Source organism: Zootermopsis nevadensis, unplaced genomic scaffold (assembly GCF_977971745.1).
Source record: "Zootermopsis nevadensis isolate Lab colony 2312 unplaced genomic scaffold, Znev_1.0 Znev_ptg000008l, whole genome shotgun sequence".
Classification (NCBI taxonomy): Eukaryota; Metazoa; Arthropoda; class Insecta; order Blattodea; family Termopsidae; genus Zootermopsis; species Zootermopsis nevadensis.
This window is the reverse complement of record NW_028259140.1, coordinates 866-126,506: the sequence shown is the minus strand read 5'-3', so window position 1 is coordinate 126,506 and position 125,641 is coordinate 866. Positions and strand designations below refer to the sequence as shown.

At 39.0% G+C, this 125,641-nt stretch overlaps 3 protein-coding genes and 3 long non-coding RNA genes across 13 annotated transcripts; 4 read left to right on the top strand and 2 right to left on the bottom strand.

Annotated features, from left to right (window-relative positions):
* Window positions 1–17,415: 17,415 nt before the first annotated feature.
* On the top strand, window positions 17,416–22,236 carry LOC147874430 (uncharacterized). Of its 4 annotated transcripts, none has more exons than XR_015534065.1 (5): window positions 17,416–17,964; window positions 18,060–18,125; window positions 18,670–18,794; window positions 19,838–19,957; window positions 20,514–22,236. It is a non-coding gene; the product is annotated as an uncharacterized LOC147874430 (long non-coding RNA). The 4 variants fall into 4 exon arrangements; XR_015534064.1 differs by having other exon boundaries at window positions 17,433–17,809; window positions 18,056–18,125; window positions 19,838–20,082; XR_015534063.1 differs by having other exon boundaries at window positions 17,433–17,908; window positions 18,056–18,125; window positions 19,838–20,082.
* Window positions 22,237–25,403: 3,167 nt separating this feature from the next.
* LOC147874425 (uncharacterized) lies at window positions 25,404–124,778 on the top strand. Its single transcript, XR_015534061.1, has 8 exons — window positions 25,404–25,483; window positions 73,894–73,981; window positions 74,227–74,447; window positions 74,797–75,008; window positions 75,543–75,756; window positions 77,924–78,069; window positions 82,769–82,908; window positions 124,659–124,778. It is a non-coding gene; the product is annotated as an uncharacterized LOC147874425 (long non-coding RNA).
* LOC147874429 (uncharacterized) lies at window positions 25,744–32,955 on the top strand. Of its 4 annotated transcripts, none has more exons than XR_015534067.1 (3): window positions 25,744–26,083; window positions 26,884–27,083; window positions 29,673–32,955. It is a non-coding gene; the product is annotated as an uncharacterized LOC147874429 (long non-coding RNA). The 4 variants fall into 4 exon arrangements; XR_015534068.1 differs by having other exon boundaries at window positions 25,747–26,083; window positions 30,044–32,955; XR_015534066.1 differs by having other exon boundaries at window positions 25,747–26,083; window positions 26,884–32,955.
* Window positions 47,427–49,856, bottom strand: LOC147874428 (uncharacterized). The gene is made up of 2 exons (XM_087344751.1): window positions 49,840–49,856; window positions 47,427–47,969 (listed from the first exon to the last, which is right to left on the bottom strand). Exon 2 carries the CDS (start codon window positions 47,899–47,901, stop codon window positions 47,473–47,475), a length of 429 nt encoding a protein of 142 aa, XP_087200877.1. The 5' UTR covers window positions 47,902–47,969; window positions 49,840–49,856; the 3' UTR covers window positions 47,427–47,472.
* LOC147874427 (peroxisomal multifunctional enzyme type 2-like) lies at window positions 52,166–68,258 on the top strand. The gene is made up of 16 exons (XM_087344748.1): window positions 52,166–52,243; window positions 52,766–52,903; window positions 53,757–53,901; window positions 54,340–54,467; window positions 54,696–54,812; window positions 55,207–55,406; window positions 55,840–55,900; window positions 55,974–56,137; window positions 57,455–57,578; window positions 57,757–57,929; window positions 58,333–58,509; window positions 59,239–59,400; window positions 63,621–63,762; window positions 64,116–64,211; window positions 64,639–64,801; window positions 66,139–68,258. Exons 1-14 carry the CDS (start codon window positions 52,189–52,191, stop codon window positions 64,175–64,177), a joined length of 1,848 nt encoding a protein of 615 aa, XP_087200874.1. The 5' UTR covers window positions 52,166–52,188; the 3' UTR covers window positions 64,178–64,211; window positions 64,639–64,801; window positions 66,139–68,258.
* LOC147874426 (translocon-associated protein subunit beta-like) lies at window positions 63,020–69,108 on the bottom strand. Of its 2 annotated transcripts, XM_087344750.1 has the most exons (3): window positions 69,046–69,108; window positions 64,529–64,759; window positions 63,020–63,994 (listed from the first exon to the last, which is right to left on the bottom strand). In XM_087344750.1, the coding sequence occupies exons 1-3, from the start codon at window positions 69,091–69,093 to the stop codon at window positions 63,908–63,910; spliced, it is 366 nt and encodes a 121-aa protein (XP_087200876.1). In that variant the 5' UTR covers window positions 69,094–69,108; the 3' UTR covers window positions 63,020–63,907. The 2 variants fall into 2 exon arrangements, with proteins under 2 accessions (XP_087200876.1, XP_087200875.1); XM_087344749.1 differs by lacking the exon at window positions 69,046–69,108 and having other exon boundaries at window positions 64,529–65,163.
* Window positions 124,779–125,641: the final 863 nt, after the last annotated feature.

Below are 125,641 nucleotides of genomic sequence, written 5' to 3'. Positions count from 1 at the left end.
GCCAACGAGTTGGACTCGTCCGACTCGGGCGGTTCGTTGGAACCAGGCGCCCGGCGCCCAGGCCATTGTCCGGAGCCGGGTCCGCGCCACTGCTCGCTCAAGAAACGGCCTGGGCCTCCACCTCCTTTCGTGGGGGTTAGGGCGCTGGGGGTTAGGGCCGGGGGGTGGGGTTAGGGCCGTGGGGGGGTTAGGGCCGGGGGAGGGGTTAGGGCCGGGGGGGTTAGGGCCGGGGGTGGGGGTTAGGGACGGGGGGGGTTAGGGCCGGGGGGGGTTAGGGCCGGGGGAGGGGTTAGGGCCGGGGGGGGGTTAGGGCCGGGGGGGGGGTTAGGGCCGGGGGGGGGGTTAGGGCCGGGGGGGCGCTAAGTTGATTAGGGCGTTTCATGCCATTTGCAGAAACATTTAATTTTTTAAAAATTTCGACATTTTTTAAAATTTCAATTTTTTCGAAAATTTTCGAAAAATCGAAAAACGTGAGAAATCGTCCAAAAAGCTAGGTTAGGTTAGGTTAGGATAGGTTAGGTTATGTTAGGTAAGATTAGTTTTTTTAAATTTCAATTTTTTCGAAAATTCTCGAAAAATCGAATATCGTGGGAAATCGTACAAAAAGCGCACAAAACCAAATTTTTTTGAAAAATTCTGAATTCAAAATTTTTTCGAAAATTTTGAAAATCTTTAGTTTTCTTCGCGTTTCATGCCATTTGCAGCCACTTTTAATTTTTTAAAATTTCTACAATTTTTTAAAATTTCAATTTTTTCGAAATTTTTCGAAAAATCGAAAAACGTGGGAAATCGTCCAAAAAGCGCACAAAACCAAAATTTTTTGAAAAATTCTGAATTCAAATTTTTTTTCGAAAATTTCGAAAATCTTAAGTTTTCTTCGCGTTTCATGCCATTTGCAGCCACTTTTAATTTTTTTAAAATTTCTACAATTTTTGAAAATTTCAATTTCTTCGAAAATTTTCGAAAAATCGAAAAACGTGGGAAATGGTCCAAAAAGCGCAGAAAACCAAAAAGTTTGAAAAATTTTGATTTCAAAATTTTTTTCGAAGATTTCGAAAATCCAGTTTTCTTCGCGTTTCATGCCATTTGCAGCCACTTTTAATTTTTTGAAAATTTTGAAAATTTTTGAAAATTTCAATTTTTTCGAAAATTTTCGAAAAATCGAAAAACGTGGGAAATCGTCCATAAAGCGCAGAAAACCAAAAAAATTTCAAAAATTCTGAATTCAAATTTTTTTTCGAAAATTTCGAATATCTTTAGTTTTCTTCGCGTTTCATGCCATTTACAGCAACTTTTACTTTTTTGAAACTTTTTGAAAATTTTTTAAAATTTCAATTTTATCGAAAATTTTCGGAAATTTCGAAAAAAGGGAAATCGTCGAAAATGCTAGGTTAGGTTAGGTTAGGTTAGGTTAGGTTAGGTTAGGTTAGGTTAGGTTAGGTTAGGTTAGGTTAGGTTAGGTTAGGTTAGGTTAGGTTAGGTTAGGTTAGGTTAGGTTAGGTTAGGTTAGGTTAGGTAAGGTTAGGTTAGGTTAGGTTAGGTTAGGTTAGGTTAGGTTAGGTTAGGTTAGGTTAGGTTAGGTTAGGTTAAGTTATTTTTTTAAATTTTCAATTTTTCGAAAATTTTCGAAAAATCTAAAAACGTGGGAAATCGTCCAAAAAGCGCACAAAACCAAAAATTTTTGAAAAATTCTGAATTCAAATTTTTTTCGAAAATATCGAAAATATTTAGTTTTCTTCTCGTTTCATGCCATTTACAGCAACTTTTAATTTTTTGAAAATTTCTAAAATTTTTGAAAATTTTAATTTTTTCGAAAATTTTCGAAAAATCGAAAAACGTGGGAAATCGTCCATAAAGCGCAGAAAACCAAAAAATTTTCAAAAATTCTGAATTCAAATTTTTTTTCGAAAATTTCGAAAATCTTTAGTTTTCTTCGCGTTTCATGCCATTTACAGCAACTTTTAATTTTTTGAAACTTTTTGAAAATTTTTTAAAATTTCAATTTTTTCGAAAATTTTCGGAAATTTCGAAAAAAGGGAAATCGTCGAAAATGCTAGGTTAAGTTAGGTTAGGTTAAATTAGGTAAGGTTAGGTTAGGTTAGGTTAGGTTAGGTTAGGTTAGGTTAGGTTAGGTTAGGTTAGGTTAGGTTAGGTTAGGTTAGGTTAGGTTAGGTTAGGTTAGGTTAGGTTAGGTTAGGTTAGGTTATGTTAGGTTAGGTTAGGTTAGGTTAGGTTAGGTTAGGTTAGGTTAGATTAGGTTAGGTTAGGTTAGGTTAGGTTAGGTTAGGTTAGGTTAGGTTAGGTTAGGTTAGGTTAGGTTAGGTTATTTTTTTAAATTTTCAATTTTTCGAAAATTTTCGAAAAATCGAAAAACGTGGGAAATCGTCCAAAAAGCGCACAAAACCAAAATTTTTTGAAAAATTCTGAATTCAAATTTTTTTTCGAAAATTTCGAAAATATTTAGTTTTCTTAGCGTTTCATGCCATTTACAGCCACTTTTAATTTTTTTGAAAATTTCGAAAAATTTTCAAAATTTTAATTTTTTCGAAAATTTTCGAAAAATCGAAAAACGTGGGAAATCGTCCATAAAGCGCAGAAAACCAAAAAATTTTCAAAAATTCTGAATTCAATTTTTTTTTCGAAAATTTCGAAAATCTTTAGTTTTCTTCGCGTTTCATGCCATTTACAGCAACTTTTAATTTTTTGAAACTTTTTGAAAATTTTTTAAAATTTCAATTTTTTCGAAAATTTTCGGAAATTTCGAAAAAAGGGAAATCGTCGAAAATGCTAGGTTAGGTTAGGTTAGGTTAGGTTAGGTAAGGTTAGGTTAGGTTAGGTTAGGTTAGGTTAGGTTAGGTTAGGTTAGGTTTGGTTAGGTTAGGTTAGGTTAGGTTAGGTTAGGTTAGGTTAGGTTAGGTTAGGTTAAGTTAGGTTAGGTTAGGTTAGGTTAGGTTAGGTTAGGTTAGGTTAGGTTAGGTTAGGTTAGGTTATTTTTTTAAATTTTCAATTTTTCGAAAATTTTCGAAAAATAAAAAACGTGGGAAATCGTCCAAAAAGCGCACAAAACCAAAAATTTTTGAAAAATTCTGAATTCAAATTTTTTTTCGAAAATTTCGAAAATATTTAGTTTTCTTCGCGTTTCATGCCATTTACAGCCACTTTTAATTTTTTTGAAAATTTCGAAAATTTTTGAAAATTTTAATTTTTTCGAAAATTTTCGAAAAATCGAAAAACGTGGGAAATCGTCCATAAAGCGCAGAAAACCAAAAAATTTACAAAAATTCTGAATTCAAATTTTTTTTCGAAAATTTCGAAAATCTTTATTTTTCTTCGCATTTCATTCCATTTACAGCAACTTTTAATTTTTTGAAACTTTTTGAAAATTTTTGAAAATTTCAATTTTTTCGAAAATTTTCGGAAATTTCGAAAAAAGGGAAATCGTCGAAAATGCTAGGTTAGCTTAGGTCAGGTTAGGTAAGGTTAGGTTAGGTTAGGTTAGGTTAGGTTAGGTTAGGTTAGGTTAGGTTAGGTTAGGTTAGGTTAGGTTAGGTTAGGTTAGGTTAGGTTAGGTTAGGTTAGGTTAGGTTAGGTTAGGTTAGGTTAGGTTAAGTTAGGTTAGGTTAGGTTAGGTTAGGTTAGGTTAGGTTTTGTTAGGTTAGGTTATTTTTTTAAATTTTCAACTTTTCGAAAATTTTCGAAAAATCGAAAAACTTGGGAAATCGTCCAAAAAGCGCACAAAACCAAAAAAATTTGAAAAATTCTGAATTCAAATTTTTTTTCGAAAATTTCGAAAATATTTAGTTTTCTTCGCGTTTCATGAAATTTACAGCCACTTTTAATTTTTTGAAAATTTCGAAAATTTTTGAAAATTTTAATTTTTTCGAAAATTTTCGAAAAATCGAAAAACGTGGGAAATCGTCCATAAAGCGCAGAAAACCAAAAAATTTTCAAAAATTCTGAATTCAAATTTTTTTTCGAAAATTTCGAAAATCTTTAGTTTTCTTCGCGTTTCATGCCATTTACAGCAACTTTTAATTTTTTGAAACTTTTTGAAATTTTTTTAAAATTTCAATTTTTTCGAAAATTTTCGGAAATTTCGAAAAAAGGGAAATCGTCGAAAATGCTAGGTTAGGTTAGGTTAGGTTAGGTTAGGTAAGGTTAGGTTAGGTTAGGTTAGGTTAGGTTAGGTTAGGTTAGGTTAGGTTAGGTTAGGTTAGGTTAGGTTAGGTTAGGTTAGGTTAGGTTAGGTTAGGTTAGGTTAGGTTAGGTTAGGTTAGGTTAGGTTAGGTTAGGTAAGGTTAGGTTAGGTTAGGTTAGGTTAGGTTAGGTTAGGTTAGGTTAGGTTAGGTTAGGTTAGGTTAGGTTATTTTTTTAAATTTTCAATTTTTCGAAAATTTTCGAAAAATCGAAAAACGTGGGAAATCGTCCAAAAAGCGCACAAAACCAAAAATTTTTGAAAAATTCTGAATTCAAATTTTTTTTCGAAAATTTCGAAAATATTTAGTTTTCTTAGCGTTTCATGCCATTTACAGCCACTTTTAATTTTTTTGAAAATTTCGAAAATTTTTCAAAATTTTAATTTTTTCGAAAATTTTCCAAAAATCGAAAAACGTGGGAAATCGTCCATAAAGCGCAGAAAACCAAAAAATTTTCAAAAATTCTGAATTCAAATTTTTTTTCGAAAATTTCGAAAATCTTTAGTTTTCTTCGCGTTTCATGCCATTTACAGCAACTTTTAATTTTTTGAAACTTTTTGAAAATTTTTTAAAATTTCAATTTTTTCGAAAATTTTCGGAAATTTCGAAAAAAGGGAAATCGTCGAAAATGCTAGGTTAGGTTAGGTTAGGTTAGGTAAGGTTAGGTTAGGTTAGGTTAGGTTAGGGTAGGTTAGGTTAGGTTAGGTTAGGTTAGGTTAGGTTAGGTTAGGTTAGGTTAGGTTAGGTTAGGTTAGGTTAGGTTAGGTTAGGTTAGGTTAGGTTAGGTTAGGTTGGGTTAGGTTAGGTTAGGTTAGGTTAGGTTAGGTTAGGTTAGGTTAGGTTAGGTTAGTTTAGGTTAAGTTAGGTTAGGTTAGGTTAGGTTAGGTTAGGTTAGGTTAGGTTATTTTTTTAAATTTTCAATTTTTCGAAAATTTTCGAAAAATAAAAAACGTGGGAAATCGTCCATAAAGCGCAGAAAACCAAAAAATTTTCAAAAATTCTGAATTCAATTTTTTTTTCGAAAATTTCGAAAATCTTTAGTTTTCTTCGCGTTTCATGCCATTTACAGCAACTTTTAATTTTTTGAAACTTTTTGAAATTTTTTTAAAATTTCAATTTTTTCGAAAATTTTCGGAAATTTCGAAAAAAGGGAAATCGTCGAAAATGCTAGGTTAGGTTAGGTTAGGTTAGGTTAGGTAAGGTTAGGTTAGGTTAGGTTAGGTTAGGTTAGGTTAGGTTAGGTTAGGTTAGGTTAGGTTAGGTTAGGTTAGGTTAGGTTAGGTTAGGTTAGGTTAGGTTAGGTTAGGTTAAGTTAGGTTAGGTTAGGTTAGGTTAGGTTAGGTTAGGTTAGGTTAGGTTAGGTTAGGTTAGGTTAGGTTATTTTTTAAATTTTCAATTTTTCGAAAATTTTCGAAAAATAAAAAACGTGGGAAATCGTCCAAAAAGCGCACAAAACCAAAAATTTTTGAAAAATTCTGAATTCAAATTTTTTTTCGAAAATTTCGAAAATATTTAGTTTTCTTCGCGTTTCATGCCATTTACAGCCACTTTTAATTTTTTTGAAAATTTCGAAAATTTTTGAAAATTTTAATTTTTTCGAAAATTTTCGAAAAATCGAAAAACGTGGGAAATCGTCCATAAAGCGCAGAAAACCAAAAAATTTACAAAAATTCTGAATTCAAATTTTTTTTCGAAAATTTCGAAAATCTTTAGTTTTCTTCGCATTTCATTCCATTTACAGCAACTTTTAATTTTTTGAAACTTTTTGAAAATTTTTGAAAATTTCAATTTTTTCGAAAATTTTCGGAAATTTCGAAAAAAGGGAAATCGTCGAAAATGCTAGGTTAGCTTAGGTCAGGTTAGGTAAGGTTAGGTTAGGTTAGGTTAGGTTAGGTTAGGTTAGGTTAGGTTAGGTTAGGTTAGGTTAGGTTAGGTTAGGTTAGGTTAGGTTAGGTTAGGTTAGGTTAGGTTAGGTTAGGTTAGGTTAGGTTAGGTTAAGTTAGGTTAGGTTAGGTTAGGTTAGGTTAGGTTAGGTTAGGTTTTGTTAGGTTAGGTTATTTTTTTAAATTTTCAACTTTTCGAAAATTTTCGAAAAATCGAAAAACTTGGGAAATCGTCCAAAAAGCGCACAAAACCAAAAAAATTTGAAAAATTCTGAATTCAAATTTTTTTTCGAAAATTTCGAAAATATTTAGTTTTCTTCGCGTTTCATGAAATTTACAGCCACTTTTAATTTTTTGAAAATTTTTGAAAATTTTAATTTTTTCGAAAATTTTCGAAAAATCGAAAAACGTGGGAAATCGTCCATAAAGCGCAGAAAACCAAAAAATTTTCAAAAATTCTGAATTCAAATTTTTTTTCGAAAATTTCGAAAATCTTTAGTTTTCTTCGCGTTTCATGCCATTTACAGCAACTTTTAATTTTTTGAAACTTTTTGAAATTTTTTTAAAATTTCAATTTTTTCGAAAATTTTCGGAAATTTCGAAAAAAGGGAAATCGTCGAAAATGCTAGGTTAGGTTAGGTTAGGTTAGGTTAGGTAAGGTTAGGTTAGGTTAGGTTAGGTTAGGTTAGGTTAGGTTAGGTTAGGTTAGGTTAGGTTAGGTTAGGTTAGGTTAGGTTAGGTTAGGTTAGGTTAGGTTAGGTTAGGTTAGGTTAGGTTAGGTTAGGTTAGGTTAGGTAAGGTTAGGTTAGGTTAGGTTAGGTTAGGTTAGGTTAGGTTAGGTTAGGTTAGGTTAGGTTAGGTTATTTTTTTAAATTTTCAATTTTTCGAAAATTTTCGAAAAATCGAAAAACGTGGGAAATCGTCCAAAAAGCGCACAAAACCAAAATTTTTTGAAAAATTCTGAATTCAAATTTTTTTTCGAAAATTTCGAAAATATTTAGTTTTCTTAGCGTTTCATGCCATTTACAGCCACTTTTAATTTTTTTGAAAATTTCGAAAATTTTTCAAAATTTTAATTTTTTCGAAAATTTTCCAAAAATCGAAAAACGTGGGAAATCGTCCATAAAGCGCAGAAAACCAAAAAATTTTCAAAAATTCTGAATTCAAATTTTTTTTCGAAAATTTCGAAAATCTTTAGTTTTCTTCGCGTTTCATGCCATTTACAGCAACTTTTAATTTTTTGAAACTTTTTGAAAATTTTTTAAAATTTCAATTTTTTCGAAAATTTTCGGAAATTTCGAAAAAAGGGAAATCGTCGAAAATGCTAGGTTAGGTTAGGTTAGGTTAGGTAAGGTTAGGTTAGGTTAGGTTAGGTTAGGGTAGGTTAGGTTAGGTTAGGTTAGGTTAGGTTAGGTTAGGTTAGGTTAGGTTAGGTTAGGTTAGGTTAGGTTAGGTTAGGTTAGGTTAGGTTAGGTTAGGTTAGGTTAGGTTAGGTTAGGTTAGGTTGGGTTAGGTTAGGTTAGGTTAGGTTAGGTTAGGTTAGGTTAGGTTAGGTTAGGTTAGTTTAGGTTAGGTTAGGTTAGGTTAGGTTAGGTTAGGTTAGGTTAGGTTAGGTTAGGTTATTTTTTTAAATTTTCAATTTTTCGAAAATTTTCGAAAAATAAAAAACGTGGGAAATCGTCCAAAAAGCGCACAAAACCAAAAATTTTTGAAAAATTCTGAATTCAAATTTTTTTTCGAAAATTTCGAAAATATTTAGTTTTCTTCGCGTTTCATGCCATTTACAGCCACTTTTAATTTTTCTGAAAATTTCGAAAAATTTTGAAAATTTTAATTTTTTCGAAAATTTTCGAAAAATCGAAAAACGTGGGAAATCGTCCATAAAGCGCAGAAAACCAAAAAATTTACAAAAATTCTGAATTCAAATTTTTTTTCGAAAATTTCGAAAATCTTTAGTTTTCTTCGCATTTCATTCCATTTACAGCAACTTTTAATTTTTTGAAACTTTTTGAAAATTTTTGAAAATTTCAATTTTTTCGAAAATTTTCGGAAATTTCGAAAAAAGGGAAATCGTCGAAAATGCTAGGTTAGCTTAGGTTAGGTTAGGTAAGGTTAGGTTAGGTTAGGTTAGGTTAGGTTAGGTTAGGTTAGGTTAGGTTAGGTTAGGTTAGGTTAGGTTAGGTTAGGTTAGGTTAGGTTAGGTTAGGTTAGGTTAGGTTAGGTTAGGTTAGGTTAGGTTAGGTTAAGTTAGGTTAGGTTAGGTTAGGTTAGGTTAGGTTAGGTTAGGTTAGGTTTTGTTAGGTTAGGTTATTTTTTTAAATTTTCAACTTTTCGAAAATTTTCGAAAAATCGAAAAACTTGGGAAATCGTCCAAAAAGCGCACAAAACCAAAAAAATTTGAAAAATTCTGAATTCAAATTTTTTTTCGAAAATTTCGAAAATATTTAGTTTTCTTCGCGTTTCATGAAATTTACAGCCACTTTTAATTTTTTGAAAATTTCGAAAATTTTTGAAAATTTTAATTTTTTCGAAAATTTTCGAAAAATCTAAAAACGTGGGAAATCGTCCATAAAGCGCAGAAAACCAAAAAATTTTCAAAAATTCTGAATTCAAATTTTTTTTTCGAAAATTTCGAAAATCTTTAGTTTTCTTCGCGTTTCATGCCATTTACAGCAACTTTTAATTTTTTGAAACTTTTTGAAATTTTTTTAAAATTTCAATTTTTTCGAAAATTTTCGGAAATTTCGAAAAAAGGGAAATCGTCGAAAATGCTAGGTTAGGTTAGGTTAGGTTAGGTTAGGTAAGGTTAGGTTAGGTTAGGTTAGGTTAGGTTAGGTTAGGTTAGGTTAGGTTAGGTTAGGTTAGGTTAGGTTAGGTTAGGTTAGGTTAGGTTAGGTTAGGTTAGGTTAGGTTAGGTTAGGTTAGGTTAGGTTAGGTAGGTTAGGTTAGGTTAGGTTAGGTTAGGTTAGGTTAGGTTAGGTTAGGTTAGGTTAGGTTAGGTTAGGTTAGGTTAGGTTATTTTTTTAAATTTTCAATTTTTCGAAAATTTTCGAAAAATCGAAAAACGTGGGAAATCGTCCAAAAAGCGCACAAAACCAAAAATTTTTGAAAAATTCTGAATTCAAATTTTTTTTCGAAAATTTCGAAAATATTTAGTTTTCTTAGCGTTTCATGCCATTTACAGCCACTTTTAATTTTTTTGAAAATTTCGAAAATTTTTCAAAATTTTAATTTTTTCGAAAATTTTCCAAAAATCGAAAAACGTGGGAAATCGTCCATAAAGCGCAGAAAACCAAAAAATTTTCAAAAATTCTGAATTCAAATTTTTTTTCGAAAATTTCGAAAATCTTTAGTTTTCTTCGCGTTTCATGCCATTTACAGCAACTTTTAATTTTTTGAAACTTTTTGAAAATTTTTGAAAATTTCAATTTTTTCGAAAATTTTCGGAAATTTCGAAAAAAGGGAAATCGTCGAAAATGCTAGGTTAGGTTAGGTTAGGTTAGGTAAGGTTAGGTTAGGTTAGGTTAGGTTAGGGTAGGTTAGGTTAGGTTAGGTTAGGTTAGGTTAGGTTAGGTTAGGTTAGGTTAGGTTAGGTTAGGTTAGGTTAGGTTAGGTTAGGTTAGGTTGGGTTAGGTTAGGTTAGGTTAGGTTAGGTTAGGTTAGGTTAGGTTAGGTTAGGTTAGGTTAGGTTAGTTTAGGTTAGGTTAGGTTAGGTTAGGTTAGGTTAGGTTAGGTTAGGTTAGGTTAGGTTAGGTTAGGTTAGGTTAGGTTAGGTTAGGTTAGGTTAGGTTAGGTTAGGTTAGGTTAGGTTAGGTTAGGTTAGGTTTAGGTTAGGTTAGGTTAGGTTAGGTTAGGTTTGGTTAGGTTAGGTTAGGTTAGGTTAGGTTAGGTTAGGTTAGTGTTAGGTTAGGTTAGTGTTAGGTTAGGTTAGGTTAGGTTAGGTTAGGTTAGGTTAGGTTAGGTTAGGTTAGGTTAGGTTAGGTTAGGTTAGGATAGGTTAGGTTAGGTTAGGTTAGGTTAGGTTAGGTTAGGTTAGGTTAGGTTAGGTTAGGTTAGGTTAGGTTAGGTTAGGTTAGGTTAGGTTAGGTTAGGTTAGGTAGGTAGGTTAGGTTAGGTTAGGTTAGGTTAGGTTAGGTTAGGTTAGGTTAGGTTAGGTTAGGTTAGGTTAGGTTAGGTTAGGTTGGTTAGGTTATTTTTTTAAATTTTCAATTTTTCGAAAATTTTCGAAAAATCGAAAAACGTGGGAAATCGTCCAAAAAGCGCACAAAACCAAAAATTTTTGAAAAATTCTGAATTCAAATTTTTTTTCGAAAATTTCGAAAATATTTAGTTTTCTTAGCGTTTCATGCCATTTACAGCCACTTTTAATTTTTTTGAAAATTTCGAAAATTTTTCAAATTTTAATTTTTTCGAAAATTTTCCAAAAATCGAAAAACGTGGGAAATCGTCCATAAAGCGCAGAAAACCAAAAAAATTTCAAAATTCTGAATTCAAATTTTTTTTCGAAAATTTCGAAAATCTTTAGTTTTCTTCGCGTTTCATGCCATTTACAGCAACTTTTAATTTTTTGAAACTTTTTGAAAATTTTTTAAAATTTCAATTTTTTCGAAAATTTTCGGAAATTTCGAAAAAAGGGAAATCGTCGAAAATGCTAGGTTAGGTTAGGTTAGGTTAGGTAAGGTTAGGTTAGGTTAGGTTAGGTTAGGGTAGGGTAGGTTAGGTTAGGTTAGGTTAGGTTAGGTTAGGTTAGGTTAGGTTAGGTTAGGTTAGGTTAGGTTAGGTTAGGTTAGGTTAGGTTAGGTTAGGTTAGGTTGGGTTAGGTTAGGTTAGGTTAGGTTAGGTTAGGTTAGGTTAGGTTAGGTTAGGTTAGGTTAGTTTAGGTTAGGTTAGGTTAGGTTAGGTTAGGTTAGGTTAGGTTAGGTTAGGTTAGGTTAGGTTAGGTTATTTTTTTAAATTTTCAATTTTTCGAAAATTTTCGAAAAATAAAAAACGTGGGAAATCGTCCAAAAAGCGCACAAAACCAAAAATTTTTGAAAAATTCTGAATTCAAATTTTTTTTCGAAAATTTCGAAAATATTTAGTTTTCTTCGCGTTTCATGCCATTTACAGCCACTTTTAATTTTTTTGAAAATTTCGAAAAATTTTGAAAATTTTAATTTTTTCGAAAATTTTCGAAAAATCGAAAAACGTGGGAAATCGTCCATAAAGCGCAGAAAACCAAAAAATTTTTAAAAATTCTGAATTCAAATTTTTTTTCGAAAATTTCGAAAATCTTTAGTTTTCTTCGCGTTTCATGATATTTACAGCAACTTTTAATTTTTTGAAACTTTTTGAAAAATTTTTAAAATTTCAATTTTTTCGAAAATTTTCGGAAATTTCGAAAAAAGGGAAATCGTCGAAAATGCTAGGTTAGGTTAGGTTAGATTAGGTAAGGTTAGGTTAGGTTAGGTTAGGTTAGGGTAGGTTAGGTTAGGTTAGGTTAGGTTAGGTTAGGTTAGGTTAGGTTAGGTTAGGTTAGGTTAGGTTAGGTTAGGTTAGGTTAGGTTAGGTTAGGTTAGGTTAGGTTAGGTTAGGTTAAGTTAGGTTAGGTTAGGTTAGGTTAGGTTAAGTTAGGTTAGGTTAGGTTAGGTTAGGTTATGTTAGGTTAGGTTAGGTTAAGTTAGGTTAGGTTAGGTTAGGTTAGGTTAGGTTAGGTTAGGTTAGGTTAGGTTAGGTTAAGTTAGGTTAGGTTAGGTTAGGTTAGGTTAGGTTAGGTTAGGTTAGGTTAGGTTAGGTTAGGTTAGGTTAGGTTAGTTTAGGTTAGGTTAGGTTAGGTTAGGTTAGGTTAGGTTAGGTTAGGTTAGGTTAGGTTAGGTTAGGTTAGGTTAGGTTTAGGTTAGGTTAGGTTAGGTTAGGTTAGGTTAGGTTAGGTTAGGTTAGGTTAGGTTAGGTTAGGTTAGGTTAGGTTAGGTTAGGTTAGGTTAGGTTAGGTTAGGTTAGGTTAGTGTTAGGTTAGGTTAGTGTTAGGTTAGGTTAGGTTAGGTTAGGTTAGGTTAGGTTAGGTTAGGTTAGGTTAGGTTAGGTTAGGTTAGGTTAGGTTAGGTTAGGTTAGGTTATTTTTTTAAATTTTCAATTTTTCGAAAATTTTCGAAAAATCGAAAAACGTGGGAAATCGTCCAAAAAGCGCACAAAACCAAAAATTTTTGAAAAATTCTGAATTCAAATTTTTTTTCGAAAATTTCGAAAATATTTAGTTTTCTTCGCGTTTCATGCCATTTACAGCCACTTTTAATTTTTTGAAAATTTCGAAAATTTTTGAAAATTTTAATTTTTTCGAAAATTTTCGAAAAATCGAAAAACGTGGGAAATCGTCCATAAAGCGCAGAAAACCAAAAAATTTTCAAAAATTCTGAATTCAAATTTTTTTTCGAAAATTTCGAAAATCTTTAGTTTTCTTCGCGTTTCATGCCATTTACAGCAACTTTTAATTTTTTGAAACTTTTTGAAAAATTTTTAAAATTTCAATTTTTTCGAAAATTTTCGGAAATTTCGAAAAAAGGGAAATCGTCGAAAATGCTAGGTTAGGTTAGGTTAGGTTAGGTTAGGTAAGGTTAGGTTAGGTTAGGTTAGGTTAGGTTAGGTAAGGTTAGGGTAGGTTAGGTTAGGTTAGGTTAGGTTAGGTTAGGTTAGGTTAGGTTAGGTTAGGTTAGGTTAGGTTAGGTAAGGTTAGGTTAGGTCAGGTTAGGTTAGGTTAGGTTAGGTTAGGTTAGGTTAGGTTAGGTTAGGTTAGGTTAGGTTAGGTTATTTTTTTAAATTTTCAATTTTTCGAAAATTTTCGAAAAATCGAAAAACGTGGGAAATCGTCCAAAAAGCGCACAAAACCAAAAATTTTTGAAAAATTCTGAATTCAAATTTTTTTTCGAAAATTTCGAAAATATTTAGTTTTCTTCGCGTTTCATGCCATTTACAGCCACTTTTAATTTTTTTGAAAATTTCGAAAATTTTTGAAAATTTTAATTTTTTCCAAAATTTTCGAAAAATCGAAAAACGTGGGAAATCGTCCATAAAGCGCAGAAAACCAAAAAAATTTCAAAAATTCTTAATTCAAATTTTTTTTCGAAAATTTCGAAAATCTTTAGTTTTCTTCGCGTTTCATGCCATTTACAGCAACTTTTAATTTTTTGAAACTTTTTGAAACTTTTTGAAAATTTCAATTTTTTCGAAAATTTTCGGAAATTTCGAAAAAAGGGAAATCGTCGAAAATGCTAAGTTAGGTTAGGTTAGGTTAGGTTAGGTAAGGTTAGGTTAGGTTAGGTTAGGTTAGGTTAGGTTAGGTTAGGTTAGGTTAGGTTAGGTTAGGTTAGGTTAGGTTAGGTTATTTTTTTAAATTTTCAATTTTTCGAAAATTTTCGAAAAATCGAAAAACGTGGGAAATCGTCCAAAAAGCGCACAAATCCAAAAAATTTTGAAAAATTCTGAATTCAAATTTTTTTTCGAAAATTTCGAAAATATTTAGTTTTCTTCGCGTTTCATGCCATTTACAGCCACTTTTAATTTTTTTGAAAATTTCGAAAATTTTTGAAAATTTTAATTTTTTCGAAAATTTTCGAAAAATCGAAAAACGTGGAAAATCGTCCATAAAGCGCAGAAAACCAAAAAAATTCAAAAATTCTGAATTCAAATTTTTTTTCGAAAATTTCGAAAATCTTTAGTTTTCTTCGCGTTTCATGCCATTTACAGCAACTTTTAATATTCTGAAAATTTTTGAAAATTTTTTAAAATTTAAATTTTTTCGAAAATTTTCGGAAATTTCGAAAAAAGGGAAATCGTCGAAAATGCTAGGTTAGGTTAGTTTAGGTTAGGTTAGGTAAGGTTAGGTTAGGTTAGGTTAGGTTAGGTTAGGTTAGGTTAGGTTAGGTTAGGTTAGGTTAGGTTTGGTTAGGTTAGGTTAGGTTAGGTTAGGTTAGGTTAGGTTAGGTTAGGTTAGGTTAGGTTAGGTTAGGTTAGGTTAGGTAAGGTTAGGTTAGGTTAGGTTAGGTTAGGTTAGGTTAGGTTAGGTTAGGTTAGGTTAGGTTAGGTTAGGTTAGGTTAGGTTAGGTTAGGTTAGGTTAGGTTAGGTTAGGTTAGGTTTAGGTTAGGTTAGGTTAGGTTAGGTTTGGTTAGGTTAGGTTAGGTTAGGTTAGGTTAGGTTAGGTTAGTGTTAGGTTAGGTTAGTGTTAGGTTAGGTTAGGTTAGGTTAGGTTAGGTTAGGTTAGGTTAGGTTAGGTTAGGTTAGGTTAGGTTAGGTTAGGTTAGGTTAGGTTAGGATAGGTTAGGTTAGGTTAGGTTAGGTTAGGTTAGGTTAGGTTAGGTTAGGTTAGGTTAGGTTAGGTTAGGTTATTTTTTTAAATTTTCAATTTTTCGAAAATTTTCGAAAAATCGAAAAACGTGGGAAATCGTCCAAAAAGCGCACAAAACCAAAAATTTTTGAAAAATTCTGAATTCAAATTTTTTTTCGAAAATTTCGAAAATATTTAGTTTTCTTCGCGTTTCATGCCATTTACAGCCACTTTTAATTTTTTGAAAATTTCTAAAATTTTTGAAAATTTTAATTTTTTCGAAAATTTTCGAAAAATCGAAAAACGTGGGAAATCGTCCATAAAGCGCAGAAAACCAAAAAATTTTCAAAAATTCTGAATTCAAATTTTTTTTCGAAAATTTCGAAAATCTTTAGTTTTCTTCGCGTTTCATGCCATTTACAGCAACTTTTAATTTTTTGAAACTTTTTGAAATTTTTTTAAAATTTCAATTTTTCGAAAATTTTCGGAAATTTCGAAAAAAGGGAAATCGTCGAAAATGCTAGGTTAGGTTAGGTTAGGTTAGGTTAGGTAAGGTTAGGTTAGGTTAGGTTAGGTTAGGTTAGGTTAGGTTAGGTTAGGTTAGGTTAGGTTAGGTTAGGTTAGGTTAGGTTAGGTTAGGTTAGGTTAGGTTGGGTTAGGTTAGGTTAGGTTAGGTTAGGTTAGGTTAGGTTATGTTAGGTTAGGTTAGGTTAGGTTAGGTTAGGTTAGGTTAGATTAGGTTAGGTTATGTTAGGTTAGGTTAGGTTAGGTTAGGTTAGGTTAGGTTAGGTTAGGTTAGGTTAGGTTATTTTTTTAAATTTTCAATTTTTCGAAAATTTTTAAAATCGAAAAACGTGGGAAATCGTCCAAAAAGCGCACAAAACCAAAAATTTTTGAAAAATTCTGAATTCAAATTTTTTTTCGAAAATTTCGAAAATATTTAGTTTTCTTAGCGTTTCATGCCATTTACAGCCACTTTTAATTTTTTTGAAAATTTCGAAAATTTTTGAAAATTTTAATTTTTTCCAAAATTTTCGAAAAATCGAAAAACGTGGGAAATCGTCCATAAAGCGCAGAAAACCAAAAAATTTTCAAAAATTCTGAATTCAAATTTTTTTTCGAAAATTTCGAAAATCTTTAGTTTTCTTCGCGTTTCATGCCATTTACAGCAACTTTTAATTTTTTGAAAATTTTTGAAAATTTCAATTTTTTCGAAAATTTTCGGAAATTTCGAAAAAAAGGAAATCGTCGAAAATGCTAGGTTAGGTTGGGTTAGGTTAGGTTATTTAAGGTTAGGTTAGGTTAGGTTAGGTTAGGTTAGGTTAGGTTAGGTTAGGTTAGGTTAGGTTAGATTAGGTTATGTTTGGTTAGGTTAGGTTAGGTTAGGTTAGGTTACGTTAGGTTAGGTTAGGTTAGGTTAGGTTACGTTAGGTTAGGTTAGGTTAGGTTAGGTTATTTTTTTAAATTTTCAATTTTTCGAAAATTTTCGAAAAATCGAAAAACGTGGGAAATCGTCCAAAAAGCGCACAAAACCAAAATTTTTTGAAAAATTCTGAATTCAAATTTTTTTTCGAAAATTTCGAAAATATTTAGTTTTCTTCGCGTTTCATGCCATTTACAGCCACTTTTAATTTTTTGAAAATTTCGAAAATGTTTGAAAATTTTAATTTTTTCGAAAATTTTCGAAAAATCGAAAAACGTGGGAAATTGTCCATAAAGCGCAGAAAACCAAAAAAATTTCAAAAATTTTGAATTTCAATTTTTTTTCGAAAATTTCGAAAATCTTTAGTTTTCTTCGCGTTTCATGCCATTTACAGCAACTTTTAATTTTTTGAAAATTTCAATTTTTTCGAAAATTTTCGGAAATTTCGAAAAACGGGAAATCGTCGAAAAAGCTAGGTTAGGTTAGGTTAAGTTAGGTTAGGTAAGGTTAGGTTAGGTTAGGTTAGGTTAGGTTAGGTTAGGTTACGTTAGGTTAGGTTAGGTTAGGTTAGGTTAGGTTACGTTAGGTTAGGTTAGGTTAGTTTAGGTTAGGTTAGGTTAGGTTAGGTTAGATTAGGTTAGGTTAGGTTATTTTTTAAAATTTCAATTTTTCGAAAATTTTCGAAAAATCGAAAAACGTGCGAAATCGTCCAAAAAGCGCACAAAACAAAAAAATTTTGAAAAATTCTGAATTCAATTTTTTTTCGAAAATTTCGAAAATATTTAGTTTTCTTCGCGTTTCATGCCATTTGCAGCCACTTTTTTAAATTTTTTGAAAATTTCGAAAAAAATTTAAAATTTCAATTTTTTCGAAAATTTTCAAAAAATCGAAAATGTGGGAAATCGTCCAAAAAGCGCACAAAACCAAAAAAATTTCAAAAATTCTGAATTCAAATTTTTTTTCGAAAATTTCGAAAATCTTTAGTTGGGTGTCTTATAGATGCTCGTGAAGTACAACCTGGTGGCATAGGGGCTGTGTAGTGGCGACATATGCAATAATCGTTTATAGTGCTTCTTTCATTGAGCTGTAGTTTACGAAATCCCACCTGTTTTCATAAATGATGGAAGATATTTAGATTATGGAAATGTTTATTAGTTGGTGTCTTATAGGTGATGTTTGTCGGACTTTTCAAATGACTCAGCTCGCGAGACGTTTTCGCCCTTCTGCAAAATTACTTGTGAGAAATTATCGTGCAGGGAGAATGTCGGTGCTGAATTTTCGTGATGTCTTGAGTGCCAACATGAAATGTGAGGAGGATAAGTTCGTGTTGGAAAGGACGTGGACGATTTCACTGGGTGATTTATAGGTAGACGTGCAGGTATTCAAGAGTTGTGTCTGGTATCAATCTGAGCAGGGTGTCGAAGGTTGCTCTGTGCAGTAACATAACGGCGACCGACAGGTTATGTGACAAATGTGCCCTAGGATGTAGGCGATGTAGATGCAAATTGTGGGCTACTTGTTTCATAGTGCTTCGTGCGAAGTTGATTGAGCTGTAGTTTATTGGGTGTGGTTGGATTCATTAATTATTTTATGATTTTTGAGGTTATGGAAGTGATTGGTAGTTGGTTTCTTATAGGCGAAGTTGGTAGCTCGTTTCGCCTTAATTTTTTTCTTTACTTCCTCTCGTTTTTAAAGGAGAAGATGTGTCACTAATGGTAGTCACGGAATAAAGTTTGAGGTCTTCATAATTTTACAGTCTTTCGAGTGGTATTTCAGTCAGCATTTGGTTCGGCAGTGCCGTGTAGTGTTCGCGGACGTTCATGTACCTCAGGTGTATTGTCGGTAGATGACAGGACAGTTCGTCAGGGTGCGCACATATTGATCATTGAATATCCCTCATGCTCCGCCGGTGGCGGAATGTGTTCGCTGTTTTTCAGACGTTGCCGTCCCTGCGTGCGAGAAAATGGCGCAGCTCCTCTGCTGTTATTGTTTACTTCGGACGGCGTGATGGTAGGATGCATGCCCAGTCGAGTGCAGCTTTACTCTCTTATATTTCCAATGCTTGCAAGTTTATTTTAACTGATGTTTGTCATCTTTCTCCTGTGTGAAGTACGTAAAGTGGGAAATATTTTGGTTGCACGAAAGGCCGGATTAGTTGCCAGTAGGTTATTAATGTGGTGTAGAGTGCCTTCGTAGTAAGAATTAATACTGGTCTCTCAATGCGGATGTTTATTTCTGTACATGGTTTTGTTTCAGGTAGGCGTGAATGCAAGCATATAGGATACTTCAGCCGTTATGCAGTTTCGAGTCCATCATTACTACGGAGGTAGCAAGACTTTGCTCCGGTAGCTGACATGACCATTGTGCATGATGGACACAATTCATCAGTCGATGCGATTGGGATGACCCACAGACTCGTGGTGGCAGCCTCTGTTTTTGTGACTTGCATGTGGAAATTCAGTAGCTGTTGATTTAAATTTGTGCAAGAGCTTATCGCAGTGAAGAAGGTAGAAGTAAGCAGCTAGGGTTACAGGTTGTAATGTTGGTTATGTGGCCACCACACCACACCACACCACACCACACCACACCACACCACAGTTGCCCACTTTTGATTCCTATTGACCAAGTATGGGGTGTTCGTAGCATGCCTCACAATGCCACAAGGAAGACCTCAGGCCCTCGTGCGATTATATACCTTGCTTTCCGAGGAGGTGTACTGTTATAGATTTAGTGGGAGTGCCTAGTCTGTCTCAAAGAGGAGTTTGAGATCAGGGCATGTGCTGAGTAGCAACTTTCATGTGAACTGTAGCTGTAGTGTGTGTTTACTGGCATCAACGAAGACATGGAGGACCAATTTGTCTGAATATCAGTGTTTCAGAAGATCAGTTGTGTGCGTGATGGGGAAGCAGCTTTTTTGGAGTTGGAGATGATAAGAACGAGACAGAAGGAAGCACCTGGAGTGTTTGTTACTTGGATAAGGAATTGCATTATTCAGGTATGTTAGAGAGTAGAGTTTGTTTGCATTCCATAGATCCTTCTTAGGAGTAATCCAAAGGATGCAGTACAAGTCATTTCATACAATAAACATAAACTTCAGGACTTCATTCAATATACGTAAACCTCGGTACTTTTGACACAATTACAAGAACGTGTTTCACATATGAATGTACATAACCTTCAGATTTTGCAATTCAAGTATGAAAGCTAATTTCAGTGCAGGCTTGAATACATTTATATCACAATTTAGAGTTTTAATTGTTGGTTGGTGATTATTAAATAACTTGACACGTGTAAAGTACACTCCTCTTTGACATTTAGCAGGGTTTACATCTTGTAATTAAATTATGTACATCTGTATTTCTTTTAAAATTATCCAACTTTTCCACCACAAATGATAGCAAGCAGAGTATAAATTCACTTGCAAGTGGAAGTATATTAAATTTACGAAATAATTCTCTACAAGGTAAGCTGCTTTTGACACCTGCCATTGTTGTGATTATTTTCTTTTGCATGTAAAAAGCCTTATTACTGTCTGTTGAATTCCCCCAAAATATTAATCCATAAGACACCACAGAGTGGAAATAAGCAAAGTAAACTAGCTTTATAGTATCTATTGTCATGGGTGGTATGACTGTTCTGATGGCAAGGCACGCAGAGCTTAATTAGGGAATAATATACTCAGTGTGCTTCTTCCAATCTGAGGTGTTGTCAACTCGTAAGCCAAGGATATTGTTTGTTTCAACTTCCGCGATTAATTTCTCATCACCGTAACCTCTCCTTTTGCCTCTGTACGTAGGTACATGCACATTCACAACATTCCCTAGGGTGGAATGCTCACCTCGGGAGCTTACAGAGTTGTTCACGCCGACATTGTCGGTGCCCCGGCATATTCCTGCAGGCAGTCCACATCCCTTCTGTACTCACGTTTTCGGGCATATGTATTGTGCAGTGTTGATGGATGTCGTTCCGTGCGCCGTGATGTCCGCTCGCTTGCTCTGTGTTGGGGTACTGAAGTATGTATTTTCATTAATGTTCTAGTACACCGGCCATGCCGTCATCATGAAGTTACCTCCTTCAGTTCCCTCTGGGTGTTCTGTTTGACAAGGCTGGGGTGAAGAACCAGAACGATATTGGCCGCAGTTAGATGACCTGTTACTGGCGAGTAAAACCTCTGTGTTGTGCGCCAGACACAAGATAGGGCGTTGGACCAACATTTCTCAAAGAGAGAGCATATTAATTGGCTCACAAAGTGCAGCTTATGTATAGAGCTACAATAACTTGATGTGAGTGAGTGTGTGTGTGTGTGTGTGTGTCTGTCTGTCTGTCTGTTCATAAGAGGCACCAGTACAAGAAGTAGGACACTGTCTTCTGACTTCATATCACAAAGAATATTAACTGGATGAATATTCGGAATATGTACCAAGTTGGAAGAGGAATACTTTTTCTGCCAAGCAACGGTAATGCTCTGACAGAGGCTGACTGCATGTTGGATGTTTGTTCTTACGTGTCTAATCCCCTGTATGTCTATGAACGGCATTCCCCCCCGCCCCCATTTCAGATTAAGTATTTGAATAAGCAGGAGGCACCCATTAGATAAAATAAGTTGGCATGAGATTGTTCCATTTCGGACGACTTTGCCTCCAATGTCTGTGAAAGTGGCCCCTTGAGATTCTAGATTTCTTGTGTATCTTACACCTTTCCTGGTATATTGCAGGAGGAGTGCACCAACACTAGACAGACTGACATCCGAGAGAAGACCGCTTGTGTCCCCGATGGTTGGCCGTCCTGTTGCTGAGTGCGTACATGGAGAAGAGGACTGAATGCAGCATGTAAATTTTGTGTGCCTCTGGAGAGGTGGTGCAGTTTTCTGTTATTTAACCCATTGACAGGGGCTTGCTCTGTTGTGGTAATTGTGTTGCAAGTGTGATAGCAACTTAGATATGAATCATGTGAACGTGTAAGGTGTGGATGTCTAGTTATGTGTGTGGGGTGTTCTACGGAGTGTAGTAAAATAGTAGAAATGTCGGCCGCAATCACATTGCGTTGATAAGAGTCTGCTTCATAGTGTGGTGGCCAACACATCTCGGAATGAGAGAGAGTTTGTCATGTGTGACAGGCTGTAAGTTGCAGGTGCTCTTGGCTTTGGCCGCAGCTTGTCACCAAAGATATGATTCCTCTTCCTGGAAAGAATATGTTATTTCGTTTTATCTGCTTCATCCCATTTCACATTCTCAGTTCAAGCTAATGCCACAGGAAGATCTTCAAAACGTCAGTCATTGTGAATCTGTTCGGAAGCAGATGGGGGGGGCTCTGCAGTTTCACTCGTTTAGGAAGTGCGGTGATGAAGATCTCTGGCATAGCTATACCGGACAGTCTTGATAATAGTGGGTGTCCGTTCTCTGACCCAGGAGGGCTTTAAAAGTGTGCTGACCACGCATTACTTAGTTTGTATTTTCTTCATGTAAATCTGTAAAGAGATGTCAAAGCGGGAGGTAACGGGAATACTTAGTGATCATCACCGAGAGGGAGTTTCCAAACAGTCGTTAACGGGAGATGCGCAATAGCAGTTGTCCTATGATCGAAAAGTGTGACTTGCCAGTGATGAGATTGCTTTTTGTAAGTCAGGTAAGTGCAATGAGTTTTATGGATTCTGTGTGATTTTCTGCAAGTGGTTTTCAGCGAATATTGCCGGCATTAATTTTGTTGGTAGTGTATTAAGTGTTGATTGCTGCATGTGCCAAAATGAAGTCTGACGAAGGGAAGTTGGTGTTGTTGAAGTACGGTCACCAGTGGGCTGGGTCGTTGGGTGTGTTATAGATGCTCGTGAAGTACAACCTGGTGGCAGAGGGGCTGTGTAGTGGCGACATATGCAATAATCGTTTATAGTGCTTCGTTCATTGAGCTGTAGTTTACGAAATCCCACAATTACTTGTGAGAAATTATCGCGCAGGGAGAATGTCGGTGCTGAATTTGCGTGATGTCTTGAGTGCCAACATGAAATGTGACGAGGATAAGTTCGTGTTGGAAAGGACGTGGACGATTTCACTGGGTGATTTATAGGTAGACGTGCAGGTATTCAAGATTTGTGTCTGGTATCAATCTGAGCAGGGTGTCGAAGGTTGCTCTGTGCAGTAACATTCCGGCGACCGAGAGGTTATGTGACAAATGTGCCCTAGGATGTAGGCGATGTAGATGCAAATTGTGGGCTACTTGTTTCATAGTGCTTCGTGCTAAGTTGATTGAGCTGTAGTTTATTGGGTGTGGTTTGATACATAAATTATTTTATGATTTTTGAGGTTATGGAAGTGATTGGTAGTTGGTTTCTTATAGTTGGTAGCTCGTTTCGCCTTTTTTTTTTTTCTTTACTTCCTGTCGTTTTTAAGGGAGAAGATGTGTCACTAATGGTAGTCACGGAATAAAGTTTGAGGTCTTCATAATTTTACAGTCTTTCGAGTGGTATTTCAGTCAGCATTTGGTTCGGCAGTGCCGTGTAGTGTTCGTGGACGGGCATGTACCTCAGGTGTATTGTCGGTAGATGACAGGACAGTTCGTCAGGGTGCGCACATATTGATCATTGAATATGCCTCATGCACCGCCGGTGACGGGATGTGTTCGCTGTTTTTCAGACGTTGCCGTCCCTGCGTGCGAGAAAATGGCGCAGCTCCTCTGCTGTTATTGTTTACTTCGGACGGTGTGATGGTAGGATGCATGGCCAGTCGAGTGCAGCTTTACTCTCATATATTGCCAGGGCTTGTAAGTTTATTTGAACTGATGTTTGTCATCTTTCTCCTGTGTGAAGTACGTAAAGTGGGAAATATTTTGGTTGCACGAAAGGCCGGATTAGTTGCCAGTAGGTTATTAATGTGGTGTAGAGTGCCTTCGTAGTAAGAATTAATACTGGTCTCTCAATGCGGATGTTTATTTCTGTACATGGTTTTGTTTCAGGTAGGCGTGAATGCAAGCATATGGGATACTTCAGCCGATATGCAGTTTCGAGTCCATCATTACTACGGAGGTAGCAAGACTTTGCTCCGGTAGCTGACATGACCATTGTGCGTGATGGACACAATTCATCAGTCGATGCGGTTGGGATGACCCACAGACTCGTGGTGGCAGCCTCTGTTTTTGTGACTTGCATGTGGAAATTCAGTAGCTGTTAATTTAAATTTGTGCAAGAGCTTATCGCAGTGAAGAAGGTAGAAGTAAGCAGCTAGGGTTACAGGTTGTAATGTTGGTTACGTGGCCACTGCACCACAGTTGCCCACTTTTGATTCCTAGTGACCAAGTATGGGGTGTTCGTATGATGCCTCACAATGCCACAAGGAAGACCTCAGGCCCTCGTGCGATTACCTTGCTTTCCGAGGAGGTGTACTGTTATAGATTTAGTGGGAGTGCCTAGTCTGTCTCAAAGAGGAGTTTGAGATCAGGGGATGTGCTGAGTAGCAACTTTCATGTGAACTGTAGCTGTAGTGTGTGTGGACTGGTTTCAACGAAGACATGGCAGACCAATTTGTCTGAATATCAGCGTTTGAGAAGATCAGTTGTGTGCGTGATGGGGAAGCAGCTTATTTGGAGTTGGAGTTGTGAAGAACCAGACAGAACGAAGCACCTGGAGTGTTTGTGACTTGGATAAGGAATTGCATTATTCAGGTATGTTAGAGAGTAGAGTTTCTTTGCATTCCATAGATCCTTCTTAGGACTAAACCATGGGATGCAGAGCAAGTCATTTCATACAGTAAACATAAACTTCAGGACTTCATTCAATATACTTTTGACACAATTACAAGAACGTGTTTCACATATGAATGTACATAACCTTCAGATTTTGCAATTCAAGTATGAAAGCTAATTTCAGTGCAGGCTTGAATACATTTATATCACAATTTAGAGTTTTAATTGTTGGTTGGTGATTATTAAATAACTTGACACGTGTAAAGTACACTCCTCTTTGACATTTAGCAGGGTTTACATCTTGTAATTAAATTATGTACATCTGTATTTCTTTTAAAATTATCCAACTTTTCCACCACAAATGATAGCAAGCAGAGTATAAATTCACTTGCAAGTGGAAGTATATTAAATTTACGAAATTATTCTCTATAAGGTAAGCAGCTTTTGACACCTGCCATTGTTGAGATTATTTTCTTTTGCATGTAAAAAGCCTTATTAGTGTGTGTGATAAGGAATTGCATTATTCAGGTATGTTAGAGAGTAGAGTTTGTTTGCATTCCATAGATCCTTCTTAGGAGTAATCCAAAGGATGCAGTACAAGTCATTTCATACAATAAACATAAACTTCAGGACTTCATTCAATATATGTAAACCTCAGTACTTTTGACACAATGCAAGGACGTGTTTCACATGTGAATGTACATAACCTTCAGATTCTGCAATACAGGTATTAAAAAAAATTACAAATTAATATACATAAACCTCAGAATTTTAAATAGAAATGCAAAACCACTTTAAATATAGATTATAGATATACATAAAACTGAAGAAATTTCAGCAGAGGTGAAATAAACTGCAGAATGGAAAGTGTGAGTGATGAGGTGACCTCTCAGTGCACGCTTGAACACCTTTAAATCATTTAGAGTTTAAATTGTTGGTGGAAGATTATTAAATAACTTGGTACGCGTATAGTACGTTCCTTTTTGACGTTTATTAGGGTTAGCATAGACTATACAAAAATTATATGCTTGTAGTTAATTTTTATTTCAATGTTGTTGAGATTTGTCAAACTTGTTTCCACTTGCAAAATAAAAGTCTAGGTGTCCATGAAACCCAAAGTTTCTGGAAATAAATATGACATGCGCCCTGATGTGGAGAAAAGGTGTTTAGAGTATTACAGTAAGTGCAGTATGTGAAAGTATTATAACAATGCTGCATGGAAGTTACTGTAACTAAAACATTTGACTTCCCTTACTCGTTATAACTTGAAACTGTTGGTTGTGTTTTCCAGTTCGTGGAGACAGCATCTAGTGCTCAGAAGTCAAGCACGACGGATCCGTTCTACCGTCGTCAGTGCTGGGAAATAATTTGCTGTTTCTTGGTGGCATCCCTGAATTTTAATGATGATGAGAATAGAGTGCAGCAGCTTTTCTCTTGTCCAAGGTATATAAGAGCAGTTGGAGGCAGAAGAATATTGTCAAACTAACCTCATTCTTGATATTAAAATAGTGTACAAAATAAAAGATGTTTTTCCAGCCTGATGGTACTAACATGACATAACAGATTGTTAATCACTGGCTTTTCTTCGCAGAATTGTAAGCGAGTCCCAAGGCAGTCTATGAGGCACTGATATAGATTTTTCTCTGAGCACCCAGAACTCATTATTTACTGGTACAGTGAGCCCGTTAGAGGCTGTATCACAATTAGTTTGGGTTTAGTATCCTGCCAGTACCAGGAGGCTTCTACAAGTAATGTATTTCTTTGTCATATCATAAACCCAGATTTCTCATTTGCTCTGTGCCTCTTACATCAGTTGCTGATTTAGGAAGCAGCTACTGCATTGGCCACTGTTGTGACCATTGAACATTAGGATGTGAGTGTAATTATCTTTACTCATTGTGATTCGCTGTTGCAGTTTTGATGATCCACATGTGGAGATCTCCGCAGTCCATTGGATTCCGTACAGATTGCAGGACAAGCAAGCCAGAGCCACTCACCAGATGGCAGTCACAGGTAAGTTCATCCATTTGAGTAAATTGTTTAATAAACTTCTTTTCTGAATTATAATGCCATTATTGAAAGAAGAAGAAGAAAGTGTTGAAGACCTTTTTTCCTGAAAAGTAGCAAATGGTTTTAATGAAATGAAGAACTTGTCTATTTCTTCTATTGACACTACAAAGAAACAATGAAGAACGTGATTTTTCTTTGCCAGTTTAAGGAACCACATTTTGAGGCTGACCTCCACATAGTTCTATAATTGAGAATGCATGGAGTGTACCTCCATGCTCTCACTGCCTCATGGCATTGCGCTTAGTCACAAGGATAACTTCAGCTGATATAGCGAACCATTAAATGTTTAAAAATCATAATCGGTGTTGGTTTTCTGTAAGTCCAAGTGGTGTTAGAACCCAAAGACCACTGTGAGAACCTGAAATCTCTCTTAAAACCACATTTAGTATGTGAACTTGTTGAAAGCGTCTGCTTCATATCTGGAAAAGCCAGTAAGGCCTGTTGTGTATGTTGGTAGGAGTGTTTGTTGCTGCAGCCATGAAAGAGTTACGACGGTGTTCCTTGTGTGTCACTACACAATGGTGGCGATATCACAGGAAGCTGGTGAGTTCAGTTTTATAAATTTAGATTGTTCAACATTGAAACAATTTATATTACTGATGGTGAAGTTTCCACCTTTGCTTCCAGAAGGCATTATAAAGTGGCATTACTGATGGTGATATGGAAAATAAATCTAATTGATACGGCTACCTCTTGCCCCTTGTCGGTTGAATTCACCTTAGTAGTAGAAGTGCTACAGATGTTGGCTGTGTTGTAGTGGCTTGCCATTTCTTAATCTTTCATTTACGTCCTTTCTTCATGACATCAAAACAGGCGAACCTGAAGGGCATGGACCCTTCTGGTGTTTATAGACTCCCTCGCTGTCATAACGGGGCATGAGGAGAGGGAGCCGTGTAAGCCGGGACACCTCGGCTCCAAACAGACGGCAAGCGAACTGTTCGTAAAATATCCACTGAATCAGTCGCAAGGGAAGTTGCGTGGGTCTGACGTGATGTGTGTGAGTTGTAGAGTTTGTAGTTGCAGTATTATGACGTGTGGAATAATGGCCCACTTGGCGAATGTTTTAAATTTGCTGGGGGGGAGGAAAAAAAGGCTCCAGTATGAATCTGTAAGCGAGGGAGTTCAGAATTTGTCAGGTCGCTGGTTGTGACCCGTATTTAAAGTTAACTTGTGAATGGGTTTGTAATGAACTTGACAGAATTTGTCTTCTGAAAATGGAAGGTGCTTGTTCATTGGCTAAGGTAGGAGTGTTAACTGCTTGGTGAAGTAAAACTGTGTGTTCTTAGAAGAGTGTGATGTCTTGATTTCTTGAATGTGAATGTATTTTCTCTTTCTGGGAGTAGCAGATTACGAGAAACAGAATGATCCTTCAGATTGTACTGAGCACCACGTGACCTGCGTACTGCTAGCCAGAGAAGCGTTGAAGTACGTGCGGCAACAGTTGGCAGACCGACTTGATGTCAGAAGATTAAACCTGCTGGGACAAAGAAGGAACCTCGTATCCGCAAGAAACTGATATCAGTCTGAACCAGGCATTCGTTGTGTGAGTACATGAGCATTAGAATGTATTTGATGCGGTTGTCATGTGAGAGAGATGAGTCTGTCCAATTTTATTAGGTACTTTAGATGTTGTGAACTTAAATGTGAGATTTGATATGTTGAAAGACCTATGTGCGGTGAGAGATTGGCATAATTGCAGTATCTGTGGTATGCTAGAGGCATTCATGATTCTCTAGTGAATATATTGTTTATAGGACATCGAAATTGGAGGTTAGGTGTAGCTTGTAGACGAGGGTGGTGACTATTTGTGATAAGGTTTTGTTACACGTGAGATGTGTGCAGTGCTGAGGAGCCTTTAATGTGGTCTGTTTACTAATTAATAAGTGAGCATTTGCCAGAGTAAGTAATTTAGTTTTGTGCACAGTGAGCGGAGCTGCCGGGATATTTTCTGTGTTTGTGCTTAATTTTAGAGTTTGCTGTGTTGAGCAAGGGGATCGGTTACAAAACTTGTAAGTTTGGGGTGTGGTGTTTGTTATGAATTTGGATTTGCTTGCAAAAATGGAGATGACTGTCAGAGGTTCCATTTATTTGAGACTTAACCATAAGTTGAGAGTTGTCAGGTGTCAGTCTCATGGACATGTGATGAGGCTCAGTATTACTTCTGGTATATTCCGTGGTTGTTGGTGGGGTAAGGGGATTTGCATTAGGATCGAGGAGTGGTGTGGTTGGTTGGAACCAAGTATAGAAAGGCAGTGCCACTTATGTGGGTCACAATGTACCAGTGGTGGTGTTCGTCAGGATTGTTATTTTATGTCTGTAAAATGGTTGTGAAGAGTTCTTGGCTTAGGAAAGACTAATTTGTTAGTGTTGTCAGTCAGAGTGTTCCTTAGGAAGAATGTAGAGATTGTGTTTTTGTGTGTGTGAGAGAGAGACAGGCTGAAGTTATTGACCATTTAGTTTGGTTAAAGATTGTTGACCTGGAAATGAAATGATATATGATGTCTGTTTGGTGTTCGTTGACCACCTTGGCTGCTCCCTCATAAATATATTTTTACATAACCCCTCCTTCCTCTCATCTTGGGCTCCCATATCGCACCCACGAAAACCCTCAGTTATTTTTTAGAGGGCAGGAATCAGGAAGGAAATGCATACAATACGAAACCTGTGTCTCCCCTCCATTCATTTCTAGAACTTATTACTACTGTAAGAATCCGTGCTGAAATGGAAGGGAGGGGACTTTAAGTGGTACAGCTCTTTTGCAGGATGTTTGTTAAAATATTAGATGTTCGAGCCGTCTGTGAGTGAAGATTCCTTTGCGTATGATTCTTGGAGGTAGAACGTAGCTTTGTTTGTTGCACGTTTTATTGATCTTGTTATTGGGTAGTCAATCAACATACGATTATGATGTTGAAGGGGTCCCGGGATCTTAATAAACATTGTGACCACAATCAGAAATTCTCGTGTAGACATGCTGGCAATTCCGTAATCAGCGTGCACTAAAACTCATCTCGTAAAACTGTTTATTGACGTAATGTCAGATACAAAATATTGTTTTGTAGAATTGCTTTCTTTATTTTGTTGTGTTTCTACTTGTTACATTGAGAGTGCTGCTGCTGGTGTCATGGAGAGATGTTTCCTCAAAGTAAGAAATTTTTGGTGGCTCCTTTACTTAATGGGGAATCCCCACGTCCATATTACAGAATGTCTAAGTATTTGCGACCGGGTAGGTGGCCCCAGCACCCTGCCAGTTTCTTTAGCACTTACAGTCATCCTTCCATCATGTTATGTGAATTGGGTGTGGAGCGAGAGAGAGAAGGCAGGCAGTTGTCTTCTGGCAAACTGCTGCTTCTGTAATTGCTGGAAATGTGACCATACGAGTAACCAAGACTTTGAATAAAAATCTGCCCCAAGATGTGGGCGTAGGTGTGCGGATTGTTTTAAAAAGGGTAGCAGAAAAATTGAACGTAGTTTAGCGTAATGAATGGCGCGTTGCTTTGGTTAACAAGGAAATGATCATTTGTTTACCGTAACTGAAACAAATTATTTACGAACACACAGTCACGAAGGTCATATTGAACGGCTTTTCGCGTTTGCTTTACTTCATCGTTTTGTCGTCTGATTTGACTTCGTTTGTCCCCACCATTTTCCTACGTGATACGACCATAATTCGTTGCGTTGGATACGTTACTGGGCAGGGGAAAAGGGTCCCTTTGTAATTTATGAAAGTGACATTTGACAACTTGCCGAAGTGTAGCCTAGAACGTTTGTACATTGGCCGACAGAATTCGTGTATTTCTACATTGATTTGAGGTCTTGTTCGTCCTCGTAATCGTTAAAAAACAACTTGGCTCAATTTGAATACTAAGAAAAGTGTTAAAACTAGCTACTACGTGTTTGTCCAGGAAGGCACAGATGTTTTGTAGTTGGTAGTATAGCCAGTATGATCTGAGTTTTTATCCATTTTTGTTGTCTGGATTTGGAAACAGTTATTATTGAAATATGATATTGTGTAATATTACCAGTTAGGATTCCAGTGAGACAGATTAGATGTTTGGAAGAAGAAGATGACAATAATGATGACAGTAATTGCAGTAAACTTGTCTTCGCGATGTGTGTGTTACTTTTTTTTCAGAATTGTCACCTTTACTCAGAACACCTGATGTGATCTGGATATGCCATTCTGGTCGCTGTGGTGTGACAGCAGATAGGTTGCGGTGTTTAAATATCAGTGTTGTAATGCAGTTTGGAATAAGCAGGGTTCCTAATGACGTAGGATGTGGAAAGAGGCAACTCCATTCTGAATGAATCTGGTTACATGTGGAATGTCACGGCCATAGCACTTTGGAATTTCCTGGAAACTCGGCTATGCTGTCAGAGGAATTTTGCACTTATCTTCATCCAAGATTGTTTCCTTCCACACAAAAGACTGAGCTACGCCGCAGTTTAAAATATAAGGTGACATTTTCATTGATCTGTCTTTTACACGAACATTTGTCATTTCAGAGTTGGTGACCATGAAATAATGACTTTTTGTACAGACTGGATGCAGCGGCTTGTTATCGTTTAGGTTCAGCTGTAACAAGGTAAATGTTAGGTGGAAGGAATATGTTGTTTGTGGCAATTCTTACTAATATAGAATATCACAATTTCTTATCTTATATAAGAATTATTAAGAAATCTGTCAAACTGCCCTCCACTCTTTCCATTTTAGTTTTGATTAGATCGATCATTGCTGGTGGACGTCGTGGTCTCTTACAATTGAACAAAGTTTGAGGTAAGGGATTCCTATTTATTATTATTGTTCATCACATTTAATGTTTTCATCTGCATTTTTGAACTCGTGTACGAGAATTAGACTTGTCTTTTTTTTAACACAATTTCAATTAACATTAGATTGACTGGTGTGTGTTCACGGCAACATTGATAATAAAAGAATATTCCAGTAGGCAATTAACTTTTTACAATTTTAAAGGAATTAAACGTGTTTCGTGGCCCAGAATCTTAATAAAAATATGTTGATGCTAAGAAGTGGGGTACATATTCTGAATAATAATTCTAACACTTTACAATTCCTGATACTCGACATTATTAAAGCGTTTTAGGGAACTCTGAAGAATTTTTATTTCGGATTTAGAAGCCTAATTATCGACGAATCTCCCTACATCAGCAGATTAAATCCAGGGAATGTTTGCTGTTATTGAGTGCAAAGTATTTATGGGTGCAAAACGTGGTCTTTCACTTTGAGGTAGGAACATAGACTGAGGGGCTCTGAGAACAGAGTGTTGAAGAAGATGTTTGGACCCAAAACGGGAGTGGGACAGATAAGAGAAAAATACTTGACGAGCAACTCACCCGATGTTGTTAGGGTGAGTTGAGTGTTTACAAGGCCTGAAGGGAGGAGACCTCGGCGTAGGTGGCAGGATAACATTAAGATGGATCTTAGGGAGACTCGATGTAGCGAATTGGCTTTCCGAACACGATAATGAATCTTCTGGTTCAGTAAAGGAAGTGGGATGTTCTTTGACAAGCCGAGAACCATAGAATATCTTGCTCATTGCAGGTTGAGAGTAGCGTGATGTAGGCCCGATCTGCGCATGCGTTAGAACGACTTTGAGATTTTGTGACTGTTCCCAACTGTAATTCTCGCGTTCATTTGATAAATTTAAATGACGTATTGTGCTCTTGGTTTATATAAACGTGTAACTTAGGCAGGAAAGTCCTTAATCATGTAAGCTCTTACGCACTTTTACTTCTACAGAGAGAGAAGAACTCGAAAATTTTATGCTTATGAAAAGGCGTAACCTTCTTTTTCCAAAATTTGTTTGTTAACTGCCCGGTTCTGCAACAAAGGTCGCATAATTTCTGTGGCATGTTTTTGTAAACCTTGACAAAGATGGCTTACTACATCGGCGAGCGGGAGGTCATTGCCCCGATCAGCTGGTAATGCCGCATGGGTTAGTAAATGACGTCATAGCCTCGCGTCACACCCAGGACAGAACAGGACTCTGAAGCCACGGATAGAGCGAGCGATACAATCCCATGTCAGCAGATGCGAGTCGAGAGACCGACGGAAACAAGGCCATGAGAATAAAGCCTCAGTGGGAGACCCGGAAGGGGCGAGGGAGCCATCTCAAGCGCCGTGGATCATAAAGCATCAAGGATTGGACTGCGAGACGCGGGATCAACATTTCTAGATCAACGATCACGCAGGTTATGAACTGGCCGTGACACCAAATGAGACTCGAGTCCATGCCTACCGATTCGCTAAGCTAATTAAGAATCCCTGAGACAACCCATCAAAACCCCGAAATATCCCACCAGCTACGTCGCTCTCTGGGATGGGACGCAGTGTGCGACCAGCCACGTCGTAGCGGACGCCGCGATGTACGCGACAGACATTAAGGAGGCTAATAAGTTTTTTGAAAGTGTGACAAAGTTCAAATACTTGGGAAAAACAATAACGATTCAAAATGATGCTCACGAGGAAGTTAGGAGGAGATTAAATTCCGGAAATGCTCGCTACTTCTCAGTTCAAAATATTTTGTCTTCCCGTCTGATTTCTAAGAACCTGAAGATTAAAGTATACAAAATACTAATTTTGCCTGTTGTGTGGTATGGGTGCGAAACATGGTCAATTTCGTTGACATTACTGTGTTGAATATTTCGGGCACAAACCTGGGTCCACATTTTCGCCTTCCGCTGTTATGTTATGGCAGTGAGCGTCAGTGTGGACCCGGCTTTAAGAGGCCGAGAAGTGAAAATGAAACTTAAAGATAAAAAGAAGAAGACAAATCTAAATAAGTAGGAGACTCGAGAACAAGTGTCCATATCCAGAAAATCATTCCGTACCGAGCATATTTTATTAGCCACGTGATCTAATTAGAGGTTTGTAGAGACTATTACCGATTGGGTACAAGAATACTTTGTGGGGTGGAGTTATTTTATCACGTGCTCGAGGCTGATTTTCAAAAGACATGCGTAATTTAGAATTTAAAAAGAGCCGGTTATGACGACAGGCTTCTGTACGCTGTCAGAATTTTCGTTCACTGTTTAACGTTCAAATGCGGCAAGCAAACTTTTTAAATTTTGGGACTTTACTGAGTTACGATGCAACTGACCATGAATGCAGAATGCAACGTGCGTGTTATTTCAACAATTTTAGCGTTCCTGAATTTCTTGTCACAGTGAACTTACTAAAACTGCAGCTGTGGTAGCTTGCTTGGTGACACACGCTATGCGACTCCACCCCCATTTAAAAGAAGGTTGAGCTGAAACAGGGTGTTTCATGTTAATTGTCGTTGAAATAAAATTTACTGTGCGTTAGATGTATAACACACCTCTTTCGATCTTTACTTTTTATGTATGAGGGGATGGTTATTCATGTAATAAATGTTTCGAACCCCCTCTGAGCTTAAGATTATGGCAGAGCAGATCTCTATCTATCTACCTGTCCGAAAGTCCATCCACCTGTCTTTATTATCCAGAGTTTCCGCATAAAACACAGTAACTAAGTACAACAGCAGAGCATACAGGCTTGGATTCAAACCAGTAACCTGCCGAGTACGAACCCCATTCCACAGCGCCCAGTTCCCAAGCCGCGCGTCGATGCCTGTTCGTTGCTTGGTTCTCAGCGTCAATAACAAATATAATGCTCCATGCGCTGTGATCTAATAGGGCAAACCACGGAAGTCTAGAATACTTTTCCAGAAGTCAGATTTCTTGAATAGCCCAGCGACTATTACGTTGTCAAGAAGCATTCTGTTCTATAGTTTCTTTCGCAGTCAAATCTAGAGCTCATAACGTGACGAGAACAGTCCTAATGTATTTGAATACATTTATACAAAGACTGAATAATGGCTACAGAATTTCATGAAGCTAAACCTACGATGGCTCAATTTTGTGGGCCCTCAGATTTTAATTGGGAAACTTGGATGTTTCCAAGTTAATGTATGTTCAATAATTCTCTTGTGTTTAGATTATTTACGACGCGAAACTTGGTCAGTGGCATTTATGCAGTGTCACAAACGCCTACATTTTGCGTTTTGGACGAATGCTTTGTGTTGAAAAGCATGAAACATTGGGTACTTGGCTAGTAACAGCGGACATAGCGTGGGAACCGCGGCGCGCCATTTGCTTGTCTGGTCTCTGACGTCACTTACCCCAGGTTAAATTTTATATAATTTTATGTGTGTCGAACTTTAAAACCCAAATAATAGGCGTACTAAATATATTTAGTGGCGTCTGCACTTATTATTGTGATCATTAAATGCCGTCCATTTGTTAGATTTAGCTTTAACCGTCACAGGATGTCAGGTGGGGTGACATCTTACGGGCGAAATCGCTCTTCATTTTTTTAATCGCGTAGCATCAGAGAGCCATTAGCCTTCGTAAGGGTGAGACGTGAGCCTGCCTGCAGTCTATCTTGGCCTACAGCGTACGAATCTGGTATTGTAGAATAAGCAACTAGTGTCCATAAGTTGTATTAAATAGTTTACGTGAAATTAATTGTGATTTCGTATTAATAGAGACAAATTAAATGTTTTCGGACACGTCCAAAAGCTACTTCACTTTTCTTTGTATAGTTGGATAAAAAGTAGTTCGTGGTGTGTGCAAATTAGGTCGTGTGAAACAATGAAGAAGTGTTCACTAAAAACGTCGTAACAGTTTCGTGATTTGAAATAACTTCGACTTTGATTTCACGTTGCTCGGTCAACAATTGCAAAATCATTATTCACGATATTCATTCCAACATGGAAAATTACGTGCGAAGTTGGTAGCCATTATGGCGTCTTTTTGCGATGTAGAAATATTAAATATTCAAGTCATTCAGAAATGAAGAACTTTTCCAAAATATTAAATTTGTTTGCCGACTTTTGAGCACGTACACAAAATTACTGCTGACCAGTGGCTTTGTAATCCGCGTAGCCTATAGGAACTGTACCGAGTACACATTAATATGAATAATTAATTAGTTGCAAAAGTGGTAGACATTTTGATTTTTCCGACATGAATATTCAAGCTGATCTGAATTATATTACATATTAATAATGAATGAGTTTTGCAAAGTTTCTAGAAGTTTCTCTTCAAAATTCTGGCGAACGTTTGGGAATCAAATTACTGTAGGACATTAATTGTTGATTGTCATTCTTATGATTTAGTCTAAAAATTCAGTGGTCCCATTGTAAAGTTATTGTCGTAGTTTCATGAAAATAATTTTAAATGCACTTGAGGAGATACTTAAATAATTATTGTGATAATATTATGTCAGTTCGGTTTCATATAAATTGATGAGTACATTTCAGTCAAATAGGGTTACGATGCACTCAGATGTCATTGCTAATATTAAATAGTTTTGTTTTCATATTTATAATCAGCTATTTACATGTGACATTACCGTAAAATGACCTCGCTCGGCTCACTGCTTGTTGCATCCGGAAGGCTCTCGGATAGATTCCCGAGCTGGTACAGAAGGTTTCGTGTTTTTATCCAGTTTCTCAGCGCATAACTAGTCACTGTGTCTTATATTATACTTTATTTTCGAAGCTGCAAAATGATGTGAGCACTAATGTACCAAAGTTAAGTCGTGGGCAATTCTTTTGCTGATCCTGGGATTTGGGATTCGTGCAATAGAATGACGGACAATTGTCTTCCTGTGATTAAATGAAAAAGTTAATTACACTTGAGAAATGTGAAATTCATTTCTTAGGATGTCTGCACCATTCCACCCCTTCAAACTACGTTACATTTTATCTTTACGTCGACACGTTAAATGATTTGTTACATCTTTGCAGCTTTTCCTGTACTCTCGCGTAAAATATTCCCATTATCCATAGAGTCAGGAATTCTTCCAATATTTCATCTTCCAGGATAGGAAACCATGAACACTTTTCATCTCCTCGTAAACTCCCGTCGTTTGTTCTACTTAGGCTACGAAGTCTAAACTGCAGTGCGTTTAAAAAGTTCGGTTCATTGTGTTCAGAATTTGTACAAAACTTGAAACATGTTCTCCTGCACCAACAAATTATTCCCCATTATAGCCAAGGTTCTTGGATTGTGACTGAGTAAGAGCAGTAACTGTCAAATCCGCTGACGTCACGTAAATTAAACATTGATATAAAATTATTTGATGGCAGACTCCACACACGAATCGTACAAATTATCATTCTTTCTGCATGACTAACTCACTAATAAACCTAATAATTCTTTCCTTCTGTGTGCATGGCCGGCGAACACTAACTTTTCATGATTTGTACGTTCTCGTGTGCCCCTGCCATCCGTTGCTTCTTTGAATGTAGACAAATTTTAAATTTCGTTTCGTGAAAGAGCTTAAGAATGAACTTCAGTCGAAATCACGACAGTAAATAAATGGGACCAAAGGCGTCCCCACTCACAAATTCAAGGAATATTATAAAGAGTAGTATGATAATATTAAAAATGTCGCTAAATATGTTACTTGTGATGGGTAGTTGGACAGAACCTTCTATTTAATGTGTTTTGTTCTGAAGTTTCGGTCAGGATTACCACAGTGAAGTTTGCAAATGTTGAACACAGCTTCCACATCAGGTGTTATGTTATCCTGACATATCAATAAGAGCTCTTAATTAATTTACATCTCGACGCTGAGGCTCTCTGTCCCTGTTCCAACTTCTCGATTCTCTTCCACGTCTTCATACATTACAACGTTCTCTGGAAATTCACTGCCACAAAAGAACACGGAAGTTAATTCTCGTCACCAGAAAAACCGAAATTCTACTCCTAGTCCGAACCATTTAACTTAAATTCGGATCTTAACTCCGTTTTAATAATATTCTCCTCCACTCCGAGGCCCCTTAGCTCGTGTCACGTGTTTCCGTGTCAAAGTTTTCTGCTAGGTTTCAAATTCCTTGGGCGTGGCCTTCTTGATGTAATCACAGGAAAGAATAAAATAAATGAAACTCCTTCAACTGATACATCGTTGTTATATCATCATGCTTCGAGTCGAGAATAATTTCAGTTATTGTAGAGTATGAACTTATGTAGGCGTTGCCTTAGTTTTCTAATTTGTTCTGTGCTAGAAAAGATGATTCCATGGACCCGGAATCAAAACTTTAAATAATTCATTTTGACCAAACATCGGACGGCCGTCTTCGCTATGTGAAACTGAATAAAATCACGAAACCAAGCAAAGAGGAGGTTTTTGATCAGAGGAGCTTATGAATGCAACCAGTGGTGGACGGAGCACGGAAAACCAAAACTGTTTTGTTATTGTTAAATTGAGATTTGCAGACATCAGCAACAAATCTTTTTAAAATTGGTTGTCTGTCCATTGAAGAGCCTCCCCCCCCCCACAGCTTATATTTTATACGCAACGTGTTATGTATGCTGTCTAAATGCCCAGCCAATCTTAACCATATTGATTTGTTTATGGCTGTGATGTTCTCACACTAAAAGGCCATGTTACACGATCATATAACTTGCCGAATTCGATGGCGCACGCATTCATCGCGAACTAACAGACATGTCGAAATTTCGTAGTTATATCGCGCGGTGTATTACAGGCAGGCAGGCTCTGGTCATTGCGGTAAGATTTTCGATAAACCAGGAAATATAAGAGAATATTTGCTCGTCAGGGATTTCGAAGTGTTTAGTGTTCAGTAAAGATTGGCTCAGAGTTTCGAAAGAGTGTAAAGTCTGTGTGTGAGTGAAGCGGCCCTCTGAGTATTTGTGGTTGTGTTGTGTTGTGTTGTGCCAGCGAGAGACTTCGAACCAGGGACCATGGCAAGAGGAGCAACGCGCAAACAGTAAAGTTAAGAGAAAAAACCAGTGTCGGCCGAACCCCTAGTGGACGAGGACCCATCCGCTGGAGGATGGGCTGGGTGCTCGCGGCAGATCTTGTACGCCATAGCATCGGCACGGTCTTATCAGAGCGGCCAGGCTCCAGGTTGCCAACGATAACCACGTCGGTCCGTGCCAGGCAACTTGTATTTGACGCGGCGCCCGCCACGACTGAGGGAATGTTAGGTTAAGGTCAAGTTGGCAACCCTGTGCACTTTATACTTTTTTTATAGTTTGTAAGTGTCCTCCCTGCCCTCCCCGATAGGTGCCCAAGTTAGGTCGCGTGCACTTAGCTTTTGTGTCCATGGCAATGGACGTTCAGTTAGGAGGGTTTGATATTTCTGTGTGTTTTTTTTTATCACAGGGTGCACAACTTGACAGGTTCGGTCGGCACGACCAATGAAATCAATGCGAGAAGGAGAGACAGACAAAAAGAACTTTTGCATTCTCTTCCTGTGAACAAATCGCATTGCAAGGAAAAAGATTCAGTAAAGCCAAAATACGTATTTTGGTTCTTCAGTCTTTCGCTTCAGTGCTGAAAGATTTGTCTGAATCTGTAAGGTTATTTATTGTCAGGAATTCTGAAGAGAAATATTATGTTTTGTTGTGTGTTTTATTCTGTGAACTGAATTACAGGTTATTCGACGTTAGAGAAAGACATCGATTGTGTTTTTTCTTAAGAAAGCGTAATTCAGCGTTATCGAACGCAGATCAGTTACACGAACATTTTGCGTTTCGTTTGTCCGCGAGAATCGCGGAATTGGCGCCGGAGTTAGGATTTTGCACGACGAAAACTTCGCCGACGTAATAACGCGCTTTGGTTTGAACAAATTAGGAGTTTCGTGTGTTGTTCCGGGCCGCGAATCCGTGTCGCTGTTATTTTTTTCAGGAAGGCGAACTCCTTGCACGGGCGTAAAGGTAAGTGACAGAATAAAGGTGGGTGAGAGGTTCGACGTTGTTTGGTCCTCGTTTCCGACGTTTCGTTCTTCGATTCAGTGAACCGTCATTCCAGCGCGACAAATCTGAATTTCGTGTTCTCGTTTCATTTCCGATCTTATTGCGACGTCGTAAAAGCTCGATAAATTTTAGTGTGCGTTTTCGTTCGCCGAAGTGGATGGCCTGCAGTCGTGTCGCTTCGAAGTTGCGCTTGTCAAAACGGACAACTGCAATGAGCAATCATAAATGGCTACTGAACTCTGCGCATGCGCACAGCAGAAGAGATGAGTCACGGAGTCAACGAACAGCACAGGTAAGTTTTCTGAGTTCGTGTTCTTACTTCCAATGTATGATTGTTGAGCCGTTCTTACAGAAGTCGTTTTGTTTGTTTGTTTGTTTGTTTGTTACAGGTCCCGCTCATTTCCTGTGCCTCAACGTGGCGAGCGGGTGAAACAAAGAACGATGCACGCCCGAAATTGGTTTTAGGTTTTACTTTGACGGAAATCCGTCCATTTTGGTCACACTGTTTCGTCTGTGTGCGGTTATGATTCGTGATTTGCCCAAGTTAATTGTCCTTTAAACGTTTCAATGTTATTTCGCGTCGCCTATTGACACGTGTTCGTCTGTCTTATTTTCTCCAGGTTGTGAGGATTTGAATAGGAGAGTCGACTTATGCACATAAGTGACGTGGAAATTATAATGGAAATGTCCGGGCAGTATTTTACGAAGTTGTGATTCATCGATTTTGATTAACATGGTTCGGGTAATTTGGACAATTACTCGCGGACGGATACGATGAGACTAATGGGTGGTCTTTAAAAAACACAGACGAGGGGGATTGTTTTGGTTTCTTAATTGTGACACTCTGTGGCACTTATAAAAGTGTCAATTATTTGCTTTCATGAATGTACAGAATTGAAAAATTTGACAGGGTGACCAAAAATGCTCGGAATGATGAAAGAACGTTTTGATATTTTGGCCAAGCAACGGAAGTGTGATGATACAAACTTCTGTTAAACCTCTGTTGTGTGACCACAGAGTTGTATTCGTGAATCTGGTAATTTAGAAATTATGGGGATGCATCGTTCCTTGGCCAAACAGGATGAACCTGATAATTTTAAATAATTTCCTGGTCACCAAGCCCTCGTTCACAGCTTCAAATGCATTCAGTATTTAGCTTTTCAAGAAGTTCCCTCTTACAAATCCTGCCATTTCAGTCTGAACCTGTAACCTAGCAACCTTAAATTTATTTTCATGTTAGCGATGTCACGTGTTGAATGTTAACCGAAGAGATTTTCTGAATCTTTCCGAAATTATTCACGTGTCTGTAGTAATAGCAGTGCCTGGATCCAGTTTCTGAAATTTAATGTCTGAAATATTCATTCTTATAATAATTTCTCTAACTATACATGAGTCACTTAACTCGACTTTTATCACTAACATTTGCCTTAACGTCACGTATAAGAATTGTGGAATGGAGGGCTTAATGTTCATCAAAAGGTTTCAGGTAACTCGTGTCATCACTAGCTCAAGTTGAATTTTGACATTCTGTGAAAATGATGTACGTAAATCTGTGATTTATCGGAAGGTACTACGCTTGCAGGTACCTGGAGGAACTAACAAAAACCAGGACAGCTCATCCGCAGTCCAATTCTTGAGCACAGGACGTCCAGAACACAGAGCAGAGGGGCTACGCCTTCAACAATTCATCATCACGAAGTTTTGTTGTTAACTTGATGCATGTTTTTGGATATTTCCTGGGGATTGAGACGAGCTGCATCCAGTGAGTTTTTCTAGTGTTACAGGATAATGTAAGCAGAGCCAGCGTCTGAAATGTTGTTTTTTTCAACAAAAATATATTTGTTTCGAAAGTGCAATTAGCCTCTTTACCGTCCAGTAAAATGTTAATTTTAACTTTGTCCAGTTAACACAATTTATTCCAGCAGTATCAATACAAATCACATTAAAATTACGCAATTTATAATATTTCTCTTTAGAGTAAATTAAATGTAAAAATACCTTCACGGCGACTACCAAAAACACGTAAATAAAACCGAGCGCCTTACTCCAGACTCCTCCCAGTTCCACAAGAGGCGCCACCATCACCTCGTTTTCATCTCGTGCTACCAAGGTCTCCTACGTCGCACTCGCATAGCAAATTGTGATGAGCATTGACTATTATATTAGGAGCAAACCTTCGTGTGTTTTTAAACATAATTCTCGTGTGTTCTAATTGTGGTGCAATGTATTCAGTACAGCTGTTTCTCTGTCGTTCAATATCCTAGAAACAAAGCGAGCTCCTGAAACGCTGAGCGATGGATGAACACAAATCTTAGTACTTAGTACATCGTATTTGATTCTGTGTAAATGTTGTTTTGAAATTGATGTTGCTAAAACTTCTGTCATTATTTACGAGATAAATTGTTAGTATTAACTGAAATTATGAATTGTAAAATGGTATAAAAGATACTGGACTGAGAGCTGTGTTTTAAGTCCACCTGACGTCATATTTTCAGGGGCTTAAAATGTCGCCTTTGATACATTTCATTGCCTCATCTTTATCAATTCCTCGTGGCGTCTGTTTCGATTCTGTCTCTGAGAGTTTGTTTCTGTTTTGTGCGGTCGAAATTGGAACTCCATTACGACAACGGAATCATCCAAATTCGAAAGAGTTCAGAGAAAGTTTCGTGCTTTGTGCCACGGTAATTACGAATGCATTTTAGTTACAGTAAATATCTCAGGCGGCGTCTTGATGACTTCCCTTTTCAATTCGTTTAAGAACAAAATTAGCTTTTTCCGTGTTTGATTTTGCTTTTGTCCTGACCTCTGTACATTTACGGTTAGTCTCAATTTCAAGGTCAGAGGCGTACTGCGTGTTTTTGTGCAGTAATTAAAGTTAAGATTCATCCGCGAAAGACTTGCTCGTGTTGTGTTGGTGGACGTGTATTCGCGTTACTAGACTTCTATGTCACTTTTATTAGATTCGATGTACGAATTAAAATAAATGTATGCTTATAAAAAATCCGGACAATTTGTGACCGAATGTCAAAGTATCATAACAATTATGCACTGTCGTCTTCGTTACTTCAATGCAACACGAATATTCAAAATAATAACGTGTAAAATTTACTGCGATGTAACTTAATGAAGCTTCTACAAAGTACAGTCAAATAATTAAATAAATTTAGAGCGTGATGGAGCACGTACACACAGACGTAGTGTTCCGTGCTCCGTGACCGGAGAAACCTAAATGGAGAACAGCCCGTTAAATCGGAAAATGTTGTGGGAGATTTGTCGCCAGTTACGAGAAAAGCTTTGACCTTGGTAGTGCGCGCAGAGCATAAGGAAAATGTTTTCTCAGCTAGAATACGTTCTCACGGCGGGGAGTACGAAGACGCCCGTCTTCTGCGTTGTAGCGCCGCGAAGTCTGGTAGGAGGTCCCTCCTGCCTCCATCATCACGTCGTCTTATCGCCCTGACGATGGAGGCATCAAGCAGCGTCGGTTTGAAGCCACAGATTTACAACCCTCAGACTTCTACAGAGGTCAGAACTGCCGAGGTCAAATCTTTCGCCGTGAGTCAGGAATAATATGCATAGCAGATCGTTACAGATTGCACCGTCCTTTAATTACGAGTCGTAGTTCGTAAGTTTTTCTACGCACTTATTAAGTAGCTGAGCGTTGCCACGTTCAGCGCTGATTAGATCGCTATAGCCCTTATGTCCGGATCCCCTGTTTTCAGTGCACGTGCATCGTGTCTCAAGGTCCCCTCCCAGTCCTCCCCTGCGCCTCATCGTGGGAAATTGCAGTGTCCGGAGTCTTTTTCTGTAACTTGTTTGTCAACTTGTTTTTCACCTGAAAATAAATAACTAAAGCCTCAGCTGAGGCGATCTTTAATTAAACCCCGTGAACCCAGCAAAAGAGTCTCATAAATCCCTTCATCGAACCCAAACCCACCTTGGCAACAATCTACAAAGAAGAAGGGAACGGTTTCACAACCTCTTCAAATGCCGTGCTTTCAGTTAACAGATGTGTTTATTTATTCACGGTATTTTTAGGTATTTTAATGAATAAGCACAAAATATTACCACAAAATACACAAAATTGAATTTCGTTAAGGCACATACAGAGTAACAGGAAAATGATACAGCTCTAATCAAAGGGGGAACTCAATTCATGTTTCCGAGATAAAATCAAATACAGAATCAGCTTAACAGATCGTAAGCCGGGCCTGAAAGAAGACTTCACGTCTTATAACTGCCTCGAACCTGGACAATACCTCACCAGAATGCGCCACTAACCAGGACGTGGTTAACATAACACATCATTTATTCCGGCCCGAGTCCATTGTGTTACAAGACAGAACAGTTTCATTTCTTCGAGGACACCAGCAGAATCTAAAGTTCTCACGGCGGTAAGAACGAAATTTCTTTCGTTCTGGATTGACCACTGATCGGCGCTGCAACCAAGGACACAGTCGTCATCCTCCACCTTTCCTTCCTCAAGCGCAGAAAAATCAATAACGTCCCGAAGTTCCTCGTCCGCCAGATGGCAGGAGAATGTTGATGTAGACCATGCACGCAGCTAGTTTTAGCTCGCAGACACAGATAGCGCGCGTGTCAACACTTCCACTTCCTGTTCGTACAGCGGATGTAATGACGACGTATATTAATTTGCACGTGTTTAACTATAAGCATAATTCATTATGGCGTGTAATTAGCAAATGGTCATTTTTGGTCCAACAACACAAAGTTTATTCGCGGGAAATCTGTTGTCTCGTCTCAGTAAATAAAGAAATTAATTAATGCCAGACGGCATGACAAAATATCCAAAAGACAGTCGCCTTCCTTTGAATTTTAAGTTAATATTCTTTAACGATGCCATTTTATAATGACTCAACTTTTCGGTTCATAATTAATATATGATATAATGATTACCAGCCCATGAATATTGGTCATCTGGAGAGAACTTTTGACTGTGAAAGAGGCTTAGAGCCTGCCACTTCAAAACCATCGTCAGTACGGGCTTCTACTGCACATTTTTCACATAACCGGAAATCTTCTAGAACTATCTAAACAAAAGACGGGAGTCTAACGAAGGTTTATTGCGATTACATTCCAAATTCTTTTGCACTAAAAGGGCTATAAGCTGTGTCTATTTCTTGTTCCTACTTTTTAATTTCTGTTTTGCATGGATCAGAGTCCTTCATCGGAATCCGATAGCAACTTACTCACTCAAGAAATCCACCGCCTTTCATTGAATCCAAAGGTTCATCACCGCCTTCACAAGATTATCCTTATTCAAATTCAACCCACTCTCTAACATTTAACTTCATTACAATCCATTTTAATATTATCCTTCAACTTACTCTTATGTTTCATGGTAAATTTAAAGTGACATAGAAGATGCTGTAGAATTTACTTTTTCTTACAATCTCTGATTGGTTAATTAGGTTAATGGACCTATAATAACTTCACCTAGATTCTAGGTTGTCCCCAGACATTGTGGCAAAGGGAAGGAAACCCCCGTCCTGCCAAGAATTGAAGCCCGAACGCCCAGTTCGTAGCTAGTAGCCTGAAAGAGGCCCCAATCCGGATTGACGGAGGCGTTACTTATATACTTTGTATATCATCTTGGAAATTCAGCGGACGCCGACTTCCTTATGAGCTCGGCGTAAACCGTAGTCAGAAATGTGGGGCGTAAGCGATGCCTTTTCTATTTGTGTAACTTTTCTTTTGAATTCGAATCGTTTCATTGGAAAACAGAGACAGATAACGGCGAACGAATAAAATGTACGGAGAAGAAACAGGGAAGGAGAATAGGAAAAGATGGAGCTGAAACAAGAGGGAACACAATAATAATTGTGATCTTACCTCTCGTTCCATGTGTGGATTTTCCACGGATCTGCGTTCTGACATTCGACAACCGAAACCTCCCAATAGCCGCGATGTACGCGACAGACATTAAGGAGGCTAATAAGTCCTTTGAAAGTGCGACAAAGTTCAAATACTTGGGAAAAACAATAACGATTCAAAATGATGCTCACGAGGAAGTTAGGAGGAGATTAAATTCCGGAAATGCTTGCTACTTCTCAGTTCAAAATATTTTGTCTTCCCGTCTGATTTCTAAGAACCTGAAGATTAAAGTATACAAAATACTAATTTTGCCTGTTGTGTGGTATGGGTGCGAAACATGGTCAATTTCGTTGACATTACTGTGTTGAATATTTCGGGCACAAACCTGGGTCCACATTTTCGCCTTCCGCTGTTATGTTATGGCAGTGAGCGTCAGTGTGGACCCGGCATTAAGAGGCCGAGAAGTGAAAATGAAACTTCAAGATAAAAAGAAGAAGAAGAAGGCAGAGCTAAGACTCGAGAACAAGTGTCCATATCCAGAAAATCATTCCGTACCGAGCATATTTTATTAGCCACGTGATCTAATTACAGGTTTGTGGCGACTATTACCGATTGGGTACAAGAATACTTTGTGGGGTGGAGTTATTTTATCACGTGCTCGAGGCTGATTTTCAAAAGACATGCGTAATTTAGAATTTAAAAAGAACCGGTTATGACGACAGGCGTTTTACTTCTGTACGCTGTCAGAACTTTCGTTCACTGTTTAACGTTCAAATGCGGCAGGCAAACTTTTTAAATTTTGGGACTTTACTGAGTTACGATGCAACTGACCATGAATGCAGAATGCAACGTGCGTGTTATTTCAACAATTTTAGCGTTCCTGAATTTCTTGTCACAGTGAACTTACTAAAACTGCAGCTGTGGTAGCTTGCTTGGTGACACACGCTATGCGACTCCACCCCCATTTAAAAGAAGGTTGAGCTGAAACAGGGTGTTTCATGTTAATTGTCGTTGAAATAAAATTTACTGTGCGTTAGATGTATAACACACCTCTTTCGATCTTTACTTTTTATGTATGAGGGGATGGTTATTCATGTAATAAATGTTTCGAACCCCCTCTGAGCTTAAGATTATGGCAGAGCAGATCTCTATCTATCTACCTGTCCGAAAGTCCATCCACCTGTCTTTATTATCCAGAGTTTCCGCATAAAACACAGTAACTAAGTACAACAGCAGAGCATACAGGCTTGGATTCAAACCAGTAACCTGCCGAGTACGAACCCCATTCCACAGCGCCCAGTTCCCAAGCCGCGCGTCGATGCCTGTTCGTTGCTTGGTTCTCAGCGTCAATAACAAATATAATGCTCCATGCGCTGTGATCTAATAGGGCAAACCACGGAAGTCAAGAATACTTTTCCAGAAGTCAGATTTCTTGAATAGCCCAGCGACTATTACATTGTCAAGAAGCATTCTGTTCTATAGTTTGTTTCGCAGTCAAATCTAGAGCTCATAACGTGACGAGAACAGTCCTAATGTATTTGAATACATTTATACAAAGACTGAATAATGGCTACAGATTTTCATGAAGCTAAACCTACGATGGCTCAATTTTGTGGGCCCTCAGATTTTAATTGGGAAACTTGGATGTTTCCAAGTTAATGTATGTTCAATAATTCTCTTGTGTTTGGATTATTTACGACGCGAAACTTGGTCAGTGGCATTTATGCAGTGTCACAAACGCCTACATTTTGCGTTTTGGACGAATGCTTTGTGTTGAAAAGCATGAAACATTGGGTACTTGGCATAAAATGAATTAATGGTTTCATCATCGCACTCAGCTGTGCTGATGCAGTGAAAGGTTTCGACGGACTGGACTCGTAGGTCGATTGAATCTGGTGTCAGAGTTGCAATATTAAGACGAAAATTCTCCGGGATGTCGCGCCGTATAATACAGTAGAAACTGACCGACGTTTCAGAGGTGCTTACTTCCTGCATCATTGGGCACTCATCGCCCTGATGATGGTAGGTAATAAGCACCTCTGAAACGTCGGCCAGTTTCTACTAGATTACTTGCCGCTGTGAGAAGCTGAAATCTCACTTACAGCAAGGATGTTTCTGGCAAAGTGACAACTTGCAAGATCAAGAAGGAGATGGGGGATACCATTGAGGTTGGTTTTATGGAAATAAGTTGCGAGTACGTGGACTGGATCCGTGTGGCTTGGCACTAGGACAGACGGAGGATTCTGTTGATCCTCGGGGTTCTGTTAAAGGCCTGCTTCGTGTTCGGCAGGTGCCGGGTTAAAATCTCGGCTCAGAGCCCGGCTATCTCAGCCCCTTCAGGCAAATTCCGGGATGGTACCGTAAATTAGGCCACGACCGCTTCCTTCCACATCCTTTCTAATTCATTATTCATTGTCTTCCTCTCATTCGACGCTGTGTAATCCGTTGAATTGTAAAAAGATAATCACGAGGAGGTTTTATCATTATCGCAGCTGCGTCGTCTCACGCACGGCTCTGCCTGATTTCCGCTGGCCTTGACCTAAGTAATTGGTTCACGCGGCGATTTCTTGCTTCAGGCAGGATCCGGTACGAGAGCTCGTGGCAGAATTTCCTGAAGAGGACGTCTGCATTTTATGGCTGTCGACACGATCACTGTGATGGAAAAGTTCTCTTATCACGGAATGTTAAACTGCAGGTCGTGTCTCAAATATTTTTAGATGCATTTAACTCTTTGAAGCACAGTGGTAACTATATGTACCACCTGCAGTTATATTTATGGGGTCTTCTTAAGGTACAATTTGGCTGCACGCGACAGAGACGGACTCATCGCAGCTTCCCGCCACTCACTTTTGAGGTGACGACCGAGACATGCGGCAAAGTGTTTGTTTTGTTGAGACGCGTGCACATATTCTGTGAAAAATGAGTATAAAAATGCTTCTAAAAAGGTTACTCGAAGAAGAAGAAGAAGATGTGTTGCTGTGTTATTTGTTGCGAAAGAAAGAAAGAAAGAAAGAAAGAAAACCTACGAGTTCAATATTCAAAACCAGACGCGAAGAAGGATCTTTCTGTCTGTTAATAAAGAATCATTTATCATTAGAAGAAGAAAGTTTCAGGAGTTATTTCAGATTGAATCAAAAGCAGTTTGGTTACGCACTGAGTTTAATAGGAAAAACATACAAACAACAAAAACTGTCGCTCACGTTACGGTTAAGTTTCTTATATTGTATTATTACTAATTATGTCACAAATGTAATGACAATTGTCTTCATTCAGTGATGTTGGTTGGTTCGGGGGTCGAGGCAGTTCTTATAGGAGAATGTGCTGATACCTCAGATGAACTTGGGTTGGACATCCCATGTTGCTCCTCGCATATCCATCTGAATCACTTCATAGTGACTTAAAATGTTAGCTTGTATTTTCAAACGTGGAGCCTTTACGTGGTTCCCAAATGAAGCAATTTCGTCTTCAATTTCTGTATCAGTGTTGGCACTTAACTGTTGCACGAGATTATCAAGAATATCATCATGATTGTTGTTGCGTCTTTTTCGTCGTGGAGGCTGTGGTACAGAGGACTGCGATGCTTCATCTGGACAACCTTCGCTGTTTTCAGTCCGAGTCTCAAACTGTGCGTTTGCCGCTGAATCTGACTCAACATTAGATGCAGTAGGTCTTTCTGTTGAAACCGGTTCTAAGAATTGGAGTCTCTTGAAAAAATCCCACTTAGAATTTTTCGGTGGTGCAGCTGATCCGGTTGACATTTTTCTTTTGCGTTTAAATCGATTGTATGAATCCCGTATATACTTCCAGCGTTTTCTACAGTCTCCATCTGAAATGAGAAAATACGCCCATTTTCGTGTGCGTGTTCTTTGTGTACGATATCACTTATTGAGTGATTGACAATTTTTTCCCTTCAGATTTATGGCGACTGGCGAAAGTTACGCTTCACTATCGTTTGCTTACCGTATATCAGCGCGTCATATTTCACCAATCGTGAAAGAGGTTCTTAGGTGTCTAAGAAACAAGTTGGTACCTCAACTCATGCCTGAACCTACGCAACGAGAGTTTCAACGCATTTCAAACGAATTTTGGATAAAATGGAATTTTCCGAACGCCGTTGGAGCCAATCTCTTTCAACTACAAAGCTTTCTTTTCTATCGTTCTTTTAGCCATCGTGGACGCTAATTACAAGTTTATTGCGGTCGACGTCGGTGCGTATGGCAAAGAAGGTGATTATTGGAAATAACTTTAATCTTCCGGGTCCTGAGTGCCTTCCGGGAACCATTTCTAACTTTCAGGCGAAGCATCGGGTCTCGACGCGTATCTGATGAAGTTGCAAAGAATAACGTAACTGAACAGACATTCAATTATCGCCTTTGTCGTGCCGGAAGGGTATCGGAAAATGCATTTGGGTTGATTTGCCAAGTATTTTGAGTGTTTTATACACACATAAACATTTTGCCGGAGACATGTGATGATTTGATATTAGTCGCCTGTTATGCGATGGATTCCTAGTAAAAATCTGAAAAAACTTTCTATCACTTCAGTAATGACGTGGAAACAACGCCACCAAACACGCACTCCTTATCTCGAGCAGGAGGCGAGATAAGAGAAGAGTTGAGAAAATATCTCATGTCAGACGCTGGTGCAGTTTCTAGGCAAGTAGATCGCAAAAACCTGGTAATAATCCATTCATTGCATGACGTGTTTAAGTCTAGAAGACGTTATATTGTATTATAAAAACGCAAACAACTAACCACTTTTGTCTAATTAGGCGAGCTTTGGGATTTAGAGGGTTAAGTCTGGCATTTATGAAAGCGACAGTGAACTTATGAGTCCTGCAAATTTCGTGACTGTCAGGCATCGAGCAGGACCCCGTTCCTTGGCGTATAAAAATGTATTCTGTGAAAGTTAAGTTGCCACCACGCCCCGCAGTAAAGCTGACAACCGATTTCAGACTACGTTGCCGATAACTGGGTTACACCGAACGCCTATTGATTGCAGCATCCTTGGCGATGTAAAAGTCTGACCAGAACGAGCTGCATGGAGCAGAGTCCATCTTCAGCCCTCGGTCGGTCGGCTAGTCAAATTCTGAACGAAATTCTTATCTCCTTATAACGCAGTTTCCTCCTCGCTCTTGTCACTTCATCCGTCTCGGGTCCAGATATTACCCTCAGCGCTCTCTTCTCAGACACCCCGAGTCTGTGTTTTCGCTTGAAGTGAAAGACCGGGTTTCACACCCATACAAAACAGTAGGAAACATTCGTTGTTAGAGAGGAGACGGGAAACAGAAGATTGTGAACTGCGGGCGGGAGAATGTGAAGGTGCGTCGTGCAGTTGTAAAACGCTTGGAAGTGCCTGAGGTAAAGTTGGTAATCGGCTTCCTCAGACGTTGGTAGTATTTCGTAGGATTGGCGGGCAGATTGAAATAGCTGAAGATTGTCAGTTTGTAGATAATAATATGAAGAGTTTTATTCAGTCTCAAGACAAGATCAAGTTCACGCGCCCTGGGACCATGAAGTTTATGTATAATATCGAAGAAGGTGGCGTGATGTCGTTCTCTTTATGAGTGCGACCTCACACGTGATCTCGTTACAGGCGATGACATCATAAGGAAACTGTTATCACAGGAGGCAGAGTTGCGAGCTGTGAGGGCGCTCTCATATTACATCTGCTTAATCTCAATACGTGGGACTTACACAGTGTCTGAATTTAATTCGGATGGAGTTCGGACCTCAGCTTCTGGGGAATGCGGTGATGATCCTTCGTGGAAGTGTAGGCAACTGTCAGTTGCTCAAGAGACGTGCTAATTCCTTTCTTGTAGCTCCTGAGAAATGCCGCCAGTCGTTTTTCTGGGTCTCTCCGACTGTCGGTTGTTTCCATGGAGACGGTTCCCTGACCTTGACCGCTATTTGTGATCTGGCCTTCGGCGTTGTGCGAGGGCTGGGCCTGCCAAAGAATTACGGAATGTTGGTCGTTCGCTTAATAACTCGCCCTGCTCGATTAATCCAGACCCGGGGACTAACAGGAATCTTTACTCGAATTTACCGCGGGCCGGCGAGGGAAGTAGGTTGTGTGGATAAAGCTGGCTCAGGAGGAGAATGCCCCGCGTAGCGAACTTTCGGTTTGCTGCCCTCAACAGCGCTGAACGGATTTTGATGAAACTGAACGCGAACTGGCGTCGGTAGGCATCGCTTCGGGAAATTCTCCGCTCCACATTTAGCTCATCTCTGGTTTTCAGAGTTCACTTGGCAAATGTTCACATTCGCTGGCTTCATATTTTAGGGTAACAAGTTTGAATCCACGAAGTCATTGTCATTATCGGAGATAGAATTGAAGTTGCTCAAAATCTGCCACCACGCGAGATCCGACATCCAGACAATTGTCTCAGTTCCTTGCCCACGTAAAACCGACGTTTCGGGAACAAACCCTGAAGATGGGGACAGAGTTTGTTCCCGAAACGTCGGTTTACTACGGTAACCAGTTGATTATGTGTAATAAAATTGTTTGTATCTTGTGAATCACACAAAACATCATAGTTGAATGGTTAGTACTCCTGCTACATGTTTGGCAGGTCCTGGGTTCAGATCTTGGCCTGCAGACTGGCTATCGTGACGAAGGCTTGTTGTGGTTTTCCTCAGTCCCTCCAGAAAATGCTTGGATAGTTCCTTAAATTAGGCCATGATCACTTCTGTCCACATGTTTTCCAATTCTCTGTTTACTATCATCCTCTCACTCGACATTATATAGTCTCAGCTAGTGACAGCATCGTTAAATAAATTGTGAGTCACATGAAGATGGCTGCCTTCTGGGTTGTAGCATTACAACACAGAAAACGAGTCATATTCGTACTCGCCACTGTGACTCGCATGCTTTTGTTATGCTGTAACTTTGTGTGCCTGAAACTCGGGACTGTCAGTGTGATGGTATGAGATAAGAAATTCATGAACATGTGTCTGCACGACCTTGAATTTTAAGACATCCCATCTTGCTAGTGACATCTTATAAATTGATCTGAAGTTGTCACTGACATGAAATCCCACAGTCTTGGACTGGGGACATTAAAATATCATAGTAATTTATAAAAAATACATTTAACACTGCTTTAGCTTTATTCAGCTTTCAGTATCACATTTAATTTTCATTGTTGCAATTTGCATGCTCTTTCCTAATGTTCTTCAGTAAGACACATCCTAGTTGCTGATTTAACTTCCTTGTGTAGAGCAGATGCTCATGGGAAAAGAGTGTGAAGATGACAACGTTGTGGGATATTGCGCAGTGTAGTGTAATATAAATTGACACCATTATTAGGCGATCTCTCTGGTGATGAAGGCAGTAAGCATATTCCCCTTGTTACTTCATGCTTTTGAGTTAGTCTTGTTTCTTTTCTGTATTAATAACATAGGCAGGAAAACTGTGACATGAGTTAAGAAAGATAAAAACAGTAAGTACAGTTTCTATGGGATATTATGATACAAGGTATAAAATGTGAAAGTAGGGCAAGGAAATATCTCAATTTGGGAACTCTACATTCAGACAGGTAAAATGCCATTTGTTGCTTTCGAACATTTTCGCTAGATCTACTGATACTATTGGTAGCACTGCATTAATCTAAATATATCGATATGGGAAAGAATGACTAGCGAAATTGCGTCGATCACTTTCGTAACCTGTTTTGAAGTACAGTACATATTTATTGTACAGAGGTTTTGCAGTTATGTCAGACAGCAGACTGGCCGTATGTGATGCGAAGGTCTGAAAACACAAGCACACAAACTGTGATGATCTCGTGGTAGTGGATTGTGTCTTGGAGTCTACGACTAGACAGCGGCGGATTTATCGTACGTAGTAAGATTTAGCAATTTGTGCGTTGTATTATAATTTTAACGGTTACATTATTTCTTGACGATGACTTCGCAGTTATACACACGAAAGTAAACAAGGTACGAAGTACTGGTTAATATTGCACTTGTACTACCTTATCCGTGTGTTTGGTCACGTAACTTCGTCTTGTTTCAGGTTCGGACTTCTGTAGGGCCCTATTAAGCATGACAGATCTGCGATTCGATGGCCGAGTGGTTGTAGTTACAGGAGCTGGTGCAGGTGATTATCGTACACGAAAATAATGTTTGTGCCTGATCGCTTTTCTAGTATGCAAGACTTTCTTTCGGAAATATTTAATTCGTGTCGAAATTATTTTAGGTTATCGTTCTTGTCTTCGCGGTTTCAGCTTCATTAATGACTATATTGTACAAAAAAAATATAGTTCTTTCCCTCATTTGTTAAGACAAAAATATGAAATTGAAGGGTGTGGGCTGCTACAACAGTATGTTTCCAGTTTTAATTGTACCAGTTTGTGTGTGTCCATTTCCATGGATAAAAGTTGTCATGATAATATTAAAGTATGATGAGACTCCACATGCCATGTGATGTGTGCACTGCAGAGGTGAGTTAATACCCTTCTCTTTTATCATTTGTCTGTTTCCATTGTCTCATAATCGTATTAATCATGGCATTTGCTTACAACTTCTTGTAATGAACAGTTCTGTGTGTCATTTCACCCACTTATCATTTCTTGTGTGCCAGTTCCTCATAATTCTGACCAGCCATGACTTTATGTTTCAGGCCTGGGTAAAGCATATGCCCTGCTGTTTGCGGAGCGTGGAGCATCAGTTGTGGTGAATGACCTTGGTGGTGGTCGCCATGGCGATGGGAAGAGTAGCAGTGCAGCAGACAGTGTTGTAGAAGAGATCCGGCACAAAGGTGGGTTTAGTGCATTATGATGCTTGTTGGCTGCTACTGCATTTGCATGTAAGTTTCTTGTTTGTCCTCTCACCTCTTCTCTTTCTCCTTCCTTCTTACAAACTGCTTCCTTGTGTCCCCCTCTACCACCTCCGTCTGATTCCCTTTCCTTTCCAACTTCTGTTTTACGGTGAAGTCACAGCACCGCGGGATTGCATTTGTATCGTAGATTGTTTTGTTTCTGGTAGGTGGCAAGGCTGTAGCCAACTATGATTCTGTGGTGAATGGAGAGAAGATTATATAGACGGCTCTGGAAGAGTTTGGACGAGTAGATGTGGTAGTGAACAATGCTGGCATCCTGGGGGACAAGTCATTCTCCAGGATTAGTGACGCAGACTGGAGTATGTTTGAGATTAAATCTTATTCTTGGCCATAATATCAGATTGTGGGGTACTTTCAGTGTATTTGGACTGCTACAGTCAGTCAGGCAGAAAACTAAGAGCGCCAGTGACTGGATATTATGTAGCTGTCCCAGGGGCCATTTTACCTTGAAGTCTGATAGTTCAGTGAAATTGGAATATCATTTTTCTGCAGAGACTAATTCTGAAAGAGTTAAAATTCACAAGCGTCTATTCTCATTGTGGTTCTGACCAGTTTCAAGAGACTGTCCATGGCATTTGCCTAGAGAGGCTGAGGAAAACCTTGACAAATACTGTCTGCTATGCTGAGCTGTTTTGACTGTTATTGATATTGTATAGGAGGCCAAAAGAAAAGGGACTATGGTAGATTTCTTGAGTTCAGTGATGGTTTTGCATGCTTTTTTGTCTAGTTACTAGTGCTGTTGAGGTTTAATGATCATTTGTTACTGTTGCAGGCTTAATTCAGGACGTACACCTAACAGGTGCTTTCAAGGCAACTCGAGCCGCGTGGCCTCACTTCCGTAAACAAAAGTATGGACGTGTCATTGTGACATCCTCCAATTCTGGTCTATATGGGAACTTTGGGCAGGCAAACTACAGGTCGGTGTTAGTGACACTTCAGTATATTTATCTTTCATAGGATTGATCATTTGTATAATGTGTGCGTGATATCTTGGACATTAATCTGTTCTGCTTTGAATATCTTTGGGATTTAAAAGTATTAATTACAATACACCCCTCCCCCCGCCTATGAAATATTGATTTAACATTCTGGTTATTTATAAAAATAAAAGTTTGTCTTTGGTTGCCAGAAATGGTAGAAACTGTTTTCCCCCACAGTTCCTCAAGACAGATGCTGGGATAGTGTGTTATATAACCGAGGGTCACTTCTACATCCTCTCCAGTTCGCTCTTCCTTTCAGGACTGTGTAATTTGTGCGGCTGAAAAGTTGTTCTCAAATAAGAAAGTTGGTGTGAGCGATGGCCGCTTTATGCATTTCTTGGGAGGAGTCCATGTATGTTTTTTTTATGGTTGCAGTGCTGCCAAGATGGGGCTGGTTGGTCTGAACAATACGTTAGCGATAGAGGGCAGGAAGGACAACATCCACTGCAATGTGATTGTGCCAACTGCGGCATCCCGGCTTACTGAAGACATCCTGCCACCTGGTGGGTGCTGCTGATACTAAAGCCTGACAGTGTGTCACTTCTGTTTACAATAAATGAACATCAAAATGATGCAAACAGTGCATTTTGGAAGTATATTCACCCTTTTGTCATATTATCAGTTGTAATAAATAGTTCATGTTTTGGAGATCTGTTATCAGCAGTTTTTAATATTGTCTCATGATTATAAACACTAATGTGATACTGATAAGTCACTTGTTTGTTGCACAGATTTCTTTGCGCAGCTGCGCCCAGAGCTGATTGCGCCAGTCGTCGCGTGGCTGTGTCACGAATCCTGTGAGGAGACTGGCTCCATCATCGAGTCTGCTGCTGGCTGGGCAGGAAAATGTAAGTGTCAGTGGCACCCCTGTTCGGAATATGCTCGATGCCTGTAACGACACCACTGGTTCTGAGTCATGTGATGCCGTCCAAAACAGGACTGCATTTCATTAGGGTCATGAAGGTTGGGTCTGTTGTTGCTCTTTCAGTGAAATGCAGAAATGATTTTTTCACTGCAAATCACAATCGTAGATAAGTCGCAGAATCTGCATGTGGACTTCCGTAGATGTGTCAACAGCGGTAGAATGACCGGATTCATGTTTCAAGGGTCCTGATTTCAGTGAGACAGCTTGGAATAGCCATGAAACGCAGTAATGATAGACAAGCAGAGAACCGTTTACCTCCCGTGCTGAGTGTCGGCAGAACTTTCCATCAGGATGCGTTCTTGTCTGACAACCTTCAGGTTATCTGGTGCGTTCACCGGGCGGCCTGCTGCGTGCACAGATGAATGAGCTGGTGACGCCAGAGGCTGTTTGTGAGAACTGGGGCAAGGTGAAAGATATGTCTGCTGCCGTTAAATTGGAGTCCATCCAGGAGGCATCTGGTACCCTGATGACCGTTCTGGAGCAGTTGAAGTCGAACTCTGGGCTTTCTTCTGATGGCGTGAGTTATGACTCGATGTAGTTTTTTGCATATGCTTTCAGATAGTAATTCTTCAAGTTACCCCTGTGTCTAAGCACGATCCAGTGGAGGTGTATAGAGGGAGTGTAGTATAAGACGTATGAATGAGCAGAATTAATTTTGTTTATTGTGTACAGGATTTTAGCCCGTCGCCATAATTGTAGTACGTGGTTTATGTTACTTCAGTTGTGTGTTTCTTGCGTATGGTGTTGGAAGAAGCTGACTGCTTCATTGTGGCTTACGCCACTGGAGGTCCAGTATTTTGTTAAATGAGGTGTACATTAGTTTTGGCAATGGCTGGTGCTGCCATCCAAGTATTGATGGTGGCTAATCTTTGTGCAGAATTGAACTTCTTTTGTCTTTTTGATGACACTTATTCTGTGAACATGGTTTAAGGTCCTGATTTCCTTTCCAGAAGAGTGTTGTGACAAAGTTCCAATACACTCCTCGTGACCTGATCCTGTATGCACTGGGAGGTGAGTAATGTGCCGTTATGTGCGTGTGTTTGTGACAGTGTGACAGACAAGTAATGTGTTTGTTTTATTGCAGTTGGTAGCACTGTGACCAACCCAAGTGACCTGAGATTCCTGTATGAAGGCCACGCAGACTTCTCTGCGTTGCCGACGTTCCTCGTGTTGCAAGGCGTGTCTGCCGTGATGGAGTGTAGTGTTACTGCTGAGGTGTTCAGTGGCAGGGATTTCAATCCTGCCAGGGTAAGTGAGGTTATGTCTTGATAAGCAGACTCTTTTGAGGATAACCGCAAGGTTCAGCATCGGTCATTTCGAAGCCTGCCTTCGGATGCAACCCTGAGCCACCTCACAATCTTCTTGCTGTGTTTTCATCTCTGTATGTGCATTTCTTGCCTTCGCAGCTGAACATGTCCATATATCTTAACGCAAGGCACATTTTACTGCCTGTGCTTTGTCTATTACGAATATAATAGCCAGTCTCCATCGCACTTGACTTGTTTAGTTCACTGTACATGCAGTGAGGAAGAAATTAAAAGTCTGCTGGTCCTCATGGAATGAAAGCAGATCCAGCTTCTGCAAAAATAATACTGCTGTGGGTTGTTTTTCTGTTCAGTGCAACGGAGGATCATTCAGGTCGTATTCTATGCTAGTGAAGTTGTAATTGAGCAGTGTGGTGTGGACTCGGGGAATGCTTGCTATCATTCAGTCCAAAATGTTTTGTCCTCTCATCTCACATCAAGAAAACTAAAGATACAAAAGTTGTGCTGTATGGGTGTTAAACTTGGTCTCCCACTTTGAGGGAGGAACATAGATTGAGGGTCTTTGAGAACAGAGTGTTTAGGATATTTCGACCTAAGAGGCAGGAAGAAAATTGCATTATGAGCTTCACAGACTGTACCCCTCACTTGATACTGTTAGGGCGATTAAATCGAGGAGGATAAGACGGGCGGGACATGCGGAACGCATTGTGGAGGGGTGGGGTGTTTACAAGATATTGGTTAGAAGGCCTGAAGGGAGGAGATTGTGGGTGAGACATTGGCGTAGGTGGGATGGCGTTAAGATGGACCTTTGGGAGATAGGAATCTATGGAGCAAACTGGATGCAGCTGGCTCAGGTTAGTCTTATGGCAGGCTTTTGTGAACTCAGTGATGAACCTTTGGCTTCTATGAAGAAAGTGTTCTATTTTTTGAGAAGCCAAGTATACAGTCAGTTTTTCAAAGAATATCCTGCACCATAGAGAGAGTGAGGATAGAATTCACACTGATTCAGTTAGCTGCACAGAGTGTAGATGCTTCCCACTGGCATGCCACTCGGTCATGTAAACAAATGACAGTATTCAGTTGTTTTTGCAGATATATCATAAAGTATTTCTTTCTTTCTTTCTTTCCACTAAATGGATTCGAGAAGTTCTGCTAACTTAAAGATAGTTCAGTGGTTTCGACGTAGAGACTGATTGGATTATGAACCTTAGGGTTGCTGATGAGGCACAAAGGAATGAGAAACTATTGAGTACATAATTGGAGTTGACTGAGGAGGATCGTGTTGCTGCTATGTTGCCAGATGTTGCATGGTGAGCAGTACTTGGAGGTTCTGCGTCCCATCAACAGTGAAGGGACTCTTGAGGTGCACTTCAAGGTGGTGGATATGTTGGACAAGGGATCCGGGACTGTTGTGCTGGTGGAAGGTGAGATAAAATTGTGCAGTATGATCATGCCATTTGTAACTTCTGTCAACTTGGTTCGTGCAGTTGTAACGTGTCTCTTTTTCTTTGATCTGTCTAGGCTAGGGGGAATATAAGTGGTTTAAAAGTCTAGTCTTCAAGGTGATACAAATTCAGTTGCTGTCTGTTGTCATTATTGCAGTGGAGACATTTGATGAAAGTGGTGAGAAGGTGGCACAGTCCCTGCTGACAACATTTGCTGTTGGAATGAAGGGTGTTACAGACAAGCGTACTTCACCCTATGATGTGCCAACAGCAGAACCACCAAAGCGGATTCCTGATTTGTCTGTTGAGCAACGCACGTCTCTTGATCAGGTCAGAATAGAGGGAAGCATGTGTTACGTGTGAGGCTCTTTGGTTATTTTTCTTTGGGGGGGGGGGGGGGGGAGGAGTGAATGTAACTTTTCTTATTCTGTGTATGTATTTTTAGTTTCTTCTGTCAGTAGTACTAACGTGTGAAATATGGAGAAGAAGCACAATCTAATTAAGATCTTGACATATTTGTGGTGATAGAGCTTTGTAAAATGTGCATCCTTAAGATTATTTGATGTAGACTGAAAATGCTGACTGCTTTGAATCTGCACTTATTGCTGTGTGTGAAAATTTTGACTAATGAAACACTGCAGCTAAGTCTGTAGAATTTAGTATGCAGAGAGATCATAAACACACCTACAAATTAATTGTCAATGTTTCTTCACTTCAACATTATTTCCTGCAGGCTGCACTCTACCGACTGTCTGGAGACCGCAACCCACTTCACATTGACCCGAATGTGGCTGCATTTGGTGGATTTGATCGGCCCATCCTGCACGGTCTGTGTTCGCTGGGCTTCTCAGCCCGCCATGTCCTACAGCAGTATGCGGATAATGATCCAACCAAATTCAAAGCCATAAAGGTGTGTAATAGAAACATCTCTTTTTGGGGCTTTCCTATTTTCACATTCTCATGATAACATTCCAGCACCCTCTTTCTGTTGTTCTATGGATTGTTTGTGTTCACAGCATTTTTCACTTGCCTCTTCCGTGTCTGATGTACAGTTCAATTGATGTCAGTCATTGTGCTTTCTTATTCTTTCCACATGCTTTCCTATTTTCTCGCATCCCTGTTGGAATACTTCATAACCGTGACTCCCATTCACAGTGGATACGTTAAGGGAGGCCTATGGTAAGTAAAAAAATATTCATGTGAAGCATGGTGCAATGGTGTGGCTTGATAGTAGATTTCTAAGTTGTAATTCCGGAGGACTGTTCATAACATTTTACCATTTCATTTTTTTTTTTTTAATTTATCATCTTGTTGCTTTGTAAGTTCTTTGTACTTTTTTACCATCAGAGAGATTGTTAAATATGATGTTATTTCATGAATCTGTTTCATTTTCAGAGGTTATATAGCATCAGATAGAATGAGAGAATTTGGAAAGGGGCAGTAATATTAATTTTCATGTTACTATGCTGGAAGTTCTTTGGAGGGACTGAGGAGAACTCTGATTAGCCTGAGAAGGATAGTCAGAAACTGGACTGAGATGCAACCTGATATCCCCATTAATATGGTTTAGATCGTTGCACTACACAGGCCATCAGAGTGTGAGGGTATGAAGAAAATGATGACTGTCACTGGTTTACAGGCTCGGTTCAGCAAGCCGGTTATCCCTGGGCAGACACTACAGACTGACATGTGGCAACAGGGGAACCGTATCCACTTTCAGACCAAGGTGAAAGAGACGGGGAGCGTGGTGATATCTGGCGCATATGTCGATCTCACCGAGGCATCCGTCCCGCAGCACAAGGTATGTTTTTGTGGCTGACTGATGGGCCAAGATCATCTTTGATGATGGTTGTTCTGCTGGTGAGAAATTTCGTTGCTGCTGGCCTTTCACCACGTTCACATAATTCTGCCCTTATGCTCTGTCATGAGCTGGTTGAGTCTATCTATTTCTTCACATCATATTTCTCTAAGGTGCATTTTAGTAATGTCTGTGTGTGTGTAGATCTCCCAAGTGTTTTCCTTTCAGCTTTTCCAAAGAAATTTTTGTGTTAAATTTCATGTCTACGCAGTGGAAATAAAAAGTCACACATATTGCAGGTTCCTCACAGAAAAATGCAATTTGATTATGCAGTACACTGCTACTAAACAAGACGAAGCATTTGAGCTGTGTTGTTTGCATGTAAAGCTTACTTAATATAAATGTACATTTTGATGTAAATTCTGTAATTGTGTGTTGGAGAATGTTTAATTTAGTGTGGGTTTAATGAGCCAAATATAAGATTTAATTCTGGATTTTTAGTAAAATGATAAGAAAGCTCTGATGGGCAGGGCATACAGCATGCATGAGCAACACATGAAATGAGTACAGAATTTTGTGTGGAAAACCTGAGGGAAGAGATGGCTTCAGAGACCAACTCATAGATGGGAGTGTAATATTAAAATGGATCTTTAAAATACTGGGTGTTAGGTTGTGGATTGTGTTCAAGTGGTTCAAGATAAGTCCATGAGGCAGGCCTGAGCTGTGTGGTGTTTGTTCCTACAGATTGCAAGTTGTGTTTATAATCGATATAAAGTGTAACTGATATTCTGTTATCTTGTGATAACCTGCATTGTTCAGCCTAGCAATTTCTTACTCTCAGTGACAAGGTTATGTTTCCTTTTTGTTAAGATCCCAAACATTACAGCATTGCTAGTATCACATCTTCAGTAAGATCCATTTTAACCCTTTAAAGCTGAGTTGTAACTGTTTGTACCACCTGCTGTAACAGTCATTATCTCTGCATTTTGCCCACAGAATATATAATGTGGGTTTTATATTGATCTCAGAATAAACAGTAATTTATTTCTCTAAGCAGCATTAACTAGTTTAGTGTTGTCGTGGAGACGTGTTGTGTTTTCTTTGAGGTAACAATGGATTGATAGAATATTATGCACCTTCACTGTGGCTGAAGGGGTTAATTATTTTCTTTAATTTCCTAGTTGGTCTTCAGAGGTTACTCAAAAGCTCTATGGAATTTCTTTGTTTTCTCTTTCCTAGTTACATTTCCAGCTTATGGTAAATATCTGCAAATCAATTTCTCAGGATATTTGCATCTTCAGTGGGCAAAGTGAGGAAGAAACTTCACGATTTTATTATTATTATTATTTATTATTGACTGCAAATGGGTTTATACCCGGTGGCAGTGTCCTACAATAACATACAAAACAATGAGACAGAACAGAACAATGAGATACATCAACACAATGAGACAGAACAAAACAATAAACAAAAGGACACAACAAAAACAATATGACACCCAAACAATGGGATACATCAACACAATGAGACACAACAAAACAATAAACAAAGGACACAACAAAAACAATAAGACACAATAAACAATGAGATACATCAACACAGAGACAGAACAAAACAATAAACAAAAGGACACAACAAAAACAATATGACACACAAACAATGGGATACATCAACACAATGAGACACAACAAAACAATAAACAAAGGACACAACAAAAACCATAAGACACAACATACAATGAGATACATCAACACAGAGACAGAACAAAACAATAAAAAAGGACACAACAAAAACAACACATCCCACTCAAAATCAACCAACTCATAAATTACAAAACCATCCAACCTCAAGTACTTACCTTAAAAAAAAGAACTTAATACCACCTAGACATAAGACAATAACTGTAATGTATTACAAACGTCATGAACTGATGCACTCACACAACAATACAATGAGACACAACAATACAACATACCACACTCAAAATAAAACATCTGACACAATAAAAAAACACACATCCACTAATTAATCACAATACTTAAGAGTGGAATATAAAGTCCGCTCTCAGTACATGAAAATTTTATCCCAAAGAACTACAGCCCTTCATCACTTGGAGACTAAGACACTTCACTTCACTTATCACCATTTATTCCCAACTTAATAACCCTTAGCTTGTAACTACTTTTCTGACCCTCTTTCTAAAGGTGCCTAATTTACAGGGGAAAGACTCTAGCACGCCTGGAGGTAATTGGTTCCAGCTTCTTATGGTCCTATTTACAAAGGAATATTTGCCTACATCCGTTCTTTGTTTCCTAGTCCTAATTTTCCGAGTATGATCGTCCCTGCCCAGGTAGCATGGCTTTAATAATCTATCCTCTATCATTTTCCAAGCCCGGCCCCCCGTGTATGCTTTGAAAAGGGCGCACATTCGGGCTATCAATCTACGCTGTGCCAATGTTTCCCAACCAGATTCGTTCGTGAAATTAGCAAATTTAGCCGCTCTCTTCTGCACCCGATTTAGTGCTCTTACCTGTCCTTCCCTGTAAGGGTCCCAACACACAGCTCCATATTCAAGTATCGGTCTCACTAGCGACGTATAAGCTAAACGTTTCGTATTGTTATTTCCCTTTTTTAGTATACGCATTACGAAATGGAGAGCCTTCCATGCTTTAATTAGTGTATAATTCACATGATCTGCCCAGCTCAGATCACTGCGAATAAGTATTCCTAAGTACTTAAAGCTATTTGCCTCTGGAATTAATTGATCCCCAAAAAAGTAACTCAGCTTATCCTTCACCCTAGCTCTATTGAAGCTGACTGCTTTACTTTTACCTGGATTTATCTTCATTTCATTTTCTACCGCCCATTCCCATAATCTATTCATATCTGTCTGTAACTTATCAATGTCACTACTATCCATTATTTTCCTGTATACTATACAATCATCAGCGAAAAGCCGTATATTTGAATCAATGTTTTTCCAAATATCATCGCCCTGATGACGGAGGCAGTATGACCTCTGAAACGTTGGTTAACATCGACCAGACTACACAGCGCAATAACCCAGAAGACAGAAATCTTCATATTCACCGCTGTGAGAACCTCAAGTCTTACATCATTAAAGAAACTTCACGATTTGTACAGTTCACTTAGTGCTTTGTGAATAGTGAACTGTGGGAGACAAAGAGAAGTTGTCACATGAATACATTGTTTCACTACACTTGTTTATGTAAAATGTCATTAGGTCAGAAATTGGCTTAGACTTGGAAAAAAATTTTGGCATGATGCTGGGGGTGGAGCCGAGTCATGATATGGCCATTTGTGTGTGTTTTGTGTAACAGAATAATGAACCTTTGTTTTGTAAAAGCAGTAAGTTTTTTGACTAGCTGAGTCACTGTCAAGGAGGCAGGAAAGACTTTGCACTTTAGCCTACATGTACAGTACAGTAGCTGTGTTCAAGGTCATGGAAGAAACACAAGTGAGTAGCTCTGATGTATGCTGGTTGCATCAGTCAGTCACTATGCCTGCTGTGATGAGGTCCACCAAGGTGAGGGAAGTGAAAACTGGAATTTGTAGTTCAGAGGCATATCTCATGTCCTGACATAGAATGAAAATATGAACATGGTTTTGCATTTGTTTTTAAGCTAAAAATATAGTATTCATAAATATTTAACACGTTCAGGAAGTACTCATTATTGATTACAGAGTGTGTAACCATCGAAACTACTCTCAGTAATGCTAAAGATCAAATTACATCATATCCATATTTTTCCACTTTTGTATGGTTGTAAAATATGGTTTCTTTCTTTGTGTGAAGAACCTAAATTGTGTTTGAAAACAACCAAATATTATTTGGGATCTTGAAGGATCAAATAAGTGGATTCTTAGGATAGTGAACTAAAGGACTAAATGTGTTGTTCATAAGATGAAAACACATAATGTATGCATAGTTTGGTGGGAATCCTGTTAAAAAAATTGGACATAAGTAAGACTGAGAATTTAAGGGGAGGATAATATTAAGCTGGATCTTAGACAAATACAGATGTGTTTGAACTGTGCCAAAGTGGCTTGGTCCTGCAGCTAGTGATACTGTTTGGTATTGGCAATGTTCGACCTTCGTTTTCTATCACCAGAGAGTTAACAGGTTCCTAGAGACATGCAGAAATGGTGTATGATGTTGGTGGCTTTGTAAACTGTAATGTGAGGTTGCATTGTTGGTGCAGGCATCCACATCGGCGCTGGATTCGGATGGTGTGTTTGACTTGCTGAAAAAGCGGGTTGCGGCAAACCCAGAGCGTGCCAAGAAGATCGGTGGTGTGTTCCAGTACATCATCACCAAAGATGGCAATACTGTTGCCACCTGGAGTATGTATCACACAGTTGTCATGGATTTACAGCACTGTTAGAGAGTAAATTTTATACAGACTAACTTAAAACTTTCATCTGTTAAACGTTTTGTCTGTGCGGTTAATTCTCCTACTTCATATCTGGCAGATCTTGGGTTTGTATCTCATTTGAGAGACAGGGTTTTCTTATCATAGTCACGGAAGGCAATGATGAGACCCTCGCCGGGTTCGCTTGTCACGGCCACTTGCAGCTGAAACGGAAAGACTTGTTATGCATTTCTGTTGCGTCCTACAGGAGCAGTGTGTGACGATGTTAACAGAAACCCAAAAAACAAAACAAGAGATAAACTTAGGAATTTTACATGATTACAGGCTTTGTGGCATATGTATTTGTCAAGAAGTTCTGGAAAAATGAAATGTATGCAGAAATTTGATGGTGAAACCTGAGGAACACCACTTGGAAGACTTGTAAGAAGTTTGGAGATTAATATTCAATTTTAGCTTTGATGTTAGCTATATTCAGTCCTCAGTTCATTTTAATTATGAGCTTTGAATATCAGAGAAGCAGACAGAAACAAGTATGGTGTCCATAGATGGATTTTCCAAGTAATATTTAAATGTTTCAAAATGAAAATCATTTTATCAATCTGAAGAATTTGTGTTTTATGCTCATTATTTTACAATGGCTTCCTGTACATTCTAAATATATAATTTAGGACCAGCACAATGGAAATTACAAACATTTCTATAAATTTTGACCACGGTCCATGCAAGTGATAACTCACTTCAGAGGCATCCTCTGTTGGTCTGTAGTTGACTTCTGCAGCTGTGAAGTTGAAGTATCCATATTTCCTTGGTCTGACAACTACTACATGAGATACATTTGTCCCTGCAGGGATCCTGTCAATCTTGATGTTGAGCTGACCACCCACCAAAGTGAAGGCCTCTTTGTGAAAGCTACTGTCACTCAGCTTAACACCAAGAGCAGTACTTGTGCCAACATTATATAGTGTGTACTGCAAAGAATGTTGTGTGTTATAATCAAACAAGTTTATGAGGTATGTTGGTATTATATGGGTACTAAATACAATATTATCATGAGATGCTCCATATTCTTTGGCTTGTAACATAAACGGCCTATGATATGTAAAAATTTCTATTCTGCAAAAACAACCGGACGATAATTTTTCTGAAACAATATGACATCTAAATATCCCAGCTACTATGTCCATGTCTTCAACCAGATATCTATTCAGTATCTGTTTCGAAATTAGCAATCTGGCACCCGTTTCTTCTTCCTCATTACCATCTACATAAGCAGCTAGGGCTGCGAGAACAAAAATACTTAGAAATTTCATTCTTTCAAGACTTTTAACGAAATATTAATTTATACACTCCCCAACGTGTTGTACGCACGAGTACTTGGAATCTTTCCCAACGGAATGGCACTTCTTTATCAAAACTTCCAACTCGTTGCCAACTCACAAGCAACAAAGCATGTAATTCGACTCCTACTGGCAATGACCGCACTTAAAAATTAGTTCCGGTTCCCTTCATTGTCACCAATTTAAAAGTTAATGACGATAAAATATACCGTTCCAGCCGTTGCCAATGTTAAAATGAAACTGTTTTGGCTTCACTGTTAAACACGGAAGTTTAGAAGTTCCATAGTTTGTAACATGCTTTGTAACTCAGAACTGTAGTTTGTTAATCGGCTGTACTTCGTATGCGATTATTTGGAATAATTATTAGGCACATATGGATGTGCTTTGTTATCGGTAATATAACGTAACTGTGTTGAGAATCATGTCGATGTCTCTGTCATCAGACCCGGAATTGGAAATGAAAGTTAAAAAAGGTTTGAAAACGTGTCAAACATGGATTGAGTTGTTTATGTTGAACTTATATACGTAACATTGCAAAGCACTGCCCCCGATGGTGGAGAAGAGGGTAGAAGTTACCAGACTGCATCATGAGTTGCAGGGACGTTGCTACGATGTGGAGTATGCCATTGGGTAAGGTTTAAAGGAAATTCTGTTCGTTCACTAGTATTCAAGAGGAACCTTGTTCCCAAGTGAATACTTTTCCACAGGCTTGTAGCAGCATCTTGCTCATTTCTAGTTGACATTTTGAATTATGTGAAGTGTAATTTCTTTATGTTACAAGGAAAGCTTATTATTTAATCAATTAACTTAGTGATTTTAGACCTTCATTCATTTGACATTTCTGCCTGGCAAAGGAATAAGATCCTGAGTCCTGACACAAAGTCGCCAAATATGGTGTGTGTGCGTGTGTCTATCTATCTGTATATATATATGATTTGGAAGAAAAGTGAGAATCACAAGACCTTCCCAGAACTTTGTGTAGTTTTTTCAGCAGTTGTATTGTTCTCCAGGGCAGTGAAGTCTATGGAGGGGGCAGAGGATAACCTTGGTAACATACAGGAACTGCTGAAGAATGCGGTGTTCTTGCGACAGCAGATTAAGTACGAAGAAGCTCGCAGGTGAGTGTTATTGTGAATGTTGTGGACGTGATTTCTGTGGTCTGTCTGTGCCTTCTCTCAGGGTTCTTCCCATTTTATTCATATGTGAACTGAATGTAAGATGAGAAAATGTGTTTCAGTTGGAAAAGAATGTACTATAGCAAGTACAGAATGCTAAATTTGTGGGTTACCTGTGTTTTAGAATACATGAAGGAAATAGGGTTTGGGGAATTTGGGACACAAACTTGTTTTATAGCAACAGGAAGGAAGTCTGTCACTAGTGTAAATCCCCCATAAATAAATATCTCCTATGCGTAAGGAAAAAATGATCTGAATTGTTGTGTAGTACATGGACAAAACTATTCTGTGCAAATCCTCGTTTGGGAAGGAGTGATTCTACCAGTAAATTATAGCAGTGTGGTGTTAGCACTCCTGTTTCTCAAATGAATTACGTCCTATGCACAAGTCTCAGCAGGGGATTTGCTGTCCTGACTGAAGAGGGTTTTTTTTGTCAGTTTCCTCAGATCTTCCAGTTGAATCTGATCATAGTGTATCAGAATATGCCAGTTGATCCAGTGGTTTTTGAATGACTTATAAAGCAGTCTTATTAATTAAGTAAGCTGCATGTGTATGTCCATCTAGCCTGATTCAGTTACACAGCAGTTGACTGGTTTTTGTGAAATTTGGTGTGAATATCTACCATTTCAGTTCTCTTGATCTTCTGTTCATTTTAACTTTGTCATCTGCCATTACTGAATTGGGTTTTGAGGTTCTTATGATAGTGAATATGGAGGTGGATGTCTTGCAGGTTGTTGCACCATTTAATGTAAAAATCAGTCTGTGCAACGTCGCAGGCAACCATCTTTGTAATGAGTTGTTTTGTAGGACACTAAATTAATTTTATTGCTCTGTGGATCACTGTTTCATTCACAGTAGTGTAGAATACCGGTCAGACAGTGTGTTAGTGATTTTTCACCTTGCTGTGATTCTTCATGTGTGTTAGAATTGTGTTTTAGTCCTGTGTGCTGATCCAAGAACATTTGGATTGGCATGCGCATATGCGCAACGCATGTGATTTATGTTGCATGTCTTGTCTGTGTAGGCTCCCCCACTAATGCTGTGACATGCCAGGTAATTGCTGCTTCCTGTTGTTTATTATGTTGGTAGTATATTATGGTAAGCAGTCACTACATGATCATGATGAAATTGGGGATATCACATGGCCTTAGAATTGTTACTGTGTAGGAGAAAGAGTGCATGGTCACATGGACATAATGTTTCATTGATACAGAGGACACTACAGAACAAGGGAACTGTGGTCCTATAAGTGGGAAATATTAACCTGTCAGTGTGGGCTGTGTCGAATGGACGTCTTTGCACGGTGTGATAGGTGCCATGTATGTTTCCAACATCAGAGTGAAAGAAATGACTATATTTATTCAATTGTGAGGTGATACTGAACTGTGCAATATCGTTATACTAAGAGACAGTATATTTAAGACATTTATTTCCTCTATTAGGTTGAAGGCCAGTTCATGCTTCATTGTTCAAAGTTCCTGCTTTTGGAAAAGTTCTTAATTACAGATAATAATGGCTACTTATTTCACCTGCTGTTTTGTGTGGGTGTTAAACTTGGTGTCTTGCACTGATGTCTGTGATGAGCAGAATACATGTAACTAAGAGAAACATACAGGCAGCGAGAGAAAATTACATAATGAGGAGCTTCATGAATTGTGCTGTTTTTTTGGGAAAGTGTTCAAATCAAGAAACCAGTGGGTGGTTGGTGTTGCCCAAGGAATGTAGTGGCACTTTAGTATTAGCAGTGGATAGTTATATAATCAATATTGTTTGTGCATGTTTTTTTTCCTTCAAATTAGCCATTTAATTACTATGTATTTGCATCGCTGTTTGTTTAATTTTGTTCAGATTACAATTTCATGTCTTGGATCCTCCATTCACAATAATCCTAATCCCATTTAGTATTAAGTAATTTGTACGGTTGAAATATAATTATTAAATAGCCTACGAATCAATTAGTCAGTTCATTCACCCTTTTAGCCACTTGATCTCTTAATCACAGTCAGGCGGCTAAGCAACCAGTGGATCAATCAACTGCTCATTCTGTTCAAAGATATTTGTTCGTACAGGAACAAGAAGGAGTCATACTAAATTAAGGGTTTGGTGCAGTCTTTACTGTATGATCTACTATTAGCTTCTCAAGGACTCTGCTTCATGAAAATTTTATTTACAATCACAAAATCATGTTTAGATCTTCAAGGACACTGGTTGACCACAGTTTGTTGGGAACAATACTGGTGATTCATGGTTAGGATCATTTTTGTTATATTTTGAGGATAAAATTCATATTTTGGGTATGAAATTTTTACTTGAAACTACATTTCTCGGGCATTTACAGTGAATCCTTCATTTAGTTCAGATGCCAAAAGTGGTGTTCTGAAAGTGCAAAGTTAAGAGCTTTCATTAAAGATTTCGGTGAGGAATATTTTAGTTCTGATGGAACAATTCTGTTCTGTAAACTTTGTGAAGTTAATGTTACAGCTGGTAAGGGATTTAATGTGCAACAACATTGTGATACGGCAAAACATAAAAATAAATTGAGCAAGCAGTAGGCAGGTCAGGTTTCTGTTGCGATATGAAGTGAGCCTGCCAAGTGTACTGAACATACTCCACTGATTTCCTGGCAAGCAGTAGGCTGGTCAGGTGACAGACAGCTTTTCCCCGAGTAAAATCCCAAGGATAAATTAAGCTTCTTCTCTCAGCTATTCCCAGAAAGACAAAATGCATTCACTTTTAACTAACACAAATGCAAAAATAAACAGCATTCTGATGACGCAGTTGATTGAACATGTACTTTTGTTCTTGGGGAGGGGGGCACACCACACACACTTCTGAGTATATAAATGTCACTTATCAATGCCGTAAACGCCTCATGGCGTTTATTTATTTGATTCCTCGGGAATCATCGACACATAACCTCAACCGTTAAACGAGAACACCCTATCATTCCGTAACCTGATGACAGCCCACCTAGATCGCTGTTCGCACACATAATCTTACAGCACCTCCAACACTCCGAAGACTAGATTCACGCAACAAATTTTACCAACTCTATCTCTGCGCGAACTTGACTACAGCGAATTCTAGTAGTGAACCCAGTAAACTACGTATTGGCGGGAAAGAGCAGGGCATCGATATATCAGGAAGATCCAGAATCGTAATCTTGTAGGAGCCTGGTAGCCGAATGGATAGCGTGCTGGCGTGCGGAGTACGAGTACGACATCGGCAGTTCGAGACCCAGCGGATTCTTACAGTAGTATTAATTCTTAATTCTTACAGTAGTATTAAGTTCTAAATATAAAACGAGGGCAGGACTCAGGACTCAAACGATTTCTGATTTCTGATTTCTGCCCTCTAAAAATAATTGTGGGTTACCGGGAGGGTGGGGCGCCTAATATGATAGAATGAGGGGGGTTATGCACAAATATATAAAAGGGGGCTCAGTTGGGGGTATACCAAACATACAGACATCAAAGCATATGAGTCGAAAAAGAAACAATCCAGCGAAATAAAATAAATCAAACCATCAAACCTGCATGCTTGTCATGTAAGCTGTTGAGTGTGTTCGCAGACTGACTTGATATCTGAACAGGAAACCTGATGGGACAATGAATGAAGTGTGTAATTACCTGACGTATAGGATGTACTTTAAATGTTGTGATTGTAAGTGTGAGATGATATGTTGACAGAAGTAAATGCAGTTTGGGATTGACATTATTGCTGTTTCCAGTTGGTATAGGTATCGTTTGTAGGCGTGGGTGGAGACTATTTGTGAAGTGATTTTGGTTTTTGTTATGTAGTGCTGTGACCTGCCGGGGTATTTTCTGTGCTTGTGGTGTGTTAAGCAAGGATAAAGGTTTTAAAACTTGTAAACTTGTAAGTTTGGCGTGTGGTGTTTGTTATGAATTTGGATTTGCTTGCAAAAATCTCATGCCCAGTAGATGACAGATTTGTTTGTTGATTTATTTGGCTGGATTTTTTCTTTCGACTCAAGTGCTTTGAACACATTTTGGTTAAAGATTGTTGATTGATATGATGTCTGTTTGGACCACCTTTGGCTGCTCCCTCATAAATATATTTTTGCATAACCCCCTCATTCTCTCATCTTCGGCTCCCCACCCACCCGTCCGTTAACCCTCAATTATTTTTTTAGAGGGCAGAAATCAGAAATCGGTTCAGTCCTGCCCTCGTTTTATATTTAGAACTTAATACTACTGTAAGAATCCGCGGGGTCTCGAACTGCCATTCGGCTGCCCTTCTGTTTCCCGCTCAATACGTAGTTTACTGGGGTTCGCTACTAGAATTCGCTGTGGTCAAGTTCGCGCAGAGAGAGAGAGAGAGAGAGAGAGAGAGAGTGTGAGATAGAGAGAGTGAGAGAGAGAGAGAGAGAGTGAGTGAGAGAGTGAGAGAGAGTGAGTGTGTGTTGGTAAGCGTGAATCTAGTCTTCGGAGTCTTGGAGGTGCTGTAAGTTTATGTGTGCGAACAGCGATCTAGGTGGGCTGTCATCAGGTTACGGAATGATGGGGGTGTTCTCGTTTAACGGTTGAGGTTATGTGTCGATGATTCCCGAGGAATCAAATAAATAAACGCCATGAGGCGTTTACGGCATTGATAAGTGACATTTATATACTCAGAAGTGTGTGTGGTGTGCCCCCCTCCCCAAGAACAAAAGTACATGTTCAATCAACTGCGTCATCAGAATGCTGTTTATTTTTGCATTTGTGTTAGTTAAAAGTGAATGCATTTTGTCTTTCTGGGAATAGCTGAGAGAAGAAGCTTAATTGATCCTTGGGATTTTACTCGGGGAAAAGCTGTCTGTCACCTGACCAGTCTACTGCTTGCCAGGAAATCAGTGGAGTATGTTCAGTACACTTGGCAGGCTCACTTCTTATCGCAACAGGAATTTGGCACGTGGAAGATTGTTTTTTGTCCAACAGTTCTCAGACTTCTCCTGCGTAAGACGTAGTTTACTACTACTCTGCTATGACAAGGAGGTCGGATGAGTTCGCTGTTTTTCAGACGTTGCCGTCCCTGCCTATGATAAAATGGCGTGGGCGTTCTGCCCCTCTGTATTTCTTTGGTTGCTAGGATGCATTCTGAGTCCAGTGCAGATTTACTCTCATATATATTGCCAGGGCGTGGAAGTTAATTTGAATTGATGTGTGTCATCTTTCCCTTGTGTGAAGGACGTAATGTGTGAAATATTTTGGTTGCATGGAGGGTTGGTTTAGTTGGCCAGTTGATTATTGATGAGGTGTAGAGTGCATTCGTAGTAGCAGTTACGACTGGTGTCACAATGCGGATATTTATTTTGGTATTTGGTATTGTTTCAGGTAGGAGTGCCTGCAAGCATGTGGGATACTATAGCCGTTGCCCACTTTTGATTCCTAGTGACCAAGTATGGGGTGTTCGTAGCATGCCTCACAATGCCACAAGGAAGACCTCAGGCCCTCGTGCGATTACCTTGCTTTCCGAGGAGGTGTACGGTTATAGATTTAGTGGGAGTGCCTAGTCTGTCTCAAAGAGTAGTTTGAGATCAGGGGATGTACTGAGTAGCAACTTTCATGTGAACTGTAGCTGTAGTGTGTGTTTACTGGTATCAACGAAGACATGGAGGACTAATTTGTCTGAATATCAGCGTTTCAGAAGATCAGTTGTGTGCGTGATGGGGAAGCAGCTTTTTTGGAGTTGGAGATGTGAAGAACCAGACAGAACGAAGCACCTGTAGTGTTTGTGACTTGGATAAGGAATTGCATTGTTCAGGTATGTTAGAGAGTAGAGTTTATTTACATTCCATAGATCCTTCTTAGGACTAAACCAAAGGATGGAGAACAAATCATTTCATACAATACATATAAACTTCAGTACTTTTGACACAATTACAAGGATGTGTTTCACACGTGAATGTACATAACCTTCAGATTCTGCAATTCAAGTATGAAAAATAATTTAAATGCAGGCTTGAACACCTTTAAATCATTTAGAGTTTTAATTGTTGGTGGAAGATCATTAAATGACTTGATACGCGTATAATACGTTCCTTTTTGACGTTTATTACGGTTAGCATAGACTATAGAAAAATTATATACTTGTAATTAATTTTTATTTTATTGTTGAGATTTGTCAAACTCCACTTACAAAATAAAAGTCTAGTCAATGATATGTTGGTGTCCATGAAACCCAAAGGTTCTGGAAATAAATATGACATGCGCCCTGATGTGGAGAAAAGGTGTTTAGAGTATTACAGTAAGTGCAGTACTTGAAAGTTACTGTAACTAAAACATTTGACTTCCCTTACCAGTGAATGTGGCCTGCGTTGTCACTCGTTATAACTTGAAACTGTTGCTTGTGTTTTCCAGGTCGTGGAGACAGCATGTATTGCTCTGAAGTCAAGCACGACGGATCCGTTACCGTCGTCAGTGCTGGGAAATAATTTGCTGTTTCTTGGTGGCATCCCTGAATTTTAATGAAGATGAGAATACAGTGCAGCAGCTTTTCTCCTGTCCAAGGTATATAAGAGCAGTTGGAGGCAGAAGAATATTGTAAAACTAACCTCATTCTTGATATTAAAAAAGTGTACAAAATAAAAGATGTTTTTCCAGCCTGATGGTACTAACATGACATAACAGATTGTTAATCACTGGCTTTTCAACGCAGAATTGTAAGCGAGTCCCATGGCAGTCTATGAGGCACTGGTATAGATCTTTCTCTGAGCACCCAGAACTCATTATTTACTGGTACAGTGAGCCTGTTAGAGGCTGTATCACAATTAGTTTGTGTTTAGTATCCTGCCAGTACCAGGAGGCATCTGCACGTAATGTATTTCTTTCTCATATCATAAACCTAGATTTCCCATTTTCTCTGTCCCTTTTACATCAGTTGCTGATTTAGGAAGCAGCTACTGCATTGGCCACTGTTGTGACCAACATTTTGTACACTGAACATTAGGATGTGAGTGTAATTATCTGTACTCATTGTGATTCGCCGTTGCAGTTCTGATGATCCACATGTGGAGATCTCCGCAGTCCATGGGATTGCGTGCAGATTGCAGGACAAGCAAGCCAGAGCCACTCACCAGATGGCAGTCACAGGCAAGTTCATCCATTTGAGTAAATTGTTTAATAAACTTATTTTCTGAATTGCAATGCCATTATTGAAAGAAGAAGACCTTTTTTCCTGAAAAGTAGTAAATGGTTTTAATGAAATAAAAAACTTGTCTATTTCTTCTATTGAGACTACAAAGAAACACTGAAGAACGTGATTTTTCTTTGCCAGTTTAAGGAACCACATTTTGAGGCTGACCTCCACATTGTTCTATAATTGAGAATGCATGGAGTGTACCTCCATGCTCCCACTGCCTCATGGCATTGCGCTTAGTCACAAGGATAACTGCAGCTGATATAGCGAACCATTAAATGTTTAAAAATCATAATCTGTGTTGGTTTTCTGTAAGTCCAAGTGGTGTTAGAACCCAAAGACCACTGTGAGAACCTGAAATCTCTCTTAAAACCACATTTAGTATGTGAACTTGTTGAAAGCGTCTGCTTCATATCTGGAAAAGCCAGTAAGGCCTGTTGTGTATGTTGGTAGGAGTGTTTGTTGCTGCAGCCATGAAAGAGTTACGACGGTGTGTTCCTTGTTTGTCACTACACAATGGTGGCGATATCTCAGGTAGCTGGTGAGTTCAGTTTTATAAATTTAGATTGTTCAACATTGAAACAATTTATATTACTGATGGTGAAGTTTCCACCTTTGCTTCCAGAAGGTATGATAAAGTGGCATTACTGATGGTGATATGGAAAAAAAAATCTAATTGCTACGGCTACCTCTTGCCCCTTGTCGGTTGAATTCACCTTAGTAGTAGAAGTGCTACAGATGTTGGCTGTGTTGTAGTGGCTTGCCATTTCTTAATCTTTCATTTAGGTCCTTTCTCCATGACATCAAAACAGGCGAACCTGAGGGGCATGGACCGACTGGTGTTTGTAGACTCCCTTGCTGTCATAATGGGGCACGAGGAGAGGGAGCCGTGTATCTTGGAGACAGCGATCAACATCCTCGGCTCCAAACAGACGGCAAGCGAACTGTTCGTTAAATATCCACTGAATCAGTGGCAACAGAAGTTGCGTGGGACTGACGTGATGTGTGTGAGTTGTAGAGTTTGTAGTTGCAGTATTATGACGTGTGGAATAATGGCCCACTTGGCGAATGCTTTAAATTTGCTGGGGGGGGGGAGGAAAGAAAGTCTCCAGTATGAATCTGTGAGTGAGGGAGTTCAGAATTTGTCAGGTCGCTGGTTGTGATCCGTATTTAAAGTTAACTTGTGAATGGGTTTGTAATGAACTTGACAGAATTTGTCTTCTGAAAATGGAAGGTGCTTGTTCATTGGCTAAGGTAGGAGTGTTAACTGCTTGGTGAAGTAAAACTGTGTGCTCTTAGAAGAGTGTGATGTCTTGATTTCTTGAATGTGACTGTATTTTCTCTTTCTGGGAGTAGCAGATTACGAGAAACAGAATGATCCTTCAGATTCTACTGAGCACCATGCTGTTTGTCACGTGACCTGCGTACTGCCAGCCAGACAAGCATTGAAGTACGTGCAGCAACAGTTGGCGGACCGACTTGATGTCAGAAGATTAAACCTGCTGGGACAAAGAAGGAACATCGTATCCGCAAGAAACTGATATCAGTCTGAACGAGGCATTCGTTGTGTGAGTACATGAGCATTAGAATGTATTTGATGTGGTTGTCGTGTGAGAGAGATGAGTCTGTCCAATTTTATTAGGTACTTCAGATGTTGTGAACTTAAATGTGAGATTTGATATGTTGAAAGACCTATGTGCGGTGAGAGATTGGCATAATTGCAGTATCTGTGGTATGCTAGAGGCATTCATGATTCTCTAGTGAATATATTGTTCATAGGACATCAAAATTGGAGGTTAGGTATATCTTGTAGACGAGGGTGGTGACTATTTGTGATAAGGTTTTGTTAATGAGTGGTTTTGTTACATGTGTGATGTGTGTAGTGCTGTGGAGCCTTTAATGTGATGTGTTTACTAATTAATAAGTGAGTAATTGCCAAGGTGAGGAATTTAGTTTTGTTGACGTGTGAGTATTGTGCACAGTGACCGGAGCTGCTGGGATATTTTCTGTGCTTTTGGTTAATTTTGAGCAAGGGGATCGGTTATGAAACCTTTAAATTAGGTGATGTGTTGAATGTGATTGCATTTTTTTTCTGGTAATAGCTGCAGAGAAGAAGCTTGATTGATCCATGGGACTTTACTGAGGTTGAAGGATGCGTCACCTGACATGACTACTGCTTGCCAGGAAAAGAGTGGAGTATGTGCAGAAACACTATGGTGGCTCACTGATATGACGACAGGAAATCAATCGGCTGTTATCACGAAGGACCTCATGTCTGCGAGAGATTTATCTCTGTGTCAACTTGACATGCATTGTGTAAGTATACGAGAAATATGATTATCAGATGTGCTAATTCATGATTCACACAATCAAATTCTTTGGCAAGATAGCGAAATATTCCACCAACATGCTCTTCATTATTTAGTTCACTTAAGATTTTGTGTGTAAAATTCAATAGCACGTTGCATGTCTTTTTGAAAATTTTTTAGAGAATGCCGTTGGTAATGAAACTGGTCTGTCAATTTAGGTAAAGATCTTGTTTATGTTTACAAGATGTTTTGATATCTGCATTGGAACAAGTTTCACAGTTTGAAGGACAGTATTAGGGTGTGGAGTACTGGCAGACCTAATAATATAATAAGGTTGCTTCACTGTCTTAACCTAAAATAGACCCATGACAAAAAATGTCTTCTCAAAATGGAATGTGAATTTATTTGCTTTACATGAGGTGTAGGGGCCGTCAAAGACATGTATTTCTTTAATTATTTGATGTTAGTATTCTACCATACTGACTAAAAGACTAGAAAAGAAGAGTGATGGGAGACGACCAATTTGGATTCAGGAGAGGAAGAGGAACCAGAGATGCCATCGGAGTTATGAGAATAATTTCAGAGAGAGTTCTCGATGTCAAGGAAGAAGTATGTGCCTGCTTCATCGACAGGAAGAAGGCTTTCGATCGAGTAAAATGTAAGAAATTAATGAGGATCCTACAGAGAATTGGAATTGATTGGAGAGATAGAAGACTAATCGAAAACCTGTACATGCAGCAGAAAGTCAACGTGAGACTGGACTCAGGAGACACCAACAGCGTTGAGATAGGTAGAGGTGTAAGACAGGGATGCTGCGTATCACCACTTATTTTTAACCTGTACGGGGAATGGCTTGCCAAGGAAGCTGTGGAGACTTCAAAATTGGAGGAAGATCATAATGACTGTAAAGTATGCAGACGACTTGGTAGTATTGGCGAAGGAAGAGGAGGAATTACAGAACATGATGGACAAGTTAGTGGTAACAGGTAGAGAGTATGGAATGGAAATCAACATTGAAAAATCAAAGGTAATGAGGATGGCACCGAGAGCAGAACCATTGAACGTTGTAGTTGGAAACCAACGGCTGGAGAATGTGGAGAATTTCAAGTACTTGGGAAGCATAATCACGACGGACGCCCTATGCACCAAGGAAGTAAAAGCAAGGATAGCCATGGCCAAGGCAGTTTTCCGTCAAGAAGAGGATACTTCTCACTAACAAGTTGGGATTGGAGATGAAGAAGAAACTAGTGAAGTGTTACGTATGGAGCAGAGACCTGGACACTCAGGATGAAGGAACAGAAATACCTGGAGAGTTTTGAAATGTGGTGTTGGAGAAGAATAGAGAAGATCAGGTGGACGGATCGAGTTACCAACGAAGAAGTATTGAGGAGAGTCGACGAGCAAAGAAACATTCTGCAGGCGATTACACGAAGGAAAGCTAACTGGCTCGGACATTAGGAGAAGGAATGGGTTACTGAGTGACATCATCGAAGGTCAGGTTGAAGGAAAGCGAGGACTGGGAAGAAGACTGATACAGCTAACCGACGATCTGAAACAAGGAAAGAAGATGAAGTTCCAGGAATTAAAATGAGAAGCTGAGAATAGGGAAAACTGGAGAGCTCTTTTTGGGCAAAGCAATTGACCTGTTGTAAGACAGAACACTGAATAATAATAATAATAGTATTCTACCATGTTTTCCATTGGAGGTAGCTCTGCCTTCATTTTATGTGTTTGGCATTGGTATTTTAATTTGGTCAAGAAAGGGGCTTTCTAGGATAGGTAAGATAGCTGCCCTATCTCTCGGTGAGAGACTGAGGCCGAGTTTCTCTTTTTTGAGAGAGTGTTTTATTTATTTCTTGTGAGAGGTTGAGATATCGTTTGAGTCTTCGTTGTCGTGGTTTTGAACTTTGTAAATGTTTGCTCATGTTTGATTCTTTTGAAATTGATATTGTATTTATATCTCCTTATCATTGTTCATTTACATCCAGTTTACATAAAATGGGATTGCCAGTGGATGTAATGACACCAAGAACCTCCCCATTTTAACTTCAGAAAGGCCGATACTGTTAAAAGGTTTGTTTTCTTTCCATTTTATCGATGTCATTTCTGAGCATTGGCGATCGGTGGTTGGTATGTTTGACTTATATTCTGTGTTTGTGTTTCATGTACGCCAGTGCATCGGACACGTACCAGTGGACGCGGCGTGTTCTGGAGGGGACTCGAAGCGAAGGGCTCTTTGTGCGTGTGTTGCGGTATCGTTCATTAGCTTACTTTGAATGGCGTATGGTGCAGTACTTGGTGCAACGTGCAAAGTGCAAAGGTAGTTGATTTTTTCGATCAGGTAGAGTTATTATTGTCTCTAACGGAGTCCGACGAACGCAAAGGAATTTTGAAATTTCATTCTGATTTGAAATCAGACATTGACATGTGCCCTCTGTTGGCTGTTTAGAACGGTCAAAGATGTAGGCAGATTGCGTGTAGCCCCATTAAATGTAGAGTATGACACACTCTGAGTAGGTAAAGTATTGAGTTTGGTTGACCACGAGGCTCACCACGGCAAGTGTCAGCCTCAAGGAGAGACTGAGGCAGAGTGACTTATTTTTTAATTTATTTTAAGAAGCAGAGATATGGATGGAAGGAAATTGGTTGCATTGTGCATTTCGCTCTGTTTACTTGCCCCCTGGACCACCACCATGAGGCACGTGGAAGATTGTGCTGTCAATTTTGTTTTTTGGCGAACACTTCTCAGACATTTCCTGCATAAGACATAGTTTACTACTACTCTACTATGACAAGGAGGTCGGAAGCGTAGGCATGTATCCATCAGCCTTTAGTCTTTTCTGCTTGCGAAGAGGCACACCTACTTTCTCACATGTCACGCCACCTCTACCGAAATGTTCACTAGCATATGTATGTTTTTATTGTGGATTCGTTTGAATCAGGCCACCCGAAAAGGGTCACGGTGTAGTTTGCGTATGCTGCGTCTTCGAGATTTTCAGCTCTTGGAGGATAGCTTGGATTTACTAGGAGTAGGAGTAGCTGCGTTGGAATCAGGCTAAAAGAAAATGGTGATACATCATGTTCTGTAGGTTATAGAAACAGCAAGGTACGTGCTCTGCGTGAATAGGTAGCAGGATGCTGGCTCACTTGCATGAATTGTTGAGGGTGCGCCGTGTCCGTAGTTGGCTACGATCTCAGGTACACACTTTCGTTCGGCTATCCCGCATCTGCAGGGCTTAAGAAGTCTGGGTTAGAGTGCGTCAGTAGCTGGCCATCAGGCTAGTGGTCGACATGTATAGTTTTGTTGGGCGATGCTTCGTCCATGCCAGGCGACTGGTTGACGTGAATATCTTGCTTAGCCTAGGCTGCGTCTGTAGCCGTGTGCCTTGTCAGTTGTATGGGTTTGTTTGGTAATGCTGCATGTGCAGTGCTGTACCAGTTAGGTTTATGTTTGCTTGCCTACTTTGTGTCTGAAATAGGCCACCACTGTAGAGGTTTGTTATTAATCCTAGGTTGCTGCGGTAGCAATAAATCTTTTCACGTGCTTAGTTTGGCCCAGCTGTGGCCGTAGAAGGCAACAAGACCACAGGCAAACATTGGTCAGTCTGGGTTGCGTACATAGATTCCTAGTGGCTGAATAAATCACAGGTTGGGTTGACAAGGCTCTGTCCGAAGAGATCGACTGTGTTGAAGGCCGCGTCCATAGCAGCTTACTGCCTTACTTGCATAGGTTTGTTGTGTCAGGCTTCGTCCAGAGGAGGATAATTTGTAACGTGGATATTACGATAGTACTAGGCAGTGTCCTTTGCTATGCTGCGTCCGTAGCTGGCTAATTGCTCACTATAATTGATATCTTAGGAAGTCTATCACAAGAATGATTGAAAGAAAGTGATTTAAGAAGAACTGGAGTGCACGGAAGCACAGAAAAGAATGTTTAAGAGCACATGAAATTTTGAAATATAATAAATTGTTTCAAATACAGAAAAATTGAATTAAATTAATTCTTAACGTTTAATTTAGATAGAAGAAAAATAAAGAAATTTATTTAACTTGTTCACTTTACTATGGTAATCTTTAAGCCGTTAAAACATTTCTGGCAAACACTTATTAAAGTTGAAGTAGTACATTATGTTCATGAGATGGGAAGCCATAAATGCAACAGATGATGCTTACATACACATTAACAGATCACTCTTAAAGATATTGTGTGTCTATTAACCGACTAACAAAGTTCTAATTCTTCCTTCTACTGGTGATGGGTTCCTTCTGTTGCTTATGCATGGCCGGCGCACTGTAGCAGTAACATTAAGTGATCTGTAAATGTGTTTGTATTGTCATTGCTTCTTGTTTGTGCGAGGAAGCAGACAGGCAACTTATTTAAGAAGATACAAGATGATTTATAGTACAATACAACTGATAAAGATACAGAAGGAAAGATGCAATTAAGTAAAACTGAATTTAAAATTGTAGTATCATACAGTTGATATGTAGTTATGATAAAGTGAGGTCTGATGACAACTCCCTAAAATGCTACATTCTTAGAGGCATAGGTTGGTGTGGCTAGGCTACGTCCACAGCAAGGTACTTTCTCGAGTGTATTGGGTGATTGGGCTATGCTGTGTCTAAAACAGGCTACCACCTGATTGGCATAGGTTGTTTACTTTAGTGTGCGTCCAAAGCGTGAATAGGTTCTTTAGCCGAGGCTGCATCAAGTACGTGGGAGTCGTATGTTGGTCAAGGCTGCATCTGAAGCAGGTTAAGGCTATCGGTAATTTTTGCGAGGCAAGCGAGCTACATCCTAGCGTGTTTAATTTTCTGATAGTTGGCTGCGTTCTAAGCAGGATACAGGCTCAATTGCATAGATTGGTTGGAGTAGGCTACGTCCGTCGCAGGTTACGTGCTCAGTTCCAGATATGTTTGGCCATACTTTTTGACGTGAAAACGTTCGAACATTCGAACTAGAATATAATAGTGACGAAAATTTAGAACTGTGATGTGCGTACCTTCAGAAATTCTTTAAACTTGAACTAGTGAATAATTTGGACAAACCAACCACGCAAGGGAAAACTTGTATAGATTTGACATTTGCAAGAGGTATTCAAATAATTTCAAAGCCATATGTATCCTACTTCTCATACCACTACCCTGTATTCAATAAATGTAAGTTGCAAATGAATTAAACGATTCAAAACAAAAATTTTGTTTAATTTCAATATACACGATTTTTTCTGCAGCGATCTGCTCTGTTATGGGCATAATTTAGTTTGGCTGTGCTCTATGCTCAGGAGGCTTCTTACACATACTTGACAGGTCACCACCATTCACCGACCTCACTACGAACATATGTTGGTTAGGCAAGGCTTTGCTCGAAGCAGAGTTATTTTCCGTAAACCGCGTACGAAACAGATTACTGGGAGATGGCTGCGTCCGAAACGGGATACTACTGCATACGCTTTATTTAGTTGGGCTAGGCTGCGTCCACAGTTGTCTTCATTCGTTCGTCTAATCCGCTTCAGGTTGGTTGGGCTAGGCTGTGTCCGTAACAGCATACGTCCTTAGTAACTTAGGTTTGTTGGGTTTGGTTGCGTCCAAAGCAGGGTACTTTCTCATGTGGATGAGTTGATTTGGCTTGTCTGTGTTCTTAGCTAGCTACCAGTTCAGTGGCATAGATATTGTTTGACTAGGGTGCATCTGTAGGTGGCTGTATATTTGTTGTGCTAAATAAAAGCCATATATCCATTTCGTTACTTTTATTTCATTCCCATATCGCAAAGAAAATATTACCCGCAAACGCAGACATATTCGTAATGCTATAAAGCGTTGCACTAGATGGTATACCAAGTTATTATTAAGGGTCCTGAAATCCTTGCTACTATTCTTAAATTTATTTTCAATTTTAGCTTCTCTCAGCAACAATTTCCCACTTTGTGGAAACAAGCAGCTATTGTTCCATTTTTAAAAGAAGAAGACAAAACTGTTTCTGTTATAAACTATAGACCTACTACCATAATTAATAATGTTTCCAAAATATTTGAAATTATTGTACATACCATGTTTCTTATAATTTTAATTCTAAATGAATCCCTTGTCAACATGGTTTTAGTAAATCCAAATCCACCACTTCTAATCTGGTTACGTTTTTGGATTTATTTTCCCCTATAGCTTGTTCCCAGTCTCAAGCTGATGCATTTTATGTTGATTTTATCATTTATTTACTTCCATCATTTTGTTTTCTATATTACTCCATATTTATTAATGTTTTCTTTAAATCATTGCTTTACAGACTAATAATGAACATCAGATGAACCACGCCATATAAAAAACAATACCTTCGTTCTAATATATAAGAGTAATTCTGATAAGAACATCTTCCATAAACTGCATAACATTGTAAAGGATTGTAATTCGAGTTTTAAATTTACCAATCTAATTTATACCTGAAGACGGTTAAATATAACCGAAACATGTCGTAAGAGACGTTCCAATTTCTAAATCGATCATTCGATGCGGAACGTGAAATGATATTTTAAATATTTGATCATCTTATTATAAATTGTGATTTGACATTTATCAGTGTTGTTTCGCATGTCTTACGTTTGCACAAACTTGGTGACTATGAACTGTCTGCTGGTTATATGATTGATTTCTTAGTTACCTAACCAGCAGACATTCGCAAGTACGTTATTCTGGAGTTTTGTCATTTCCTTTTGATTTATTGTCTGGGGGTTTGGTGCCAAGCAAAACAGAAAACTACCGCGCGCCGTCTGACTTTGCCTCAGAACGGGACCTGCTGACTACGACGCACCGCCGGACATTGACTCGGAACTCGACCGACCAAGTAGCATGCACCGCACTCGCGCGCACACACAGAACCCACGGCAACGTACTTTATGTGATTTCTTATTATATTATGTTTTTACTCTTTTTTGATTCTACCCAAATTTCTTATTCTCTCAAAAATATATATCCATATTTATATACACATGCGTATATATATTCTTAATTTTATTCTTATGTAGTCGGTATCGCCGAGGGACTTGTGCTGTCAGGCAACGCGGAAAGTAGCACGCACCGAAGAAGTTAGCCAGTCAGATATCACGCACCGTGTGACTTTGACTCAGGCAGCCAACTACGGCACACCGCACACAAACGAGACACGGTAAGCTGCTGATGTTTATTTATATTTTAATTTGGAGTTCCCCCCCTTCTCTTATTGATTCATTCTTCGCACTGCGTCGTACATGGACGGTCGAGCTCTGCGGCTATGTCCCACGGTGCGTGGTAGTTAAGACAGTCGAGCAAAATCCGTCATAAATAAATCTGAATCTGCCTTCAATGTGTGGATAATGGCAACCCATATCAACATGAGTACCATCAGACATACATGAATGTACAAAAGAAATGTATTTAATCTCTATCTTATGTGTACATGGGATATACGGATGTCCGCACGTAGGAACGTTGAAACTTCGATATCAGCAGACGTGCGTGATTACACCAAACGCACTGATGGTAATGTTTGGCATGTATTGCCTTACGTCAGTGGTCCCCAACCTTTTTTTGCCCAAGGGCACATTTCAGAGTTTATGAGATCGTGGCGGGCGCCAACCAATTAACAAAGCCAAATTTTCTTTTCTCTGGACAAATAAGATATGGACACCAAATAATACACAAAACAACACGACGTTTATTGATACAAGAAACCACGCAATCAAAAATACGTACTTTTATAAGTACAATTATTATTACTCAAGTGGGAAGTTAGTGTGATGTTTGGCACTGCATTTCAGCGGCCAGTTTTTCAAATTTGGGAGAGTAGGATGATGTTGCTGCTCGCAATCGTCAAGATGGGCATTGGTACGTAGAGAACTGTGCTTTGATTTTATAATGTTCATGGTTGAACGGCCTTTATTATTCAGTATAACCTCTTTACGTATCAACGCGGGCACCGCGTTGGGGACCACTGTTGTACATTATTTCGCCCTCACATCTTCATCAGTTATCAGAGTGATTATTCTCTTGTAACATTGATGTCACTGTTAGGTCAAGGTCATGACACAGACACTACCACTTCCAAGACAAGGCAGGGGTTTCTTTTAGCAATGACGTGCGTGATTCAACCGAGACACTACCACTTTTAATACAAGGCAGAGGTTTGTTTTGGCAATTACGTACAAGATTCACACAAGACACTACCACTTCCAAGTCTTGAGAAGTTCTTGTCCCAAGTCTTGAGAAGTTCTTGTCCCAAGTCTTGAGAAGTTCTTGTCCCAAGTATTGAGAAGTTCTTGTCCCAAGTCTTGACAAGTCACTCGTCCCAAGTCTTGAGAAGTTATTGTCCCAAGTCTTGTCTGCTTGTTTAGGGCTGTGCCTCACCTGTCTTAGCTGAATTCAAATTTTTTCGAAAATTCTTAGTTTTCTTCGCGTTTCGCGCCATTTGCAGTCGTTTTTAATTTTTTTAAAATTTCGAAAAATTTTGAAAATTCTCAAAGGGGGTACCCCTTTGAGAAATTTCAATTTTTTCGAAAAATTTCGAAAAATCGAAAAACGTGGCAAATCGTCCAAAAAGCGCACAAAACTAAGAATTTTTGAAAATTTTCAACTTTTAATTTGTCCCAAGTCTTGAGAAGTCACTTGTCCCAAGTCTTCAGAAGTCCTTGTCCCAAGTGTTGAGAAGTTCTTGTCCCAAGTCTTGAGAAGTTCTTGTCCCAAGTCTTGAGAAGTCACTTGTCCCAAGTCTTGAGAAGTCATTCGTCCCAAGTCTTGAGAAGTCACTCGTCCCATGTCTTGAGAAGTCACTCGTCCCAAGTCTTGAGAAGTTCTTGTCCCAAGTCTTGAGAAGTCACTTGTCCCAAGTCTTGAGAAGTCACTCGTCCCAAGTCTTGAGAAGTTCTTGTCCGAAGTCTTGAGAAGTCACTCGTCCCAAGTCTTGAGAAGTTCTTGTCCCAAGTCTTGAGAAGTCACTCGTCCCAATTCTTGAGAAGTTATTGTTCCAAGTCTTGTCTGCTTGTTTAGGGCTGTGCCTCACCTGTCTTAGCTGAATTAAATTTTTTTCGAAAATTCTTAGTTTTCTTCGCGTTTCACGCCATTTGCAGTCGTTTTTAATTTTTTTAAATTTCGAAAATTTTTGAAAATTCTCAAAGGGGTACCCCTTTGAGAAATTTCAATTTTTTCGAAAAATTTCGAAAAATCGAAAAACGTGACAAATCGTCCAAAAAGCGCACAAAACTAAGAATTTTTGAAAATTTTCAACTTTTAATTTTTTTCCGAATTTTCCGAAAATTTTTGTTTTTGTGCGCATTTCAGAAGGTTTGTAGCGTTTTTTGATTTTTCGAAAAATTAGAAATTTTTTCCTTCTAAATTTGACCTGTCCCATCCCTATCAGGACTAGACACCCAAGTCTTGAGAAGTTCTTGTCCCAAGTCTTGAGAAGTCACTTGTCCCAAGTCTTGAGAAGTCCTCGTCCCAAGTCTTGAGAAGTCACTTGTCCCAAGTCTTGAGAAGTCACTCGTCCCAAGTCTTGAGAAGTCACTCGTCCCAAGTCTTGAGAAGTCACTCGTCCCAAGTCTTGAGAAGTTATTGTCCCAAGTCTTGTCTGCTTGTTTAGGGCTGTGCCTCACCTGTCTTAGCTGAATTCAAATTTTTTTCGAAAATTCTTAGTTTTCTTCGCGTTTCACGCCATTTGCAGTCATTTTAATTTTTTTAAAATTTCGAAAATTTTTGAAAATTCTCAAAGGGGTACCCCTTTGAGAAATTTCAATTTTTTCAAAAAATTTCGAAAAATCGAAAAACGTGGGAAATCGTCCAAAAAGCGCACAAAACTAAGAATTTTTGAAAATTTTCAACTTTTAATTTTTTTCCGAAAATTTTTGGTTTTGTGCGCATTTCAGAAGGTTTGCAGCGTTTTTTGATTTTTCGAAAAATTTCAAAAAATTTTCCTTCTAAATTTGACCTGTCCCATCCCTGTCAGGACTAGACTCCCAAGTCTTGAGAAGTTCTTGTCCCAAGTGTTGAGAAGTCACTTGTCCCAAGTCTTGAGAAGTCACTCGTTCCAAGTCTTGAGAAGTCACTCGTCCCAAGTCTTGAGAAGTTCTTGTCCCAAGTCTTGAGAAGTCACTTGTCCCAAGTCTTGAGAAGTCACTTGTCCCAAGTCTTGAGAAGTCCTTGTCCCAAGTCTTGAGAAGTCACTTGTCCCAAGTCTTGAGAAGTCACTGGTCCCAAGTCTTGAGAAGTCACTCGTCCCAAGTCTTGAGAAGTCACTCGTCCCAAGTCTTGAGAAGTTATTGTCCCAAGTCTTGTCTGCTTGTTTAGGGCTGTGCCTCACCTGTCTTAGCTGAATTCAATTTTTTTTCGAAAATTCTTAGTTTTCTTCGCGTTTCACGCCATTTGCAGTCGTTTTTAATTTTTTAAAATTTCGAAAAATTTTGAAAATTCTCAAAGGGGTACCCCTTTGAGAAATTTCATTTTTTTAGAAAAATTTCGAAAAATCGAAAAACGTGGCAAATCGTCCAAAAAGCGCACAAAACTAAGAATTTTTGAAAATTTTCAACTTTTAATTTTTTTCCGAATTTTCCGAAAATTTTTGGTTTTGTGCGCATTTCAGAAGGTTTGCAGCGTTTTTTGATTTTTCGAAAAATTTGAAAATTTTTCCTTCTAAATTTGACCTGTCCCATCCTTATCAGGACTAGACTCCCAAGTCTTGAGAAGTCACTTGTCCCAAGTCTTGAGAAGTCCTTGTCCCTAAGTCTTGAGAAGTTCTTGTCCCAAGTCTTGAGAAGTCACTTGTCCCAAGTCTTGAGAAGTCACTTGTCCCAAGTCTTGAGAAGTTCTTGTCCCAAGTCTTGAGAAGTTCTTGTCCCAAGTCTTGAGAAGTCACTTGTCCCAAGTCTTGAGAAGTTCTTGTCCCAAGTCTTGAGAAGTTCTTGTCCCAAGTCTTGAGAAGTTCTTGTCCCAAGTCTTGAGAAGTTCTTTTCCCAAGTCTTGAGAAGTCACTCGTCCCAAGTCTTGAGACGTTCTTGTCCCAAGTCTTGAGAAGTTCTTGTCCCAAGTCTTGAGAAGTTCTTGTCCCAAGTCTTGACAAGTCACTCGTCCCAAGTCTTGAGAAGTTATTGTCCCAAGTCTTGTCTGCTTGTTTAGGGCTGTGCCTCACCTGTCTTAGCTGAATTCAAATTTTTTCGAAAATTCTTAGTTTTCTTCGCGTTTCGCGCCATTTGCAGTCGTTTTTAATTTTTTTAAAATTTCGAAAAAAATTGAAAATTCTCAAAGGGGTACCCCTTTGAGAAATTTCAATTTTTTCGAAAAATTTCGAAAAATCGAAAAACGTGGCAAATCGTCCAAAAAGCGCACAAAACTAAGAATTTTTGAAAATTTTCAACTTTTAATTTTTTTCCGAATTTTCCGAAAATTTTTGGTTTTGTGCGCATTTCAGAAGGTTTGTAGCGTTTTTTTATTTTTCCAAAAATTTGAAAATTTCTCGTTCTAAATTTGACCTGTCCCATCTTTATCAGGACTAGACTCCCAAGTCTTGAGAAGTCACTTGTCCCAAGTCTTGAGAAGTCCTTGTCCCAAGTCTTGAGAAGTTCTTGTCCCAAGTCTTGAGAAGTCACTTGTCCCAAGTCTTGAGAAGTCACTTGTCCCAAGTCTTGAGAAGTTCTTGTCCCAAGTCTTGAGAAGTTCTTGTCCCAAGTCTTGAGAAGTCACTTGTCCCAAGTCTTGAGAAGTTCTTGTCCCAAGTCTTGAGAAGTCACTTGTCCCAAGTCTTGAGAAGTCACTCGTCCCAAGTCTTGAGAAGTTCTTGTCCCAAGTCTTGAGAAGTTCTTGTCCCAAGTCTTGAGAAGTTCTTGTCCCAAGTCTTGAGAAGTCACTTGTCCCAAGTCTTGAGAAGTTCTTTTCCCAAGTCTTGAGAAGTCACTCGTCCCAAGTCTTGAGACGTTCTTGTCCCAAGTCTTGAGAAGTTCTTGTCCCAAGTCTTGACAAGTCACTCGTCCCAAGTCTTGAGAAGTTATTGTCCCAAGTCTTGTCTGCTTGTTTAGGGCTGTGCCTCACCTGTCTTAGCTGAATTCAAATTTTTTAGAAAATTCTTAGTTTTCTTCGCGTTTCGCGCCATTTGCAGTCGTTTTTAATTTTTTTAAAATTTCGAAAATTTTTGAAAATTCTCAAAGGGGTACCCCTTTGAGAAATTTCAATTTTTTCGAAAAATTTCAAAAAATCGAAAAACGTAGCAAATCGTCCAAAAAGCGCACAAAACTAAGAATTTTTGAAAAATTTCAACTTTTAATTTTTTTCCGAATATTCCGAAAATTTTTGGTTTTGTGCGCATTTCAGAAGGTTTGCAGCGTTTTTTGATTTTTCGAAAAATTTGAAAATTTTTCCTTCTAAATTTGACCTGTCCCATCCTTATCAGGACTAGACTCCCAAGTCTTGAGAAGTCACTTGTCCCAAGTCTTGAGAAGTCCTTGTCCCAAGTCTTGAGAAGTTCTTGTCCCAAGTCTTGAGAAGTTCTTGTCCCAAGTCTTGAGAAGTCACTTGTCCCAAGTCTTGAGAAGTCACTTGTCCCAAGTCTTGAGAAGTTCTTGTCCCAAGTCTTGAGAAGTTCTTGTCCCAAGTCTTGAGAAGTCACTTGTCCCAAGTCTTGAGAAGTCACTTGTCCCAAGTCTTGAGAAGTTCTTGTCCCAAGTCTTGAGAAGTCACTTGTCCTAAGTCTTGAGAAGTCACTCGTCCCAAGTCTTGAGAAGTTCTTGTCCCAAGTCTTGAGAAGTTCTTGTCCCAAGTCTTGAGAAGTTCTTGTCCCAAGTCTTGAGAAGTCACTTGTCCTAAGTCTTGACAAGTCACTCGTCCCAAGTCTTGAGAAGTTATTGTCCCAAGTCTTGTCTGCTTGTTTAGGGCTGTGCCTCACCTGTCTTAGCTGAATTCAAATTTTTTCGAAAATTCTTAGTTTTCTTCGCGTTTCGCGCCATTTGCAGTCGTTTTTAATTTTTTTAAAATTTCGAAAATTTTTGAAAATTCTCAAAGGGGTACCCCTTTGAGAAATTTCAATTTTTTCGAAAAATTTCAAAAAATCGAAAAACGTAGCAAATCGTCCAAAAAGCGCACAAAACTAAGAATTTTTTAAAAATTTCAACTTTTAATTTTTTTCCGAATATTCCGAAAATTTTTGGTTTTGTGCGCATTTCAGAAGGTTTGCAGCGTTTTTTGATTTTTCGAAAAATTTGAAAATTTTTCCTTCTAAATTTGACCTGTCCCATCCTTATCAGGACTAGACTCCCAAGTCTTGAGAAGTCACTTGTCCCAAGTCTTGAGAAGTCCTTGTCCCAAGTCTTGAGAAGTTCTTGTCCCAAGTCTTGAGAAGTCACTTGTCCCAGGTCTTGAGAAGTCACTCGTTCCAAGTTTTGAGAAGTTCTTGTCCCAAGTCTTGAGAAGTTCTTGTCCCAAGTCTTGAGAAGTCACTTGTCCCAAGTCTTGAGAAGTCACTTGTCCCAAGTCTTGAGAAGTTCTTGTCCCAAGTCTTGAGAAGTTCTTGTCCCAAGTCTTGAGAAGTCACTTGTCCCAAGTCATGAGAAGTTCTTGTCCCAAGTCTTGAGAAGTTCTTGTCCCAAGTCTTGAGAAGTCACTTGTCCCAAGTCTTGAGAAGTCCTTGTCCCAAGTCTTGAGAAGTTCTTGTCCCAAGTCTTGAGAAGTCACTTGTCCCAGGTCTTGAGAAGTCACTCGTTCCAAGTCTTGAGAAGTCACTCGTCCCAAGTCTTGAGACGTTCTTGTCCCAAGTCTTGAGAAGTCACTTGTCCCAAGTCTTGAGAAGTTCTTGTCCCAAGTCTTGAGAAGTCACTTGTCCTAAGTCTTGAGAAGTCACTCGTCCCAAGTCTTGAGAAGTTATTGTCCCAAGTCTTGTCTGCTTGTTTAGGGCTGTGCCTCACCTGTCTTAGCTGAATTCAAATTTTTTAGAAAATTCTTAGTTTTCTTCGCGTTTCGCGCCATTTGCAGTCGTTTTTAATTTTTTTAAAATTTCGAAAATTTTTGAAAATTCTCAAAGGGGTACCCCCTTTGAGAAATTTCAATTTTTTCGAAAAATTTCAAAAAATCGAAAAACGTAGCAAATCGTCCAAAAAGCGCACAAAACTAAGAATTTTTGAAAAATTTCAACTTTTAATTTTTTTCCGAATATTCCGAAAATTTTTGGTTTTGTGCGCATTTCAGAAGGTTTGCAGCGTTTTTTGATTTTTCGAAAAATTTGAAAATTTTTCCTTCTAAATTTGACCTGTCCCATCCTTATCAGGACTAGACTCCCAAGTCTTGAGAAGTCACTTGTCCCAAGTCTTGAGAAGTCCTTGTCCCAAGTCTTGAGAAGTTCTTGTCCCAAGTCTTGAGAAGTCACTTGTCCCAGGTCTTGAGAAGTCACTCGTTCCAAGTTTTGAGAAGTTCTTGTCCCAAGTCTTGAGAAGTTCTTGTCCCAAGTCTTGAGAAGTCACTTGTCCCAAGTCTTGAGAAGTTCTTGTCCCAAGTCTTGAGAAGTTCTTGTCCCAAGTCTTGAGAAGTCACTTGTCCCAAGTCTTGAGAAGTCACTTGTCCCAAGTCTTGAGAAGTCCTTGTCCCAAGTCTTGAGAAGTTCTTGTCCCAAGTCTTGAGAAGTCACTTGTCCCAGGTCTTGAGAAGTCACTCGTTCCAAGTTTTGAGAAGTTCTTGTCCCAAGTCTTGAGAAGTTCTTGTCCCAAGTCTTGAGAAGTCACTTGTCCCAAGTCTTGAGAAGTCACTTGTCCCAAGTCTTGAGAAGTTCTTGTCCCAAGTCTTGAGAAGTTCTTGTCCCAAGTCTTGAGAAGTCACTTGTCCCAAGTCATGAGAAGTTCTTGTCCCAAGTCTTGAGAAGTTCTTGTCCCAAGTCTTGAGAAGTCACTTGTCCCAAGTCTTGAGAAGTCCTTGTCCCAAGTCTTGAGAAGTTCTTGTCCCAAGTCTTGAGAAGTCACTTGTCCCAGGTCTTGAGAAGTCACTCGTTCCAAGTCTTGAGAAGTCACTCGTCCCAAGTCTTGAGACGTTCTTGTCCCAAGTCTTGAGAAGTCACTTGTCCCAAGTCTTGAGAAGTTCTTGTCCCAAGTCTTGAGAAGTCACTTGTCCTAAGTCTTGAGAAGTCACTCGTCCCAAGTCTTGAGAAGTTATTGTCCCAAGTCTTGTCTGCTTGTTTAGGGCTGTGCCTCACCTGTCTTAGCTGAATTCAAATTTTTTCGAAAATTCTTAGTTTTCTTCGCGTTTCGCGCCATTTGCAGTCGTTTTTAATTTTTTTAAAATTTCGAAAATTTTTGAAAATTCTCAAAGGGGTACCCCTTTGAGAAATTTCAATTTTTTCGAAAAATTTCAAAAAATCGAAAAACGTAGCAAATCGTCCAAAAAGCGCACAAAACTAAGAATTTTTGAAAAATTTCAACTTTTAATTTTTTTCCGAATATTCCGAAAATTTTTGGTTTTGTGCGCATTTCAGAAGGTTTGCAGCATTTTTTGATTTTTCGAAAAATTTGAAAATTTTTCCTTCTAAATTTGACCTGTCCCATCCTTATCAGGACTAGACTCCCAAGTCTTGAGAAGTCACTTGTCCCAAGTCTTGAGAAGTCCTTGTCCCTAAGTCTTGAGAAGTTCTTGTCCCAAGTCTTGAGAAGTCACTTGTCCCAAGTCTTGAGAAGTCACTTGTCCCAAGTCTTGAGAAGTTCTTGTCCCAAGTCTTGAGAAGTTCTTGTCCCAAGTCTTGAGAAGTCACTTGTCCCAAGTCTTGAGAAGTTCTTGTCCCAAGTCTTGAGAAGTTCTTGTCCCAAGTCTTGAGAAGTTCTTGTCCCAAGTCTTGAGAAGTCACTTGTCCCAAGTCTTGAGAAGTTCTTTTCCCAAGTCTTGAGAAGTCACTCGTCCCAAGTCTTGAGACGTTCTTGTCCCAAGTCTTGAGAAGTTCTTGTCCCAAGTCTTGAGAAGTCACTCGTCCCAAGTCTTGAGAAGTTATTGTCCCAAGTCTTGTCTGCTTGTTTAGGGCTGTGCCTCACCTGTCTTAGCTGAATTCAAATTTTTTCGAAAATTCTTAGTTTTCTTCGCGTTTCGCGCCATTTGCAGTCGTTTTTAATTTTTTTAAAATTTCGAAAATTTTTGAAAATTCTCAAAGGGGTACCCCTTTGAGAAATTTCAATTTTTTCGAAAAATTTCAAAAAATCGAAAAACGTAGCAAATCGTCCAAAAAGCGCACAAAACTAAGAATTTTTGAAAAATTTCAACTTTTAATTTTTTTCCGAATATTCCGAAAATTTTTGGTTTTGTGCGCATTTCAGAAGGTTTGCAGCATTTTTTGATTTTTCGAAAAATTTGAAAATTTTTCCTTCTAAATTTGACCTGTCCCATCCTTATCAGGACTAGACTCCCAAGTCTTGAGAAGTCACTTGTCCCAAGTCTTGAGAAGTCCTTGTCCCTAAGTCTTGAGAAGTTCTTGTCCCAAGTCTTGAGAAGTCACTTGTCCCAAGTCTTGAGAAGTCACTTGTCCCAAGTCTTGAGAAGTTCTTGTCCCAAGTCTTGAGAAGTTCTTGTCCCAAGTCTTGAGAAGTCACTTGTCCCAAGTCTTGAGAAGTTCTTGTCCCAAGTCTTGAGAAGTTCTTGTCCCAAGTCTTGAGAAGTTCTTGTCCCAAGTCTTGAGAAGTCACTTGTCCCAAGTCTTGAGAAGTTCTTTTCCCAAGTCTTGAGAAGTCACTCGTCCCAAGTCTTGAGACGTTCTTGTCCCAAGTCTTGAGAAGTTCTTGTCCCAAGTCTTGACAAGTCACTCGTCCCAAGTCTTGAGAAGTTATTGTCCCAAGTCTTGTCTGCTTGTTTAGGGCTGTGCCTCACCTGTCTTAGCTGAATTCAAATTTTTTCGAAAATTCTTAGTTTTCTTCGCGTTTCGCGCCATTTGCAGTCGTTTTTAATTTTTTTAAAATTTCGAAAAAATTTGAAAATTCTCAAAGGGGTACCCCTTTGAGAAATTTCAATTTTTTCGAAAAATTTCGAAAAATCGAAAAACGTGGCAAATCGTCCAAATAGCGCACAAAACTAAGAATTTTTGAAAATTTTCAACTTTTAATTTTTTCCGAATATTCCGAAAATTTTTGGTTTTGTGCGCATTTCAGAAGGTTTGCAGCGTTTTTTGATTTTTCGAAAAATTTGAAAATTTTTCCTTCTAAATTTGACCTGTCCCATCCTTATCAGGACTAGACTCCCAAGTCTTGAGAAGTCACTTGTCCCAAGTCTTGAGAAGTCCTTTTCCCTAAGTCTTGAGAAGTTCTTGTCCCAAGTCTTGAGAAGTCACTCGTTCCAAGTTTTGTGATGTCACTCGTCCCAAGTCTTGAGAAGTTCTTGTCCCAAGTCTTGAGAAGTTCTTGTCCCAAGTCTTGAGAAGTCACTTGTCCCAAGTCTTGAGAAGTCACTCGTCCCAAGTCTTGAGAAGTTCTTGTCCCAATTCTTGAGAAGTTCTTGTCCCAAGTCTTGAGAAGTTCTTGTCCCAAGTCTTGAGAAGTCACTTGTCCCAAGTCTTGAGAAGTCCTTGTCCCAAGTCTTGAGAAGTTCTTGTCCCAAGTCTTGAGAAGTCACTTGTCCCAAGTCTTGAGAAGTCACTTGTCCCAAGTCTTGAGAAGTTCTTGTCCCAAGTCTTGAGAAGTTCTTGTCCCAAGTCTTGAGAAGTCACTTGTCCCAAGTCTTGAGAAGTTCTTGTCCCAAGTCTTGAGAAGTCACTTGTCCCAAGTCTTGAGAAGTCACTCGTCCCAAGTCTTGAGAAGTTCTTGTCCCAAGTCTTGAGAAGTTCTTGTCCCAAGTCTTGAGAAGTTCTTGTCCCAAGTCTTGAGAAGTCACTTGTCCCAAGTCTTGAGAAGTTCTTTTCCCAAGTCTTGAGAAGTCACTCGTCCCAAGTCTTGAGACGTTCTTGTCCCAAGTCTTGAGAAGTTCTTGTCCCAAGTCTTGACAAGTCACTCGTCCCAAGTCTTGAGAAGTTCTTGTCCCAAGTCTTGAGAAGTCACTTGTCCCAGGTCTTGAGAAGTCACTCGTTCCAAGTTTTGAGAAGTTCTTGTCCCAAGTCTTGAGAAGTTCTTGTCCCAAGTCTTGAGAAGTCACTTGTCCCAAGTCTTGAGAAGTCACTTGTCCCAAGTCTTGAGAAGTTCTTGTCCCAAGTCTTGAGAAGTTCTTGTCCCAAGTCTTGAGAAGTCACTTGTCCCAAGTCATGAGAAGTTCTTGTCCCAAGTCTTGAGAAGTTCTTGTCCCAAGTCTTGAGAAGTCACTTGTCCCAAGTCTTGAGAAGTCCTTGTCCCAAGTCTTGAGAAGTTCTTGTCCCAAGTCTTGAGAAGTCACTTGTCCCAGGTCTTGAGAAGTCACTCGTTCCAAGTCTTGAGAAGTCACTCGTCCCAAGTCTTGAGACGTTCTTGTCCCAAGTCTTGAGAAGTCACTTGTCCCAAGTCTTGAGAAGTTCTTGTCCCAAGTCTTGAGAAGTCACTTGTCCTAAGTCTTGAGAAGTCACTCGTCCCAAGTCTTGAGAAGTTATTGTCCCAAGTCTTGTCTGCTTGTTTAGGGCTGTGCCTCACCTGTCTTAGCTGAATTCAAATTTTTTAGAAAATTCTTAGTTTTCTTCGCGTTTCGCGCCATTTGCAGTCGTTTTTAATTTTTTTAAAATTTCGAAAATTTTTGAAAATTCTCAAAGGGGTACCCCTTTGAGAAATTTCAATTTTTTCGAAAAATTTCAAAAAATCGAAAAACGTAGCAAATCGTCCAAAAAGCGCACAAAACTAAGAATTTTTGAAAAATTTCAACTTTTAATTTTTTTCCGAATATTCCGAAAATTTTTGGTTTTGTGCGCATTTCAGAAGGTTTGCAGCGTTTTTTGATTTTTCGAAAAATTTGAAAATTTTTCCTTCTAAATTTGACCTGTCCCATCCTTATCAGGACTAGACTCCCAAGTCTTGAGAAGTCACTTGTCCCAAGTCTTGAGAAGTCCTTGTCCCTAAGTCTTGAGAAGTTCTTGTCCCAAGTCTTGAGAAGTCACTTGTCCTAAGTCTTGAGAAGTCACTCGTCCCAAGTCTTGAGAAGTTATTGTCCCAAGTCTTGTCTGCTTGTTTAGGGCTGTGCCTCACCTGTCTTAGCTGAATTCAAATTTTTTCGAAAATTCTTAGTTTTCTTCGCGTTTCGCGCCATTTGCAGTCGTTTTTAATTTTTTTAAAATTTCGAAAATTTTTGAAAATTCTCAAAGGGGTACCCCTTTGAGAAATTTCAATTTTTTCGAAAAATTTCAAAAAATCGAAAAACGTAGCAAATCGTCCAAAAAGCGCACAAAACTAAGAATTTTTGAAAAATTTCAACTTTTAATTTTTTTCCGAATATTCCGAAAATTTTTGGTTTTGTGCGCATTTCAGAAGGTTTGCAGCATTTTTTGATTTTTCGAAAAATTTGAAAATTTTTCCTTCTAAATTTGACCTGTCCCATCCTTATCAGGACTAGACTCCCAAGTCTTGAGAAGTCACTTGTCCCAAGTCTTGAGAAGTCCTTGTCCCTAAGTCTTGAGAAGTTCTTGTCCCAAGTCTTGAGAAGTCACTTGTCCTAAGTCTTGAGAAGTCACTCGTCCCAAGTCTTGAGAAGTTATTGTCCCAAGTCTTGTCTGCTTGTTTAGGGCTGTGCCTCACCTGTCTTAGCTGAATTCAAATTTTTTCGAAAATTCTTAGTTTTCTTCGCGTTTCGCGCCATTTGCAGTCGTTTTTAATTTTTTTAAAATTTCGAAAATTTTTGAAAATTCTCAAAGGGGTACCCCTTTGAGAAATTTCAATTTTTTCGAAAAATTTCAAAAAATCGAAAAACGTAGCAAATCGTCCAAAAAGCGCACAAAACTAAGAATTTTTGAAAAATTTCAACTTTTAATTTTTTTCCGAATATTCCGAAAATTTTTGGTTTTGTGCGCATTTCAGAAGGTTTGCAGCATTTTTTGATTTTTCGAAAAATTTGAAAATTTTTCCTTCTAAATTTGACCTGTCCCATCCTTATCAGGACTAGACTCCCAAGTCTTGAGAAGTCACTTGTCCCAAGTCTTGAGAAGTCCTTGTCCCTAAGTCTTGAGAAGTTCTTGTCCCAAGTCTTGAGAAGTCACTTGTCCTAAGTCTTGAGAAGTCACTCGTCCCAAGTCTTGAGAAGTTATTGTCCCAAGTCTTGTCTGCTTGTTTAGGGCTGTGCCTCACCTGTCTTAGCTGAATTCAAATTTTTTCGAAAATTCTTAGTTTTCTTCGCGTTTCGCGCCATTTGCAGTCGTTTTTAATTTTTTTTAAATTTCGAAAATTTTTGAAAATTCTCAAAGGGGTACCCCTTTGAGAAATTTCAATTTTTTCGAAAAATTTCAAAAAATCGAAAAACGTAGCAAATCGTCCAAAAAGCGCACAAAACTAAGAATTTTTGAAAAATTTCAACTTTTAATTTTTTTCCGAATATTCCGAAAATTTTTGGTTTTGTGCGCATTTCAGAAGGTTTGCAGCATTTTTTGATTTTTCGAAAAATTTGAAAATTTTTCCTTCTAAATTTGACCTGTCCCATCCTTATCAGGACTAGACTCCCAAGTCTTGAGAAGTCACTTGTCCCAAGTCTTGAGAAGTCCTTGTCCCTAAGTCTTGAGAAGTTCTTGTCCCAAGTCTTGAGAAGTCACTTGTCCCAAGTCTTGAGAAGTCACTTGTCCCAAGTCTTGAGAAGTTCTTGTCCCAAGTCTTGAGAAGTTCTTGTCCCAAGTCTTGAGAAGTCACTTGTCCCAAGTCTTGAGAAGTTCTTGTCCCAAGTCTTGAGAAGTTCTTGTCCCAAGTCTTGAGAAGTTCTTGTCCCAAGTCTTGAGAAGTCACTTGTCCCAAGTCTTGAGAAGTTCTTTTCCCAAGTCTTGAGAAGTCACTCGTCCCAAGTCTTGAGACGTTCTTGTCCCAAGTCTTGAGAAGTTCTTGTCCCAAGTCTTGACAAGTCACTCGTCCCAAGTCTTGAGAAGTTATTGTCCCAAGTCTTGTCTGCTTGTTTAGGGCTGTGCCTCACCTGTCTTAGCTGAATTCAAATTTTTTCGAAAATTCTTAGTTTTCTTCGCGTTTCGCGCCATTTGCAGTCGTTTTTAATTTTTTTAAAATTTCGAAAAAATTTGAAAATTCTCAAAGGGGTACCCCTTTGAGAAATTTCAATTTTTTCGAAAAATTTCGAAAAATCGAAAAACGTGGCAAATCGTCCAAATAGCGCACAAAACTAAGAATTTTTGAAAATTTTCAACTTTTAATTTTTTCCGAATATTCCGAAAATTTTTGGTTTTGTGCGCATTTCAGAAGGTTTGCAGCGTTTTTTGATTTTTCGAAAAATTTGAAAATTTTTCCTTCTAAATTTGACCTGTCCCATCCTTATCAGGACTAGACTCCCAAGTCTTGAGAAGTCACTTGTCCCAAGTCTTGAGAAGTCCTTTTCCCTAAGTCTTGAGAAGTTCTTGTCCCAAGTCTTGAGAAGTCACTCGTTCCAAGTTTTGTGATGTCACTCGTCCCAAGTCTTGAGAAGTTCTTGTCCCAAGTCTTGAGAAGTTCTTGTCCCAAGTCTTGAGAAGTCACTTGTCCCAAGTCTTGAGAAGTCACTCGTCCCAAGTCTTGAGAAGTTCTTGTCCCAATTCTTGAGAAGTTCTTGTCCCAAGTCTTGAGAAGTTCTTGTCCCAAGTCTTGAGAAGTCACTTGTCCCAAGTCTTGAGAAGTCCTTGTCCCAAGTCTTGAGAAGTTCTTGTCCCAAGTCTTGAGAAGTCACTTGTCCCAAGTCTTGAGAAGTCACTTGTCCCAAGTCTTGAGAAGTTCTTGTCCCAAGTCTTGAGAAGTTCTTGTCCCAAGTCTTGAGAAGTCACTTGTCCCAAGTCTTGAGAAGTTCTTGTCCCAAGTCTTGAGAAGTCACTTGTCCCAAGTCTTGAGAAGTCACTCGTCCCAAGTCTTGAGAAGTTCTTGTCCCAAGTCTTGAGAAGTTCTTGTCCCAAGTCTTGAGAAGTTCTTGTCCCAAGTCTTGAGAAGTCACTTGTCCCAAGTCTTGAGAAGTTCTTTTCCCAAGTCTTGAGAAGTCACTCGTCCCAAGTCTTGAGACGTTCTTGTCCCAAGTCTTGAGAAGTTCTTGTCCCAAGTCTTGACAAGTCACTCGTCCCAAGTCTTGAGAAGTTATTGTCCCAAGTCTTGTCTGCTTGTTTAGGGCTGTGCCTCACCTGTCTTAGCTGAATTCAAATTTTTTCGAAAATTCTTAGTTTTCTTCGCGTTTCGCGCCATTTGCAGTCGTTTTTAATTTTTTTAAAATTTCGAAAATTTTTGAAAATTCTCAAAGGGGTACCCCTTTGAGAAATTTCAATTTTTTCGAAAAATTTCAAAAAATCGAAAAACGTAGCAAATCGTCCAAAAAGCGCACAAAACTAAGAATTTTTGAAAAATTTCAACTTTTAATTTTTTTCCGAATATTCCGAAAATTTTTGGTTTTGTGCGCATTTCAGAAGGTTTGCAGCGTTTTTTGATTTTTCGAAAAATTTGAAAATTTTTCCTTCTAAATTTGACCTGTCCCATCCTTATCAGGACTAGACTCCCAAGTCTTGAGAAGTCACTTGTCCCAAGTCTTGAGAAGTCCTTGTCCCAAGTCTTGAGAAGTTCTTGTCCCAAGTCTTGAGAAGTCACTTGTCCCAGGTCTTGAGAAGTCACTCGTTCCAAGTTTTGAGAAGTTCTTGTCCCAAGTCTTGAGAAGTTCTTGTCCCAAGTCTTGAGAAGTTCTTGTCCCAAGTCTTGAGAAGTCACTTGTCCCAAGTCTTGAGAAGTTCTTGTCCCAAGTCTTGAGAAGTTCTTGTCCCAAGTCTTGAGAAGTCACTTGTCCCAAGTCATGAGAAGTTCTTGTCCCAAGTCTTGAGAAGTTCTTGTCCCAAGTCTTGAGAAGTCACTTGTCCCAAGTCTTGAGAAGTCCTTGTCCCAAGTCTTGAGAAGTTCTTGTCCCAAGTCTTGAGAAGTCACTTGTCCCAGGTCTTGAGAAGTCACTCGTTCCAAGTCTTGAGAAGTCACTCGTCCCAAGTCTTGAGACGTTCTTGTCCCAAGTCTTGAGAAGTCACTTGTCCCAAGTCTTGAGAAGTTCTTGTCCCAAGTCTTGAGAAGTCACTTGTCCTAAGTCTTGAGAAGTCACTCGTCCCAAGTCTTGAGAAGTTATTGTCCCAAGTCTTGTCTGCTTGTTTAGGGCTGTGCCTCACCTGTCTTAGCTGAATTCAAATTTTTTAGAAAATTCTTAGTTTTCTTCGCGTTTCGCGCCATTTGCAGTCGTTTTTAATTTTTTTAAAATTTCGAAAATTTTTGAAAATTCTCAAAGGGGTACCCCTTTGAGAAATTTCAATTTTTTCGAAAAATTTCCAAAAATCGAAAAACGTAGCAAATCGTCCAAAAAGCGCACAAAACTAAGAATTTTTGAAAAATTTCAACTTTTAATTTTTTTCCGAATATTCCGAAAATTTTTGGTTTTGTGCGCATTTCAGAAGGTTTGCAGCGTTTTTTGATTTTTCGAAAAATTTGAAAATTTTTCCTTCTAAATTTGACCTGTCCCATCCTTATCAGGACTAGACTCCCAAGTCTTGAGAAGTCACTTGTCCCAAGTCTTGAGAAGTCCTTGTCCCAAGTCTTGAGAAGTTCTTGTCCCAAGTCTTGAGAAGTCACTTGTCCCAGGTCTTGAGAAGTCACTCGTTCCAAGTTTTGAGAAGTTCTTGTCCCAAGTCTTGAGAAGTTCTTGTCCCAAGTCTTGAGAAGTCACTTGTCCCAAGTCTTGAGAAGTTCTTGTCCCAAGTCTTGAGAAGTTCTTGTCCCAAGTCTTGAGAAGTCACTTGTCCCAAGTCTTGAGAAGTCACTTGTCCCAAGTCTTGAGAAGTCCTTGTCCCAAGTCTTGAGAATTTCTTGTCCCAAGTCTTGAGAAGTCACTTGTCCCAGGTCTTGAGAAGTCACTCGTTCCAAGTTTTGAGAAGTTCTTGTCCCAAGTCTTGAGAAGTTCTTGTCCCAAGTCTTGAGAAGTCACTTGTCCCAAGTCTTGAGAAGTCACTTGTCCCAAGTCTTGAGAAGTTCTTGTCCCAAGTCTTGAGAAGTTCTTGTCCCAAGTCTTGAGAAGTCGCTTGTCCCAAGTCATGAGAAGTTCTTGTCCCAAGTCTTGAGAAGTTCTTGTCCCAAGTCTTGAGAAGTCACTTGTCCCAAGTCTTGAGAAGTCCTTGTCCCAAGTCTTGAGAAGTTCTTGTCCCAAGTCTTGAGAAGTCACTTGTCCCAGGTCTTGAGAAGTCACTCGTTCCAAGTCTTGAGAAGTCACTCGTCCCAAGTCTTGAGACGTTCTTGTCCCAAGTCTTGAGAAGTCACTTGTCCCAAGTCTTGAGAAGTTCTTGTCCCAAGTCTTGAGAAGTCACTTGTCCTAAGTCTTGAGAAGTCACTCGTCCCAAGTCTTGAGAAGTTATTGTCCCAAGTCTTGTCTGCTTGTTTAGGGCTGTGCCTCACCTGTCTTAGCTGAATTCAAATTTTTTCGAAAATTCTTAGTTTTCTTCGCGTTTCGCGCCATTTGCAGTCGTTTTTAATTTTTTTAAAATTTCGAAAATTTTTGAAAATTCTCAAAGGGGTACCCCTTTGAGAAATTTCAATTTTTTCGAAAAATTTCAAAAAATCGAAAAACGTAGCAAATCGTCCAAAAAGCGCACAAAACTAAGAATTTTTGAAAAATTTCAACTTTTAATTTTTTTCCGAATATTCCGAAAATTTTTGGTTTTGTGCGCATTTCAGAAGGTTTGCAGCATTTTTTGATTTTTCGAAAAATTTGAAAAATTTTCCTTCTAAATTTGACCTGTCCCATCCTTATCAGGACTAGACTCCCAAGTCTTGAGAAGTCACTTGTCCCAAGTCTTGAGAAGTCCTTGTCCCTAAGTCTTGAGAAGTTCTTGTCCCAAGTCTTGAGAAGTCACTTGTCCCAAGTCTTGAGAAGTCACTTGTCCCAAGTCTTGAGAAGTTCTTGTCCCAAGTCTTGAGAAGTTCTTGTCCCAAGTCTTGAGAAGTCACTTGTCCCAAGTCTTGAGAAGTTCTTGTCCCAAGTCTTGAGAAGTTCTTGTCCCAAGTCTTGAGAAGTTCTTGTCCCAAGTCTTGAGAAGTCACTTGTCCCAAGTCTTGAGAAGTTCTTTTCCCAAGTCTTGAGAAGTCACTCGTCCCAAGTCTTGAGACGTTCTTGTCCCAAGTCTTGAGAAGTTCTTGTCCCAAGTCTTGACAAGTCACTCGTCCCAAGTCTTGAGAAGTTATTGTCCCAAGTCTTGTCTGCTTGTTTAGGGCTGTGCCTCACCTGTCTTAGCTGAATTCAAATTTTTTCGAAAATTCTTAGTTTTCTTCGCGTTTCGCGCCATTTGCAGTCGTTTTTAATTTTTTTAAAATTTCGAAAATTTTTGAAAATTCTCAAAGGGGTACCCCTTTGAGAAATTTCAATTTTTTCGAAAAATTTCAAAAAATCGAAAAACGTAGCAAATCGTCCAAAAAGCGCACAAAACTAAGAATTTTTGAAAAATTTCAACTTTTAATTTTTTTCCGAATATTCCGAAAATTTTTGGTTTTGTGCGCATTTCAGAAGGTTTGCAGCATTTTTTGATTTTTCGAAAAATTTGAAAATTTTTCCTTCTAAATTTGACCTGTCCCATCCTTATCAGGACTAGACTCCCAAGTCTTGAGAAGTCACTTGTCCCAAGTCTTGAGAAGTCCTTGTCCCTAAGTCTTGAGAAGTTCTTGTCCCAAGTCTTGAGAAGTCACTTGTCCTAAGTCTTGAGAAGTCACTCGTCCCAAGTCTTGAGAAGTTATTGTCCCAAGTCTTGTCTGCTTGTTTAGGGCTGTGCCTCACCTGTCTTAGCTGAATTCAAATTTTTTCGAAAATTCTTAGTTTTCTTCGCGTTTCGCGCCATTTGCAGTCGTTTTTAATTTTTTTAAAATTTCGAAAATTTTTGAAAATTCTCAAAGGGGTACCCCTTTGAGAAATTTCAATTTTTTCGAAAAATTTCAAAAAATCGAAAAACGTAGCAAATCGTCCAAAAAGCGCACAAAACTAAGAATTTTTGAAAAATTTCAACTTTTAATTTTTTTCCGAATATTCCGAAAATTTTTGGTTTTGTGCGCATTTCAGAAGGTTTGCAGCATTTTTTGATTTTTCGAAAAATTTGAAAATTTTTCCTTCTAAATTTGACCTGTCCCATCCTTATCAGGACTAGACTCCCAAGTCTTGAGAAGTCACTTGTCCCAAGTCTTGAGAAGTCCTTGTCCCTAAGTCTTGAGAAGTTCTTGTCCCAAGTCTTGAGAAGTCACTTGTCCTAAGTCTTGAGAAGTCACTCGTCCCAAGTCTTGAGAAGTTATTGTCCCAAGTCTTGTCTGCTTGTTTAGGGCTGTGCCTCACCTGTCTTAGCTGAATTCAAATTTTTTCGAAAATTCTTAGTTTTCTTCGCGTTTCGCGCCATTTGCAGTCGTTTTTAATTTTTTTTAAATTTCGAAAATTTTTGAAAATTCTCAAAGGGGTACCCCTTTGAGAAATTTCAATTTTTTCGAAAAATTTCAAAAAATCGAAAAACGTAGCAAATCGTCCAAAAAGCGCACAAAACTAAGAATTTTTGAAAAATTTCAACTTTTAATTTTTTTCCGAATATTCCGAAAATTTTTGGTTTTGTGCGCATTTCAGAAGGTTTGCAGCATTTTTTGATTTTTCGAAAAATTTGAAAATTTTTCCTTCTAAATTTGACCTGTCCCATCCTTATCAGGACTAGACTCCCAAGTCTTGAGAAGTCACTTGTCCCAAGTCTTGAGAAGTCCTTGTCCCTAAGTCTTGAGAAGTTCTTGTCCCAAGTCTTGAGAAGTCACTTGTCCCAAGTCTTGAGAAGTCACTTGTCCCAAGTCTTGAGAAGTTCTTGTCCCAAGTCTTGAGAAGTTCTTGTCCCAAGTCTTGAGAAGTCACTTGTCCCAAGTCTTGAGAAGTTCTTGTCCCAAGTCTTGAGAAGTTCTTGTCCCAAGTCTTGAGAAGTTCTTGTCCCAAGTCTTGAGAAGTCACTTGTCCCAAGTCTTGAGAAGTTCTTTTCCCAAGTCTTGAGAAGTCACTCGTCCCAAGTCTTGAGACGTTCTTGTCCCAAGTCTTGAGAAGTTCTTGTCCCAAGTCTTGACAAGTCACTCGTCCCAAGTCTTGAGAAGTTATTGTCCCAAGTCTTGTCTGCTTGTTTAGGGCTGTGCCTCACCTGTCTTAGCTGAATTCAAATTTTTTCGAAAATTCTTAGTTTTCTTCGCGTTTCGCGCCATTTGCAGTCGTTTTTAATTTTTTTAAAATTTCGAAAAAATTTGAAAATTCTCAAAGGGGTACCCCTTTGAGAAATTTCAATTTTTTCGAAAAATTTCGAAAAATCGAAAAACGTGGCAAATCGTCCAAATAGCGCACAAAACTAAGAATTTTTGAAAATTTTCAACTTTTAATTTTTTCCGAATATTCCGAAAATTTTTGGTTTTGTGCGCATTTCAGAAGGTTTGCAGCGTTTTTTGATTTTTCGAAAAATTTGAAAATTTTTCCTTCTAAATTTGACCTGTCCCATCCTTATCAGGACTAGACTCCCAAGTCTTGAGAAGTCACTTGTCCCAAGTCTTGAGAAGTCCTTTTCCCTAAGTCTTGAGAAGTTCTTGTCCCAAGTCTTGAGAAGTCACTCGTTCCAAGTTTTGTGATGTCACTCGTCCCAAGTCTTGAGAAGTTCTTGTCCCAAGTCTTGAGAAGTTCTTGTCCCAAGTCTTGAGAAGTCACTTGTCCCAAGTCTTGAGAAGTCACTCGTCCCAAGTCTTGAGAAGTTCTTGTCCCAATTCTTGAGAAGTTCTTGTCCCAAGTCTTGAGAAGTTCTTGTCCCAAGTCTTGAGAAGTCACTTGTCCCAAGTCTTGAGAAGTCCTTGTCCCAAGTCTTGAGAAGTTCTTGTCCCAAGTCTTGAGAAGTCACTTGTCCCAAGTCTTGAGAAGTCACTTGTCCCAAGTCTTGAGAAGTTCTTGTCCCAAGTCTTGAGAAGTTCTTGTCCCAAGTCTTGAGAAGTCACTTGTCCCAAGTCTTGAGAAGTTCTTGTCCCAAGTCTTGAGAAGTCACTTGTCCCAAGTCTTGAGAAGTCACTCGTCCCAAGTCTTGAGAAGTTCTTGTCCCAAGTCTTGAGAAGTTCTTGTCCCAAGTCTTGAGAAGTTCTTGTCCCAAGTCTTGAGAAGTCACTTGTCCCAAGTCTTGAGAAGTTCTTTTCCCAAGTCTTGAGAAGTCACTCGTCCCAAGTCTTGAGACGTTCTTGTCCCAAGTCTTGAGAAGTTCTTGTCCCAAGTCTTGACAAGTCACTCGTCCCAAGTCTTGAGAAGTTATTGTCCCAAGTCTTGTCTGCTTGTTTAGGGCTGTGCCTCACCTGTCTTAGCTGAATTCAAATTTTTTCGAAAATTCTTAGTTTTCTTCGCGTTTCGCGCCATTTGCAGTCGTTTTTAATTTTTTTAAAATTTCGAAAATTTTTGAAAATTCTCAAAGGGGTACCCCTTTGAGAAATTTCAATTTTTTCGAAAAATTTCAAAAAATCGAAAAACGTAGCAAATCGTCCAAAAAGCGCACAAAACTAAGAATTTTTGAAAAATTTCAACTTTTAATTTTTTTCCGAATATTCCGAAAATTTTTGGTTTTGTGCGCATTTCAGAAGGTTTGCAGCGTTTTTTGATTTTTCGAAAAATTTGAAAATTTTTCCTTCTAAATTTGACCTGTCCCATCCTTATCAGGACTAGACTCCCAAGTCTTGAGAAGTCACTTGTCCCAAGTCTTGAGAAGTCCTTGTCCCAAGTCTTGAGAAGTTCTTGTCCCAAGTCTTGAGAAGTCACTTGTCCCAGGTCTTGAGAAGTCACTCGTTCCAAGTTTTGAGAAGTTCTTGTCCCAAGTCTTGAGAAGTTCTTGTCCCAAGTCTTGAGAAGTTCTTGTCCCAAGTCTTGAGAAGTCACTTGTCCCAAGTCTTGAGAAGTTCTTGTCCCAAGTCTTGAGAAGTTCTTGTCCCAAGTCTTGAGAAGTCACTTGTCCCAAGTCATGAGAAGTTCTTGTCCCAAGTCTTGAGAAGTTCTTGTCCCAAGTCTTGAGAAGTCACTTGTCCCAAGTCTTGAGAAGTCCTTGTCCCAAGTCTTGAGAAGTTCTTGTCCCAAGTCTTGAGAAGTCACTTGTCCCAGGTCTTGAGAAGTCACTCGTTCCAAGTCTTGAGAAGTCACTCGTCCCAAGTCTTGAGACGTTCTTGTCCCAAGTCTTGAGAAGTCACTTGTCCCAAGTCTTGAGAAGTTCTTGTCCCAAGTCTTGAGAAGTCACTTGTCCTAAGTCTTGAGAAGTCACTCGTCCCAAGTCTTGAGAAGTTATTGTCCCAAGTCTTGTCTGCTTGTTTAGGGCTGTGCCTCACCTGTCTTAGCTGAATTCAAATTTTTTAGAAAATTCTTAGTTTTCTTCGCGTTTCGCGCCATTTGCAGTCGTTTTTAATTTTTTTAAAATTTCGAAAATTTTTGAAAATTCTCAAAGGGGTACCCCTTTGAGAAATTTCAATTTTTTCGAAAAATTTCCAAAAATCGAAAAACGTAGCAAATCGTCCAAAAAGCGCACAAAACTAAGAATTTTTGAAAAATTTCAACTTTTAATTTTTTTCCGAATATTCCGAAAATTTTTGGTTTTGTGCGCATTTCAGAAGGTTTGCAGCGTTTTTTGATTTTTCGAAAAATTTGAAAATTTTTCCTTCTAAATTTGACCTGTCCCATCCTTATCAGGACTAGACTCCCAAGTCTTGAGAAGTCACTTGTCCCAAGTCTTGAGAAGTCCTTGTCCCAAGTCTTGAGAAGTTCTTGTCCCAAGTCTTGAGAAGTCACTTGTCCCAGGTCTTGAGAAGTCACTCGTTCCAAGTTTTGAGAAGTTCTTGTCCCAAGTCTTGAGAAGTTCTTGTCCCAAGTCTTGAGAAGTCACTTGTCCCAAGTCTTGAGAAGTTCTTGTCCCAAGTCTTGAGAAGTTCTTGTCCCAAGTCTTGAGAAGTCACTTGTCCCAAGTCTTGAGAAGTCACTTGTCCCAAGTCTTGAGAAGTCCTTGTCCCAAGTCTTGAGAATTTCTTGTCCCAAGTCTTGAGAAGTCACTTGTCCCAGGTCTTGAGAAGTCACTCGTTCCAAGTTTTGAGAAGTTCTTGTCCCAAGTCTTGAGAAGTTCTTGTCCCAAGTCTTGAGAAGTCACTTGTCCCAAGTCTTGAGAAGTCACTTGTCCCAAGTCTTGAGAAGTTCTTGTCCCAAGTCTTGAGAAGTTCTTGTCCCAAGTCTTGAGAAGTCGCTTGTCCCAAGTCATGAGAAGTTCTTGTCCCAAGTCTTGAGAAGTTCTTGTCCCAAGTCTTGAGAAGTCACTTGTCCCAAGTCTTGAGAAGTCCTTGTCCCAAGTCTTGAGAAGTTCTTGTCCCAAGTCTTGAGAAGTCACTTGTCCCAGGTCTTGAGAAGTCACTCGTTCCAAGTCTTGAGAAGTCACTCGTCCCAAGTCTTGAGACGTTCTTGTCCCAAGTCTTGAGAAGTCACTTGTCCCAAGTCTTGAGAAGTTCTTGTCCCAAGTCTTGAGAAGTCACTTGTCCTAAGTCTTGAGAAGTCACTCGTCCCAAGTCTTGAGAAGTTATTGTCCCAAGTCTTGTCTGCTTGTTTAGGGCTGTGCCTCACCTGTCTTAGCTGAATTCAAATTTTTTCGAAAATTCTTAGTTTTCTTCGCGTTTCGCGCCATTTGCAGTCGTTTTTAATTTTTTTAAAATTTCGAAAATTTTTGAAAATTCTCAAAGGGGTACCCCTTTGAGAAATTTCAATTTTTTCGAAAAATTTCAAAAAATCGAAAAACGTAGCAAATCGTCCAAAAAGCGCACAAAACTAAGAATTTTTGAAAAATTTCAACTTTTAATTTTTTTCCGAATATTCCGAAAATTTTTGGTTTTGTGCGCATTTCAGAAGGTTTGCAGCATTTTTTGATTTTTCGAAAAATTTGAAAAATTTTCCTTCTAAATTTGACCTGTCCCATCCTTATCAGGACTAGACTCCCAAGTCTTGAGAAGTCACTTGTCCCAAGTCTTGAGAAGTCCTTGTCCCTAAGTCTTGAGAAGTTCTTGTCCCAAGTCTTGAGAAGTCACTTGTCCCAAGTCTTGAGAAGTCACTTGTCCCAAGTCTTGAGAAGTTCTTGTCCCAAGTCTTGAGAAGTTCTTGTCCCAAGTCTTGAGAAGTCACTTGTCCCAAGTCTTGAGAAGTTCTTGTCCCAAGTCTTGAGAAGTTCTTGTCCCAAGTCTTGAGAAGTTCTTGTCCCAAGTCTTGAGAAGTCACTTGTCCCAAGTCTTGAGAAGTTCTTTTCCCAAGTCTTGAGAAGTCACTCGTCCCAAGTCTTGAGACGTTCTTGTCCCAAGTCTTGAGAAGTTCTTGTCCCAAGTCTTGACAAGTCACTCGTCCCAAGTCTTGAGAAGTTATTGTCCCAAGTCTTGTCTGCTTGTTTAGGGCTGTGCCTCACCTGTCTTAGCTGAATTCAAATTTTTTCGAAAATTCTTAGTTTTCTTCGCGTTTCGCGCCATTTGCAGTCGTTTTTAATTTTTTTAAAATTTCGAAAAAATTTGAAAATTCTCAAAGGGGTACCCCTTTGAGAAATTTCAATTTTTTCGAAAAATTTCGAAAAATCGAAAAACGTGGCAAATCGTCCAAATAGCGCACAAAACTAAGAATTTTTGAAAATTTTCAACTTTTAATTTTTTTCCGAATATTCCGAAAATTTTTGGTTTTGTGCGCATTTCAGAAGGTTTGCAGCGTTTTTTGATTTTTCGAAAAATTTGAAAATTTTTCCTTCTAAATTTGACCTGTCCCATCCTTATCAGGACTAGACTCCCAAGTCTTGAGAAGTCACTTGTCCCAAGTCTTGAGAAGTCCTTGTCCCTAAGTCTTGAGAAGTTCTTGTCCCAAGTCTTGAGAAGTCACTTGTCCTAAGTCTTGAGAAGTCACTCGTCCCAAGTCTTGAGAAGTTATTGTCCCAAGTCTTGTCTGCTTGTTTAGGGCTGTGCCTCACCTGTCTTAGCTGAATTCAAATTTTTTCGAAAATTCTTAGTTTTCTTCGCGTTTCGCGCCATTTGCAGTCGTTTTTAATTTTTTTAAAATTTCGAAAATTTTTGAAAATTCTCAAAGGGGTACCCCTTTGAGAAATTTCAATTTTTTCGAAAAATTTCAAAAAATCGAAAAACGTAGCAAATCGTCCAAAAAGCGCACAAAACTAAGAATTTTTGAAAAATTTCAACTTTTAATTTTTTTCCGAATATTCCGAAAATTTTTGGTTTTGTGCGCATTTCAGAAGGTTTGCAGCATTTTTTGATTTTTCGAAAAATTTGAAAATTTTTCCTTCTAAATTTGACCTGTCCCATCCTTATCAGGACTAGACTCCCAAGTCTTGAGAAGTCACTTGTCCCAAGTCTTGAGAAGTCCTTGTCCCTAAGTCTTGAGAAGTTCTTGTCCCAAGTCTTGAGAAGTCACTTGTCCCAAGTCTTGAGAAGTCACTTGTCCCAAGTCTTGAGAAGTTCTTGTCCCAAGTCTTGAGAAGTTCTTGTCCCAAGTCTTGAGAAGTCACTTGTCCCAAGTCTTGAGAAGTTCTTGTCCCAAGTCTTGAGAAGTTCTTGTCCCAAGTCTTGAGAAGTTCTTGTCCCAAGTCTTGACAAGTCACTCGTCCCAAGTCTTGAGAAGTTATTGTCCCAAGTCTTGTCTGCTTGTTTAGGGCTGTGCCTCACCTGTCTTAGCTGAATTCAAATTTTTTCTAAAATTCTTAGTTTTCTTCGCGTTTCGCGCCATTTGCAGTCGTTTTTAATTTTTTTAAAATTTCGAAAAAATTTGAAAATTCTCAAAGGGGTACCCCTTTGAGAAATTTCAATTTTTTCGAAAAATTTCAAAAAATCGAAAAACGTAGCAAATCGTCCAAAAAGCGCACAAAACTAAGAATTTTTGAAAAATTTCAACTTTTAATTTTTTTCCGAATATTCCGAAAATTTTTGGTTTTGTGCGCATTTCAGAAGGTTTGCAGCATTTTTTGATTTTTCGAAAAATTTGAAAATTTTTCCTTCTAAATTTGACCTGTCCCATCCTTATCAGGACTAGACTCCCAAGTCTTGAGAAGTCACTTGTCCCAAGTCTTGAGAAGTCCTTGTCCCTAAGTCTTGAGAAGTTCTTGTCCCAAGTCTTGAGAAGTCACTTGTCCCAAGTCTTGAGAAGTCACTTGTCCCAAGTCTTGAGAAGTTCTTGTCCCAAGTCTTGAGAAGTTCTTGTCCCAAGTCTTGAGAAGTCACTTGTCCCAAGTCTTGAGAAGTTCTTGTCCCAAGTCTTGAGAAGTTCTTGTCCCAAGTCTTGAGAAGTCACTTGTCCCAAGTTTTGAGAAGTTCTTTTCCCAAGTCTTGAGAAGTCACTCGTCCCAAGTCTTGAGACGTTCTTGTCCCAAGTCTTGAGAAGTTCTTGTCCCAAGTCTTGACAAGTCACTCGTCCCAAGTCTTGAGAAGTTATTGTCCCAAGTCTTGTCTGCTTGTTTAGGGCTGTGCCTCACCTGTCTTAGCTGAATTCAAATTTTTTCGAAAATTCTTAGTTTTCTTCGCGTTTCGCGCCATTTGCAGTCGTTTTTAATTTTTTTAAAATTTCGAAAAAATTTGAAAATTCTCAAAGGGGTACCCCTTTGAGAAATTTCAATTTTTTCGAAAAATTTCGAAAAATCGAAAAACGTGGCAAATCGTCCAAATAGCGCACAAAACTAAGAATTTTTGAAAATTTTCAACTTTTAATTTTTTTCCGAATATTCCGAAAATTTTTGGTTTTGTGCGCATTTCAGAAGGTTTGCAGCGTTTTTTGATTTTTCGAAAAATTTGAAAATTTTTCCTTCTAAATTTGACCTGTCCCATCCTTATCAGGACTAGACTCCCAAGTCTTGAGAAGTCACTTGTCCCAAGTCTTGAGAAGTCCTTGTCCCAAGTCTTGAGAAGTTCTTGTCCCAAGTCTTGAGAAGTCACTTGTCCCAGGTCTTGAGAAGTCACGCGTTCCAAGTTTTGAGAAGTTCTTGTCCCAAGTCTTGAGAAGTTCTTGTCCCAAGTCTTGAGAAGTCACTTGTCCCAAGTCTTGAGAAGTCACTTGTCCCAAGTCTTGAGAAGTTCTTGTCCCAAGTCTTGAGAAGTTCTTGTCCCAAGTCTTGAGAAGTCACTTGTCCCAAGTCTTGAGAAGTTCTTGTCCCAAGTCTTGAGAAGTTCTTGTCCCAAGTCTTGAGAAGTCACTTGTCCCAAGTCTTGAGAAGTCCTTGTCCCAAGTCTTGAGAAGTTCTTGTCCCAAGTCTTGAGAAGTCACTTGTCCCAGGTCTTGAGAAGTCACTCGTTCCAAGTCTTGAGAAGTCACTCGTCCCAAGTCTTGAGACGTTCTTGTCCCAAGTCTTGAGAAGTCACTTGTCCCAAGTCTTGAGAAGTTCTTGTCCCAAGTCTTGAGAAGTCACTTGTCCTAAGTCTTGAGAAGTCACTCGTCCCAAGTCTTGAGAAGTTCTTGTCCCAAGTCTTGTCTGCTTGTTTAGGGCTGTGCCTCACCTGTCTTAGCTGAATTCAAATTTTTTCGAAAATTCTTAGTTTTCTTCGCGTTTCGCGCCATTTGCAGTCGTTTTTAATTTTTTTAAAATTTCGAAAATTTTTGAAAATTCTCAAAGGGGTACCCCTTTGAGAAATTTCAATTTTTTCGAAAAATTTCAAAAAATCGAAAAACGTAGCAAATCGTCCAAAAAGCGCACAAAACTAAGAATTTTTGAAAAATTTCAACTTTTAATTTTTTTCCGAATATTCCGAAAATTTTTGGTTTTGTGCGCATTTCAGAAGGTTTGCAGCATTTTTTGATTTTTCGAAAAATTTGAAAATTTTTCCTTCTAAATTTGACCTGTCCCATCCTTATCAGGACTAGACTCCCAAGTCTTGAGAAGTCACTTGTCCCAAGTCTTGAGAAGTCCTTGTCCCTAAGTCTTGAGAAGTTCTTGTCCCAAGTCTTGAGAAGTCACTTGTCCCAAGTCTTGAGAAGTCACTTGTCCCAAGTCTTGAGAAGTTCTTGTCCCAAGTCTTGAGAAGTTCTTGTCCCAAGTCTTGAGAAGTCACTTGTCCCAAGTCTTGAGAAGTTCTTGTCCCAAGTCTTGAGAAGTTCTTGTCCCAAGTCTTGAGAAGTTCTTGTCCCAAGTCTTGAGAAGTCACTTGTCCCAAGTCTTGAGAAGTTCTTTTCCCAAGTCTTGAGAAGTCACTCGTCCCAAGTCTTGAGACGTTCTTGTCCCAAGTCTTGAGAAGTTCTTGTCCCAAGTCTTGACAAGTCACTCGTCCCAAGTCTTGAGAAGTTATTGTCCCAAGTCTTGTCTGCTTGTTTAGGGCTGTGCCTCACCTGTCTTAGCTGAATTCAAATTTTTTCGAAAATTCTTAGTTTTCTTCGCGTTTCGCGCCATTTGCAGTCGTTTTTAATTTTTTTAAAATTTCGAAAAAATTTGAAAATTCTCAAAGGGGTACCCCTTTGAGAAATTTCAATTTTTTCGAAAAATTTCGAAAAATCGAAAAACGTGGCAAATCGTCCAAATAGCGCACAAAACTAAGAATTTTTGAAAATTTTCAACTTTTAATTTTTTCCGAATATTCCGAAAATTTTTGGTTTTGTGCGCATTTCAGAAGGTTTGCAGCGTTTTTTGATTTTTCGAAAAATTTGAAAATTTTTCCTTCTAAATTTGACCTGTCCCATCCTTATCAGGACTAGACTCCCAAGTCTTGAGAAGTCACTTGTCCCAAGTCTTGAGAAGTCCTTGTCCCAAGTCTTGAGAAGTTCTTGTCCCAAGTCTTGAGAAGTTCTTGTCCCAAGTCTTGAGAAGTCACTTGTCCTAAGTCTTGACAAGTCACTCGTCCCAAGTCTTGAGAAGTTATTGTCCCAAGTCTTGTCTGCTTGTTTAGGGCTGTGCCTCACCTGTCTTAGCTGAATTCAAATTTTTTCGAAAAATCTTAGTTTTCTTCGCGTTTCGCGCCATTTGCAGTCGTTTTTAATTTTTTTAAAATTTCGAAAATTTTTGAAAATTCTCAAAGGGGTACCCCTTTGAGAAATTTCAATTTTTTCGAAAAATTTCAAAAAATCGAAAAACGTAGCAAATCGTCCAAAAAGCGCACAAAACTAAGAATTTTTGAAAAATTTCAACTTTTAATTTTTTTCCGAATATTCCGAAAATTTTTGGTTTTGTGCGCATTTCAGAAGGTTTGCAGCATTTTTTGATTTTTCGAAAAATTTGAAAATTTTTCCTTCTAAATTTGACCTGTCCCATCCTTATCAGGACTAGACTCCCAAGTCTTGAGAAGTCACTTGTCCCAAGTCTTTAGAAGTCCTTGTCCCTAAGTCTTGAGAAGTTCTTGTCCCAAGTCTTGAGAAGTCACTTGTCCCAAGTCTTGAGAAGTCACTTGTCCCAAGTCTTGAGAAGTTCTTGTCCCAAGTCTTGAGAAGTTCTTGTCCCAAGTCTTGAGAAGTCACTTGTCCCAAGTCTTGAGAAGTTCTTGTCCCAAGTCTTGAGAAGTTCTTGTCACAAGTCTTGAGAAGTCACTTGTCCCAAGTCTTGAGAAGTTCTTTTCCCAAGTCTTGAGAAGTCACTCGTCCCAAGTCTTGAGACGTTCTTGTCCCAAGTCTTGAGAAGTTCTTGTCCCAAGTCTTGACAAGTCACTCGTCCCAAGTCTTGAGAAGTTATTGTCCCAAGTCTTGTCTGCTTGTTTAGGGCTGTGCCTCACCTGTCTTAGCTGAATTCAAATTTTTTCGAAAATTCTTAGTTTTCTTCGCGTTTCGCGCCATTTGCAGTCGTTTTTAATTTTTTTAAAATTTCGAAAAAATTTGAAAATTCTCAAAGGGGTACCCCTTTGAGAAATTTCAATTTTTTCGAAAAATTTCGAAAAATCGAAAAACGTGGCAAATCGTCCAAATAGCGCACAAAACTAAGAATTTTTGAAAATTTTCAACTTTTAATTTTTTTCCGAATATTCCGAAAATTTTTGGTTTTGTGCGCATTTCAGAAGGTTTGCAGCGTTTTTTGATTTTTCGAAAAATTTGAAAATTTTTCCTTCTAAATTTGACCTGTCCCATCCTTATCAGGACTAGACTCCCAAGTCTTGAGAAGTCACTTGTCCCAAGTCTTGAGAAGTCCTTGTCCCAAGTCTTGAGAAGTTCTTGTCCCAAGTCTTGAGAAGTCACTTGTCCCAGGTCTTGAGAAGTCACTCGTTCCAAGTTTTGAGAAGTTCTTGTCCCAAGTCTTGAGAAGTTCTTGTCCCAATTCTTGAGAAGTCACTTGTCCCAAGTCTTGAGAAGTCACTTGTCCCAAGTCTTGAGAAGTTCTTGTCCCAAGTCTTGAGAAGTTCTTGTCCCAAGTCTTGAGAAGTCACTTGTCCCAAGTCTTGAGAAGTTCTTGTCCCAAGTCTTGAGAAGTTCTTGTCCCAAGTCTTGAGAAGTCACTTGTCCCAAGTCTTGAGAAGTCCTTGTCCCAAGTCTTGAGAAGTTCTTGTCCCAAGTCTTGAGAAGTCACTTGTCCCAGGTCTTGAGAAGTCACTCGTTCCAAGTCTTGAGACGTTCTTGTCCCAAGTCTTGAGAAGTCACTTGTCCCAAGTCTTGAGAAGTCACTTGTCCTAAGTCTTGAGAAGTCACTCGTCCCAAGTCTTGAGAAGTTCTTGTCCCAAGTCTTGAGAAGTCACTTGTCCCAAGTCTTGAGAAGTCACTTGTCCCAAGTCTTGAGAAGTCCTTGTCCCAAGTCTTGAGAAGTTCTTGTCCCAAGTCTTGAGAAGTCACTTGTCCCAAGTCTTGAGAAGTCCTTGTCCCAAGTCTTGAGAAGTTCTTGTCCCAAGTCTTGAGAAGTTCTTGTCCCAAGTCTTGAGAAGTCACTTGTCCCAAGTCTTGAGAAGTTCTTTTCCCAAGTCTTGAGAAGTCACTCGTCCCAAGTCTTGAGACGTTCTTGTCCCAAGTCTTGAGAAGTTCTTGTCCCAAGTCTTGACAAGTCACTCGTCCCAAGTCTTGAGAAGTTATTGTCCCAAGTCTTGTCTGCTTGTTTAGGGCTGTGCCTCACCTGTCTTAGCTGAATTCAAATTTTTTCGAAAATTCTTAGTTTTCTTCGCGTTTCGCGCCATTTGCAGTCGTTTTTAATTTTTTTAAAATTTCGAAAAAATTTGAAAATTCTCAAAGGGGTACCCCTTTGAGAAATTTCAATTTTTTCGAAAAATTTCGAAAAATCGAAAAACGTGGCAAATCGTCCAAATAGCGCACAAAACTAAGAATTTTTGAAAATTTTCAACTTTTAATTTTTTCCGAATATTCCGAAAATTTTTGGTTTTGTGCGCATTTCAGAAGGTTTGCAGCGTTTTTTGATTTTTCGAAAAATTTGAAAATTTTTCCTTCTAAATTTGACCTGTCCCATCCTTATCAGGACTAGACTCCCAAGTCTTGAGAAGTCACTTGTCCCAAGTCTTGAGAAGTCCTTTTCCCTAAGTCTTGAGAAGTTCTTGTCCCAAGTCTTGAGAAGTCACTCGTTCCAAGTTTTGTGATGTCACTCGTCCCAAGTCTTGAGAAGTTCTTGTCCCAAGTCTTGAGAAGTTCTTGTCCCAAGTCTTGAGAAGTCACTTGTCCCAAGTCTTGAGAAGTCACTCGTCCCAAGTCTTGAGAAGTTCTTGTCCCAATTCTTGAGAAGTTCTTGTCCCAAGTCTTGAGAAGTTCTTGTCCCAAGTCTTGAGAAGTCACTTGTCCCAAGTCTTGAGAAGTCCTTGTCCCAAGTCTTGAGAAGTTCTTGTCCCAAGTCTTGAGAAGTCACTTGTCCCAAGTCTTGAGAAGTCACTTGTCCCAAGTCTTGAGAAGTTCTTGTCCCAAGTCTTGAGAAGTTCTTGTCCCAAGTCTTGAGAAGTCACTTGTCCCAAGTCTTGAGAAGTTCTTGTCCCAAGTCTTGAGAAGTCACTTGTCCCAAGTCTTGAGAAGTCACTCGTCCCAAGTCTTGAGAAGTTCTTGTCCCAAGTCTTGAGAAGTTCTTGTCCCAAGTCTTGAGAAGTTCTTGTCCCAAGTCTTGAGAAGTCACTTGTCCCAAGTCTTGAGAAGTTCTTTTCCCAAGTCTTGAGAAGTCACTCGTCCCAAGTCTTGAGACGTTCTTGTCCCAAGTCTTGAGAAGTTCTTGTCCCAAGTCTTGACAAGTCACTCGTCCCAAGTCTTGAGAAGTTATTGTCCCAAGTCTTGTCTGCTTGTTTAGGGCTGTGCCTCACCTGTCTTAGCTGAATTCAAATTTTTTCGAAAATTCTTAGTTTTCTTCGCGTTTCGCGCCATTTGCAGTCGTTTTTAATTTTTTTAAAATTTCGAAAATTTTTGAAAATTCTCAAAGGGGTACCCCTTTGAGAAATTTCAATTTTTTCGAAAAATTTCAAAAAATCGAAAAACGTAGCAAATCGTCCAAAAAGCGCACAAAACTAAGAATTTTTGAAAAATTTCAACTTTTAATTTTTTTCCGAATATTCCGAAAATTTTTGGTTTTGTGCGCATTTCAGAAGGTTTGCAGCGTTTTTTGATTTTTCGAAAAATTTGAAAATTTTTCCTTCTAAATTTGACCTGTCCCATCCTTATCAGGACTAGACTCCCAAGTCTTGAGAAGTCACTTGTCCCAAGTCTTGAGAAGTCCTTGTCCCAAGTCTTGAGAAGTTCTTGTCCCAAGTCTTGAGAAGTCACTTGTCCCAGGTCTTGAGAAGTCACTCGTTCCAAGTTTTGAGAAGTTCTTGTCCCAAGTCTTGAGAAGTTCTTGTCCCAAGTCTTGAGAAGTTCTTGTCCCAAGTCTTGAGAAGTCACTTGTCCCAAGTCTTGAGAAGTTCTTGTCCCAAGTCTTGAGAAGTTCTTGTCCCAAGTCTTGAGAAGTCACTTGTCCCAAGTCATGAGAAGTTCTTGTCCCAAGTCTTGAGAAGTTCTTGTCCCAAGTCTTGAGAAGTCACTTGTCCCAAGTCTTGAGAAGTCCTTGTCCCAAGTCTTGAGAAGTTCTTGTCCCAAGTCTTGAGAAGTCACTTGTCCCAGGTCTTGAGAAGTCACTCGTTCCAAGTCTTGAGAAGTCACTCGTCCCAAGTCTTGAGACGTTCTTGTCCCAAGTCTTGAGAAGTCACTTGTCCCAAGTCTTGAGAAGTTCTTGTCCCAAGTCTTGAGAAGTCACTTGTCCTAAGTCTTGAGAAGTCACTCGTCCCAAGTCTTGAGAAGTTATTGTCCCAAGTCTTGTCTGCTTGTTTAGGGCTGTGCCTCACCTGTCTTAGCTGAATTCAAATTTTTTAGAAAATTCTTAGTTTTCTTCGCGTTTCGCGCCATTTGCAGTCGTTTTTAATTTTTTTAAAATTTCGAAAATTTTTGAAAATTCTCAAAGGGGTACCCCTTTGAGAAATTTCAATTTTTTCGAAAAATTTCCAAAAATCGAAAAACGTAGCAAATCGTCCAAAAAGCGCACAAAACTAAGAATTTTTGAAAAATTTCAACTTTTAATTTTTTTCCGAATATTCCGAAAATTTTTGGTTTTGTGCGCATTTCAGAAGGTTTGCAGCGTTTTTTGATTTTTCGAAAAATTTGAAAATTTTTCCTTCTAAATTTGACCTGTCCCATCCTTATCAGGACTAGACTCCCAAGTCTTGAGAAGTCACTTGTCCCAAGTCTTGAGAAGTCCTTGTCCCAAGTCTTGAGAAGTTCTTGTCCCAAGTCTTGAGAAGTCACTTGTCCCAGGTCTTGAGAAGTCACTCGTTCCAAGTTTTGAGAAGTTCTTGTCCCAAGTCTTGAGAAGTTCTTGTCCCAAGTCTTGAGAAGTCACTTGTCCCAAGTCTTGAGAAGTTCTTGTCCCAAGTCTTGAGAAGTTCTTGTCCCAAGTCTTGAGAAGTCACTTGTCCCAAGTCTTGAGAAGTCACTTGTCCCAAGTCTTGAGAAGTCCTTGTCCCAAGTCTTGAGAATTTCTTGTCCCAAGTCTTGAGAAGTCACTTGTCCCAGGTCTTGAGAAGTCACTCGTTCCAAGTTTTGAGAAGTTCTTGTCCCAAGTCTTGAGAAGTTCTTGTCCCAAGTCTTGAGAAGTCACTTGTCCCAAGTCTTGAGAAGTCACTTGTCCCAAGTCTTGAGAAGTTCTTGTCCCAAGTCTTGAGAAGTTCTTGTCCCAAGTCTTGAGAAGTCACTTGTCCCAAGTCATGAGAAGTTCTTGTCCCAAGTCTTGAGAAGTTCTTGTCCCAAGTCTTGAGAAGTCACTTGTCCCAAGTCTTGAGAAGTCCTTGTCCCAAGTCTTGAGAAGTTCTTGTCCCAAGTCTTGAGAAGTCACTTGTCCCAGGTCTTGAGAAGTCACTCGTTCCAAGTCTTGAGAAGTCACTCGTCCCAAGTCTTGAGACGTTCTTGTCCCAAGTCTTGAGAAGTCACTTGTCCCAAGTCTTGAGAAGTTCTTGTCCCAAGTCTTGAGAAGTCACTTGTCCTAAGTCTTGAGAAGTCACTCGTCCCAAGTCTTGAGAAGTTATTGTCCCAAGTCTTGTCTGCTTGTTTAGGGCTGTGCCTCACCTGTCTTAGCTGAATTCAAATTTTTTCGAAAATTCTTAGTTTTCTTCGCGTTTCGCGCCATTTGCAGTCGTTTTTAATTTTTTTAAAATTTCGAAAATTTTTGAAAATTCTCAAAGGGGTACCCCTTTGAGAAATTTCAATTTTTTCGAAAAATTTCAAAAAATCGAAAAACGTAGCAAATCGTCCAAAAAGCGCACAAAACTAAGAATTTTTGAAAAATTTCAACTTTTAATTTTTTTCCGAATATTCCGAAAATTTTTGGTTTTGTGCGCATTTCAGAAGGTTTGCAGCATTTTTTGATTTTTCGAAAAATTTGAAAAATTTTCCTTCTAAATTTGACCTGTCCCATCCTTATCAGGACTAGACTCCCAAGTCTTGAGAAGTCACTTGTCCCAAGTCTTGAGAAGTCCTTGTCCCTAAGTCTTGAGAAGTTCTTGTCCCAAGTCTTGAGAAGTCACTTGTCCCAAGTCTTGAGAAGTCACTTGTCCCAAGTCTTGAGAAGTTCTTGTCCCAAGTCTTGAGAAGTTCTTGTCCCAAGTCTTGAGAAGTCACTTGTCCCAAGTCTTGAGAAGTTCTTGTCCCAAGTCTTGAGAAGTTCTTGTCCCAAGTCTTGAGAAGTTCTTGTCCCAAGTCTTGAGAAGTCACTTGTCCCAAGTCTTGAGAAGTTCTTTTCCCAAGTCTTGAGAAGTCACTCGTCCCAAGTCTTGAGACGTTCTTGTCCCAAGTCTTGAGAAGTTCTTGTCCCAAGTCTTGACAAGTCACTCGTCCCAAGTCTTGAGAAGTTATTGTCCCAAGTCTTGTCTGCTTGTTTAGGGCTGTGCCTCACCTGTCTTAGCTGAATTCAAATTTTTTCGAAAATTCTTAGTTTTCTTCGCGTTTCGCGCCATTTGCAGTCGTTTTTAATTTTTTTAAAATTTCGAAAAAATTTGAAAATTCTCAAAGGGGTACCCCTTTGAGAAATTTCAATTTTTTCGAAAAATTTCGAAAAATCGAAAAACGTGGCAAATCGTCCAAATAGCGCACAAAACTAAGAATTTTTGAAAATTTTCAACTTTTAATTTTTTTCCGAATATTCCGAAAATTTTTGGTTTTGTGCGCATTTCAGAAGGTTTGCAGCGTTTTTTGATTTTTCGAAAAATTTGAAAATTTTTCCTTCTAAATTTGACCTGTCCCATCCTTATCAGGACTAGACTCCCAAGTCTTGAGAAGTCACTTGTCCCAAGTCTTGAGAAGTCCTTGTCCCTAAGTCTTGAGAAGTTCTTGTCCCAAGTCTTGAGAAGTCACTTGTCCTAAGTCTTGAGAAGTCACTCGTCCCAAGTCTTGAGAAGTTATTGTCCCAAGTCTTGTCTGCTTGTTTAGGGCTGTGCCTCACCTGTCTTAGCTGAATTCAAATTTTTTCGAAAATTCTTAGTTTTCTTCGCGTTTCGCGCCATTTGCAGTCGTTTTTAATTTTTTTAAAATTTCGAAAATTTTTGAAAATTCTCAAATGGGTACCCCTTTGAGAAATTTCAATTTTTTCGAAAAATTTCAAAAAATCGAAAAACGTAGCAAATCGTCCAAAAAGCGCACAAAACTAAGAATTTTTGAAAAATTTCAACTTTTAATTTTTTTCCGAATATTCCGAAAATTTTTGGTTTTGTGCGCATTTCAGAAGGTTTGCAGCATTTTTTGATTTTTCGAAAAATTTGAAAATTTTTCCTTCTAAATTTGACCTGTCCCATCCTTATCAGGACTAGACTCCCAAGTCTTGAGAAGTCACTTGTCCCAAGTCTTGAGAAGTCCTTGTCCCTAAGTCTTGAGAAGTTCTTGTCCCAAGTCTTGAGAAGTCACTTGTCCCAAGTCTTGAGAAGTCACTTGTCCCAAGTCTTGAGAAGTTCTTGTCCCAAGTCTTGAGAAGTTCTTGTCCCAAGTCTTGAGAAGTCACTTGTCCCAAGTCTTGAGAAGTTCTTGTCCCAAGTCTTGAGAAGTTCTTGTCCCAAGTCTTGAGAAGTTCTTGTCCCAAGTCTTGACAAGTCACTCGTCCCAAGTCTTGAGAAGTTATTGTCCCAAGTCTTGTCTGCTTGTTTAGGGCTGTGCCTCACCTGTCTTAGCTGAATTCAAATTTTTTCTAAAATTCTTAGTTTTCTTCGCGTTTCGCGCCATTTGCAGTCGTTTTTAATTTTTTTAAAATTTCGAAAAAATTTGAAAATTCTCAAAGGGGTACCCCTTTGAGAAATTTCAATTTTTTCGAAAAATTTCAAAAAATCGAAAAACGTAGCAAATCGTCCAAAAAGCGCACAAAACTAAGAATTTTTGAAAAATTTCAACTTTTAATTTTTTTCCGAATATTCCGAAAATTTTTGGTTTTGTGCGCATTTCAGAAGGTTTGCAGCATTTTTTGATTTTTCGAAAAATTTGAAAATTTTTCCTTCTAAATTTGACCTGTCCCATCCTTATCAGGACTAGACTCCCAAGTCTTGAGAAGTCACTTGTCCCAAGTCTTGAGAAGTCCTTGTCCCTAAGTCTTGAGAAGTTCTTGTCCCAAGTCTTGAGAAGTCACTTGTCCCAAGTCTTGAGAAGTCACTTGTCCCAAGTCTTGAGAAGTCACTTGTCCCAAGTCTTGAGAAGTTCTTGTCCCAAGTCTTGAGAAGTTCTTGTCCCAAGTCTTGAGAAGTCACTTGTCCCAAGTCTTGAGAAGTTCTTTTCCCAAGTCTTGAGAAGTCACTCGTCCCAAGTCTTGAGACGTTCTTGTCCCAAGTCTTGAGAAGTTCTTGTCCCAAGTCTTGACAAGTCACTCGTCCCAAGTCTTGAGAAGTTATTGTCCCAAGTCTTGTCTGCTTGTTTAGGGCTGTGCCTCACCTGTCTTAGCTGAATTCAAATTTTTTCGAAAATTCTTAGTTTTCTTCGCGTTTCGCGCCATTTGCAGTCGTTTTTAATTTTTTTAAAATTTCGAAAAAATTTGAAAATTCTCAAAGGGGTACCCCTTTGAGAAATTTCAATTTTTTCGAAAAATTTCGAAAAATCGAAAAACGTGGCAAATCGTCCAAATAGCGCACAAAACTAAGAATTTTTGAAAATTTTCAACTTTTAATTTTTTTCCGAATATTCCGAAAATTTTTGGTTTTGTGCGCATTTCAGAAGGTTTGCAGCGTTTTTTGATTTTTCGAAAAATTTGAAAATTTTTCCTTCTAAATTTGACCTGTCCCATCCTTATCAGGACTAGACTCCCAAGTCTTGAGAAGTCACTTGTCCCAAGTCTTGAGAAGTCCTTGTCCCAAGTCTTGAGAAGTTCTTGTCCCAAGTCTTGAGAAGTCACTTGTCCCAGGTCTTGAGAAGTCACGCGTTCCAAGTTTTGAGAAGTTCTTGTCCCAAGTCTTGAGAAGTTCTTGTCCCAAGTCTTGAGAAGTCACTTGTCCCAAGTCTTGAGAAGTCACTTGTCCCAAGTCTTGAGAAGTTCTTGTCCCAAGTCTTGAGAAGTTCTTGTCCCAAGTCTTGAGAAGTCACTTGTCCCAAGTCTTGAGAAGTTCTTGTCCCAAGTCTTGAGAAGTTCTTGTCCCAAGTCTTGAGAAGTCACTTGTCCCAAGTCTTGAGAAGTCCTTGTCCCAAGTCTTGAGAAGTTCTTGTCCCAAGTCTTGAGAAGTCACTTGTCCCAGGTCTTGAGAAGTCACTCGTTCCAAGTCTTGAGAAGTCACTCGTCCCAAGTCTTGAGACGTTCTTGTCCCAAGTCTTGAGAAGTCACTTGTCCCAAGTCTTGAGAAGTTCTTGTCCCAAGTCTTGAGAAGTCACTTGTCCTAAGTCTTGAGAAGTCACTCGTCCCAAGTCTTGAGAAGTTCTTGTCCCAAGTCTTGTCTGCTTGTTTAGGGCTGTGCCTCACCTGTCTTAGCTGAATTCAAATTTTTTCGAAAATTCTTAGTTTTCTTCGCGTTTCGCGCCATTTGCAGTCGTTTTTAATTTTTTTAAAATTTCGAAAATTTTTGAAAATTCTCAAAGGGGTACCCCTTTGAGAAATTTCAATTTTTTCGAAAAATTTCAAAAAATCGAAAAACGTAGCAAATCGTCCAAAAAGCGCACAAAACTAAGAATTTTTGAAAAATTTCAACTTTTAATTTTTTTCCGAATATTCCGAAAATTTTTGGTTTTGTGCGCATTTCAGAAGGTTTGCAGCATTTTTTGATTTTTCGAAAAATTTGAAAATTTTTCCTTCTAAATTTGACCTGTCCCATCCTTATCAGGACTAGACTCCCAAGTCTTGAGAAGTCACTTGTCCCAAGTCTTGAGAAGTCCTTGTCCCTAAGTCTTGAGAAGTTCTTGTCCCAAGTCTTGAGAAGTCACTTGTCCCAAGTCTTGAGAAGTCACTTGTCCCAAGTCTTGAGAAGTTCTTGTCCCAAGTCTTGAGAAGTTCTTGTCCCAAGTCTTGAGAAGTCACTTGTCCCAAGTCTTGAGAAGTTCTTGTCCCAAGTCTTGAGAAGTTCTTGTCCCAAGTCTTGAGAAGTTCTTGTCCCAAGTCTTGAGAAGTCACTTGTCCCAAGTCTTGAGAAGTTCTTTTCCCAAGTCTTGAGAAGTCACTCGTCCCAAGTCTTGAGACGTTCTTGTCCCAAGTCTTGAGAAGTTCTTGTCCCAAGTCTTGACAAGTCACTCGTCCCAAGTCTTGAGAAGTTATTGTCCCAAGTCTTGTCTGCTTGTTTAGGGCTGTGCCTCACCTGTCTTAGCTGAATTCAAATTTTTTCGAAAATTCTTAGTTTTCTTCGCGTTTCGCGCCATTTGCAGTCGTTTTTAATTTTTTTAAAATTTCGAAAAAATTTGAAAATTCTCAAAGGGGTACCCCTTTGAGAAATTTCAATTTTTTCGAAAAATTTCGAAAAATCGAAAAACGTGGCAAATCGTCCAAATAGCGCACAAAACTAAGAATTTTTGAAAATTTTCAACTTTTAATTTTTTCCGAATATTCCGAAAATTTTTGGTTTTGTGCGCATTTCAGAAGGTTTGCAGCGTTTTTTGATTTTTCGAAAAATTTGAAAATTTTTCCTTCTAAATTTGACCTGTCCCATCCTTATCAGGACTAGACTCCCAAGTCTTGAGAAGTCACTTGTCCCAAGTCTTGAGAAGTCCTTGTCCCAAGTCTTGAGAAGTTCTTGTCCCAAGTCTTGAGAAGTTCTTGTCCCAAGTCTTGAGAAGTCACTTGTCCTAAGTCTTGACAAGTCACTCGTCCCAAGTCTTGAGAAGTTATTGTCCCAAGTCTTGTCTGCTTGTTTAGGGCTGTGCCTCACCTGTCTTAGCTGAATTCAAATTTTTTCGAAAAATCTTAGTTTTCTTCGCGTTTCGCGCCATTTGCAGTCGTTTTTAATTTTTTTAAAATTTCGAAAATTTTTGAAAATTCTCAAAGGGGTACCCCTTTGAGAAATTTCAATTTTTTCGAAAAATTTCAAAAAATCGAAAAACGTAGCAAATCGTCCAAAAAGCGCACAAAACTAAGAATTTTTGAAAAATTTCAACTTTTAATTTTTTTCCGAATATTCCGAAAATTTTTGGTTTTGTGCGCATTTCAGAAGGTTTGCAGCATTTTTTGATTTTTCGAAAAATTTGAAAATTTTTCCTTCTAAATTTGACCTGTCCCATCCTTATCAGGACTAGACTCCCAAGTCTTGAGAAGTCACTTGTCCCAAGTCTTTAGAAGTCCTTGTCCCTAAGTCTTGAGAAGTTCTTGTCCCAAGTCTTGAGAAGTCACTTGTCCCAAGTCTTGAGAAGTCACTTGTCCCAAGTCTTGAGAAGTTCTTGTCCCAAGTCTTGAGAAGTTCTTGTCCCAAGTCTTGAGAAGTCACTTGTCCCAAGTCTTGAGAAGTTCTTGTCCCAAGTCTTGAGAAGTTCTTGTCCCAAGTCTTGAGAAGTCACTTGTCCCAAGTCTTGAGAAGTTCTTTTCCCAAGTCTTGAGAAGTCACTCGTCCCAAGTCTTGAGACGTTCTTGTCCCAAGTCTTGAGAAGTTCTTGTCCCAAGTCTTGACAAGTCACTCGTCCCAAGTCTTGAGAAGTTATTGTCCCAAGTCTTGTCTGCTTGTTTAGGGCTGTGCCTCACCTGTCTTAGCTGAATTCAAATTTTTTCGAAAATTCTTAGTTTTCTTCGCGTTTCGCGCCATTTGCAGTCGTTTTTAATTTTTTTAAAATTTCGAAAAAATTTGAAAATTCTCAAAGGGGTACCCCTTTGAGAAATTTCAATTTTTTCGAAAAATTTCGAAAAATCGAAAAACGTGGCAAATCGTCCAAATAGCGCACAAAACTAAGAATTTTTGAAAATTTTCAACTTTTAATTTTTTTCCGAATATTCCGAAAATTTTTGGTTTTGTGCGCATTTCAGAAGGTTTGCAGCGTTTTTTGATTTTTCGAAAAATTTGAAAATTTTTCCTTCTAAATTTGACCTGTCCCATCCTTATCAGGACTAGACTCCCAAGTCTTGAGAAGTCACTTGTCCCAAGTCTTGAGAAGTCCTTGTCCCAAGTCTTGAGAAGTTCTTGTCCCAAGTCTTGAGAAGTCACTTGTCCCAGGTCTTGAGAAGTCACTCGTTCCAAGTTTTGAGAAGTTCTTGTCCCAAGTCTTGAGAAGTTCTTGTCCCAATTCTTGAGAAGTCACTTGTCCCAAGTCTTGAGAAGTCACTTGTCCCAAGTCTTGAGAAGTTCTTGTCCCAAGTCTTGAGAAGTTCTTGTCCCAAGTCTTGAGAAGTCACTTGTCCCAAGTCTTGAGAAGTTCTTGTCCCAAGTCTTGAGAAGTTCTTGTCCCAAGTCTTGAGAAGTCACTTGTCCCAAGTCTTGAGAAGTCCTTGTCCCAAGTCTTGAGAAGTTCTTGTCCCAAGTCTTGAGAAGTCACTTGTCCCAGGTCTTGAGAAGTCACTCGTTCCAAGTCTTGAGACGTTCTTGTCCCAAGTCTTGAGAAGTCACTTGTCCCAAGTCTTGAGAAGTCACTTGTCCTAAGTCTTGAGAAGTCACTCGTCCCAAGTCTTGAGAAGTTCTTGTCCCAAGTCTTGAGAAGTCACTTGTCCCAAGTCTTGAGAAGTCACTTGTCCCAAGTCTTGAGAAGTCCTTGTCCCAAGTCTTGAGAAGTTCTTGTCCCAAGTCTTGAGAAGTCACTTGTCCCAAGTCTTGAGAAGTCCTTGTCCCAAGTCTTGAGAAGTCACTTGTCCCAAGTCTTGAGAAGTCACTTGTCCCAAGTCTTGAGAAGTCCTTGTCCCAAGTCTTGAGAAGTCACTTGTCCCAAGTCTTGAGAAGTCACTTGTCCCAAGTCTTGAGAAGTCCTACGCAGAATATATTTATTTTGTTTTCAGTTAATTTTATTTGCTTTGATTGAAATTAATGTTTGTTTTTTGATTTTGTTCAGGTGATGATACTTTTTTCCAGTCGAGATTAAGAAGATGAAATAAGTGAATGAATTATATTTTGTAAACTGATGTACAAACAGAATTTTTTTGCATAATAAAGACTTTTTTATTTTGAATAATGTTATCATTTAGGATTCCTGAATTCCTTCCATACACTGTAGGTAGAACTGAGAATTTCTTCGAACTTTGCCAAAAACTTAGTTTTTGGTACAAGTTCGGAAAATTCTAAGAAAAACTGAAAAGTTCTTGTCCCAAGTCTTGAGAAGTTCTTGTATCAAGTCTTGAGAAGTTCTTGTCCCAAGTGTTGTCTGCTTTTTTAGGGCTGTGCCTCACCCATCTTAGCTGAATTCAAATTGTTTTCGAAAATTTCGATTTTTCTTAGTTTTCTTCGCGTTTCACGCCACTTGGGACGAGTGACTTCTCAAGACTTGGGACGAGTGAATTCTCAAGACTTGGGACATGAACTTCTCAAGACTTGGGACAAGAACGTCTCAAGACTTGGGACGAGTGACTTCTCAAGACTTGGGACAGGAACTTCTCAAGACTTGGGACAAGGACTTCTCAAGACTTGGGACAAGTGACATCTCAAGACTTGGGACATGAAATTCTCAAGACTTGGGACAAGAACTTCTCAAGACTTGCGACAAGGTTAGGTTAGGTTAGGTTAGGTTAGGTCAGGTCAGGTCAGGTCAGGTCAGGTCAGGTCAGGTCAGGTCAGGTCAGGTCAGGTCAGGTCAGGTCAGGTCTGGTCAGGTCAGGTCAGGTCAGGTCAGGTCAGGTCAGGTCAGGTCAGGTCAGGTCAGGTCAGGTCAGGTAAGGTCCGGTCAGGTCAGGCCAGGTCAGGTCAGGTCAGGTCAGGTCAGGTCAGGCCAGGTCAGGTCAGGTCAGGTCAGGTCAGGTCAGGTCAGGTCAGGTCAGGTCAGGTCAGGTCAGGTCAGGTCAGGTCAGGTCAGGTCAGGTCAGGTCAGGTTAGGTTAGGTCA

Coding starts and splice junctions, on each gene's coding strand:
- LOC147874428 (XM_087344751.1), bottom strand. CDS start 47,901: ATGTCAACCGGATCAGCTGCACCACCGAAAAATTCTAAGTGGGATTTT.
- LOC147874427 (XM_087344748.1), top strand. CDS start 52,189: ATGACAGATCTGCGATTCGATGGCCGAGTGGTTGTAGTTACAGGAGCT. Junction 55,407..55,839: donor CTGGGCTTTCTTCTGATGGC/GTGAGTTATGAC, acceptor TTTCCTTTCCAG/AAGAGTGTTGTGACAAAGTT. Junction 55,901..55,973: donor GATCCTGTATGCACTGGGAG/GTGAGTAATGTG, acceptor GTTTTATTGCAG/TTGGTAGCACTGTGACCAAC.
- LOC147874426 (XM_087344749.1), bottom strand. CDS start 65,101: ATGAAATTTCTAAGTATTTTTGTTCTCGCAGCCCTAGCTGCTTATGTA. Junction 63,995..64,528: donor CAACAGAGGATGCCTCTGAA/GTGAGTTATCAC, acceptor TTTCCGTTTCAG/CTGCAAGTGGCCGTGACAAG.